This window comes from Hyperolius riggenbachi, chromosome 10 (assembly GCF_040937935.1).
Source record: "Hyperolius riggenbachi isolate aHypRig1 chromosome 10, aHypRig1.pri, whole genome shotgun sequence".
NCBI lineage: Eukaryota > Metazoa > Chordata > Amphibia > Anura > Hyperoliidae > Hyperolius > Hyperolius riggenbachi.
Genome location: NC_090655.1, coordinates 233,998,863 through 234,143,041, shown reverse-complemented (window position 1 = coordinate 234,143,041; position 144,179 = coordinate 233,998,863). Strand labels below are relative to the sequence as shown.

At 45.7% G+C, this 144,179-nt stretch overlaps 6 protein-coding genes and 2 pseudogenes across 15 annotated transcripts in view; all 8 read right to left on the bottom strand.

The window, feature by feature from the left end:
• The window catches only part of LOC137534832 (zinc finger protein 271-like), a 9,928-nt gene extending 5,102 nt beyond the window's left edge, over window positions 1–4,826 (bottom strand). For both annotated transcript variants that reach the window (XM_068256494.1, XM_068256495.1), the window contains exon 1: window positions 4,787–4,826. The gene's annotated coding sequence lies outside the window, so the exon portion shown is untranslated. The remainder of the gene's footprint in view (window positions 1–4,786) is intronic.
• Window positions 4,827–29,124: 24,298 nt separating this feature from the next.
• Window positions 29,125–41,123, bottom strand: LOC137534836 (zinc finger protein ZFP2-like). Its single transcript, XM_068256498.1, has 5 exons — window positions 41,052–41,123; window positions 35,871–36,052; window positions 35,647–35,744; window positions 35,101–35,533; window positions 29,125–31,129 (listed from the first exon to the last, which is right to left on the bottom strand). The coding sequence occupies exons 2-5, from the start codon at window positions 35,950–35,952 to the stop codon at window positions 29,757–29,759; spliced, it is 1,986 nt and encodes a 661-aa protein (XP_068112599.1). The 5' UTR covers window positions 35,953–36,052; window positions 41,052–41,123; the 3' UTR covers window positions 29,125–29,756.
• Window positions 41,124–49,511: 8,388 nt separating this feature from the next.
• Window positions 49,512–67,375, bottom strand: LOC137534837 (zinc finger protein 567-like). Of its 6 annotated transcripts, none has more exons than XM_068256501.1 (5): window positions 67,293–67,375; window positions 55,274–55,471; window positions 54,332–54,429; window positions 53,482–54,214; window positions 49,512–51,460 (listed from the first exon to the last, which is right to left on the bottom strand). In XM_068256501.1, exons 2-5 carry the CDS (start codon window positions 55,353–55,355, stop codon window positions 50,721–50,723), a joined length of 1,653 nt encoding a protein of 550 aa, XP_068112602.1. In that variant the 5' UTR covers window positions 55,356–55,471; window positions 67,293–67,375; the 3' UTR covers window positions 49,512–50,720. The 6 variants fall into 6 exon arrangements, with proteins under 6 accessions (XP_068112602.1, XP_068112600.1, XP_068112601.1 ...); XM_068256499.1 differs by having other exon boundaries at window positions 67,209–67,296; XM_068256500.1 differs by lacking the exon at window positions 67,293–67,375 and adding an exon at window positions 66,092–66,177.
• On the bottom strand, window positions 66,487–67,607 carry LOC137534840 (zinc finger protein 551-like; annotated as a pseudogene).
• LOC137534841 (uncharacterized) lies at window positions 67,549–91,183 on the bottom strand. 4 transcript variants are annotated; one of them, XM_068256507.1, is made up of 5 exons: window positions 91,104–91,183; window positions 70,597–70,786; window positions 70,379–70,476; window positions 69,771–70,278; window positions 67,549–67,631 (listed from the first exon to the last, which is right to left on the bottom strand). In XM_068256507.1, the coding sequence occupies exons 2-5, from the start codon at window positions 70,745–70,747 to the stop codon at window positions 67,612–67,614; spliced, it is 777 nt and encodes a 258-aa protein (XP_068112608.1). In that variant the 5' UTR covers window positions 70,748–70,786; window positions 91,104–91,183; the 3' UTR covers window positions 67,549–67,611. The 4 variants fall into 4 exon arrangements, with proteins under 4 accessions (XP_068112608.1, XP_068112609.1, XP_068112607.1 ...); XM_068256508.1 differs by lacking the exon at window positions 91,104–91,183 and adding an exon at window positions 89,960–90,016; XM_068256506.1 differs by lacking the exon at window positions 91,104–91,183 and adding an exon at window positions 75,716–75,771.
• LOC137534834 (zinc finger protein ZFP2-like) lies at window positions 90,087–103,160 on the bottom strand. Its single transcript, XM_068256497.1, has 5 exons — window positions 103,092–103,160; window positions 97,909–98,090; window positions 97,685–97,782; window positions 97,119–97,560; window positions 90,087–92,051 (listed from the first exon to the last, which is right to left on the bottom strand). Exons 2-5 carry the CDS (start codon window positions 97,988–97,990, stop codon window positions 90,679–90,681), a joined length of 1,995 nt encoding a protein of 664 aa, XP_068112598.1. The 5' UTR covers window positions 97,991–98,090; window positions 103,092–103,160; the 3' UTR covers window positions 90,087–90,678.
• A 9,327-nt stretch (window positions 103,161–112,487) lies between these two features.
• On the bottom strand, window positions 112,488–125,463 carry LOC137534833 (oocyte zinc finger protein XlCOF6-like). The gene is made up of 5 exons (XM_068256496.1): window positions 125,403–125,463; window positions 119,830–120,027; window positions 119,243–119,340; window positions 118,393–119,125; window positions 112,488–114,810 (listed from the first exon to the last, which is right to left on the bottom strand). The coding sequence occupies exons 2-5, from the start codon at window positions 119,909–119,911 to the stop codon at window positions 113,294–113,296; spliced, it is 2,430 nt and encodes an 809-aa protein (XP_068112597.1). The 5' UTR covers window positions 119,912–120,027; window positions 125,403–125,463; the 3' UTR covers window positions 112,488–113,293.
• A 6,542-nt stretch (window positions 125,464–132,005) lies between these two features.
• The window catches only part of LOC137536920 (zinc finger protein 665-like), a 43,263-nt pseudogene continuing 31,089 nt past the window's right edge, over window positions 132,006–144,179 (bottom strand).

Here is a 144,179-nt window from a genome sequence, read left to right as displayed (position 1 = left end):
AGCACAAGACAAGTTTGTCCATTAACATGATTATCATTTTAGATTTATTTAGTGACAAAATATTTCAAAGGTTTTTACAACTGCATGAATGAGATGGCCTATTAGTGTCTGTCATTTGCAGTGTAACACCTTACTCCATCTTCTCCCTGTTGGTGTAGCACAAGGCTCTGCTCTTAGACCTCTTCCCTTCTTCATTTAGGTTCACAGACTAGGAAGATTAAGCAGCTAATTTGTATTGAAATATATCTCTATCTTACTAGCGGGGTGTCTCTGTCGCACCTTCAATTATATTCTCCCATTTCTTCTAGCTGCATCTGTATACCTGAATATGTTATCTTTCCACTATCTCCATCAGCTCCAGATCTGTAATTGCTATACATAAAGAAAGATCCAATCACCCCAAATGCATCTCATTCGTTATAGTGAGAGGTATATAGATGCTGACATATATATTGTCTTTTAAACAGTTGCCTGGCAGTCCTGTTGATCTTCTGGCATCAGTAGTATCTAAATCACACACTTGAATCAAGCATGTGGCTGATCTAGTCAGACTTTATTCAGAGCACCTGATCAGAATTGCTTGTTTAAGGTCTATGGCTTAACCTTTTCTGGACTGCTGTAGGTAAATCCTACACCACACTTGTGGTTGTCTAAGCCTGATGCGGCGTAGGAATTACGCCTGCCATTTCTGCTCCGATTGTGCACACCTGATTCAAGTGTGTCATATGACAGCTGACATCTCCCCTCAGTGATCAGGAGCCATCACAATTGGCTCCTGATCACTTGATCACTGCCGGCAGATTGTAGTGATCACAATAGGCAGCGGTGGCGGTAGGAGGGGAAGAAGAGGATCCACTCACCTTCCTGACGTTCCCCGGCGATCGGCGCTTCTCTCCACTCTGGCTGGCATCCCCGCTCACTCTGACCTGGCTTGATGACGTCATCAAGCCGCGACACTGAATTTAGTGGCAGTATGAGCGGGGATGCTGGCCAGAGTGGAGGGGTCCACAGCTGCTCATCGGCGGAGCCTGGGAGGTGAGTAAAGGCTGCTGGCTACAGGGAGGACACCTGGCCACAAGAAGGACACCATGGCCAGCCAGCTAGACTGGAAATCCAGCTGCCTGCCACCCCCCGCATGTAAAATGGCCTGGTCCTTAAGGGGGATTCGGCAACCAGTCCCCAAAGGGTTAAAGTATTAGAGACAGAGGATTAGCAGGACACCCATGCAATATGTATTGCTTGAAGCAAACCTGTGAGGTTTGCAATGCAATATCTTTGATACTTCCCTCGGGAGGGGAAGCCTCTGGATTCTAAAGAGACTCCCCCATTCTCCTCAGCCAGAGCTACATAGTGACAAGACCCCTGAAGCGTGGTGCTCTGTGCCTGTTCAGTAACTTGGGCACTGGCGGAATAAGCCAAGCCAGAGGGGGTCCATGCTACTGCGTGGGTGGCTTCCCCTGTCCCAAGGCAAGTATCCAGTAAGGGCTCCATTTTTCCCTTAACGTACACTTTAAAAGGAATTAAATATGTCAGCCTCCATGTCCCTTTCACTTCAGGTTCCCTTTAAGGAGTTTCCATATTCCATGCTCCCACATACTCCTCACACTATAGCAATGAGCATGGATGCTATTTTCCTGGGTGTCATTACAGATGAAAGACAGCCGTGATCAGTTATTGCCCAATATACAGTGTGTAACAAGCAGTGCAGGACAGCATTCTCATATTAGGGTGAATGACAGCCAATACTGAGAAAAACACAGGTGGAGCGCACTGGAGGGAAACCTTGTCACCAGATAAAGGCAAACCCAGAGCAGGTCACCACGGCAACACCGGGAATGGAAAGTGAAACATCACAAATCACAAAAAATGTTGCTGGCTGTTGATTTCGTAAAGGCAGCATGGATGGGGGAGTGCAGCATTAATCACATATTTATTTAGGAATCACTGGGAGCTTAATCACACTGGAAAATTAGGACACACTACATAGGACACAGGGAAGCTTGGACACACTACATAGGACACTGGGAAGCTGGGACACACTACATAGGACACTGGGAAGCTGGGACACACTACATAGGACACTGGGAAGCTGGGACACACTACATAGGACACTGGGTAGCTGGGACACACTACATAGGACACTGGGAAGCTGGGACACACTACATAAGACACTGGGAAGCTGGGACACACTACATAGGACACTGGGAAGCTGGGACACACTACATAGGACACTGGGAAGCTGGGACACACTACATAGGACACTGGGAAGCTGGGACACACTACATAGGACACTGGGAAGCTGGGACACACTACATAGGACACTGGGTAGCTGGGACACACTACATAGGACACTGGGAAGCTGGGACACACTACATAAGACACTGGGAAGCTGGGACACACTACATAGGACACTGGGAAGCTGGGACACACTACATAGGACACTGGGAAGCTGGGACACACTACATAGGACACTGGGAAGCTGGGACACACTACATAGGACACTGGGAAGCTGGGACACACTACACAGGACACTGGGAAGCTGGGACACACTACACAGGACACTGGGAAGCTGGGACACACTACATAGGACACTGGGAAGCTGGGACACACTACATAGGACACTGGGAAGCTGGGACACACTACATAGGACACTGGGAAGCTGGGACACACTACATAGGATACTGGGAAGCTGGGACACACTATATAGGACACTGGGAAGCTGGGACACACTACATAGGGCACTGGGAAGCTGGGGCACACTACATAGGACACTGGGAAGCTGGCACACACTACATAGGACACTGGGAAGCTGGGGCACACTACATAGGACACTGGGAAGCTGGGACACACTATATAAGACACTGGGAAGCTGGGACACACTACATAGGACACTGGGAAGCTGGGACACACTATATAGGACACTGGGAAGCTGGGACACACTACATAGGACACTGGGAAGCTGGGACACACTACATAGGACACTGGGAAGCTGGGACACACTATATAGGACACTGGGAAGCTGGGACACACTGCATAGGACACTGGGAAGCTGGGACACACTACATAGGACACTGGGAAGCTGGGACACACTACATAGGACACTGGGAAGCTGGGACACACTACATAGGACACTGGGAAGCTGGGGCAAACTACATAGGACACTGGGAAGCTGGGACACACTATATAGGACACTGGGAAGCTGGGGCACACTATATAGGACACTGGAAAATTGGGGCACACTACATAGGACACTGGGAAGCTGGGGCACACTACATAGGACACTGGGAAGCTTGGACACACTACATAGGAGACTGGGAAGCTGGGACACGCTACACAGGACACACGATGGGGAATACTGGGGCACATTATGTAGGACACTGGGACATACTATGAAAAACACTGTGGCGGGTGAAGGTGCTGGTGCCATCAAGGTGCTAATATAAGTGTGGGCAGGCGAGGCGGGTCATTGCCTGCCTATACTGGGGGCAGCTATACCTGGCTACCTATATAGAGGGCACTTATACCAGGCCACCTATACTGGGGGCATCTGGCTATCTATACTGGGTGCACTTACACCTGACTACCTATACTGGAGACACCTCGGGCTATATATAGTGCTGCTGATGTCCACTGTCTGTGAATTACACAGCTGCTAAGTTCATTTGGCCCTGCCCATGACCATTACCATGTCCATTTTTCAGTCCATGGACACGTCCATTTTTGTTGCAGCACACGTTGCAGGTCGGCAGCTACCCCAGCACTGGATCCAGAACCCTCATTAAAAAAATCCTGGAGCCACCCCTGGCTGGGACACACTATGAAAGACGATACTGGGAACCGGGGGCACACTATGGAGGGCACACTACGGATGATACTGGGGAACACTATGGGGATACTGGGACACACTACGGATGATACTGGGAAGCTGGGGCACACTATGGGGATACTGGGACACACTACGGATGATACTGGGAAGCTGGGGCACACTATGGGGATACTGGGACACACTATGTATGATACTGGGAAGCTGGGGCACACTATGGGGATACTGGGACACACTATGTATGATACTGGGAAGCTGGGGCACACTATGGGGATACTGGGACACACTATGTATGATACTGGGAAGCTGGGGCACACTATGGGGGATACTGGGACACACTATGTATGATACTGGGAAGCTGGGACACACTATGGGGACACTGGGACACACTACGGATGATACTGGGAAGCTGGGGCACACTATGGGGAATATAGGGATGCTGGGACACACTATGTATGATACTGGGAATGGGAAGCTGGGACACACTATATATGATACTGGGAATGGGAAGCTGGGACACACTATGTATGATACTGGGAAGCTGGGGCACACTATGGGGATACTGGGAAGCTGGGGCACACTATGGGAAATATAGGGATGCTGGGGCACACTGTAGGGAATATAGGGATGCTGGGACACACTATGCACACACTACAGAGGACACAGGCAAGAGGGGATACACTATGGAGGACATTTGGAAAATTGAATTTACATAGTAGTCAATTTTTGAGCACACACACATTCAGTTCCATTGGTCTGAGTAACTAAGCAGCTGTAAGTTCAATTGGCTGCTCCTAAACCAGTTTATCTCCCTGAAAAGTTGCAGCTCAGGTCCTTCAAACTCTCCTTCCCGTAGAGGTGGAATTTGCTCACTGGACAAACAGTTTTCTCATCTGTAATAGTTACCTTATACATACACCTATTGTTTGCATGTAAATATAAAATAATTTCTTATTACTGTACCTGCTCTGTTACCCGTACAGCCTCTTCGCTGTTTCTCATTTCCTGCATGTAAACCCCGCCCCCTCCAGTCTGCCCTCTATCTACTATTGGATATGAAGGCACACAACACGCTTTTACCATGTAGATGCCTGCCGTAACTGTAGCTGCCATCTTGTGGAGAAAATACAAACTGCAACACTGTTTTTCCATAGAGACATCACTTTATATTTATCGGTTTTATATTTACTGTATAGGTATATGCAGTACATCTGACATATTTTACAGCACTTTACAGATATATATAGTTTTGTTACTGACCCCCAGAGGCGCCGCCCACAATGTCATTTCGGTACTTACATATTATACCATCTACCATATTTGACTGCCTGCCCTTAAAGGAGAACTGTAGTGAGAGGTATATGGAGGCTGCCATATTTATTTCCTTTTAAGCAATACCAGTTGCCTGGCTATTCAGCCAATCCTCTACCTCTAATACTTTCAGCCATAGGCCCTGAACAAGCATGCAGGAGATCAGGTGTTTCTGACAAATTAGACAGATATGACAAGATTAACTGCATGCTTGTTCCTGGTGTGATTTAGACACTTCTTCAGCCAAATAGACCAGCAGGGCTGCCAGGCAACTGGTATTGCTTAAAAGGAAATAAATATGGCAGCCTCCATATCCCTCTCACTACAGTTCTCCTTTAAAGAAAACCTGAACTGAAAATTAAAAGTCAAAATAAACATACAAACCTAATATTTACCTCCCTTGTAGTCTACTCCTCAATCTCTTTCTCCTCTCCAGAATCCTGTTTTTCTCCATCCTACATTTTAAAAATGTTGATGACCCCATCACCTTCTCACCTTCAACCTCCTCACGGAAGGCACCTCCAAACTACCCGCCCACCCACCTGGTCGATGGCAGCGTCAACTACGTAAGCTCAACCCTAGTGTCCTTGCTGACCCCTCCATTCTCCCAACCCTAACCTGTCCTAATCTTGCTGCAGCTCAGTATCATCAAACCCTCTTATCAGCCTGAGAGGAAGCTGCTCCCCCAATGTTCCGCCGCAACCGCCCCCCTAACCCCCTGCGCCCTGGCGCACTACTAATACTCCCAACCCCCAGAGGGTAACACGTGCCACTGAACTGAAATGGAGGAAAACTCGATTCAACCAGGATTTCCTACAGTACAAGGCTAACCTGCTGCAGTACCACACTGCCCTTGTCGATGCGAAGCAGGAATACTTCAATAAGGTCGTTGGAGCACAAGGATCCAACCCCCGGCATCTTTTTGCTACTTTAAACTCCCTGTTGTTTCCTCCCTCTCTGTAGTGTTGGGCGAACATCTAGATGTTCGGGTTCGGGCCGAACAGGCCGAACATGGCCGCGATGTTCGGGTGTTCGACCCGAACTCCGAACATAATGGAAGTCAATGGGGACCCGAACTTTTGTGCTTTGTAAAGCCTCCTTACATGCTACATACCCCAAATTTACAGGGTATGTGCACCTTGGGAGTGGGTACAAGAGGGAAAAAAAATTAGCAAAAAGAGCTTATAGTTTTTGAGAAAATCGATTTTAAAGTTTCAAAGGGAAAACTGTCTTTTAAATGCGGGAAATGTCTGTTTTCTTTGCACAGGTAACATGCTTTTTGTCGGCATGCAGTCATAAATGTAATACATATAAGAGGTTCCAGGAAAAGGGACCGGTAACGCTAACCCAGCAGCAGCACACGTGATGGAACAGGAGGAGGGTGGCGCAGGAGGAGAAGGCCACGCTTTGAGACACAACAACCCAGGCCTTGCATGAGGACAAGAAGCGTGCGGATAGCAATTTGCATTTTGTCGCCATGCAGTCATAAATGTAATACAGATGAGAGGTTCAATAAACAGGGACCGGAAACGCTAACCCATCACAGATGTTCATTGTTCATGTTACTTGGTTGGGGTCCGGGAGTGTTGCGTAGTCGTTTCCAATCCAGGATTGATTCATTTTAATTTGAGTCAGACGGTCTGCATTTTCTGTGGAGAGGCGGATACGCCGCCGATCTGTGACGATGCCTCCGGCAGCACTGAAACAGCGTTCCGACATAACGCTGGCTGCCGGGCAAGCCAGCACCTCTATTGCGTACATTGCCAGTTTGTGCCAGGTGTCTAGCTTCGATACCCAATAGTTGAAGGGTGCAGATGGATTGTTCAACACAGCTACGCCATCTGACATGTAGTCCTTGACCATCTTCTCCAGGCGATCGGTGTTGGAGGTGGATCTGCACGCTTGCTGTTCTGTGTGCTGCTACATGGGTGTCAGAAAATTTTCCCACTCAAAGGACACTGCCGATACCATTCCCTTTTGGGCACTAGCTGCGGCTTGTGTTGTTTGCTGCCCTCCTGGTCGTCCTGGGTTTGCGGAAGTCAGTCTGTCGGCGTACAACTGGCTAGAGGAGGGGGAGGATGTCAATCTCCTCTCTAAAGTCTCCACAAGGGCCTGCTGGTATTCTTCCATTTTGACCTGTCTGGCTCTTTCTTCAAGCAGTTTTGGAACATTGTGTTTGTACCGTGGATCCAGAAGGGTATAAACCCAGTAATTGGTGTTGTCCAGAATGCGCACAATGCGTGAGTCGCGTTCAATGCAGTCCTAGGCCGAAGAGGTCATAGCCTAGGGTCACAAAACCTATTTGGGCAATTTCAATGGTGGCGAGTCTGACGTACATAAATCGCAGCAATGGCCGTTAGCAACGTCTGAATCTCACGAAATGTGTCATGCAGGTAGAAGACATATTGTTAGACTTGGGCTCCAAAGATGGGTTCCCTACATCTCTGCAAACCAGAGTTACAGGGCTCCAAATTTGGTAAAATCCCCCATAGGCTTTCATTGGGCCTCCTATTTACAGTTCTAAAATCTCACATCTTTTCAAAGGGCAATTACTCAGCAGTACCAAATTTTCTAGCATTGTAGGGACCCTTAGGGGGAACATGACTGGTGAGTTTCGGGCCCCTAGGCCAAAGAGGTCATAGCCTAGGGTCACAAAAACCTGTTTATTTGGGCTATTTCAATGGTAGTGATGGTGACGTACATAAATCGCAGCTATGGCCGTTAGCAACGTCTGAATTTCACAAAATGTCTCATGCAGGTAGAAGACATATTGTTAGACTTGGATTCCAAAGATGGGGTCCCTACATCTCTGCAAACCAGAGTTACAGGGGTCCAAAATTGGTAAAATCCCCCATAGGATTTCATTGCCTCCCTATTTCACTTTCCAAAATCTCACATCTTTTCAAAGGGCAATGGCTCAGCAGTACCAAATTTTCTAGCATTGTAGGGACCCTTAGGGGGAGCATGACTGGTGAGTTTCGGGCCCCTAGGCCGAAGAGGTCATAGCCTAGGGTCACAAAAACCTGTTTATTTGGGCTATTTCAATGGTAGTGATGGTGGCGTACATAAATCGCAGCCATGGCCGTTAGCAACGTCTGAATCTCACGAAATGTCTCATGCAGGTAGAAGACATATTGTTAGACTTGGATTCCAAAGATGGGGTCCCTACATCTCTGCAAACCAGAGTTACAGGGGTCCAAAATTGGTAAAATCCCCCATAGGATTTCATTGCCTCCCTATTTCACATTCCAAAATCTCACATCTTTTCAAAGGGCAATAGCTCAGCAGTACCAAATTTTCTAGCATTGTAGGGACCCTTAGGGGGAACATGACTGGTGAGTTTCGGGCCCCTAGGCCGAAGAGGTCATAGCCTAGGGTCACAAAAACCTGTTTATTTGGGCTATTTCAATGGTAGTGATGGTGGCGTACATAAATCGCAGCCATGGCCGTTAGCAACGTCTGAATCTCACGAAATGTCTCATGCAGGTAGAAGACATATTGTTAGACTTGGATTCCAAAGATGGGGTCCCTACATCTCTGCAAACCAGAGTTACAGGGGTCCAAAATTGGTAAAATCCCCCATAGGATTTCATTGCCTCCCTATTTCACTTTCCAAAATCTCACATCTTTTCAAAGGGCAATGGCTCAGCAGTACCAAATTTTCTAGCATTGTAGGAACCCTTAGGGGGAACATGACTGGTGAGTTTCGGGCCCCTAGGCCGAAGAGGTCATAGCCTAGGGTCACAAAAACCTGTTTATTTGGGCTATTTCAATGGTAGTGATGGTGGCGTACATAAATCGCAGCCATGGCCGTTAGCAACGTCTGAATCTCACGAAATGTCTCATGCAGGTAGAAGACATATTGTTAGACTTGGATTCCAAAGATGGGGTCCCTACATCTCTGCAAACCAGAGTTACAGGGGTCCAAAATTGGTAAAATCCCCCATAGGATTTCATTGCCTCCCTATTTCACTTTCCAAAATCTCACATCTTTTCAAAAGGCAATGGCTCAGCAGTACCAAATTTTCTAGCATTGTAGGGACCCTTAGGGGGAACATGACTGGTGAGTTTCGGGCCCCTAGGCCGAAGAGGTCATAGCCTAGGGTCACAAAAACCTGTTTATTTGGGCTATTTTAATGGTAGTGATGGTGGCGTACATAAATCTCAGCCATGGCCGTTAGCAACGTCTGAATCTCACGAAATGTCTCATGCAGGTAGAAGACATATTGTTAGACTTGGATTCCAAAGATGGGGTCCCTACATCTCTGCAAACCAGAGTTACAGGGGTCCAAAATTGGTAAAATCCCCCATAGGATTTCATTGGGCCTCCTATTTACCGTTCCAAAATCTCACACCATTTCAAAGGGCAATGGCTCAGCAGTGGCAAAACTCACCAGTCATGATCCCCCTAAGGGTCCCTACAATGCTAGAAAATTTGGTACTGCTGAGCTATTGCCCTTTGAAAAGATGTGAGATTTTGGAAAGTGAAATAGGGAGGCAATGAAATCCTATGGGGGATTTTACCAATTTTGGACCCCTGTAACTCTGGTTTGCAGAGATGTAGGGACCCCATCTTTGGAATCCAAGTCTAACAATATGTCTTCTACCTGCATGAGACATTTCGTGAGATTCAGACTTTGCTAACGGCCATTGCTGAGATTTATGTACGCCACCATCACTACCATTGAAATAGCCCAAATAAACAGGTTTTTGTGACCCTAGGCTATGACCTCTTCGGCCTAGGGGCCCGAAACTCACCAGTCATGTTCCCCCTAAGGGTCCCTACAATGCTAGAAAATTTGGTACTGCTGAGCCATTGCCCTTTGAAAAGATGTGAGATTTTGGAAAGTGAAATAGGGAGGCAATGAAATCCTATGGGGGATTTTACCAATTTTGGACCCCTGTAACTCTGGTTTGCAGAGATGTAGGGACCCCATCTTTGGAATCCAAGTCTAACAATATGTCTTCTACCTGCATGAGCCATTTCGTGAGATTCAGACTTTGCTAACGGCCATTGCTGCGATTTATGTACGTCACCATCACTACCATTGAAATAGCCCAAATAAACAGGTTTTTGTGACCCTAGGCTATGACCTCTTTGGCCTAGGGGCCCGAAACTCACCAGTCATGTTCCCCCTAAGGGTCCCTACAATGCTAGAAAATTTGTTACTGCTGAGTAATTGCCCTTTGAAAAGATGTGAGATTTTGGAACTGTAAATAGGAGGCCCAATGAAAGCCTATGGGGGATTTTACCAAATTTGGAGCCCTGTAACTCTGGTTTGCAGAGATGTAGGGACCCCATCTTTGAAATCCAAGTCTAACAATATGTCTTCTACCTGCATGAGACATTTCGTGAGATTCAGACGTTGCTAACGGCCATGGCTGCGATTTATGTACGCCACCATCACTACCATTGAAATAGCCCAAATAAACAGGTTTTTGTGACCCTAGGCTATGACCTCTTCGGCCTAGGACTGCATTGAACGCGACCCACGCATTGTGCGCATTCTGGACAACACCAATTACTGGGTTTATACCCTTCTGGATCCACGGTACAAACACAATGTTCCAAAACTGCTTGAAGAAAGAGCCAGACAGGTCAAAATGGAAGAATACCAGCAGGCCCTTGTGGAGACTTTAGAGAGGAGATTGACATCCTCCCCCTCCTCTAGCCAGTTGTACGCCGACAGACTGACTTCCGCAAACCCAGGACGACCAGGAGGGCAGCAAACAACACAAGCCGCAGCTAGTGCCCAAAAGGGAATGGTATCGGCAGTGTCCTTGGAGTGGGAAAATTTTCTGACACCCATGCAGCAGCACACAGAACAGCAAGCGTGCAGATCCACCTCCAACACCGATCGCCTGGAGAAGATGGTCAAGGACTACATGTCAGATGGCGTAGCTGTGTTGAACAATCCATCTGCACCCTTCAACTATTGGGTATCGAAGCTAGACACCTGGCACAAACTGGCAATGTACGCAATAGAGGTGCTGGCTTTGCTGGCAGCCAGCGTTATGTCGGAACGCTGTTTCAGTGCTGCCGGAGGCATCGTCACAGATCGGCGGCGTATCCGCCTCTCCACAGAAAATGCAGACCGTCTGACTCAAATTAAAATGAATCAATCCTGGATTGGAAACGACTACGCAACACTCCCGGACCCTAACCAAGTAACATGAACAATGAACATCTGTGATGGGTTAGCGTTTCCGGTCCCTGTTTATTGAACCTCTCATCTGTATTACATTTATGACTGCATGGCGACAAAATGCAAATTGCTATCCGCATGCTTCTTGTCCTCATGCAAGGCCTGGGTTGTTGTGTCTCAAAGCGTGGCCTTCTCCTCCTGCGCCACCCTCCTCCTGTTCCATCACGTGTGCTGCTGCTGGGTTAGCATTACCGGTCCCTTTTCCTGGAACCTCTTATATGTATTACATTTATGACTGCATACCGACAAAAAGCATGTTACCTGTGCAAAGAAAACAGACATTTCCCGCATTTAAAAGACAGTTTTCCCTTTGAAACTTTAAAATCGATTTTCTCAAAAACTATAAGCTCTTTTTGCTAATTTCTTTTTTCCTCTTGTACCCACTCCCAAGGTGCACATACCCTGTAAATTTGGGGTATGTAGCATATAAGGAGGCTTTACAAAGCACAAAAGTTCGGGTCCCCATTGACTTCCATTATGTTCGGAGTTCGGCCATGTTCGGCCCGAACCCGAACATCTAGATGTTCGCCCAACACTACACGTGACCCGTTCGGCCAATCACAGCGCTAGCCGAACGTTCGGGTAACGTTCGGCCATGCGCTCTTAGTTCGGCCATATGGCCGAACAGTTTGGCCGAACACCATCAGGTGTTCGGCCGAACCCGAACATCACCCGAACAGGGTGATGTTCTGCAGAACCCGAACAGTGGCGAACACTGTTCGCCCAACACTACCTCTCTGCCACAGATTTAGTGACCTACTTCACCAACAAAATTGTCTCCATTTGTAAGGAAATATCCAATCTTCAATCTTCACCTCCCATCCAGCTCCTCCTCCACCCTATCCTCCCCTCACCTCCTTCACTCCTACTACCATTGAGGAAGTCAACCACCTACTGCAGTCTTCCCATACCACTACCTCCCCCCTTGACCCCATCCCTTCTGATTTACTCCATCCTCACTTCATGGATTTGGCCCCAGTCCTCACTACCGTGTTTAACCTCTCCCTATCCACAGGCACCTTCCCCTCAGACTTCAAGCAGGCCACTGTACTACCCCTGCTCAAGAAACCCTCCCTCGACCCCTCACTACCATCCAGAGCCGAGACAAGGTCCTCCAGCACCCAAGGCTGAGACACCAAAGTGTGCCCATCCATCCCTCCACCCCAGCCGTCACACACTGATTGCTATTAGACTAAGAGGCACCCCAGGGCCCCCAACACCTTAATCTCTAGTTTTCTGGCTTGTAGTCACTTCCATGTATCTACTTTTCTTATTTCTTTCTGCTTCAAACACAATTAGGAATGACAGCTGAATGAATTGTGCGCCCCCTCCTACACTGCGCCCTGAGGCTGGAGCCTCTCCAGCCTATGCTTCGGCCCGGCCCTGCTACCATCCAACTACCGCCCTATCTCCCTCATCCACTTTTCCTCAAAACTCCTTGAGTGTCTGGTTCAAAACGCCTGACCCAGTACATCAATGCCAACCCACTGCAATCTGGATTTCAGCCTGTCCATTCAACCAAAACAGCTCTCATCAAAGTGGTCAATGACCTTGCTTTAACTAAAGCTGAAGGTAAATACTCAATTCTCCTCCTCCTTGACCTTTCAGCAGCTTTTGACACAGTAGACCATCCCCTACTCCTCCATTCCCTCCAGTCCATGGGCATTCACAACCTCGCAATGGCCTGGCTGTCATTCTACCTTTCCAACCGTTCCTTCACAACCTCCTGCAATGAGTCCTCATCCACCCCAACCACCCTTTTTTTGGGAGTCCCCCAAGGCTCGGTCCTTTGCCCCCTACTGTTCTCCTTACACACATCCTCCATTGGCAAGTTTATCTCCTCCATGGGTTTTAACTATCATCTGTATGCAGATGACATCCAGATCTACCTCCACACCCCTGACCTTTCCATATGCCTCCATGGCAGCATACATATGGTTAAGCCCCACCCCTATGTATGCTGCCATGGAGGCATATGGAAAGGAAAATTACTGTTAGAGGAGTATACAATTTTCCATTTACTAGTGCTCTAAACCCGCAGCTGAACTCTAGTCCCCTACCTTTCATGTCCCTACTTTCCTCTAGATTGTAAGCCTTTGGGCAGGGTCCTCCTCCTTTTGTGCCCTACCTGATCATGCACCTCCATTACTGTGCACCCATGCTATGCATTTGAGTGAACTCAACTTGCCTAATCCCCATGCTCCCATCCAGTGACTGACTGAGCATTACCTTGTACTCATATTGTGCTGCATGATCTGGTTTTTCTTGTATTCCTGTATTGTCGTATTGCTGTATGTAAATCCTATATATTGTCTGTAACCTTAACTAATGTCCAGCGCTGCGTAATATGTTGGCGCTTTATAAATACAATAAATAAATAATAGCTTCAGGGTCAGCACTCCGGTAACCTGTAATATTGCCCACTTACTTAAGCCATAGTAAAACATGGACATTACCTTGCACATCAGTTGTCGTTTAAGTTATATCTCACAGCAACTGGTATATAACTGACAGCAACAGATCTATTTCAATTCTGACAAAATCTTGTGACAACTGGAAAGGATCATTGTTAGAATTAAATGGTGAGCTTCTGAGAGGAATTGACAGAGAGGTAAGTATGTAATATTTATTTGTAGGTACATCATGTGGTTATTTTAAATAATTTGACTCAGTTCAGGTTCCCTTTAAAATATATTTAGTCAACCTTTGGAAATGTACATATTGTTGGAAAGCTGAGTCTTGGCTTCTATTTGCAATGCCCTGTGTTGGTACGATGCACCATTCCTGAGTTAGGGGGTATTGAACAAAGTGTGTTTACTCCCTTTAAAGTGATAGTCCCTGCTTTACTAGAATCAATGGGCTTGATTCACTAAGACAAATAGCGCAAATAGCCTTCTGTTGCTTGCACTATTTAACCCTGCGTGCCTTAATGCATGCTATGCATGCTATTGTTAGCATAGCGTGCATTATTACCTGTTGTCAGAGGAGTGCTCACAATGCCCAGCAACAAAAACTGCGCACAAGAATGAACCATCACCGCTTTAAAATTAATGAGGGTAAAATGGACACACCAGTGGGCCAACACTTCTGTGAACCAGGACACAGCATGGAAGATCTAAAAGTACTTATACTTACGGGTAACTTCAAAAATGAACAAGCAAGAAAGATTTCTGAGTACAAATTTATGAAAATGTTCAAGACATTAACAGAAGGTTTAAATTGTGGAATGGGATTCATGACTCCTTATGTAACATGATTGACTTGGCTTCACTATCTTCAGAAACCTGCTAGATTTTATGTTTGCTTGCATAAGCTCACTGGCTCCAGCCTGCTGATCACCTGACATCTAACTGCTAAACAGCAACCAGTACAACTGCCATCTTCATGCAGCTTCCCTGCATCAGTGTTTTACTACAGCTAACATCTAGAAATATGCCTGAAGAAGGGGACTAGATCCCAGAAAGCTTGCATTATTTAACTTTATCAGTTAGTCATTAAAAGGTATTACTTTTACAACACTTTCTTTTTTTCTACCTACATATAATGCCCAGCATAGTAAGTGCTTGTAGCTTACGCTGGCTATTAGCCAGTAACGGCCGCTCCGAACATCCCGCCCTGGACCCCTTCGAGTCCACTAACTTTAAAGTAGGTGATCCTGGCAGTCTGATTGGCCCAATAGACTGCCTGTCAAGTGATGTCACGTGAGAAGCAGTCTATTGTGCTGGGATCACTTCCTTTAAAGTTACTGGACCTGAAGGGGTCCAGGGCAGGATGTTTGGAGCAGCCGTTAATGGCCAATAGCCGGCATAAGCTACAAGAGCTCACTATGCTGTGCAAAGCGAGCGCTCCTCTGACAAAAGCTTTTTAGGCGCTCCAAGTCTGCACCTTGGCCACCCAGACACGGCTTTATTTGATCTGAGGAAGCGGCCTGTGCTCCACGAAACGTGTTATCCTTTTTGTGTCTGATTATTATCATTTTTTTCCTATATTGACGTTGCCCCTTCTTCTTAGCGGTAAGCCATTTTATATTTATTACATCCATGGTTATTTTTTGGGGCGCCTTCTAATCCCTTTTCTCACACAGAACACTACCAAACTTCTGGTACATGCCCTGCTTTTTCACGACTCGACTATTGCAACTCTCTGCTCTGCAGCCTCTGCGCTGTTTAGCCCCACTACAGTCCATCATGAACTCTGCTGCACGACTCATCCACCTCTCCTCCCGCTTCTACAGCCCTATTCCACCGTCACTACCTTCTTGGCTGCCAATCACACCTCATCCACCTCTCCTCCTGCTTCTCCAGCTCAATCCCCCTCTGTCAGTCCCTTCACTGGCTGCCAGTTACACCTCATCTGCCTCTCCTCCTGCTTCTCCAGCCTAATCCCCCTCTGTCAGTCTCTTCCCTTCACTAGCTGCCAGTCATACCTCATCCACCTCTCCACCCCCATCCCACTCTGCCAGTCCCTTCACTGGTTGCCAGTTACACAAAGGATGCAATTCAAATTCCTGGTACTCGCCTACAAAGCTCTCTGCAACCTAGCTACTTCTTATCTACAGTAAACTTATTTACAGATACCATTCTACACACAATCTCCGCTCTACTAACAATATTTTTCTGTCTTCCTCTCTGGTCACCTCTTCTCACTTCGGCTTACAAGACTTCTCCCAATCCTCTCCCCTACTCTGGAACACTCTCCCTCAACACATCTGCCACTCACCCACACTTAACTTTTTTAGGGGCAACCTGAAAACTACCCTTTCAGGCAAGCATACTCTCCTACCTAGGAGACTTCGACCACTGACCACCATTTCTACCATCTCATGCACAGCTTCCCCTCACCTACTTTCCTAACCTTATTCCTTTAGACTGTAAGGCCTTTTGGCAAGGGCTCTCTTCTCCTTTTGTCTCACAATGCTGTGTAACGTGTGTACATACTTCCCACTCCTGTGTAAAAATCTGTAGTTGATTTGTTCACTGCATCAGGTTGTCCACCATTGTCTTGTATTGTTAACTGTTGTATTGTTTATTTTGTGTTGTTATATCTTGTTGTATGCTGTTGTACAGTGCCACTGAAGATGGTGACGCTATATAAAGTCATAATAATCCTTACCGTGGTCATAGTCTAAGGTCAATTTTGGTGTGTACCAATATACTTATCACCATCAGTTTATGATGGAAATAGAAATTTGTGAGCCGGGATGAAACCTACACAAACACAGGAAAAACATGCATACTGGAGGCAGATAGTGCCCTCACACAGCCTTGAACTGAAGAGCCTAGCATTGCAAGGTGAGAGAATTACCCAGTAGACGACTGTGTCATCAATCTTAATCAATCAGATTGTTTGTCAATTGTGAGTGAATATTGGCTTGCATAAGCCTTATTTCTGCAGGTCAGGCTTCTGCATTCTGCCTCTGTTTCACAGAGAAGGGACACTCTATTGAAGATGGTGAGGTGCAGATTTTAGACACAGAAGAAAACTGATTCACAGGTGGTGGTGGGGTTTATAATTAGCATACCATGCTGTTTTTTTTTTCACTTTGGAGGTAAAACCCACCTTCAAGTCAGGGCTGTGAAATAAAGATATAAACCGTCTGCTTCCAACTCCTCAAGGTACCGCTAAGAACGAGAGGGCAAAAGTGAAATTGAGTGTCACAAAAGTCAAAACTGAATCTGAGCATTGGTGGAAGCAGGCTTTGGCAGAGGGGACTAACTCACATTGGTCATTTCTGGCTTCAGCGCTCCACGCCCCTATACATCCTCCTGATACTTCCACCTTCCGCTTCATCTGTGAAGGAAGAAGTATCAGGAGGATTTAGAGTGGTGCGCAGAGCTAAAGCCAGAGGTGTTATACCCTCTGCCACAGCCCATGTCTACCAACGCTTAGTTTCAGTTAAGCACCTGACGTAAATTACTTTCAAATTCACCCCTCAGCCTTCCCTCTGACTTTGACTTCAACACCAGCTCCTCTGTTTCTATTCTATGAATACATTTTCCATGTTGATTAGACAAATAAAACATACAAGGTATTTCCTCACTGGCAAATCTCAACATTTTTAAATCCATATCACGTTATTAAGATGGTGTCTGCTTTTGGGAACAGACCAAACAACTGCTGGCTAGAAAACTGATGCACTACACTACTACTCAATCATCTGAGTAAGCCTGGTGGGTGGGCGATACTAGTGATGACGTGGATACTATATCGGCGTCATTACCAACGCATATACCGGAAGTCTGTCCGCATGAGCCGGAGGAGCCGGGAACAGCAGTGTTGAGCAGCAGCGCAATGTGCAGCGGTCCTGTAGTAGGACTAACAATATTACAGCCATGGATACGGAAAGATCAGGAGGTGGTGGTGAGAGCCCACTAGGGCAACCCTGCTGTACTGTTGTGTGTTAAAAATAGGCACAATGCTCCGCTGCAGCGTATGAGAGATATCGGCAAGGGAGACTTGAGCGCAGGATACAGCCGGTATATGGCTGATCCTGCTGCAGCACAAGTCCCGGCCGTGTTCCCCCTCCAGCCCGCCATGGAGCATACGAGAGGTATCGGCACAGGAGACTTGGGCGCAGGATACAGCCGGTATATGGGTGATCCTGCTGCAGCACAAGTCCCGGCCGTGTTCCCCCTCCAGCCCGCCATGGAGCATACGAGAGGTATCGGCACAGGAGACTTGGGCGCAGGATACAGCCGGTATATGGGTGATCCTGCTGCAGCACAAGTCCCGGCCGTGTTCCCCCTCCAGCCCGCCATGGAGCATACGAGAGGTATCGGCACAGGAGACTTGGGCGCAGGATACAGCCGGTATATGGGTGATCCTGCTGCAGCACAAGTTCCCGGCCGTGTTAAATACTACTAGCCGACCCACAGCGTATCATACGCCGCATAAGGGGGTAGAGGGCAGGAAGGGGGGCACAGTGGCGGGGAGGGGGGTCGGACCCCCCCCTCAACTGGGTCCCCCATGTGTGCTCCCCCTCCAGCTTAAGCTCAGCAGGAACCCCCCCTCCCTCACCTGGGTCCCCCATGTGCACTCCCCCTCCAGCTTAAGCTCAGCAGGAACCCCCCCTCCCTCACCTGGGTCCCCCATGTGCGCTCCCCCTCCTGCTTAAGCTCAGCAGGACCCCCCTCCCTCACCTGGGTCCCCCATGTGCACTCCCCCTCCAGCTTAAGCTCAGCAGGAACCCCCCCCCCTCACCTGGGTCCCCCATGTGCATTCTCCCTGCAGCTTAAGCTCAGCAGGAAACCCCCCTGCCTCACCTGTGTCCCCCATGTGCGCTCCCCTCCTGCTTAAGCACAGTAGCAGCCGCCACTATAAGTAAGAGGCAGCGGGCGGGGATACCTCACCTCTTCCGTGTTCCAGCGTGCGATCCACTGTCGTCACTTCCTGCAATGCCACACACTGTATTGGTGTAATTTGCCTTTTTAAAACAGAAGGAAATCTGCAATAATTCAGCTATAAGTGAACATTTTTAAATATGCAATTTATCCCTTTTCAACCTTAGTAATCCAAGCAAGCATCCAGAACCACTGGTGTATAGCAAGCTTATAGCTTTAAATTTTACACAGCTATATCAAACCCACATGTGACAGCCTGTTTCAGACTTTTGGTCCTCATCAGTACATAGCAGAGATTGATATGGCAGTATGAGATGGGGCTTGGACCAGTACAACAGAGTAACCAAGCAGCTCAGGGTGATCCAAACCACTCGGAATGTATAGGGAGATAAAAGGAACCAAAAAGACCTTCTACTAAAAAAAAATCAAAGCTTGGTGTAATTTGGCTTCTTAAAACAGAAGAAAATCTGCAATAATTCAGCTATAAGTGAACATTTGTGGTTACCCACAATGCACCGCTACTAAATATGCAAACTATTCCTTTTCACTCTTGGTAAGTCAAGCAAGCCTATGGGCCGGATTCACAAAGCGGTGCAAACTGTTTAGCACGGTTGTGCTAAACAGTTAGCACGTGAAGTGCCGTTCGCGGACTTTTGCGCGCACAAAGTGCTGCGATTTCCGTGATTGCGGTCTTTTGCGTGCGCAATTTGCCACAAATCGCGGTACTTTACACACGCAAAAGTCCGCAATTGCGGTCTTTTGCGCGATTCACAGCACTTTCCACGCACAAAAGTCCACAAATGGTACTTCACGTGCTAACTATTTAGCACACCCATGCTTAATAGTTTGCACCATTTTGTGAATCAGGCCCTATAGCTTTAAATTTTACACAGTCATATCAAAACCAAATGTGACAGCCTATTTCAGACTTTTAGTCCTCATCAGTTCACAGCAGAGATTGATATGGCTGTATGAGATTGGGCTTGGACCAGTACAACAGAGTAACCAAGCAGCTCAGGGTGACCCAAATTACTAAGAATGTATAGGGGGATAAAAGGGACCAAAAAGCCCTCCTACTAAAAAAAGCAAAGCTTGGTGTAATTTTCCTTCTTAAAATAGAAGCAAATCTGCAATAATTCAGCTATAAGTGAACATTTGTGGTTACCCACAATGCACTGCTACTGAATATGCAAATTATCCCTCTTTGCCCTTGGTTTGATATGACACTACTTCTTTTTCTTGCTTGGACCAGCCCCTTCTTCTTGCTTGGACCGGCCCTGGGGGCAGGGCACTACTTCTTCTTCTTGCTTGAAGGTTGAGGCACTTACTCTATTATATATATAGATTCCCCCTCCAGGCCGCCATGGATAGTGGGGGAATGATATAATTCGGCTTCCAGCGATTGCTGGAGGTCGAATTATTGTGTTTTTTAAGCAACTTCGGCTCCGTCTTCTGACGGCGCTGACATTACTCACTGAGCGCAGCTATAGACTGATTCCCATTACAGTCTATAGCGGCACTCGCTGCGCCTAAATCTAGCAGTGCTGTAAAGCACTGCTCCACGACCGCTTTGCAGTATTGGTTTTTTGACCCTGCATAGTTTGACATGCGAAAGCAAATGCATATTTGCATGAGCATTGCCTCATGAATAGTCAATTAGGCCAGATTTGCAAAGCCAGACTTGCTAGGATTAAGCCTCCTTTCCACAGACTGTTGATAGGCAGTGAAATGCCTCTCAAACTCTCTCAACTGCTCACTGCTGCCTAGTAACTGCTTGTTGCTGCCTGATAAGTGCTTGTTGCTGCCTGATAACTGCTTGTTGCTGCCTGATAACTTCTTACCTGTGCCTGGTAACTGCTTGCTGAGCACACAGCTCAACAGTCCGTGGAAAGGAGGCATCAAACTTGGTCTTTGAGCACGCATAAATTTTCTCATGCAAAGTACTTCTTCTTCTTGCTGGAAGGTTGAGGCCCTTATTCAATTATGAATAGCCAATTAGGCCAGATTTGCAAACCCAGACTTGCTAGGGTTAAGCCTCCTTTCCACAGACTGTTGATAGGCAGTGAAATGCCTCTCAAACTCTCTCAACTGCTCACTGCTGCCTAGTAACTGCTCACTGCTGCCTAGTAACTGCTTGTTGCTGCCTGATAACTGCTTGTTGCTGCCTGATAACTTCTTACCTGTGCCTGGTAACTGCTTGCTGAGCACACAGCTCAACAGTCCGTGGAAAGGAGGCCTCAAACTTGGTCTTTGAGCACGCATAAATTTTCTCATGCAAAGTACTTCTTCTTCTTGCTGGACGGTTGAGGCACTTACTGAATTATATATATAGAAGATTCCCCTTCCAGGCCGCCATGGATGGTGGGGAATGGAATAATTTGGCTTTCAGCAATTGCTGGAAGCCGAATTATTGTGTTTTAAAAGTAACTTCAGCTCCGTCTTCTGATGGCGCCGAAGTTACTCACTGTGCGCTGCTATAGCCGTAATTCCTATTACAGTCTATAGTGGCGCCGGCTGCGCCCAAGTCTCCAGCGCTGGATTCACCGTGTTCGCCGCTGCAATCTGCAATAAATTTAGCATGTGATGACCCAATTGACTGCGATATAACAGACAAACTCTGGTGGAACCCATTACTGCAGGAGGTCCATATGTCCAACAATAGAGAGGATTGATGGTTAATCTATTGACAGCCAACAATTCAAAAACTCCCGGGAATATAATGGACACACTGGAGTGAATGGGGTGTAAATGAAGTTGTGTATGTGATGCAGCCAGCTACGTATGATCAGGCCATTACTGTAGTTCATCCACTTTTAAGGGGGAAGGGTAACTTTGTATTGCATGCAAAAAATGTAGGATAGGAAAATGAGGGGAGTGGAGCCAACCGGTAGACTAGGTATTTTATAAAAATATCAAAAAGGTTTATTAATCAATAATCAAAAACACACAAACACATTAACAGTAAGGTTAAAATACTGCTAGGTGGCCACCCCACAACCAAACCGGCGCCTTCACAATCACACCAACACAGCATCTATAACTCTCTGGACCAACAGAGGATTTCAACTTTGTATTGCAGACAATAAAGTTGTTCATCTGACTGAAGGAGACACTGGTGAAATGTTATATTTATTATTGCACTACCCTACTGGCCATCCAAACTGGTCACTGCCATCATGAATGAGGAGACTTTTAAAGTCTAAAGATTCCTCTTAGATTGCAAGTCTTTGGGAGGGTCCTCCTCCTCCTAGTGTATCCTACCTGATCACACACCCTCATTGCCATGCACCCCTCCCATTGACAGGCTTATACCCTTGTACCTTTCCTATGTTAATTAACACTGTAATATGTAACTTAGTAAATATGTCAATTAACATAGTAGCGGCCTTGCTAGTGAAGTATTACCGTCGCGATAATTCACAGCAGGGGACAGTATTTAAAGGGAACCTAAACTCAGAAGGATATGGATTTTTCCTCTTAAAATAATACCAGTTGCCTGACTCTCCTGCTGATCCTGTGTCTCTAATACTTGTAGCCACAGCCCCTGAACAAGCATGCAGAGCAGGTGCTCTGAATGAAGTCAGACTGGATTAGCTGCATGCTTGTTTCAGGTGTGTGATTCAACCATCACTACAGCCAAAGAGCTCAGCAGGACTGCCAGGCAACTGGTATTGTTTAAAAGGAAACATCCATATCCCTCTCAGTTAAGGTTCCCTTTAGAGGCGTGTGCGTTGCTATGGAAGCAACACTCTATGCTAAGTATGGCACGCTATGCTGCAAGGAGCGAGTGTAGTAAGCATAGCAGCTGCTAATTGGCCATTGCACCTCAAACATACTGAAAATACCTATTTGTAATGTACTATAATCTACATTAAAGTTATGTAGAAATATTGGGTTGCATACAAACTCAGCTGGACCGCATACTTATGAAACAAATATGAACTGGGCTGAATTCTGACAGTAGGGAAGTAAAGCTGAGTACACACGTACGATAACGATCGTTCGAAAACGAACGATAACGACAATCGGAGCGATAATCGTGCGCTCCAAATTTTCCAACGATCGTTTTTTTGGACGATAACGACCATTATCGTTAAATCCGACCGATCCAACCCGGCGGATTTTTTCGAAAGATAATCGTTCAATCGTTGCAGTGTGTACAAAGATCGTCCGATAACGCATGTTCTTATTGCCTGTCATAACGTCACTTCCGTTTGCGCACGCATTTTTTAATCGTTCGTCGTTCAGTACTTTATACTTCTATCGTTCACGTGTGTACACAATCGTTCATTACGAACGATCTTTTCGGTCTAATTTGAATATCGTGTAAACGTCACGAATCGTTCGTAACGAACGATCTTTATCGGACGTGTATACGAACCTTATGGCTTACCTTTAGCTTTTTAACAACAGATCAAGGTGTCACTTTGAAGTGACATACTCTTTGGACAACTAGAAATAAATTATAATAGGATACTTTGAAAAAATAAAAAATCTTATTGCAAAAAAGAAAACACAATGGAAACTTAATCAAGATATTTAATAAAGAAAATACAACAGTTAGTGTGAAAATTCATTTTTAAACATGAGAGAACACTTTCTTTAACCACTTCCCGACCGCCCACTACACAGGGGCGGCGGGGAAGTGGAGCCCTGCAGGACGGCCTCACCCACAGAGGCGGCGGTCCATTTAAGGGCATGGGCGGAGCGATCGCGTCATCCGTGACGCGATCCTCCGCCGGCGCCTGTCACCGCTCGCTCGCCGCAACATCCCGCCGGCTATACGGAAGCGCCGGCGGGATGTTAACCCCGCGATCGCCGCATACAAAGTGTATAATACACTTTGTAATGTTTACAAAGTGTATTATACAGGCTGCCTCCTGCCCTGGTGGTCCCAGTGTCCGAGGGACCACCAGGGCAGGCTGCAGCCACCCTAGTCTGCACCCAAGCACACTGATTTCTCCCCCCCCTGCCCCAGATCGCCCACAGCACCCATCAGACCCCCCCCCTGCCCACCCCCCAGACCCCTGTTTGCACCCAATCACCCCCCTAATCACCCATCAATCACTCCCTGTCACTATCTGTCAACGCTATTTTTTTTTTATCCCCCCCCCTGCTCCCTGCCCCCTCCTGATCACCCCCCACCCCTCAGATTCTCCCCAGACCCCCCCCCCCAGACCACCCCCCCCCTGTTTACTGTATGCATCTATCCCCCTGATCACCTGTCAATCACCTGTCAATCACCCGTCAATCACCCATCAATCACCCGTCAATCACCCCCTGTCACTGCCACCCATCAATCAGCCCCTAACCTGCCCCTTGCGGGCAATCTGATCACCCCCCCACACCAATAGATCGCCCACAGATCCGACATCAGATCACCTCCCAAATCCATTGTTTACATCTATTCTCTCCTCTAAACACCCACTAATTACCCATCAATCACCCATCAATCACCCCCTATCACCACTTGTCACTTTTACCTATCAGATCAGACCCTAATCTGCCCCTTGCGGGCACCCAATCACCCGCCCACACGCTCAGATTGCCCTCTGACCCCCCCTTATCAATTCACCAGTGCATTAATTACATCTGTTCTTCCCTGTAATAACCCACTGATCACCTGTCAATCACCTGCCAATCACCTATCACCCATCAATCACCCCCTGTCACTGCCACCCATCAATCAGCCCCTAACCTGCCCCTTGCGGGCAATCTGATCACCCACCCACACCATTAGATCGCCCGCAAACCCGCCGTCAGATTACCTCCCAAATGTATCGTTTACATCTTTTATCTTCTCTAAACACCCACTAATTACCCATCAATCACCCCCTATCACCACCTGTCACTGTTACCTATCAGATCAGACCCTAATCTGCCCCTTGCGGGCACCCAATCACCCGCCCACACGCTCAGATTGCCCTCAGACCCGCCCCCCCCCCCCCCTTATCAATTCGCCAGTGCATTAATTACATCTGTCCTTCCCTGTAATAACCCACTGATCACCTGTCAATCACCTGCCAATCACCTATCACCCATCAATCACCCCCTGTCACCCCCTGTCACTGCCACCCATCAATCAGCCCCTAACCTGCCCCTTGCGGGCAATCTGATCACCCACCCACACCATTAGATCGCCCGCAAACCCGCCGTCAGATTACCTCCCAAATGTATCGTTTACATCTTTTATCTTCTCTAAACACCCACTAATTACCCATCAATCACCCCCTATCACCACCTGTCACTGTTACCTATCAGATCAGACCCTAATCTGCCCCTTGCGGGCACCCAATCACCCGCCCACACGCTCAGATTGCCCTCAGACCCCCCCCCCCCCCTTATCAATTCGCCAGTGCATTAATTACATCTGTCCTTCCCTGTAATAACCCACTGATCACCTGTCAATCACCTATCACCCATCAATCACCCCCTGTCACTGCCACCCAACAATCAGCCCCTAACCTGCCCCTTGCGGGCAATCTGATCACCCACCCACACCAATAGATCGCCCGCAGATCCGACATCAGATCACCACCCAAGCGCAGTGTTTCCATCTATTCTCTCCTCTAAACACCCACTAATTACCCATCAATCACCCATCAATCACTCCCTATCACCACCTGTCACTGTTACCTATCAGATCAGACCCTAATCTGCCCCTTGCGGGCACCCAATCGACCGCCTACACGCTCAGATTGCCCTCAGACCCCCCCTTATCAATTCGCCAGTGCAATATTTACATCTGTTCTCCCCTGTAATAACCCACTGATTACCTGTCAATCACCTATCAATCACCCATCAATCACCCCCTGTCACTGCCACCCATCAATCACCCCCTGTCACTGCCACCCATCAATCACCCGCTGTCACTGCCACCCATCAATCAGCCCCTAACCTGCCCCTTGCGGGCAAACTGATCATCCACCCACACCAATAGATCGCCCGCAGATCCGACATCAGATCACCACCCAAGCGCAGTGTTTCCATCTATTCTCTACCCTAAACACCCACTAATTACCCATCAATCACCCCCTGTCACTGCTACCTATCAGATTAGACCCCTATCTGCCCCTAGGGCACTCAATCACCCGCCCACACCCTCAGAATGCCCTCAGACCCCAGCCCTGATCACCTCGCCAGTGCATTGCTTGCATCCATTCCCCCCTCTAATCACACCTTGAGACACCCATCAATCACCTCCTGTCACCCCCTAGCACACCTACCCATCAGATCAGGCCCCAATTTGCCCCGTGTGGGCTCCTGATCACTCGGCCAAACCCTCAGACCCCCTTCCGATCACCTCCCCAGTGCATGGATTGCATCTATTTTCCCCTCTAACCACCCCCTGAGACACCCATCAATCACCTCCTGTCACCCCCTAGCACTCCTATCCATCAGATCAGGCCCAATACAACCTGTCATCTAAAAGGCCACCCTGCTTATGACCGGTTCCACAAAATTCGCCCCCTCATAGACCACCTGTCATCAAAATTTGCAGATGCTTATACCCCTGAACAGTCATTTTGAGACATTTGGTTTCCAGACTACTCACGGTTTTGGGCCTGTAAAATGCCAGGGCGGTATAGGAACCCCACAAGTGACCCCATTTTAGAAAAAAAGACACCCCAAGGTATTATGTTAGGTGTATGACGAGTTCATAGAAGATTTAATTTTTTGTCAAAAGTTAGCGGAAATTAATTTTTATTGGTTTTTTTTTCACAAAGTGTCATTTTTCACTAACTTGTGACAAAAAATAAAATCTTCTATGAACTCGCCATACACCTAACGGAATACCTTGGGGTGTCTTCTTTCTAAAATGGGGTCACTTGTGGGGTTCCTATACTGCCCTGGCATTTTAGGGGCCCTAAACCGCGAGGAGTAGTCTAGAAAACAAATGCTTCAAAATGACCTGTGAATAGGACGTTGGGCCCCTTAGCGCACCTAGGCTGCAAAAAAGTGTCACACATGTGGTACCGCCGTACTCAGGAAAAGTAGTATAATGTGTTTTGGGGTGTATTTTTACACATACCCATGCTGGGTGGGAGAAATTTCTATGTAAATGGACAATTGTGTGTAAAAAAAATCAAACAATTGTCATTTACAGAGATATTTCTCCCACTTAGCATGGGTATGTGTAAAAATACACCCCAAAACGCATTATACTACTTCTCCTGAGTACAGCGGTACCACATGTGTGGCACTTTTTTACACCCTAAGTACGCTAAGGGGCCCAAAGTCCAATGAGTACCTTTAGGATTTCACAGGTCATTTTGCGACATTTGGTTTCAAGACTACTCCTCACGGTTTAGGGCCCCTAAAATGCCAGGGCAGTATAGGAACCCCACAAATGACCCCATTCTAGAAAGAAGACACCCAAAGGTATTCCGTACGGAGTATGGTGAGTTCATAGAAGATTTTATTTTTTGTCACAAGTTAGCGGAAAATGACACTTTGTGAAAAAAAACTATTAAAATCAATTTCCGCTAACTTGTGACAAAAAAATAAAATCTTCTATGAACTCACCATACTCCTAACGGAATACCTTGGGGTGTCTTCTTTCTAAAATGGGGTCATTAGTGGGGTTCCTATACTGCCCTGGCATTTTAGGGGCCCTAAACCGTGAGGAGTAGTCTTGAAACAAAAATGACCTGTGAAATCCTAAAGGTACTCATTGGACTTTGGGCCCCTTAGTGCAGTTAGGGTGCAAAAAAGTGCCACACATGTGGTATCGCCGTACTCGGGAGAAGTAGTACAATGTGTTTTGGGGTGTATTTTTACACATACCCATGCTGGGTGGGAGAAATACCTCTGTAAATGACAATCTTTTGATTTTTTTACACACAATTGTCTATTTACAGAGGTATTTCTCCCACCCAGCATGGGTATGTGTAAAAATACACCCCAAAACACATTGTACTACTTCTCCCGAGTATGGCGATACCACATGTGTGGCACTTTTTTGCACCCTAACTGCGCTAAAGGGCCCAAAGTCCAATGAGTACCTTTAGGATTTCACAGGTCATTTTGAGAAATTTCGTTTCAAGACTACTCCTCACGGTTTAGGGCCCCTAAAATGCCAGGGCAGTATAGAAACCCCACAAATGACCCCATTTTAGAAAGAAGACACCCCAAGGTATTCCGTTAGGAGTATGGTGAGTTCATAGAAGATTTTATTTTTTGTCAAAAGTTAGCGGAAATTGATTTTAATTGTGTTTTTTCACAAAGTGTCATTTTCCGCTAACTTGTGACAAAAAATAAAATCTTCTATGAACTCGCCATACTACTAACGGAATACCTTGGGGTGTCTTCTTTCTAAAATGGGGTCATTTGTGGGGTTCCTATACTGCCCTGGCATTTTAGGGGCCCTAAACCGTGAGGAGTAGTCTTGAAACGAAATTTCTCAAAATGACCTGTGAAATCCTAAAGGTACTCATTGGACTTTGGGCCCTTTAGCGCAGTTAGGGTGCAAAAAAGTGCCACACATGTGGTATCGCCGTACTCAGGAGAAGTAGTATAATGTGTTTTGTGGTGTATTTTCACACATACCCATGCTGAGTGGGAGAAATATCTCTGTAAATGGACAATTGTGTGTAAAAAAAATTAACAAATTGTCATTTACAGAGATATTTCTCCCACCCAGCATGGGTATGTGTAAAAATACACCCCAAAACACATTATACTACTTCTCCTGAGTACGGCAATACCACATGTGTGGCACTTTTTTGCAGCCTAACTGCGCTAAGGGGTCCAAAGTCCAATGAGCACCTTTAGGCTTTACAGGGGTGCTTACAATTTAGCACCCCCCAAAATGTCAGGACAGTAAACACACCCCACAAATGATCCCATTTTGGAAAGTAGACCCTTCAAGGTATTCAGAGAGGGGCATGGTGAGTCCGTGGCAGATTTCATTTTTTTTTGTCGCAAGTTAGAAGAAATGGAAACTTTTTTTTTTTTTTTTTCTCACAAAGTGTCATTTTCCGCTTACTTGTGACAAAAAATAATATCTTCTATGAACTCACTATGCCTCTCAGTGAATACTTTGGGATGTCTTCTTTCCAAAATGGGGTCATTTGGGGGGTATTTATACTATCCTGGAATTCTAGCCCCTCATGAAACATGACAGGGGGTCAGAAAAGTCAGAGATGCTTGAAAATGGGAAAATTCACTTTTGGCACCATAGTTTGTAAACGCTATAACTTTTACCCAAACCAATAAATATACACTGAATGGGTTTTTTTTTATCAAAAACATGTTTGTCCACATTTTTCGCGCTGCATGTATACAGAAATTTTACTTTATTTGAAAACTGTCAGCACAGAAAGTTAAAAAAATCATTTTTTTGCCAAAATTCATGTCTTTTTTGATGAATATAATAAAAAGTAAAAATCGCAGGAGCAATCAAATAGCATCAAAAGAAAGCTTTATTAGTGACAAGAAAAGGAGCCAAAATTCATTTAGGTGGTAGGTTGTATGAGCGAGCAATAAACCGTGAAAGCTGCAGTGGTCTGAATGGAAAAAAAGTGGCCGGTCCTTAAGGGGTAGAAAGCCCTAGGTCCTCAAGTGGTTAAGAATTCCTCAGATTTCTAATACGATTCCCACAATGGGTTTGATTCATTAAGTTGCACTTTTCTAGCAGCATAAGTTAAAAATCAGCACGCACACACTACATGCAGCAGTGCTGCGTAGCATGCACTCCTAAATTACGTGCTCCTTCCTAGTTACGCACGCTCCTTCCTAGTTATGGGCGCTCCTTTCATCTTGTGAAGTAGTGTGATCACGATACTTCACTAGTGCAGCCGCGATACTTCACTAGTGCAGCCGCGATACTTCATTGGCAAGGGCGTTACTATGTTAATACGCGTAGTAGTGGCTGTGCTAGTGAAGTATCACGGTCGTGCTACTTCACATCTCCTGGAAGATGAAAGGAGCGCCCATAACTAGAAAGGAGCACGCATCACAATATGCAGCACATAGCGTGCATGTGCTGATTTTTAGCTCACGCTGCTAGAGCAATGCAACTTAATAAATCAAGCCCAATATTTCCACCTATTAAATCCATCCATATGCTTGTCATCAGCAACTGTGTGTTTTCTGATGTAGAAGTAAAGGCTGCTTTTTTGTAAAACATTTTCCACAGTCTGAACAGCAATAAGGACGCACTCCTGTGTGAACTCTCTGATGTACGAGAAGTATTCCCTTACGGCTGAAACATTTCCCACACTCTGAACAGGAAAAAGGCCGCTCGCCTGTGTGACTCCTCTCGTGTTTAACAAGGTTTCCTTTAAGAGTGAAACATTTCCCACACACTGAGCAGGAAAAAGGACGCTCACCTGTGTGACTTCGCTCATGTTTAACAAGGTTTCCCTTTAGGCTGAAGGATTTCCCACACTCTGAACAGGAAAAGGGGCGCTCGCCTGTGTGATTTTTCTCATGTCTAACAAGGTATCCTTTATCACTGAAATATTTCCCACACTCTAAACAGGAAAAAGGACGCTCACCCGTATGACTTCTCTGGTGCTGAAGAAGTGTTTGCTTTTGGCTAAAGGATTTTCCGCATTCTGAACAAACAAAAGGCCGCTCCCCAGTATGACTTCTCTGGTGCAGAAGAAGATGTTCTTTCCGGCTGAAACATTTCCCGCACTCTGAACAGGAATAAGGACGTTCACCTGTGTGAACTCTCTGGTGTACAACGAGGTCTCCTTTATGAGTGAACAGTTTCCCACACTCTGGGCAGGAAAATTGCTTTTCCCCAGTGTGCAGCTTGAAGTGACTATGGAGGTGTGCTTTTTGTGAAAAACTTTTATTGCATCTTGAACATGAGAATGGCTTCTCACCGGTGTGGCCTCTCTGGTGAATTACAAGCTTTGTGCTTGTTTTGAATGATTTCCCACACACATCACATGGAAAGGGCGTTTCACAGGTGTGGACTGTTTGGTGTTTAACAAGGTGTGACTTTGTTATAAATGATTTCCCACACTCGGAACAAAGATAGGGTCTTTCATTTGTATGAATTCTCTCATGTTTAACGAGCTCTGATTTCCATCTAAAACACTTCCCACATTCTGAACAAGACAATGGTGATCTCTTGTGCGAGTGCATTTTCTGGTGCGCAGCAAGGGAAGCTTCAGTTTTACAACATTTGTTGCATTCAGGACATGAAAACATTCGATGTTTGGCAAAACATGAAGGGACACCAGATGATTTCTGAAGGATTAACAGATCTGTTGCTGTACCGGCTCTGTGACATGTTGGATGAGTACGTGAAATAACAGCTTGCGATTTCTCATGACTCTTCTCACCACCAGTGGCAGCTGTTCCACCATTTGGCCTGTAATGTCTGTGGTTTCCAGCAATAGAAGAATGACGTCTGATATCATTACCTTCTGCAGCATCATTAGAATGTGACATATGATGTTCCCCTGGGATGTTCCTGACATATTGTCCGCCTGATGGAGAGAAGATATTATTGTTACACTTGGGGTACTGTTTCATGTGCTACAGTCAGCGGTATGGAGATGTACCTTTCATATGGTGTACAGTATCTCCTCCTCATTTGTAGGTACTATGATGTTACACTGAGGAATAGAGATGGGCCTTTCATATGGTGTACAATATCTCCTCCTCATTTGTTGGTACTGTGATGTTATACTGAGGGATGGGGATGGGCCTTTCATATGGTGTACAGTATCTCCTCATTTGTTGGTACTATGATGTTATACTGAGGAATGGAGATGGACCTTGCGCATCATGTACATTATCTCCTCCTCATTTGTTGGTACTATGATGTTATACTGAGGAATGGGCCTTTCATGTGGTGTACAGTATCTCCTCCTCATTTGTTGGTGCTATTATGTTATACTGAGGAATGGAGATGGGCCTTTCATATGGTGCACAGTATCTCCTCCTCATTTGTTGGTGCTATGATGTTATACTGAGGAATGGAGATGGGTCTTTCTTTAGCTATCTATATGTGGGGTGCACCTATGCCTAGCTATCTATATGTGGGAAACCTATGCCTAGCTATCTATATGTGGGGGACCTATGCCTAGCTATCTATATGGGGGGACCTATGCCTAGCTATCTATATGTGGGGGACCTATGTCTAGCTATCTATATTGGGGACCTATGCCTAGTTATCTATATGGGGGGACGTATGCCTAGCTATCTATGTGTGGGGTGCACCTATGCCTAACTATCTATATGTGGGGTGCACCTATGCCTAGCTATCTATATGTGGGGGACCGATGCCTAGCTATCTATATGGGGGGACCTATGCCTAGCTATCTATATGGGGGGCAGCTATACCTGGCTATTTTAAATGATGGTAGATCTTTCGAGCTCGGCAATTTTAAAAGTAGCTCGCGAGTCAAAAAAGTGTGGGCACCCCTGGTGTACAGTATCTCCTCCTCATTTGTTGGTACTATGATGTTATACTGAGGAATGGAGATGGACCTATCATATGGTGTACAGTATCTCCTCCTCATTTGTTGGTACTATGATGTTATACTGAGGAATGGAGATGGGCCTTTCATATGGTGTACAGGATCCCCTCCTCATTTGTTGGTACTATGATGTTATATTGAGGAATGGAGATGGGCCTTTCATATGGTGTACATTATCTCCTCCTCATTTGTTGGTACTATGATGTTATACTGAGGAATGGAGATGGGCCTTTCATATGGTGTACAGTATCTCCTCCTCATTTGTTGGTGCTATGATGTTATACTGAGGAATGGAGATGGGCCTTTCATATGGTGTACAGTATCTCCTCCTCATTTGTTGGCACTATGATGTTATACTGAGGAATGGAGATGGGCCTTTCATGTGGTGTACAGTATCTCCTCCCCATTTGTTGGCACTATGATGTTATACTGAGGAATGGAGATGGGCCTTTCATGTGGTGTACAGTATCTCTTTTGTTGGTACTATGATGTTATACTGAGGAATGGAGATGGGCCTTTCATATGGTGTACACAATCACCCCCTCATTTGTTGGTACTATTATGCTATACTGAAGTATTTTAAATGAGCTTTTCATATGGTGTACAGTATCTCCTCCTCCCTTACAGGGCACACCAGTGTGTGAAAATTACCTATCCACCTATCCCTTTGCCTAATCTTCCAGTTAGTTTGGCACTGTTATTGGCCTGAGGAAGTGGGCTCTGACCCGTGAAACGTGTTGCCTGTGCTGCTAATAAAAACCTTTGTTATTACAAAGATTTTTTCGTCATTGAGGTAAGTTAGCTCAAATGTATTTTTCGTTTTTTAAACTGTTTTTAGATGCTTTTATACTACACCAGGGTGCCTATTATACCCTTATTGTGCTAACATACCCCCTTACCTCACCCGTTTGGGGGTGGAGACAGAACACACGTGGTTTCCACCACGGTGGACTCTTGTCCCCTTTCTTTTACCAAGGAGAGTGACCGCATGCAGGTCCCCAGTGACCACCTCGAGTGGAGTTGGGTTTGTTGTCTCCACCTGCTTCCTGTGGTCAGTTGCCCCCCTGCAACCCACCTTTGTGAGTAGTGTCTTACTTTCTACTATCCCAATTTGTTTTTGACATACTACACTATTGGGCTCCCGCTTTTGTCTCCTGTATCTTGTCACTAGAGGGTGCTTGCGACACCCACATCCCACCACACTGGGTAGAAAGATCAATCTCTTTTAAAGTTAGCCAATAAATTGTATAATCCTAATTCAAAACTTTCTGCTGTAACTGATGGCTAACATGGTACAATCCTTAGTAAGACAGCAGATAGTTTTACTCTTTAAAAATGCAGTTAGCCCAAAACTTATCTTCTGTCACTTATAATCCATTTTCATGTTACAGTCCAGCTGTAGTGAGATGGATTATATTATAAGGCGGTCATATGCATTTCCTTTCAAGCATTGCCCTTTTCCTGGCAGTCCTGCTGATCTTTCTGGCTTCGGTAGTGTCTGAGTCACAGACCTGAAACAAGAATGCTGTTGGTTGTTGTGGTCAAATGTTAGTCACAGCATCTGATCTGAACACTCATTCTGAGTCAGTGGCTTAAGTATTAGAGATACAGGTCCAGAAAGACAGCCAAACAATTGATATTGTGTAAAAGGAAATCAATATGGCAGCCTCCATATACCATAACACAGAGACAATGGGAACCCAAATGGTGTAATATTTTCTGTCAATTTGAGCCTGAGAGTAATTAAAGCGGTTACTCACAAAACAAGGTGGTTGTGATGAGCAAGCAACCAAAATAGCTTGTGGGAGAATAACTGTCTCCCCTCGGGTACAGAGTCCACTACTGTACTTGCTATATAAGTGAAAAATAGGCTGGAACCTGTCATCTGGCAGGAGGCCGCCCTCCGCAGGAGGGTAATAGACACAGAAGGGGGAAGAGGTGCCCAGGAAGAATAAAATACATTCAAATCCTAAAATCAGGATTAGGAGGTTGCTTACCTCAAGAATTACAGAGATATAGTATGAACTGAAATGGGTTTGCAGTTTGCACAAGAGCAATGCGCATTATGAGCATACACCACTGACTTCATCAGGCTAAGCATCAGTGCCAACAGCCAAAATAGCCTAACATTGAGTGCCTCTCTGCTAGGCTATTTTATTCATCCTGGGTACCTCTTCCCCCTATTGTGTCTATATGCCAGTTTACAGGATCACTTTAAGGGGTGATATAAAAATGTGCTTAAGCTCTGTCACTTTTGATCTAGTGGCTTGGCCGGTCACTAAAAATCAGTAAGCATCAGACTCACATTTTCTTCCATAGTACAGTATATCCAGACCAGAGATTACACATTGCTTATCCTGCCAGGAAAAGCACAACGCCCAGTCCTTCTTTCTATGACCATCTCATCTGAGTCCTTCGGCTGCACAGGAAGTATGGTCATGATATCAGTATGCCACGCCCCCAGGTGCTAGTACTACTGTACAGGAACTGCTGCTCTGCAGGAACTGCTACTCTGCAGGAAATACCAACCCTTCTGGCTAGGATGGGCTTTGCACATTGCTGATGAGCAGAAGGGCATGTAATGAACCAGCATACATAGCAGTTTGGCGCAGAGGGCTTTTTGGCACAAGGTGAGCCAAATGACGGCTTACCCCGCTGCTGCACAAATTTGGGGTGGCGTTAAAATACTATTCTCCCACCGAGTTGTAGCATCTCAGAGGGAGAAGTAATTTGGGGTCTGGTAATCGCCCGAATTACACGTGCATGGGCACGGACTATAGCATTACTGCTATAGCCGCACCAAGCTTCAGCACCACGCGGCATGCATCAAAAAGCCCTGCTTCGAATAAATCATCCCTTTCCTGGATATACTATGAGGGTAGTCTGGCGCCTACAGATTCTCAGTGCAGGGTAGAGTATTACTTTAAGCTTGCACATGTAAAAGAAAAGATTCCACTGCACTTCATAATATTTACCTGTGTTGATATATTCAGTAATGACATCATCTTTAATGTTCTCCGTCATTTCATTGCCCTTCGTGGACTGCTGATCACTCTTCATATACATCTCTTCATCTTCTACTTTAATTATCCTAATAAGTTCACTCTCCTTCATAGATTGCTGATCATCCGCCACATACATCTCATCTTCTTCCTCTTCCCCCATCGCATCACCCTCCTGCAAACACTGCTGATCCCCCCTCTCATATGTCTCTCCTTCTTTCTCTTTAACTGTCGTCATCACATTGCTCTCCTCTGTAGGCTGTTTACTTCCCCTCATACACGTCTTATCTTCTTCTTTAAATGTACCCATCATGTCCCCCACCTGTGTAGAATGCAGATTAACCTTCACTTGTGTTTCTTCTTGTTCCACTTTTAGCTCAATTTTCATAGCAGTCAGTTCAACAACCTAAACTCAGGAGATACAAAAGTGAAATCTGCATAAATGCTGTGGCATACAGCAACGCTAATCTTGTAAAGGACAGAGAGATGTTTAAGTTCTATACCCCCAGGCCCACATACTTGATAATGGTGAGGGATGGTGGGATCTTTCTGTGGACAATCCTGGGAATAAAGAGGACCTGTACATCTCTCTGGTGGGTTTATGTTACTGGATTCATCTGTAGGAAACACACACAGTGACTGAATGCATTGCTTTTATGTGATTTTCAGATGATGGAGGGGAGTTCCTAATTATACCCTCCATACTGCTCTCTCCATTACAAGGAAATAAAGTCGCCTCTTACCCAGTAATGTGAAGGACGGCTGATTCTTCATCATAAGTGGTAGAGATTCTTTTGTGTTTCTGCTCCTCCCCAACGGAGACATAGAAGAAAGGACCTTTCTGACATACCCTCTTGGTCATGTGATTCTAATTTTCATCCCTCAATACAGATGTGGTCATGTGATCAGTACACGACATTCCTCTCTGTAGAGTAATGATAAAGTGAGAATTACCTGAACTGTGATAAATAATGCGCAGAAAGCTTCTGCTCACAGCTGGATAGTATTTTAATGACTCAGAAACAGCTTGATGCAGTACAGATACTAAACAAATGATTGCCAGTATGACAGGATATACACATGAATGATCAGAGCATGTTTCATAAAACACACGTCATAAGTCATTCCTTAAAGGGAACCTAAAGTGAGAGGTATACAAAGGCTGCCATCATCATTCTGTGTGGATGCTCTGCCTCTAATACTTTAACGCACTGATTCAGAATGGGCATGTAAATCAGGTGATGTGACTCTGGTCTGACTTCACTGGCTGCATGCTTGTTGTAGGTGTGACTTACAAATAACTAAAGCCAAAGGCTCAGCATGACAGCCAGATAGCTGGAATTGTTTATATGAAAATGTAGATGACAGTCTCCCTTTAAGAGTAATAGGATCTCCAACAGCCAAATATCTGTCCCTTCCAGTAAGCTGGGATCTAAATATGAAAGTCCTACATGATGGTATGACTGATGGTCATTGTTAGAGCTGAGCTCTCGGATTCCGAATTTCGAGTTTGCCATCGGAATTTGGCAGTTCCGAGTAAGCACTCGAAACGCTAAAATTCGGCAATTCCGAGTACCGAATTCGCGTTTACATTGAAGTCAATAGTGCTAAATTCCGTGGTTGATTGTGAAGCCCCCTTACATGCTATCATCACCAAATTTGGCATGTATATTAAGCAGATGAGTAGGAACATGGTTAAAAAAAATTGTGAAAATACCTATAGTTTTTGAATTAAACGATTTTAAAGTTTCATAGGAAAAATGGTTTTTAAACTGTATAAAATGACACTGCTGCAGTACAGGTTACTGCATTCCGAGTTCTGTATACATATTGTATACATTTCATGAAGACAGACAGCATGGGGTCCCCCTTCCCAAGCCTCCTTAACCCCTTGTCCCCCATGCAGGCTGGGATAGTCAGGATGCAGAGTCCCGGCCACATGGGGCTTCGCACCCTGAGCTATACCAGCCCGCATGGTCCATGGTATGGGGGGGGCTCTGAAGGAGAGGGGTGGCCAACCTCCCCCTCTCCCCCAGAGCCCTTGTCCAATCCATGGATAGGGGCTCTTCCCCACCTCCGGTGCCCCAGGAGGAGATGGGGGCTGCCGACGTCCTGGGGGGTTCATGGTGCCATCCGGGGGTCCCCTTTAACAAGCAGACTCCGGAAGCCGCCCCCTCCCCAGGAGAAATGAGTATAGGGGTACACGGTACCCCTGACCCATTTCAGCAGAGAGTTAAAAAAAGAAATAAAAACACCACAACGAAAAAAGTCCTTTATTGCTCTGGATTAACCAGGGATACTTACCTTGCAATAATCCCACGCCAGTATCCTCAGGAGTGGTCCCACGCCAGTATCCTCAGGAGTGGTCCCACGCACCCGCCCAAATCCCGGGGCTGAATGGCTATAGACAGCCTCTGCAATCTGTATTGCATAAGCTAGAAACACGAAAATTGTTTACTAACACAAGAATTTTCAGCAAACAGTGTCATAAACAAAATGGCTGCTGGGGAATCCCCGTTCCCCGGAGGCAACCTCAGTGTCAGACTGAGCGTTATTTCACATAAATAGGTGGGTCCAGGGGACCAGGGCACCTCCTGCTCTGGTCACCTGGACCCACCATCTATGTGAAAAATGGCTGGTTTCGCCACTCTAGTGTGGCCTCCAGCGTTCCGGGATTTCCCAGTGGCAATTTTGATCGCATCACTGTTTGCTGAAATTTCTTGTTTCAAAGGCAACATTTTCGTGTTCATAGCCTCTGCTATACAGATGCAGAGGCTGACTGTGACCATTCAGTGGCGGGAGTTCGGTGTGGGAGGGTGGTGAGATGTCCTAAGAGGATACTGGCGTGGGACCACTTCTAAGGATACTGGTGTGGGATTTTCGCAAGGTAGGTATCCCTGGTTAATTTAGAACAATAAATGACTTTTTTCGTTGTCGTGTTTTTATTTCTTTTTTTTAACTCTGCTGAAATGGGTAAGGGGTACCGTGTACCCCTTTACTCATTTCTCCTGTGGTGGGGGCTGCTTCCGGGGTCCGCTTGTTAAAGGGGAACCCCGGATGGCACCATGAACCCCCCAGGACATCGGTGGTCCCCACCTCCTCCTGGGGCACAGGAGGTGGGGAAGAGCCCCTTGTCCATGGATTGGACAAGGGCTCTGGGGGAGAGGGTGAGGTTGGCCGCCCCTCTCCTCCAGAGCCCCCCCCCCATACCATGGACCATGCGGGCTGGTATAGCTCAGGGTGCGAAGCCCCACATGGCCGGGACTCCGCATTCTGGCTATCTCAGCCTGCATGGGAGACAAGGTGTTAAGGAGGCTTGGAAGGGGGGACCCCACGCTGTCTGTTTTCATGAAATGTATACAATATGTATACAGAACTCAGAATGCAGTAACCTGTACTGCAGCAGTGTCATTTTACACAGTTTAAAAAACATTTTTCCTATGAAACTTTGAAATCTATTTGCTCAAAAACTATAAGGTCTTTTCACAAAAAAATGTTTTACCATGTTCCTACTCATCTGCTTATTATACATGCCAAATTTGGTGATAATAGCATGTACAGGGGCTTTACAATTAACTGCAGAAGTTGGCACTATTGACTTCAATAGAAATGCACTCGGAACACGAAAATTCGGAACACGAAATTCGGTTTTCGCATGCGGCACACGAAATTTCGTCAAAATCGGAATTCAGCTGTTCCGATCAGCCCTAGAAGCGACTTACACGGCTTCCGGTCCTCCGCAGGAACCGCGTGGTGACAAACATATGAAGTCGCGGGAGGGATGCAGCAAAAACGTCACTTCCGTCACATAAAGCCGCACTGCGTCAGTATAAAAAAACACTATGCAGATGTAGTCCCTTTTTTTTTTTTTTTTTTTTTTAATGGGACCCCAATGGATGGGAGACATCCCTGTTACCAGTGACGCACCTCTCCCATCACACCCACATATCTACTTTTTATGACGAGTCAATTGCTATTTATACCCCCATATTTCTGCAGTTTTCACCTTATGGCGAGATATTTAGTTTTACAACCCGCACGTAGTTTTACAGCCGCCAGGCTACACAGATTCATTAAAGAAGTCTTGATCCTGAATATGCAGCCTGAATCTAATGAAAATTAGCAACGATGGCCCTTAACAGGCAAAACTGGCCAGAGCAATGCACCTGTGACTAATTTGCATAACCCCGCCTCCTCCTGATGCTACCCTTCTGTGGATCTATATCAATACATCATGTTTGTTTTCACATTTTGCGTTCACAAAAGAGTGCTAACTGTTAGCACGGCCGTTTTCGCGCAAATTTTCACGTGTGCGCGCGATCGCGAATTTTCACGCGCAATTAAACGTTTTCGCGCACAGCAAAATCGTTATCATTTTTGCACGCAAACTCGAGTTTTCACGCGAAAACAATAGCGATTTCAGGCGAAAATTTGCATTTGCGCGTGAAAACGTTTAATTGCGCGTGAAAATTCGCGATCGCGCGCAAACACGAAAATTCGTGCGAAAACGGCCGTGCTAACAGTTAGCACTCTTTTGTGAATCAAGCCCATGGTGTATATAATCTATATATAATTGAAATTATGATGGAGAAGGTACTTTTGTATTACGCGTCCAGCAGAGCGGCTGATGGAACTGATCCTGTTACCGGGGCTCACCGCAGCCGAGCGGCAGACTGCGGAAGGACGGCGTGGGACTTAGACGTGTTTATGGGGCGGGAGAAAGCCCCGGGTAAATATCAGAGTTTTAGTATTGTTCGTCTCTGAGTCTCTTTAAAGTCCTTCGACAGGAAGTTGCAAGGTCTCCTGGGATTTGACCTCGAAAAAATGCAATCTCCTTGCCTTTTTTCTATGCGATTTTCTAATGCAGTCACTGCGATTGCAAGTTTCTAAAATCGCATCATACTACTGTGTACAATTCATCACAATTTTCATTATTTTTAAAAAGGCTTTGCAATTGAAAAAAAATGCATGATGTTATAAGAACACAGCGCAACGCAGTCTGTTTGTACAGCCCTAATGCACTAATCCTTAACCTGCACTGACAACACATGTAAGGCTGGGTTCACATAGGACATAGCGTGAAACGCTGCGTATTATGTCATGTTGTAAGTTAATGTTGTGTGCGGTGTATGTGCGTTTGTGGTGCGTTTGCAATGCGTTTTCCATGTGTTTTAATGCGTTTGCATATACAAAACGCATATGCGTTTTGTATGCGTTTTCCATGCATTTTTAGATTTCCATTCATGCAAATCACTTGGAAGACAGCAGGAAACCAAAATACAGCAAAAAAAATATATATATATTTTGGGGAAAAAACGCATAAAAAACGCATACCATTGCGTTCCTATTGACTTTCATTTTGTGCGTTTTGTGGGTACGCATTACACAAAGGGAGTCAAGAAGCCGCTACTGCCACACATCTAACCGAGCCTTTTTGAGCACGCCAGATTGATGCCAGTCTGAACGTAAATCGATCGGGCTTCCAAAGTGCAGTATTAGTCTCTGGCATATTCAGGCCGGTTTCGCTCTGAATGTTGGCGGAAGCCTGGCGGCCGCACTGCCGACAGCATTCTTCGGGATTACTGCGTTAGTACGCAGTAACTCCTATCTGGCAGCCGGCAAAGCAGGAATCAACCCATCATCATTGTAACACATATAGCTTTGTATAGCCAGCAGACAATATATTAGATACAAGGAAATGGAGGCACACTATAGAATATAGCACACTATAGAATATACTAGGAAACGGGGACACACTGTGAGAACACTAGGAAGCTGGGGCACACTATAGGGTCAGGGGGAAGTTTTAATACTTTCTCTCCCATATTACAGCATTCCCCGAAATGTGTAGCAGCAGCAGCAGCAGTAGCTGCTATTGGGGAGATTGATGTTTCACCAGCTGTAAATATAAAATCATCTCTTACCATCTCTGTTGCTAGTCGTCCTAGCAATAGCTTTTTTGTATTTTACTTCTCCACCCCTGACTTCCTGTATGCTAGCTCCTCCTCCTCACATCTTTCCTTTAGCTAATCTTCCGCTATATGTTCTCCTACCATCTTGTGGCGAAAATACAAACTGCAGCAACAACTAAGACGTTTACGATACAGACCGGATGCAAGTTGAATGTAGGTAGAAATTAAAGGGAACCTGACGCGAAAAGTATATGGAGGCTGCCATATTTATTTCCTTTTAAACAATACCAGTTGCTTGGCAGCGCTGCTGATCTATTTAGCTGCAGTGGTGTCCGAATCACACCAGAAACAAGCATGCAGATCTGACAATAATGTCAGAAACACCTGATGCATGCTTGTTCAGGGTACATGGCTAGAAGTATTAGAGGCAGAGGATCAGCAGAATACCCATTCAACTGGCATTGCTTAAAATAAATAAACAATTGTCCGCCTCCATATCTCTCTTACTTCAGGGATCCTATAAATTAGTTTTTTGGGGATGTGGGAGGTGAGTGGCATATATTAGCATAATAGTATGTGAAACTGCTGAAAAATGCTCCTCAGGCCCCATTCACACATGATAGCGCAAAACGCCGGCGCTAGTTGCATGAGTGATTTGTCAGAGGAAAAATCACTGAACACTGCAGCGATTTTTCTGCGATCCCGTTTACCGCTTCTATAGCACTCAAACGCTATCGTCGGGAAATCGCCTGAAAATGGTGTGATTTTGGGCAATTTGCGGCGATTACTGCAAATCGCCCAAATAAGAACGGGTCCATAGGGTTTAATTACACTAGCACTTTGAAAAGCGGTGACGTTTGAGCGTTTTGCCGGAATCGCCGGCAAAACGCTCAAGTGTGAATGAGGCCTCAAGCAGGTTCACATTGCCTCACTGTCATACCTGTGCCTTTTGATTTGCTCCCAGCAAAGAAGATTCTCGACTGTCACTTGTTTCCTGTTTTTATTCTTTGTAAATATAGTCAATAGCCTGTGAATAGCTTGTACAGAACAAATGAAGCACTGTTGTTGGTGTATCACAAGCACTGTCTACAGACTTGCTTCACCCTGTTCCTGTCCCAGAAGGCAATAACACCCATGACCTATCCCCATGTTATAGAGGTTATTTCCTGAGGTCAGTCTGTGAAGTGAGTAATAAGGACACCTCTGAGAAAAACGCAGCTGAGGTGTATGAGCAGAGCTGTGATAAGCCAGAGACACAGTACACTGCACCACAATAACAAACAGGCCACTTTTCAAACAACTGACCTTTATTATATATAGTTAAAGGACACACAAGGTGACATCTGGCATGATGAAATAGACATGTGTATATGTACAGTGCCAACACTATGTACATGTGTATATGGACAGTATGTACAGTGTCAAGTGTGTAACTATGCTGTTACTATTTTTCTTACTCTGCCTGAAAGAGTTAAAAATCAGGTATGCACGTTTCTGTTTCTGTCTGGGTCGGGACCGGGTTGGACTAAAGCGTTATACTCACTGATAAGGAATTACAGCCATAAAACACTTTTCTGGCAGAAAACGGCTTCTGAGAGCAGGAAAGATAAAAAATGGGTCAGTAGTTCATAGAGTTTAGTTCTGGCATACTTCATTGCAGTCATTGAGCAGAGACAATGAAACAATAAAAACTTTAAAAAGTAGATTTAAAAATAAAATCAAATTGTATCTAAAAAAAAGGTCATTTTTGAGAGAAGGAGGATAGATACAATTGTTTATCACATCAGTTTATTTTTAGAGATGGCCCGAACGGTTCGCCGGTGAACAGTTCCAGGCGAACTTTGGGTGGTTCGCTTTCGCCCCCATAGTGCACCATTAGAGTCAACTTTGAACCTCTACATCACAGTCAGCAGGCACATTGTAGCCAATCAGGCTACACTCACTCCTGGAGCCACTCCCCCTTATATAAGGCAGACAGCACCGGCCATTACACTCACACTGCTGGCAGACTCTCATAGGGAAAGATTAGTTAGGCTCTTGTAGGCTTGTTAGCTTGCTCCTGGCTGATTCTTATTGCTAAAATAGCACCCCACAACAGCTCTTTTGAGAGCTAATCTTGTTCTTGTGATCTATTTTTTTTTCTGTGTGTCCCACTGACACTTGTGTTGCATAGACAGCCTTGATAATTCATACTGTGTGTGTGCCACTGCCAGGCCCAGCACATTCAGTGACTACCTGTGTGTGTGACAGGTGCACATTGTAATACCCAGTACTGCATATACCTACCTGTTGTGTTGAGTGTACCCACCTCATCACTGCATATACCTACCTGTTGTGTTCAGTGAACCCACCTCATCACTGCATATACCTACCTGTTGTGTTCAGTGAACCCACCTCATCACTGCATATACCTACCTGCTGTTGTGTTCAGTGAACCCACCTCATCACTGCATATACCTACCTGTTGTGTTGAGTGCACCATCTGACCATGGATGCCTGGTCTGCCAAGCACGGTCAAAGCAGGTACATAACTTACACAGTCCACTGGGTCAGCCTGGCGACCGCTGACAAGCAGGGAGTACGTGGCTGTGCAGCGGACCAACTTGTGACACCTCCACGGCTTGCAGGCAGGCCTCCTGCCTCCTCCTCTCCTTCTCCTCCTGCTACATCCTCTTTGCTATAGTCCTCCTCCTCCTCGGCTGAATGGCAGTTCAACTCTACTGGTGCTGCGATCTCCTCTCCAGCTACACAGCCCCATCTCCCCAGGGCCTATGCTGCAAGCCAGGGACGACGGTGTCACGCCATCTTAGTTTTTCACCACACATAGCGTTTTGCATTTTGGCCAAGAAGTTCCATTTTGGTCTCATCTGACCAGAGCACTTTCTTCCACATGTTTGCTGTGTCCCCCACATGGCTTGTGGCAAACTGCAAATGGGACTTCTTATGCTTTTCTGTTAACAATGGCTTTCTTCTTGCCACTCTTGCATAAAGGCCAACTTTGTGCAGTGCACGACTAGGGATGCTCACCGCGGTCCGCGGAATTCATTTTTCCGTGATTCCGGACGGAATTTGGTGATTCCGTTCCGTCGCATTGGTACGGAATTGCCTTAGCGCTATAGCGGAAATTCCGCAGAACGATGTGTAATTCCGGTGGAATGCGGAATTTTGTAAGCCAATCACAAGGACGCCCCTAGAAGAAGTTTAAAGTGAAAACAACAGGATTTCTTCATGGAAATCGGAATTTCTGCACCAAACAGAGGCTTACAAAAACCACCCAAACGGATTTCTGCATGAAAATCGGAATTATTTCAGCACCAATTACAGTGTTAACAAAAACCAATCAATCCTATGTTAGCAACCAGCTCCCTAGCTATCTCACCTATCCTAACCATTTTGTTTAGGTCCCATAGCTTACGCGACACCTCCTGCAGTGCAAAAACCACCGCCATGGGACTACCGGCAGGTCCCATAGCTTACGCGACACCTCCTGCGGCGCCAAAACCACCGCCATGGAACCACCGCCAGGTCCCATAGCTTATGTGACACCTCCTGTGGTGCCAAAACGACCACCATGGGACCACCGCAAGGTCGCATAGCTTACGCAACACCTCCTGCGGCGCCAAAACCACCGCCATGGAACCACCACCAGGTCCCATAGCTTACGTGACACCTCTTGCGGCGCCAAAATGACCGCCATGGAACCACCGCAAGGTCCCATGGCGTAAGCAACACCTCCTGCGGCGCCAAAACCACCGCCTTGGGACCACTGCTAGGTCCCATGGCTTAAGTGACACCTCCTGCGGCGCCAAAATGACCACCATGGGACCACCGCTAGGTCCCATGGTGTAAGCGACTCCTCCTGAGGTGCCAAAACGACCGCCGTGGGACCACCGCTAGGTCCCATGGCTTAAGCAACACCTCCTGCGGCCCAAAAAAAAATGACCGGGGGGAACAGCTACTAGGTCACATGGGCTACCATTTAGCATAAACAAGGTTTCATTTGCGATTACTTTAATCTTTCCGCCGGAATGCGGAATTCCGTGGAAATCCGCAAAATTCTGCAGAAATGTAATGGCGACAGAATTTAGCGCTGGCGGAATTCCGCAATTCCGGCGGAACGGAATTTGCTCTTTCCGATCATCCACGACTAATAGTTGTCCTATGGACAGATTCCCCCACCTAAGCTGTAGATCTCTGCAGCTCGTTCTATACAGCAGGGCCTCAAAAAAGTCTTGTACTGTTATTCCTTGTGCTCTCACAGTCAGGACTTGTGTCACGTGCCGTGCCTGCTGCTTTCCTTGGATGAGTGGTGGTAGCCGTTCCATCTCCTTTACCCACAGCATGCCTGCTGCTTTCCTTGTGGTGGTAGCCATTTCTCAGGCTCCAACTCTGGACCGGAATCGAACCCGGATTTCCCCTGGCAGCCATTACCTGTGGTCACAATGGCAGACTTGCCCTCCATAATATGATTCTCGTTGAAGGTACTGAACAGCAAGCAGAAATTTTAATTAAAAAAAAAAAAGATGTAAGATTTAACAATGGTAGAGAAAGAACCATTAAAAGTTGATAAGGCAGTCAGACAGACATAACCTGATATCACTGAGTGAGGAAGAGCAATCTCGCCATAGAGTGCAGTAGACCAGCACGGCCGTCACTACACAATCAGCTGTTTGCGGTGCGTTACACAGTGAGTTTGGTGTGTCAGTGTGAAGCAGTACACTAATTACACTCCCTGATTGATGTATACACATGCAAGATGTTTTAACCACCCTGGCGTTCTATTAAGATCGCCAGGGCGGCTGCGGGAGGGTTTTTTTTAAATTAAAAAAAAACTATTTCATGCAGCCAACTGAATGAAAGCCCACTAGATGACGCTCCGGAGGCGTTCTTCTGATCGCCTCCGGCGGCCAAAAGTAACACGGAAGGCCGCAATGAGCGGCCTTCCGTGTTTTGCTTACTTCGTCGCCATGGCGACGAGCGGAGTGACGTCATGGACGTCCTGACGTCAGCCGCCTCCGATCCAGCCCTTAGTGCTGGCCGGAACTATTTGTTCCGGCTGCGCAGGGCTCAGGCGGCTGGGGGCCCCTCTTTCGCCGCTGCTCGCGGCGGATCGCCGCAGAGCGGCGGCGATCAGGCAGCACACGCGGCTGGCAAAGTGCCGGCTGCGTGTGCTGCTTTTTATTTCGTAAAAATCGGCCCAGCAGGGCCTGAGCGGCAGCCATCGGCGGAGATGGACGAGCTGAGCTCGTCCATACCGCTAAGATGGTTAAAGCACTTTAGGCCTGCAATTTAGCATTCAATGTGATTTCTGCCCATAAAACGCTGCTTTGCGTCAAATCCATATTTTTTCTATTCTATGGAAACAGCCCACATATGTATCTGTAATGCACTGTAATGCTTTTACTGTATCTTCTGTATATCTGCTGTATGCTTTTACTGTAGCTTCTGTATATCTACTGTACCATCACCGACCTTGTTGTGCCAAAAGCAATTCCGGGTACAACTCACGTTGTACTTGGCGAAATAAATACATTCTGATTCTGATTCTGATGAAAGAGAGACACAGCAATAGTGTGATACCGTTTACAGAGCATACACTATCCAGCACCACCAGTGCTCCCACTCCACTCACGGGTCACCCTAAAGTGCCTCCACCAGCTATGCACTCAAGCCTCTCACCAGATAATATGGCCGACCCTTCACAGACCAGCAGCTCTAGCTTGTTGTGATGACTTTCTCTTGTGTCAGCAAGACACAAGCTGACACAAGAGAAAGTCATCACAACAAGCTAGAGCTGCTGGTCTGTGAAGGGTCGGCCATATTATCTGGTGAGAGGCTTGAGTGCATAGCTGGTGGAGGCACTTTAGGGTGACCCGTGAGTGGAGTGGGAGCACTGGTGGTGCTGGATAGTGTATGCTCTGTAAACGGTATCACACTATTGCTGTGTCTCTCTTTCATCTGAGGAGTCCTATATCAGTGGAGGAGTTCGTGTGCTGGCATGGTCCAAAAACGTGATTGCTAATCGTTAGTGGTTGGCCTATTGTTCCGGTGAGAATATATCATTACTGCTATGAACTGTATATGAAGAATTATTGCTTGGACTATTAACTGGATACCTGTGGATCACACCTATTGAGGGTGTTGTGGACTTTTTAAATGTGGAATCTTGTGTATTAATATGTGGGTTGTTGAGCGCTGTTTCCATAGAATAGAAATTCTGTACGTAGTGTGACACACACAATTGAAAAATAGCGATCCGACCAGACAGAGATTTATTAAGATTTATCAATATTTAGAATATCTATTGAGGAGCGCACAGATCAAATATAGAATTTTTAAATCCATATTTTTCCCCGGGACTTTTGGCATTTATCCCACTCCGCCATGCCCCCCTCCAGGTGTTCGACCCCTTGAAACATCTTTTCCATCACTTTTCTGGCCAGCATAGGTGTTTCTAGTTTTCCAAGTTCGCCTCCACATTAAAGGATACCCGAACTGAAATGTGACATAATGAGATAGACATGTGTATGTACAGTGCCAAGCACACAAATAACTATGCTATGTTCCTTTTTTTCTTTCTCTGTCTGAAAGAGTTAAATATCAGGTATGTAAGTGGCTGACTCAGTCTTGACTCAGACAGGAAGTGACTACAGTGTGACCCTCACTGATAAGAAATTCCCCTTTTTATCTCTTTCTTGCTCTCAGAAGCCATTTTCTGCTAGGAAAGTGTTTTATAGTTGGAATTTCTTATCATTGAGGGTCACACTGTAGTCACTTCCTGTCTGAGTCAGGACTGAGTCAGCCACTTACATACCTGATATTTAACTCTTTCAGACAGAGAAAGAAAAAAAGGAACACAGCATAGTTATTTGTGTGCTAGGCACTGTACATACACATGTCTATCTCATCATGTCACATGTCACTTCGGGTATCCTTTAAGTCTATTGCGGTTCGCGAAAGTTCGCACAAACCGAACTTTCGCGGTAGGTTTGCGAACCTAAAATCGGAGGTGCGGGCCATCTCTATCTATTTTCACCTCGTGTGTCCTTAAACGCTCAGCACAAGGACAAAGCCTCTAACCAAACTGAGATCTCTGATGTTGCTCAGGACTCTGGGATCAATTGACAAAGCTTTTTTTAGTGAGATTATCATTTCCTGGTGTATGTTCTCATTTGCATTTGTGTTTTCCTCAGTGGAAGCTGTGTATGGTAAAATAAATGAAGACTTGTGGAAAGAAAAGAACACAGGGAGATCAGCAGCTCACTTGGTGTATTATCGCAGGATAATCAAAGTATCATGTAAAACGAGATAAATGAACACTCAAAAGGCTAGGTTACTAAGAGGCAACCACTCAGAGGAACATGTGAGGAAATACCGCCCCCACTCAGCTTTGTAGGTGGTGTATCACAGTGGTGGCTCCAAAGAAAAGCTCACTCTTAAATTAAGTGAAATAGCTGGAAACACCCAGAAAGAGGAGTGTACATATACTTCAAAAAGAGTTTTATACATATGAGAAGTAGAAAGCAGTATTTCAAAGCTTTATTGTGCACCTTAAAGCAGAACTGAAGATAACCGAAAGTAGATGGCTCTGCATACACCATTTCAGGCAGAGGAGTAAGGGAGGAAACAGCTTCAGGATTGGCTTCAGTCAGAGGCAGCAAAGATAGAAAATGCTTGGAACAGTTTTCTCTTTATTTACTATATTACATACACTGCAATCAAAATGTGGGCAGTCAGGGCCAGATTTAGGCCAAGGCCAACCTAGGCCATGGCCTAGGGCACCACAGGAGCAAAGGCACCAAAGCATTAGGCTAAACTGGTGCTGCATTTGCAAGCTTGCTAATGCTGCAATGCAGGGAGATCAGGCGAGCGCCTGACCGCGATACTCTGCTGCTAGCCGCCTGTGCAGCAGCGACTTTGCTTTCTGTACATGTTTGCATTGTAGCCAGCGGAAATGAAGAGGAAGCTTCTGCACTGGAGATGAGTGGAGAAATGAGTGACTCTAATGGCTGCTGCGGTGTGAAGGTGAGCTGGCTACCTATACTAAAAGGGGGGTGGAAAAAGGAGGGATTAAGGGAGTCATCTGGCTACCTATACTGAGGAGGGGGGTCATCAGGTTTCCTATACTAGAGGGAAGGGGGGAGGGGTCATCAGGCTTCCTATACTGGAGGGAAGGAGGGGGGGGTCATCTCGCTACCTATACTGAAGGGGGCCGGTTGGTGACAGTGGCCTAGGGCAGTAAAGAGTACAAATTCGGCCCTGTGGGCAGTACAATACATATGTTATGTAAGTAGAATAAGTATTTATCTACTTATATATGTGTTGTTGTTTTCCTGGGATAGTAGGGCTGACCCATGTGCTTTAAGATAAACTTATCTCTTTTCATCAAACATTATTATGAACATATTTTATTTTTGCAAGATAAAAGTAATTCAATTTATAACAATGCAGTTTTAAACAAATGTTGAAGTGACAATGAAGAAAAAAAATGAATTTTGATATAATGAATTGGTGGTGTGATACGGATAATTAATAGAACATTAGTAGCAAAGAAAATAGTGTCATGAGAGACAGTTGAGATAAGTACTTCAAACGACAGTGCTGTCCACGACTTTATAAAGTCGCAGAGCTCAAAGAAGCTCTTTTGCATAGATGACAACTGACGTTTCTTAACTCTTCTTGTACTGGAAACAATATGAGGCTCATATCTGTGCTAATCATGTTTTATTTCTTAGCAGTACTACACATAGGAATCATTATATCATAAGTTTATCTTCACTTTAGATTTCCTTTAATTATATCACAGCTGGATTCCATTTCACATGTACTGCAATAAAAAAGCAATACCACCTGCATTCTTAAAGGACAACTGAAGTGAGAAATATATGGAGGCTGCCATATTTATTTTCTTTTATACAATACCAGTTGCCTGGCAGCCCTGCTGATCTATTAGGATGCAGTAGTACCTGAATAATGCCAGAAATAAGCATGAAGGTAATCTTTCAGATCTGACAATAATAACAGAAACACCTGATCTGCTGCATGCTTGTTCAGGGTCTGTGGCTAAAAGCAATTAGAGGCAGAGGATCAGCAGGATATCCAAGCAACTGTTCTTGCTTAAAAGGAAATAAATATGACAGTTTCCATATCCCCCTTGCTTCATTTGCCCTTTAAACTAATCCTGAAGTCAGAAAAAGAAAAAAAAGATGGATACTTAAGTTACATCGTTAGTGGCAAGCCTCTGGATAGTCCAGAGGGTTTCTTTATCTTCCTAAACTGTGTTGTTCCAGTTCTGGGCTCCTCGGTGTCTTCAGAGTGTGGGCGTAGCCATGGATGAGAGGGGCCGTATTGCCCATGTGCAAGTACGGCCGCACAGACTCAGAAGAATGAAGGCACTTGTGCATGGAGGAAAAAAAAGCCATGAACGAGCACCTTCGTTCTACTGGGCCTGCGAAAACCTTACACATTCATAGCTGCACTTGCACGCTGAAGAAACATTTCTGAGCTGCTGGGGTTTTGAGAGATGTATCATGGTAACAGTATGGTGTACAAGGATATAGGCTGCCTATGGACTATCCAGAAGCTTCTCACTAACCAGGTAAGTACATATTTTTGTATCAATTAAGGATTAATTTATTAACAAATGAAATACCACATGTATTCTTAATGGTATGAATGATTTCACACTGTAACAACAAGGATGGGGGCCTCATCGGTATGAACTCTCTGGTGTCTAACAAGGTGTGACTTTGTGCTAAACAATTTCCCACATACAGAACAATTATAAGGCTTCTCGCCACTGTGAATTTTTTGATGTACGGTAAGTTGTTTTGCTGATTTGAATGATTTCCCACAATCAGAACAAGGGAAAGGCCTCTCACTGGTGTGGGTTTTTTGGTGTACATTGAGCTGTGGTCCTGTTTTGAATGATTTCCCACACTCGGAACAAGGAAAGGGTCTTTCACCGGTGTGAACTCTCTGGTGTCTAATAAGGTGCGCAGTACAGGTAAAACGTTTCCCACAATCTGAACATGAGAATGGTGGCTCCTGTGAGTGCCTCCTCAAGTGCACAGCGAGAGAGGCTTCCGATTTACAACATCTGCTGCACTGAGGACACGGGAAGCCCTGATTTTCCCTCTGCGTAGCATGATATGATGCATCACAAGAACAATCCTTCACATGAGACGGATCTGATGCTGTATCGGATCTGTGACATCTTAATTGGATATCTGAAAGGACATGTAGTGATTTATCTGAAGATCCCTGACCAATACAGGGAGTCATTCCTCTGTCTGCAATGTGCCCTCGGTAATGGGCATTTCCAGTAATGGGAAAACATTGTGTGGCACTATTCTCTTCTGCAGTCACCGCTGGGTGTGATATAAGATGTCCCTGCAAGGTGTTTGTACCATTCCGTCTTCCTGTTGGAAAGAAAATGTGACTGTTATATAGTATATGTTACTGTTTCACATTGTGCAGTCAGAAGTCATGTACTGTACACATACAATATACAGAGAAATGTAAACCCTCCTTTCATGTGGTATACAGTATATACTCCTCATTTGTTGGCACTATGATGTTATACTGAGGAATGGAGATGGACCTTTCATATGGTGTACAGTATCTCCCCCTCATTTGTTGGTACTATGATGTTATACTGAGGAATGGAGATGGGCCTTTCATATGGTGTACAGTATCTCCTCCTCATTTGTTGGTACTATGATGTTATACTGAGGAATGGAGATGGGCCTCTCATATGGTGTACAGTATCTCCTCCTCATTTGTTGGTACTATGATGTTATACTGAGGAATGGAGATGAGCCTTTCATATGGTGTACATTATCTCCTCCTCATTTGTTGGTACTATGATGTTATACTGAGGAATGGAGATGGGCCTTTCATATGGTGTACAGTATCTCCTCCCCATTGGTTGGTGCTATGATGTTATAGTGAGGAATGGAGATGGACCTTTCATATGGTGTACAGTATCTCCTTCTCATTTGTTGGTACTATGATGTTATACTGAGGAATGGAGATGGACCTCTCATATGGTGTACAATATCTCCTCCTCATTTGTTGGCACTATGATGTTATACTGAGGAATGGAGATGAGCCTTTCATATGGTGTACATTATCTCCTCCTCATTTGTTGGTGCTATGATGTTATAGTGAGGAATGGAGATGGACCTTTCATATGGTGTACAGTATCTCCTTCTCATTTGTTGGTACTATGATGTTATACTGAGGAATGGAGATGGACCTCTCATATGGTGTACAGTATCTCCTCCTCATTTGTTGGTGCTATGATGTTATAATGAGGAATGGAGATGGGCCTTTGATTTGGTGTACATTATCTCCTCCTCATTTGTTGGTATGATGATGTTATACTGAGGTATGAAGATGGGCCTCTCATATGGTGTACAGCATCTCCTCCTCATTTGTTGGTACTACGATGTTATACTGAGGAATGGAGATGAGCCTTTCATATGGTGTACAGTACCTCCTCCTCATTTGTTGGCACTATGATGTTATACTGAGGAATGGAGATAGGCCTTTCATATGGTGTACAGTATCTCCTCCTCATTTGTTAGTACTATGATGTTATACTAAGGAATGGAGATGGATCTCTCATATGGTGTACAGTATCTCCTCCTCATTTGTTGGTACTATGGTGTTATACTGAGGAATTAAGATGGACCTTTCATACTCTGTACAGTACCTCCTCCTCATTTGTTGGTGCTATGGTGTTATACTGAGGAATGGAGATAGGCCTTCCATATGGTGTATCTTATCCAGTTTTGCATGCAATGTTATCTACATCTGTTGGAGCAAACATCAAATTAATGTAAACTGACGAGACAAACAAATGTATCTTCAGTGCTAGTCCTAAATAGAACCTTTCTGGAATCCCAAAGGTCTAATTTAGGTTTTAAAAGTTAAAGAACTGGGTTTAAAATGTTGAGTGCTGAAGGGATATGAGCACAAACAAACCTTGACATTCTGATTTTCTTTCTATCTATCTGTTACCTGCACACAGAAGTTTTAAGACCTCTTATTAGTTATCACTGAAAGTGAGCATGCCGTATGACATCTCCCACCGAAGAGAAGATTATTTACACCCCTGTCTTCTTAACCCTTACAGTACAAAACAAAACAAAACAAAACAAGAAGAACACAGGCTTGTACTGAGACTGTACATCTCTATGTTTATCTTAACACACAACATGTCATGTTATAGCCGCTTTATGCGTATTTGGTGATGCCGTTAATGTTTTCAAGGATGGCAATGAAGAATTTATGTTCTCCAAACTCTGGGGTATTTTACATTGAAAACATAAAAGACTTCTCTGTCATAGGATATTGACCAAGGTCATACAATATAAAAGTCACAGAGCTGCTCTTTACAAGTGACAAGCTTGCTGTGTTTTCAATGAATATTTACCTGTGATGACATATTCATAAAGTTCATCCACTTTAACACTTGTTATCATGTCATTGTCCTGTAAGGATTTCCAACATCTGCTTACATTCATGTCTTCTTCTTCCTCATCTTTAATTACCTTCAACAAAACACCCTCCTCTGTAGACTGCTGATCACCCCGCATATTAGTCTCTTCTTCATCCTCTTTAATTGTCCTCATCATGTCATCCTCCTCTATAATCTGATGAACATTCCACACATACGGCTCTTCTTCTTGTTTAATTGTCTTCAGCACTTCATCCCTCTCCACAGGCTGCTGATCACTCCTCACATATGTCTCTTCTTCCTCTGCTTTAATAGTCCTCAACATTTTACCCTTCTCTGTATACTGTTTTTCACCTAACACACACCTCTCTTCTTTTTCCTCTTTAAATGTTGTCATCATGTCACTATTCTCCATAGACTGCTGACTACCCCTCAAATACGTCTCTTCTTCTTCTTCCTTTTTAATTTCCCTCATCATGTCACCCTCCTCCATAGACTGCTGACCACTCCTCACATATATCTCTTCTTCATTCTTAATTGCTCTCATCATGTCTCCCTTCTCCATTGGTTGCTGATCTGCCTTCAATTGCATCTCTTCTTCTTCCTCTTTGATTGTCCTTGTTATTTCCTCCTCTGTAGACAGGTGACAAGCCCTCACAAATGTCTCTTCTTCTTTAACCTCTATTTTCATAGTGGTCATTCCATTAATCTAAACCCATAAATTGAAAAGAAATGTAGGATTACATACAGTTAGTATTGAATAACGTAACATAGACCAATATTATTCTCATACAGAATACTTTTCAACATCCTCAGTTCCACCTACCTGAGCATGATCAGGGATGGTGGGATCTTCCTGTGGACAATCCTGGGAATAAAAAAGACCTGTGCATTTCTCTGGTGGGTTTCTGTTACTGGATCCATCTGTAAGAAACACACACACTGACTGAATACATTGTTTCTATAGGCTTCATTAAACCTACTGTGCACAAAAAGCACGGGTTAATATTAGCATGTGCTCGCTACACACGATCGTGTCAGTGCAGTGTGCACTCTTAATACATGCATGATGCTCCTAACTGCCGTGCGATGTGCTTGTAGCGTGACCGCGGTACTCCACTAGCGCGGCTGCCACTTCAGTGGAGGAGTCGGGGCAATTTTGGGCACCCGGAGTCGGAGTCGTTGATTTCATAAACTGAGGTGTCGGAGTCGGATGATTTTTGTACAAAATCCACAGCCCTGTTAAGTATTAGACAAAGGAGTCGGAGTCGAGGAGTCGGAGTCTGGGCCATTTTGGGTACCCGGAGTCGGAGTTGTGGTTTCATAAACTGAGGAGTCGGAGTTGGAAGATTTTTGTACAAAATCCACAGCCCTGTTAAGTATTAGACAAAGGAGTCGGAGTCGAGGAGTCGGAGTCTGGGCCATTTTGGGTACCCGGAGTCAGAGTCGTGGTTTCATAAACTGAGGAGTTGGAGTTGGAAGATTTTTGTACTGCCTCCACAACCCTGGTAGTAGCAACCACGCTAGTGGAGTACCGCAGTCGTGCTGTAAGCACATCACACGGCAGTTAGGAGCACCGCACGGAAATTAAGAGTGCACACTGCACTGACAGTACCGAGCGCAGCACGCACATGCTAATATTAACTTGCACTGCTTATGTGCAGAAGGTTTAGTGAATCAAGCCAAATGTGATTATGAGATGATGGGGGAACTAGGTGGACCCTCTGTACTTCTCTCACCATTACAAGAAATGAAAGTCTCCTCTTACCCAGTGATGTGAGGGCCGGTGGATTCTTTATCATGATGTCCTTGTAGAGATCCTTTTGTCCTAAATACTGCCACTCCTCCATGGAGAAATAGAAGGTGGCACCCTCTCCCTTCTTCTGCGTTATGTGACTCTATGATAGTTTTCTTCCATCCTCACTTATGTGGTCTGCACAGCTCTACAACTTGCATCATCTCTTCTCTGCAGAATGACAATAAAGTAAAAATTACCTGAACTGTTATTGAAGTCACAGGCTAAGCATGTGACCGGGGAGGGGGTGTGTGCTTTGCACATCTTACTGACCCTCGGGGGGCATTTACCTTTTTTTATTTACAATGTAAAATTGCTGCAGTTTTACACATAGCTCCACAGGATAGGATGGCTGAGCAACTCATTTATATTTAACCACCTTAGCGGTATGGATGAGCTCAGCTCGTCCATTACCGCCAGAGGGTGCCGCTCAGGCCCTGCTGGGCCGATTTTGATGAAATAAAGAGCAGCACACGCAGCCGGCACTTTGCCAGCCGCGTGTGCTGCCTGATCGCCGCCGCTCTGCGGCGATCCGCCACGAGCAGCGGCGAAAGAGGGTCCCCCCAGCCGCCTGAGCCCTGCGCAGCCGGAACAAATAGTTCGGGCCAGCGCTAAGGGCTGGATCGGAGGCGGCTGACGTCAGGACGTCGGCTGACGTCCATGACGTCACTCCGCTCGTCGCCATAGCGACGAAGTAAGCAAAACACGGAAGGCCGCTCATTGCGGCCTTCCGTGTTACTTTTGGCCGCCGGAGGCGATCAGAAGAACGCCTCTGGAGCGCCCTCTAGTGGGCTTTCATGCAGCCAACTTTAAGTTGGCTGCATGAAATAGTTTTTTTTTTATTTAAAAAAACCCTCCCGCAGCCGCCCTGGCGATCTTAATAGAACGCCAGGGTGGTTAATATCTCTAAGGACTATATTAATTCATACCTCTGACTGTGTATTGGTTTTTCTCCATCCACCACAAAATGCCCATAAATCTGATTCTCTGCTTGTGATGCTGAGCCACTGACCTCACAAGTGTATGACTCAAATCTTGGCAAATATGCAACATCCTTTTTTCTAACCCCCAACCTGCCTGACAACCACCCTTCTCTTACTTCCCATTCTACCCAATCTCTCTGACATTTCTACTCCTGTCCTGTTCTTCATCTGCCTGAAAACCTCATCCTCTTACCCCCCAAACCTCACATATGCCTGACAACCACCATAAGCAGTGAACACACTTAAAACCATTAGCAGCTTCAATAGAGTTATCGCTTTGAGATAAGAGAACTGCTTTTGTCCTCAGTCAGCAGAGCTCATTGTGCTGGAAATTCTTTGGAATGCTTTTATCTCTCCCTGCTAACAGAAAATACAGGAACTGAAAGCAGAAGTCCTCTATTATTGGCTCACACTGCCCCCCTAGTGACAAGTGGCCATACATCCACATTACAGCAGAACTATTTAGTAGCAAGTAAATGTAACAAGAAATAAAAAAATGTGCTGAAATATATTGGCCTGGAGCACCTCGAAGCCTCTAAATAAAATGGCTGCTATAGGATTAAAGGACAACTGAAGTGAAAAGAATATTGATGCTGCTATATTCATTGCTTTTTAAACAATACCAGTTGCCTGGCAGCCCTGCTGGTCTATTTGGCTGCAGGATTGTCCGATTCACACCAGAAACAAGCATGCGGCTAATCTTGTCAGATCTGACAATAATGTAAGAAACACCTGATATGTATATGCTTGTTCAGGGTTTATGGATAAAAATATTAAAAGCAGAGGCTCAACAGGATAGTCAGGCAACTGGTATTGCTTAAAATGAATAAATATGGCCGCCTCCATATCCCTCTCACTTCAGTTGTCCTTTAAATAACTGTCACTCAAAATATTGTTACACAAGCACTCTGCAAGCAACATGAGGGAGGGAAACATGCATGTATGTGCACAGTTTCCCTTTCCAGTTCATTAGAGCCATTCACAGCAGCAGAAGCAGCTGGACATAGCCCCAGAAGTGTGACACACTTTTGATAGTCTTGCTGCTGCTCTCCGAGTACTTCGGTGCTTGCTAAGTGGAGGGATTGCAGTAAATTATCCTGTCAAAGTTAATGGCAGTCTGGGAAAAAGTATGGAGCACATTGGGAAACTGAAATACACTGTGGGGATACTGGGAAGCCGGGACACACACTGGGAGATAAAGTGAAGCTGGGATACACTATAATGGACACTAGGAAACTGAGACATGCTATAGAGCTTGGGGACCTGGAATACTCTGTGAGGACACTGGAAATTTGTGATATGCTATGGGAACACAGGGAATCTGGGGCACACTGTGGGAGACATTATAGGATACAGTAAGAAACAGGGTCGTTATGGAGGACACTAGAAAGTTGGGATATGCAATGGGATACTGGGAATCTGGGACACACTGTGTGATACACTAAGAAACTGGCACACGTTATGAAGGACAATAAAAAAGCTGGAAAACACTTTAGAGACACTGGAAACCTGGGTCACACTATGGAAATACAGGGAAGCTGAAGCACACTAAGAAACTGGGATATGCTATGGGGAACACTGGGAAGCTGGGGCACACTATGAGGACACTGGGAAGCTGGGGCACACTATGGGAAACACTGGGAAGCTGGGACACACTATGGGGAACACTGGGAAGCTAGGACGCACTATGGGGAACACTGGGAAGCTGGGACACACTATGGGGAACACTGGGAAGCTGGGACACACTATGGGGAACACTGGGAAGCTGGGACACACTATGGGGACACTGGGACGCACTATGGGGAACACTGGGAAGCTGGGACGTACTGTGGGAAACACTGCAAAGCTGGGACACACTATGGAGACACTGGGAAGCTGGAACAAACTATGGGGACACTGGGAAGCAGGGACACACTATGGAGACACTGGGAAGCTGGAACACACTATGGGGACACTAGGAAGCTGGGGCCCACCATGAGGACACTGGGAAGCTGGGGCACACTATGGGGTACACTGGGAAGCTGGGACACACTATGGGGACACTGGGAAGCTGGGACATACTATGGGGACACTGGGAAGCTGGAACACACTATGGGGACACTAGGAAGCTGGGGCACACTATGAGGACACTGGGAAGCTGGGGCACACTATGGGGAACACTGGGAAGCTGGGACACACTATGGGGACACTGGGAAGCTGGGGCACACTATGGGGAACACTGGGAAGCTGGGACACACTATGGGGAACACTGGGACGCACCATGGGGAACACTGGGAAGCTGGGACATACTATGGGGAACACTGCAAAGCTGGGACACACTATGGAGACACTGGGAAGCTGGAACAAACTATGGGGACACTGGGAAGCTGGGACACACTATGGAGACATTGGGAAGCTGGAACACACTATGGGGACACTGGGAAGCTGGGGCACACTATGGGGTACACTGGGAAGCTGGGACACACTATGGGGACACTGGGAAGCTGGGACACACTATGGGGACACTGGGAAGCTGGGACACACTATGGGGTACACTGGGAAGCTGGGACACACCATAGAGACACTGGGAAGGTGGGACACACTATGGGGACACTGGGAAGCTGGGACACACTATGGGGTACACTGGGAAGCTGGGACACACCATAGAGACACTGGGAAGCTGGGGCACACTATGGGGACACTGGGAAGCTGGGACACACTATGGGGACACTGGGAAGCTGGGACACACTATGGGGACACTGGGAAGCTGGGACACACTATGGGGTACACTGGGAAGCTGGGACACACCATAGAGACACTGGGAAGCTGGGATAAACTATGGGGACACTGGGAAGCTGGGACACACTATGGGGTACACTGGGAAGCTGGGACACACCATAGAGACACTGGGAAGCTGGGGCACACCATGGGGACACTGGGAAGCTGGGACACACTATGGGGACACTGGGAAGCTGGGACACACTATGGGGACACTGGGAAGCTGGTACACAGTATGAGGACACTGGGAAGCTGGGGCACACTATGGAGACACTGGGAAGCTGGGACACACTATGGGGACACTGGGAAGCTGGGACACACTATGGGGACACTGGGAAGCTGGTACACAGTATGAGGACACTGGGAAGCTGGGCTGTTCACCTGTGACTGTCTGCCAGCGCCGCTCCCCCGCCTCCTCTGTATCGGCGCTACCCGCCTGCGTCCCTTCCCTCCCGCTGATTGGAGGAAAGGGACGCGGGCGGGTAGCGCCGATACAGAGGAGGCGGGGGAGCGGCGCTGACAGACAGTCACATGTAAACAGCCTCGCTAGCATGGCGCTGGGGAGAGCAGAGCGTAGGGAGGTCCTGGGGGCACACCACAGGGCAACAGAGGCTGGTGATAGTGTGCACAACCAGCCTCTGTGCCCTACTAACATCATTACATCCTCAGGTTCTCTTCAAGGTATCTATGCAAAAGAGCTTGCCGAGTAGCTTGTTGAATTCAGTCCGGTTTCCTGAAAAGTAAATAGAAGCTGAAAGCCTGATATCTGCCATGGAGAAGACAATACCGCAGGAATGTTTAAAGGACATTATTTCTGTTTCTTTTTCATCTTAAAAGGTAGAGTGTAGATTCTAATAAGTGGCTGTGACAGTCTGATGCAATCTTAAAAATAAAAATATAAAAAAACTGAAAATACAAAAGTAGGAGACTCTTTTCTATATTACTAATGTTGTATTTACTATCTGTACTAGACACAATTAATTATCTCATACGCTTATTTTCACTTCTGGTTCACTTTAAAGTACACCTGAACTGAGAGGGGCATGGTGGCTGTTATATTTATTTCCTTTTTAACAATACCAGTTGCCAGGCTGCTGCTGATCTCTTTGGCTACAGTAATGTCCGAATCACACAACACACCTGAAAAAGCATGTCAGACTTCAGTCAGAAACACATGATATTTGACACACTATGGAGACACTGGGAAGCTGGAACACACTATGGGGACACTAGGAAGCTGGGGCACACCATGAGGACACTGGGAAGCTGGGGCACACTATGGGGAACACTGGGAAGCTGGGACACACTATGGGGAACACTGGGAAGCTGGGACATACTATGGGGACACTGGGAAGCTGGGACACACTATGGGGACACTGGGAAGCTGGGACACACTATGGGGACACTGGGAAGCTGGGACATACTATGGGGACACTGGGAAGCTGGGACACACTATGGGGACACTGGGAAGCTTGTACACATTATGAGGACACTGGGAAGCTGGAACACACTATGGGGACACTAGGAAGCTGGGGCACACTATGAGGACACTGGGAAGCTGGGGCACACTATGGGGAACACTGGGAAGCTGGGGCACACTATGGGGAACACTGGGAAGCTGGGACACACTATGGGGACACTGGGACGCACCATGGGGAACACTGGGAAGCTGGGACATACTATGGGGAACACTGCAAAGCTGGGACACACTATGGAGACACTGGGAAGCTGGAACAAACTATGGTGACACTGGGAAGCTGGGACACACTATGGAGACACTGGGAAGCTGGAACACACTATGGGGACACTGGGAAGCTGGGACACACTATGAGGACACTGGGAAGCTGGGGCACACTATGGGGAACACTGGGAAGCTGGGACACACTATGGGGACACTGGGACACACTATGGGGGACACTGGAAAGCTGGGACACACTATGGAGACACTGGGAAGCTGGAACACACTATGGGGACACTAGGAAGCTGGGGCACACTATGAGGACACTGGGAAGCTGGGACACACTATGGGGAACACTGGGAAGCTGGGACACACTATGGGGACACTGGGAAGCTGGGGCACACTATGGGGTACACTGGGAAGCTGGGACACACTATGGGGACACTGGGAAGCTGGGACACACTATGGGGACACTGGGAAGCTGGGACACACTATGGGGTACACTGGGAAGCTGGGACACACCATAGAGACACTGGGAAGCTGGGACACACTATGGGGACACTGGGAAGCTGGGACACACTATGGGGTACACTGGGAAGCTGGGACACACCATAGAGACACTGGGAAGCTGGGGCACACTATGGGGACACTGGGAAGCTGGGACACACTATGGGGACACTAGGAAGCTGGGACACACTATGGGGACACTGGGAAGCTGGGACACACTATGGGGACACTGGGAAGCTGGGACACAGTATGAGGACACTGGGAAGCTGGGGCACACTATGGAGACACTGGGAAGCTGGGACACACTATGGGGACACTGGGAAGCTGGGACACACTATGGGGACACTGGGAAGCTGGGACACACTATGGGGACACTGGGAAGCTGGTACACAGTATTGGACACTGGGAAGCTGGGCTGTTTACCTGTGACTGTCTGCCAGCGCCACTCCCCCGCCTCCTCTGTATCGGCGCTACCCGCCCGCGTCCCTTCCCTCCCACTGATTGGAGGAAAGGGACGCGGGCGGGTAGCGCCGATACAGAGGAGGCGGGGGAGCGGCGCTGACAGACAGTCACATGTAAACAGCCTCGCTAGCATGGCGCTGGGGATAGCAGAGCGTAGGGAGGTCCTGGGGGCACACCACAGGGCAACAGAGGCTGGTGATAGTGTGCACAACCAGCCTCTGTGCCCTACTAACATCATTACATCCCACCTCAGGTTCTCTTCAAGGTATCTATGCAAAAGAGCTTGCCGAGTAGCTTGTTGAATTCAGTCCGGTTTCCTGAAAAGTAAATAGAAGCTGAAAGCCTGATATCTGCCATGGAGAAGACAATACCGCAGGAATGTTTAAAGGACATTATTTCTGTTTCTTTTTCATCTTAAAAGGTAGAGTGTAGATTCTAATAAGTGGCTGTGACAGTCTGATGCAATCTTAAAAATAAAAATATAAAAAAACTGAAAATACAAAAGTAGGAGACTCTTTTCTATATTACTAATGTTGTATTTACTATCTGTACTAGACACAATTAATTATCTCATACGCTTATTTTCACTTCTGGTTCACTTTAAAGTACACCTGAACTGAGAGGGGCATGGTGGCTGTTATATTTATTTCCTTTTTAACAATACCAGTTGCCAGGCTGCTGCTGATCTCTTTGGCTACAGTAATGTCCGAATCACACAACACACCTGAAAAAGCATGTCAGACTTCAGTCAGAAACACATGATATTTGACACACTATGGAGACACTGGGAAGCTGGAACACACTATGGGGACACTAGGAAGCTGGGGCACACCATGAGGACACTGGGAAGCTGGGGCACACTATGGGGAACACTGGGAAGCTGGGACACACTATGGGGACACTGGGAAGCTGGGACATACTATGGGGACACTGGGAAGCTGGGACACACTATGGGGACACTGGGAAGCTGGGACATACTATGGGGACACTGGGAAGCTGGGACACACTATGGGGACACTGGGAAGCTTGTACACATTATGAGGACACTGGGAAGCTGGAACACACTATGGGGACACTGGGAAGCTGGGGCACACTATGAGGACACTGGGAAGCTGGGACACACTATGAGGACACTGGGAAGCTGGGGCACACTATGGGGAACACTGGGAAGCTGGGGCACACTATGGGGAACACTGGGAAGCTGGGGCACACTATGGGGAACACTGGGAAGCTGGGACACACTATGGGGACACTGGGACGCACCATGGGGAACACTGGGAAGCTGGGACATACTATGGGGAACACTGCAAAGCTGGGACACACTATGGAGACACTGGGAAGCTGGAACAAACTATGGTGACACTGGGAAGCTGGGACACACTATGGAGACACTGGGAAGCTGGAACACACTATGGGGACACTGGGAAGCTGGGACACACTATGAGGACACTGGGAAGCTGGGGCACACTATGGGGAACACTTGGAAGCTGGGACACACTATGGGGACACTGGGACACACTATGGGGGACACTGGAAAGCTGGGACACACTATGGAGACACTGGGAAGCTGGAACACACTATGGGGACACTAGGAAGCTGGGGCACACTATGAGGACACTGGGAAGCTGGGGCACACTATGGGGAACACTGGGAAGCTGGGACACACTATGGGGACACTGGGACACACTATGGGGAACACTGGGAAGCTGGGACACACTATGGGGACACTGGGAAGCTGGGGCACACTATGGGGTACACTGGGAAGCTGGGACACACTATGGGGACACTGGGAAGCTGGGACACACTATGGGGACACTGGGAAGCTGGGACACACTATGGGGTACACTGGGAAGCTGGGACACACCATAGAGACACTGGGAAGGTGGGACACACTATGGGGACACTGGGAAGCTGGGACACACTATGGGGTACACTGGGAAGCTGGGACACACCATAGAGACACTGGGAAGCTGGGGCACACTATGGGGACACTGGGAAGCTGGGACACACTATGGGGACACTGGGAAGCTGGTACACAGTATGAGGACACTGGGAAGCTGGGGCACACTATGGAGACACTGGGAAGCTGGGACACACTATGGGGACACTGGGAAGCTGGGACACACTATGGGGACACTGGGAAGCTGGTACACAGTATTGGACACTGGGAAGCTGGGCTGTTTACCTGTGACTGTCTGCCAGCGCCACTCCCCCGCCTCCTCTGTATCGGCGCTACCCGCCCGCGTCCCTTCCCTCCCGCTGATTGGAGGAAAGGGACGCGGGCGGGTAGCGCCGATACAGAGGAGGCGGGGGAGCGGCGCTGACAGACAGTCACATGTAAACAGCCTCGCTAGCATGGCGCTGGGGATAGCAGAGCGTAGGGAGGTCCTGGGGGCACACCACAGGGCAACAGAGGCTGGTGATAGTGTGCACAACCAGCCTCTGTGCCCTAGTAACATCATTACATCCCACCTCAGGTTCTCTTCAAGGTATCTATGCAAAAGAGTTTGCCGAGTAGCTTGTTGAATTCAGTCCGGTTTCCTGAAAAGTAAATAGAAGCTGAAAGCCTGATATCTGCCAGGGAGAAGACAATACCGCAGGAATGTTTAAAGGCCATTATTTCTGTTTCTTTTTCATCTTAAAAGGTAGAGTGTAGATTCTAATAAGTGGCTGTGACAGTCTGATGCAATCTTAAAAATAAAAAAAAACTGAAAATACAAAAGTAGGAGACTCTTTTCTATATTACTAATGTTGTATTTACTATCTGTACTAGACACAATTAATTATCTCATACGCTTATTTTCACTTCTGGTTCACTTTAAAGTACACCTGAACTGAGAGGGGCATGGTGGCTGTTATATTTATTTCCTTTTTAACAATACCAGTTGCCTGGCTGCTGCTGATCTCTTTGGCTACAGTAATGTCCGAATCACACAACACACCTGAAAAAGCATGTCAGACTTCAGTCAGAAACACATGATATTTATTTATGTATTTATATAGTGCCAACATATTATGCAGAGCTGTACAGAGTATATGGTCTGGTCACTAACTGTCCCTCGGCGGGGCCCACAATCTAATCCCTATCATAGTCATATATCTATTTATATATTGTGTAGTTCATGTATCATAATTTAGGGGGAAGCCAATTAACTTATCTGTATGTTTTTGGGATGTGGAAGGAGTGCCCGGAAGAAACCCACACAGACACGGGGAGAAGTAACATACAAACTCCTTGCAGAGGTTGACCTGGCTGGGATTTGAACCAGGGAGCCAGCGATAGGCATGGATGTTCAGAGTTTATGGTAAAGATTATTAGGTACAGAGGCTCAGCAGGACAGACAAGCAAGCTGAATTGTTTAAAAGGAAATACATATGACGGCCTTCATATCCCTATCAGTTCAGGTGTGCTTTCAAGGCAAATGTTGATTAGTGAAAATCAAGCTTTCATCCACGCATTGAGGACTCACGATGTAGGGATGCTGGATGTAGTCTGAAAACAACTTTTGTTTACACCTTGGGTTTATTTTAATTCTGAGCATAGTTTGGAGTTAGAATTTGTACTGAAGTCTTGTGTCTTCATATGTTACTTCCTGTCAAGAGTCTAAAAATCTCTCTGAGGTTCCTAACCAATTTCCACAATATTCAAACCTCAGGTAAGTCCCCTCATCCTGGGTAATAACAACCCCCTTTTCACACTGTCCGAAGCATTGGGGGATGTCAACCAGTCCAAAAAGGGAATATGGTTGGTTCATAAATTATTTCCCACACTCAGAACAGGAAAAAGGGTTTTCACCTACGTGAGTTTCCAGTTTCTTTTGAAGGATGTCTTATGCTCAGAATATGAAATATAACTTTTTTCCTTTGTGAAAAACAGAATAAAAAGAGAACATCTGGGGTTTAACAATTTAATAAAAATAGGGTTTTATGTGGTGTGAACTTTCTGGTGTTTTATGAGATATGACTTGACTTTGAAAGATTTCCCACAATCAGAACAAGCATAGAGACTTTCACTGATGTGGACTTTCTGGTGCATAAGAAGATCTGACTTTGTTTTGAATGATTTCCCACACTCAGAACAAGGAAAGGGCCTCTCCCCAGTGTGAACTCGCTGGTGTTTTAGAACATCCGATCTTGTTTTGAATGATTTCCCACACTCGGTACAAGGATAGGGTCTCTCAACCGTGTGAATTCTTTCGTGCCTATTATGTTCTGACTTTGACCTGAATGACTTCCCACAAGCAAGGCAAAGATAGGGCCACTCACCTGTGTGACCTCTCTGGTGTCTAACCAGTCCTGGATGTGATCTGAATGACTTCCCACACTCAGAACAGTGATAGGGCCGCACACCAGTGTGGACTCTCTGATGAATAGCAAGCATTGTCTTTAATCTGAATGACTTACCACACTCAGAGCAATGATGGGGCCTCTCACCAATATGAATTGTCTGGTGGGTGCTCAAATCTGCTGATGTTTTGAATGATTTCCCACACTCAGAACAACCATAGGGCCGTTCACTAGAGTGAACACTCTGGTGTTTGATGAGATCTGCCTTTACTTTGAACGACTTCCTACACTCAGAACAAGGATATGGTCTCTCGGTGGTGTGAACTCTCTGGTGATTAACAAGTTCAGAATTTGTTTTGAATGACTTCTCACATTTGGAACAGGAAAATGGCTTTTCACTGGTGTGAAATCTCTGATGTTTAAGGAAATGTGAGGCCTTTTTAAATATTTTCCCACACTCAGGACAAGGATAGTGTCTCTCACCAGTGTGAACTCTTTGATGTCTAAGATGTTCAGTTTGACTTAAATGACTTATCACACAAAGAACAGACATAGGGCCACTCACTAGTGTGAACTCTCTGGTGACTGACAAGTTCTGTGTTAGATCTATAGGATTTCCCACACTCAGGACAGTTAAAGGGCTTTTCAGCAATGTGAACTTTTTGATGGGCACCAAGGTCCGCCACTGATTTAAAGAATTTCGTACACTCAGGACAAGCATAGGGCCTCTCACTGCTGTGAACTTTCTTGTGTTTAGGAAGATCGGACTTTCTTTTGAATGACTTCCCACACTCAGAACAAGCATAGGGCCTCTCTGTGGTGTGAACTCTCTGGTGAACGAGTTCTGAATTTTTTTTGAATGATTTCCCACACTCAGAGCAAACAAAGGGCCTCTCTCCAGTGTGCACTCTCTGGTGATTAAGTAGATCTGACTTTGATTTATATGACTTTTCACACTCAGAACAAGAATAAGGCCTCTCACTGGTGTGAACTCTCTGGCGTTTGAGAAGATCCGACTTGGATTTGAATGGCTTCTCACACTCAGAACAAGCAAAGGGCCTCTCGCTGACATGAACTCGCTGATGTTTAAGAAGATCGGAGTTTGTTTTGAATGATTTTCTACATACAGTGCAATTATAAGGCCTCTCACCAAGGTGAACTCTATGGTGACTGACTAGTTCAAACTTTAACCTAAATGATTTCTAACACTCGGAACAATGAAAAGGCCTCTCACCGGTGTGGATTCTTTGGTGTACAGCAAGCTGTCCTGCTGCTTTAAATGATTTCCCACACTCAGCACAAGTATAGGGTCTCTCACCGGTGTGAACTCTAAGGTGATCAACAAGGTGTGACTTTGATCTGAATGATTTCCCACACTCAGGACATGTTGGGTTTCCACCTCGTACAGGTTGAATGTTTCGATGTTTGTGGAGTTGTAGTTCTGATTTAAAGCACATCCCACAGTCTGAGCATGAAAAGGGTTTGTCATAAGAGTCTCCAGCAATCGAGGGAGCTGTTCTGTTAACTGTCCTTTCATTTGTGTTCCCAGTAACCATGTCTGCTCCTGAAGAAAACTGTGCAACGTTGCTGTCTTCTGCAGGTTCACAATGTGACCCAAGATTTCCCTCTGAGGTACTCTAGAAACTGCATCTCCCTGCTGGAGGAAAATGTCTGTTACACTCACTTTACTATTTCATATCCTGCAGTCAAGAATCTTGTTCATTTGACTAGAAGTCACTGAACTCTGTCATATCAAAATTCACTAAAAGGATACATAGATGACGTTGCTCTACTAAATAATGGAGATGGGCCTTTTATATGGTGTACAATATCTCTTCATTTGTTGATACTACAATGTTATACTGAGGAATGGAGATGGATCTTTCATATGGTGTACAGTATCTCCTCCTTATTTGTTGGCACTATGATGTTATACTAAAGAATGGAGATGGGCCTTTCATATGGTGTACAGTATCTCCTCCTAATTTGTTGGTACTATGGTGTTATACTGAGGAATGGAGATAGGCCTTTCATATGATGTACAGTATCTCCTCCTCATTTGTTGGTGCTATGATGTTATACTGAGGAATGGAGATGGGCCTCTCATATGGTGTACAGTATCCCCTCCTCATTTGTTGGCACTATGATGTTATACTGAGGAATGGAGATGGACCTTGCGTATGGTGTACATTATCTCCTCCTCATTTGTTGGCACTATGATGTTATACTGAGGAATGGAGATAGGCCTTTCATATGATGTACAGTATCTCCTCCTCATTTGTTGGTGCTATGATGTTATACTGAGGAATGGAGATGGGCCTCTCATATGGTGTACAGTATCCCCTCCTCATTTGTTGGCACTATGATGTTATACTGAGGAATGGAGATGGACCTTGCGTATGGTGTACATTATCTCCTCCTCATTTGTTGGCACTATGATGTTATACTGAGGAATGGAGATGGGCCTTTCATATGGTGTACGGTATCGCCTCCTCATTTGTTGGTGCTATGATGTTATACTGAGGAATGGAGATGGGCCTTTCATATGGTGTACAGTATCGCCTCCTCATTTGTTGGTACTGTAATGTTATACTGAGGAATGGAGATGGGCTTTTCATATGGTGTACAGTATCCCTTCCTCATTTGTTGGTACTGTGATGTTCTACTGAGGAATGGAGATGGGCCTTTCATATGGTATACAGTATCTCCTCCTCATTTGTTGGTGCCATGATGTTATACTGAGGAATGGAGATGGACCTTTCATATGGTATACAGTATCTCCTCCTCATTTGTTGGTGTTATGATGTTATACTGAGGAATGGAGATGGACCTTTCATATGGTGTACAGTATCCCCTCCTCATTTGTTGGCACTATAATGTTATACTGAGGAATGGAGATGGGCCTTTCATATGGTGTACAGTATCCCCTCATTTGTTGGCACTATAATGTTATACTGAGGAATGGAGATGGGCCTTTCATATGGTGTACAGTATCTCCTCCTCATTTGTTGGTGCTATGATGTTATACTGAGGAATGGAGATGGGCCTTTCATATGGTGTACAGTATCCCCTCCTCATTTGTTGGCACTATAATGTTATACTGAGGAATGGAGATGGGCCTTTCATATGGTGTACAGCATCCCCTCATTTGTTGGCACTATAATGTTATACTGAGGAATGGAGATGGGCCTTTCATATGGTGTACAGTATCTCCTCCTCATTTGTTGGTACTATGATGTTATACTGAGGAATGGAGATAGGCCTTTCATATGGTGTACAGTATCTCCTCCTCATTTGTTGGTGCTATGATGTTATACTGAGGAATGGAGATGGACCTTTCATATGGTGTACAGTATCTCCTCCTCATTTGATGGTACTATGATGTTATACTGAGGAATGGAGACGGGCCTTTCATATAGTGTACAGTATCTCCTCCTCATTTGTTGGTACTGTGATGTTATACTGAGGAATGGAGATGGGCCTTTCATATGGTGTACAGTATCTCTTCCTCATTTGTTGGTGCTATGATGTTATAGTGAGGAATGGAGATGTACCTTTCATATGGTGTACAGTATCCCCCTCCTCATTTGTTGGTACTTTGATGTTATACTGAGGAATGGAGGTGGGCCTTTCATATGGTGTACAGTATCTCCTCCTCATTTGTTGGCACTATGATGTTATACTGAGGAATGGAGATGGGCCTTTCATATGGTGTACAGTATCTCCCCCTCATTTGTTGGAAACATGATATTATACATAGGAATAGATACTGCAAAATTTGATGAATAACATTTACCTGTGCAGATATCTACTGAAAATTCTTCCTCTTTAATAGTTTTCACACTTTCACAATACTTGATGGACTGCCAGCCACTGTACCCATATTCCTCGTCATCTTCCACTTTAATTATTCTCATAATTTCATCCTCCTCTGTAGACAGCTGATCATCTCTTTCATACATTTCTTTTTCTTCCTTTTTAATGGTCCCCATTATGTCACCCTCCTCCATAGGCAGCTGATCGCTCCTCTCATACGCTTCTTCTTCTTCTTCTTTAATTGTCCTCACCATTTTACTCTCCTCTGTAGACTGCTGATCACCCCGCACACATGGCTTTTCCTCCTCATCTTTAATTGTCGCCACTATGATACTGTTTTCCGTGAGCTGCTGAGCACTCATCCCATATGTCTCTTCTTCCTCTTTACCTACTTCCATGAATTTATCCTTGTCCAGAGAATGCTGGTCAACACTCACATTCATCTCTTCTTTTTTAAACTCAACTTTAACTGTAGTCGTTCCTTCAAACTAAACTCACAAGATTAAAAAATTGTTTTACACAAAATCCTCATGAGCAAAGTAAATAGTGCAGAAAAATATTGATTTTATACTGGTAGGTTCCAAATACCTGATAATGGTTGAGCATGATGTGATCTTCAGGAGGACAATCCTTGGAAGAAAGAGGACCTGTACATGTCTCTGGTGGGTTTCTGTTACTGGATCCGTCTGTAGGAAACACGCACACTGACTGAATACATTGTTGCTATAAGTTCATCACGTAATGGGGGTCTAGATGAACCCTTTGAATTGCTCTTTCCTTTCCAAGAAATTAACATCTCCTCTTACCCGGGAATTTGAGGGGTGGCTGAATCTTCATCATGGTGTCTTTGCAGAGGTCCTGTTGTCCTTCTGAATACTGCCCCTCCTCCATGGAGAAACAGACAGGGGCATCCTGACATATCCTCTCAGACATGCGACTCTGGTTCTCTTCCATCATCACTTATGTGGTCATGTGATCGGTACAGGAAGGTTCCTTCTGTAGATTGATAATAAAGTGACAAATATCTGAACTGTGATAAGTAATGACACATATTCAAGAATGTATTCCCTGCACTCTCATCTTCATAGAGAAGTTTATTTATACTGAAACACAAGACAAGTTTTTCCATTAACATGATTATCATTTTAAATTTATTTAGTGCCAAAATCTTTCAAAGGTTTTTACAACTGCATGAATGAGATGGCCTATTAGTGTCTGTCATTTGCAGTGTAACGCCTCACTCCATCTTCTCCCTGTTGGTGTAGCACAAGGCTCTGCTCTTAGACCTCTTCCCTTCTTCATTTAGGTTCACAGACTAGGAAGATTAAGCAGCTCATTTGTATTGTAATATATCTCTATCTTACTAGCGGGGTGTCTCTGTCGCACCTTCAATTATATTCTCCCATTTCTTCTAGCTGCATCTGTATACCTGAATATGTTATCTTTCCACTATCTCCATCAGCTCCAGAACTGTAATTGCTATACATAAATAAAAATCCAATCACCCCACATGCATCTCATTCCTTATAGTGACAGGTATACGGAGGCAGACATATGTATTTTCTTTTAAACAGTTGCCTGGCAGTCCTGTTGATCTTCTGGCATCAGTAGTATCCGAATCACACACTTGAATCAAGCATGTGGCTGATCTAGTCAGACTTTATTCAGAGCACCTGATCAGAATTGCTTGTTTAAGGTCTATGGCTTAACCTTTTCTGGACTGCTGTAGGTAAATCCTACACCACACTTGTGGCTGTCTAAGCCTGATGCGGCGTAGGTATTACGCCTGCCATTTCTGCTCCGATTGTGCACACCTGATTCAAGTGTGTCATATGACAGCTGACATCTCCCCTCAGTGATCAGGAGCCATCACGATTGGCTCCTGATCACTTGATCACTACGATTGCCGGCAGATTGTAGTGATCACAATAGGCAGCGGTGGCGGTAGGAGGGGAAGAAGAGGATCCACTCACCTTCCTGACATTCCCCGGCGATCGGCGCTTCCCTCCACTCTGGCTGGCATCCCCGCTCACTCTGACCTGGCTTGATGACGTCATCAAGCCGCGACACTGAATTTAGTGGCAGTATGAGCGGGGATGCTGGCCAGAGTGGAGGGGTCCACAGCTGCTCATCGGCGGAGCCTGGGAGGTGAGTAAAGGCTGCTGGCTACAGGGAGGACACCTGGCTACAAGAAGGACACCATGGCCAGCCAGCTAGACTGGAAATCCAGCTGCCTGCCACCCCCCGCATGTAAAATAGCCTGGTCCTTAAGGGGGATTCGGCAACCAGTCCCCAAAGGGTTAAAGTATTAGAGACAGAGGATTAGCAGGACACCCATGCAATATGCATTGCTTGAAGCAAACCTGTGAGGTTTGCAATGCAATATTTTTAACACTTCCCTCGGGAGGGGAAGCCTCTGGATTCTAAAGAGACTCCCCCATTCTCCTCAGCCAGAGCTACATAGTGACAAGACCCCTGAAGCGTGGTGCTCTGTGCCTGTTCAGTAACTTGGGCACTGGCGGAATAAGCCAAGCCAGAGGGGGTCCATGCTACTGCGTGGGTGGCTTCCCCTGTCCCAAGGCAAGTATCCAGTAAGGGCTCCATTTTTCCCTTAACGTACACTTTAAAAAGGAATTAAATATGTCAGCCTCCATGTCCCTCTCACTTCAGGTTCCCTTTAAGGTTTTCCATATTCCATGCTCCCACATACTCCTCACACTATAGCAATGAGCATGGATGCTATTTTCCTGGGTGTCATTACAGATGAAAGACAGCCGTGATCAGTTATTGCCCAATATACAGTGTGTAACAAGCAGTGCAGGACAGCATTCTCATATTAGCGTGAATGACAGCCAATACTGAGAAAAACACAGGTGGAGCGCACTGGAGGGAAACCTTGTCACCAGATAAAGGCAAACCCAGAGCAGGTCACCACGGCAACACCGGGAATGGAAAGTGAAACATCACAAATCACAAAAAATGTTGCTGGCATTTCTGATTTCGTAAAGGCAGCAGGGATGGGGGAGTGCAGCATTAATCACATATTTATTTAGGAATCACTGGGAGCTTAATCACCCTGGAAAATTGGGGCACACTACATAGGACACTGGGAAGCTGGGACACACTACATAGGACACTGGGAAGCTGGGACACACTACACAGGACACTGGGAAGCTGGGACACACTACATAGGACACTGGGAAGCTGGGACACACTACATAGGACACTGGGAAGCTGGGGCACACTACATAGGACACTGGGAAGCTGGGACACACTACATAGGACACTGGGAAGCTGGGACACACTACATAGGACACTGGGAAGCTGGGACACACTACATAGGACACTGGGAAGCTGGGGCACACTACATAGGACACTGGGAAGCTGGGACACACTACATAGGACACTGGGAAGCTGGGACACACTACATAGGACACTGGGAAGCTGGGACACACTACATAGGACACTGGGAAGCTGGGACACACTACATAGGACACTGGAAAGCTGGGGCACACTACATAGGACACTGGGAAGCTGGGACACACTATATAAGACACGGGGAAGCTGGGACACACTACATAGGACACTGGGAAGCTGGGACACACTACATAGGACACTGGGAAGCTGGGACACACTACATAGGACACTGGGAAGCTGGGACACACTACATAGGACACTGGAAAGCTGGGGCACACTACATAGGACACTGGGAAGCTGGGACACACTACATAGGACACTGGGAAGCTGGGACACACTACATAGGACACTGGGAAGCTGGGACACACTACATAGGACACTGGGAAGCTGGGACACACTATATAGGACACTGGAAAATTGGGGCACACAACATAGGACACACGATGGGGAATACTGGGGCACATTATGTAGGACACTGGGACATACTATGAAAAACACTGTGGTGGGTGAAGGTGCTGGTGCCATCAAGGTGCTAATATCGGTGTGGGCAGGCGAGGCGGGTCATTGCCTGCCTATACTGGGGGAAGCTATACCTGGCTACCTATATAGAGGGCGCCTATACCAGGCCACCTATACTGGGGGCACATATACCAGGCTACCTATACTGGGGGTATCTGGCTATCTATACTGGGTGCACTTACACCTGACTACCTATACTGGAGACACCTCGGGCTATATATAGTGCTGTTGATGTCCACTGTCTGTGAATTACACAGCTGCTAAGTTCATTTGGCCCTGCCCATGACCATTACCATGTCCATTTTTCAGTCCATGGACACGTCCATTTTTGTTGCAGCATGCGTTGCAGGTCGGCAGCTACTCCAGCACTGGATCCAGAACCCTCATTAAAAAAAATTCTGGAGCCACCTCTGGCTGGGACACACTATGAAAGACACTGGGAAGATGGGACACGCTATGGAGGGCACTTAGAAACCGGAATACACTATGGGGGATACTGGGACACACTACAGAGGACACTGGGATACACTACAGAGGACACTGGGAGGTTGGAAAACAATCTGAGGACAATGGTAAGCTGGGATACATTATGGGGACATTGCGATAAAAGGGTTTACCCTACAGAGGACAATGGCAAATTAGGAAACACTATGGGGATACTGGGACACACTACAGATGTTACTGAGAAGCTGGGGCACACTATGGGGATACCGGGACACACTACGGATGATACTGGGAAGCTGGGGCACACTATGGGGATACTGGGACAAACTACGGATGTTACTGAGAAGCTGGGGCACACTATGGGGATACTGGGACACACTACGGATGATACTGGGAAGCTGGGGCACACTATGGGGATACTGGGACACACTACAGATGTTACTGGTAAGCTGGGACACACTACGGATGATACTGGGAAGCTGGGGCACACTATGGGGATACTGGGACAAACTACGGATGTTACTGAGAAGCTGGGGCACACTATGGGGATACTGGGACACACTACGGATGTTACTGAGAAGCTGGGGCACACTATGGGGATACTGGGACACACTACGGATGATACTGGGAAGCTGGGGCACACTATGGGGATACTGGGACACACTACGGATGTTACTGAGAAGCTGGGACACACTATGGGGATACTGGGACACACTACGGATGATACTGGGAAGCTGGGGCACACTATGGGGATACTGGGACACACTACGGATGTTACTGGGAAGCTGGGACACACTATGGGGACACTGGGACACACTACGGATGTTACTGGGAAGCTGGGACACACTATGGGGAATATAGGGATGCTGGGACACACTATGAGGGATACTGGGACACACTACGGATGTTACTGGGAAGCTGGGACACACTACGGATGATACTGGGAAGCTGGGGCACACTATGAGGGATACTGGGACACACTTTATATGATACTGGGAATGGAAAGCTGGGACACACTATGTATGATACTGGGAAGCTGGGGCACACTATGGGGATACTGGGACACACTATATATGATACTGGGAATGGGAAGCTGGGACACACTATGTATGATACTGGGAAGCTGGGGCACACTATGGGGATACTGGGAAGCTGGGGCACACTATGGGAAATATAGGGATGCTGGGGCACACTATGGGGAATATAGGGATGCTGGGACACACTATGCACACACTACAGAGGACACAGGGTAGAGAAGATACACTATGGAGGACATTTGGAAGCTGGAATTTACATAGTAGTCAATTTTTTAGCACACACACATTCAGTTCCATTGGTCTGAGTAACTAAGCAGCTGTCAGTTCAATTGGCTGCTCCTAAACCAGTTTATCTCCCTGAAAAGTTGCAGCTCAGGTCCTTCAAACTCTCCTTCCCGTAGAGGTGGAATTTGCTCACTGGACAAACAGTTTTCTCATCTGTAATAGTTACCTTATACATACACCTATTGTTTGCATGTAAATATAAAATAATTTCTTATTACTGTACCTGCTCTGTTACCCGTACAGCCTCCTCGCTGTTCATTTCCTGCATGTAAACCCCGCCCCCTCCAGTCTGCCCTCTATCTACTATTGGATATGAAGGCACACAACATGCTTTTACCATGTAGATGCCTGCCGTAACTGTAGCTGCCATCTTGTGGAGAAAATACAAACTGCAACACTGTTTTTCCATAGAGACATCACTTTATATTTATCGGTTTTATATTTACTTACTGTATAGGTATATACAGTACAGCTGACATATTTTACAGCACTTTACAGATATATATATATATATATATATATATACCTTCTCACCTTCAACCTCCTCACGGAAGGCACCTCCAAACTACCCGCCCACCCACCTGGTCGATGGCAGCGTCACCTACGTAAGCTCAACCCTAGTGTCCTTGCTGACCCCTCCATGCCCTCTACTCCATTCTCCCAACCCTAACCTGTCCTAATCTTGCTGCAGCTCAGTATCATCAAACCCTCTTATCAGCCTGAGAGGAAGCTGCTCCCCCAATATTCCGCCGCAACCGCCCCCCTAAACCCCTGCGCCCTGGCGCACTACTAATACTCCCAACCCTCAGAGGGTAACACGTGCCACTGAACTGAAATGGAGGAAAACTCGATTCAACCAGGATTTCCTACAGTACAAGGCTAACCTGCTGCAGTACCACACTGCCCTTGTCGATGCGAAGCAGGAATACTTCAATAAGGTCGTTAGAGCACAAGGATCCAACCCCCGGCATCTTTTTGCTACTTTAAACTCCCTGTTGTTTCCTCCCGCTCTGCCACAGATTTAGTCACCTACTTCACCAACAAAATTGTCTCCATTTGTAAGGAAATATCCAATCTTCAATCTTCACCTCCCATCCAGCTCCTCCTCCACCCTATCCTCCCCTCACCTCCTTCACTCCTACTACCATTGAGGAAGTCAACCACCTGCTGCAGTCTTCCCATACCACTACCTCCCCCCTTGACCCCATCCCTTCTGATTTACTCCATCCTCACTTCATGGATTTGGCCCCAGTCTTCACTACCGTGTTTAACCTCTCCCTATCCACAGGCACCTTCCCCTCAGACTTAAAGCAGGCCACTGTACTACCCCTGCTCAAGAAACCCTCCCTCGACCCCTCACTACCATCCAGAGCCGGGACAAGGTCCTCCAGCACCCAAGGCTGAGACACCAAAGTGTGCCCATCCATCCCTCCACCCCAGCCGTCACACACTGATTGCTATTAGACTAAGAGGCACCCCAGGGCCCCCAACACCTTAATCTCTAGTTTTCTGGCTTGTAGTCACTTCCATGTATCTACTTTTCTTATTTCTTTCTGCTTCAAACACAATTAGGAATGACAGCTGAATGAATTGTGCGCCCCCTCCTACACTGCGCCCTGAGGCTGGAGCCTCTCCAGCCTATGCTTCGGCCCGGCCCTGCTACCATCCAACTACCGCCCTATCTCCCTCATCCACTTTGCCTCAAAACTCCTTGAGTGTCTGGTTCAAAACGCCTGACCCAGTACATCAATGCCAACCCACTGCAATCTGGATTTCGGCCTGTCCATTCAACCAAAACAGCTCTCATCAAAGTGGTCAATGACCTTGCCTTAACTAAAGCTGAAGGTAAATACTCAATTCTCCTCCTCCTTGACCTTTCAGCAGGTTTTGACACAGTAGACCATCCCCTACTCCTCCATTCCCTCCAGTCCATGGGCATTCACAACCTCGCAATGGCCTGGCTGTCATTCTACCTCTCCAACCGTTCCTTCACAACCTCCTGCAATGAGTCCTCATCCACCCTAACCACCCTTTTTTTGGGAGTCCCCCAAGGCTCGGTCCTTTGCCCCCTACTGTTCTCCTTACACACATCCTCCATTGGCAAGTTTATCTCCTCCATGGGTTTTAACGATCATCTGTATGCAGATGACATCCAGATCTACCTCCACACCCCTGACCTTTCCATATGCCTCCATGGCAGCAAACATATGGTTAAGCCCCACCCCTATGTATGCTGCCATGGAGGCACATGGGAAGGAAAATTACCGTGAGGAGTATACAATTTTCCATTTACTAGTGCTCTAAACCCACAGCTGAACTCTAGTCCCCTACCTTTCGTGTCCCTACCTTCCTTTAGATTGTAAGCCTTTGGGCAGGGTCCTCCTCCTTTTGTGCCCTACCTGATCATGCACCTCCATTACTGTGCACCCATGCTATGCATTTGAGTGAACTCAACTTGCCTAATCCCCATGCTCCCATTCAGTGACTGACTGAGCATTACCTTGTACTCATATTGTGCTGCATAATCTAGTTTTTCTTGTATTCCTGTATTGTCGTATTGCTGTATGTAACCGCTATATATTGTCTGTAACCTTAACTAATGTCCAGCGCTGCGTAATTAGAGTTGGGCCGAACCTCCGATTTTCGGTTCGCGAACCGGGTTCGCGAACTTTCGCGAAAGGTTCGGTTCGCGTTAAAGTTCGCGAACCGCAATAGACTTCAATGGGGATGCGAACTTTGAAAAAAAAAATAATTATGCTGGCCACAAAAGTGATGGAAAAGATGTTTCAAGGGGTCTAACACCTGGAGGGGGGGATGGCGGAGTGGGATACATGCCAAAAGTCCCCGGGAAAAATCTGGATTTGACGCAAAGCAGCGTTTTAAGGGCAGAAATCACATTGAATGCTAAATGACAGGCCTAAAGTGCTTTCAAACATCTTGCATGTGTATACATCAATCAGGTAGTGTAATTAAGGTACTGCTTCACACTGACACACCAAACTCATCGTGTAACGCACCGCAAAAAGCTGTTTGTGTAGTGACGGCCGTGCTTTACTGGTGCGCACCATGGCGAGAGTGCAGGTTTTGGTGGCTTTACAGCCCATATGGTCACCTGGCTGATGTAGCTGAATGACAGAACAGTGACTGTCCAGCTGATCAAATTTGGTCTGACCACAATGAGGCAACGACCTTATTATCGTGGGTGTGCCCCCCGAGACACTCATCTAGGCGCCGGTCATTGCTCCATTGTGATACGCAAGCCCCTTCACCACGGCAAGGTAATGATCACGAAGGGGAATGGTCGCATGTACATGCCTTTTCTTTTGTTGTTGCAGCTGCCCGCAGTGCAGCCAGAAAAATTAGGCAGTCATGTACATGCACCCGAAAAATTATTACAGCGGCCGCTGCTAGCAGCGGCCTAAAAAATTCAGCAATCCGCCTGGAGTCCCGGACCCTGTTGGTGGTGGCGGAGAAGGTAGTCAAGCGGCCTGCAGGCAGACATGCTGTGTGGAGGGACTGGGAGCGACTTAGTCTTCTTGGGGCAGGCCAGGCAGCCAGTCACACGGCGTGCAGGCAGAGATGCTGTATGTGCGGGGACTGACTTAGTCTTGGGGCGGGCAGCAGCCCTCCGGGATCCATGCCTCATTCATTTTGATAAAGGTGAGGTACTTAACACTTTTGTGACTTAGGCGACTTCTCTTCTCTGTGACAATGCCTCCAGCTGCGCTGAAGGTCCTTTCTGAGAGGACGCTTGCGGCAGGGCAGGAGAGAAGTTGGATGGCAAATTGGGACAGCTCTGGCCACAGGTCAAGCCTGCGCACCCAGTAGTTCAAGGGTTCCTCATCGCTGTTCACAGCAGTGTCTACATCCACACTTAAGGCCAGGTAGTCGGCTACCTGTCGTTCCAGGCGTTGGTGGAGGGTGGATCCGGAAGGGCTACGGCGAGGCGTTGGACTAAAGAACGTCCGCATGTCCGACATCACCATGAGATCGCTGGAGCGTCCTGTCTTTGACTGCGTGGACACGGGAGGAGGATTAGTGGCAGTGGTACCTTGCTGGCGTTGTGCTGTCACATCACCCTTAAAGGCATTGTAAAGCATAGTTGACAGCTGGTTCTGCATGTGCTGCATCCTTTCCACCTTCCGGTGAGTTGGTAACAGGTCCGCCACTTTGTGCCTGTACCGAGGGTCTAGTAGTGTGGCCACCCAGTACAGCTCATTCCCCTTGAGGTTTTTTATACGGGGGTCCCTCAACAGGCAGGACAGCATAAAAGACGACATCTGCACAAAGTCGGATCCAGTACCCTCCATCTCCTCTTGCTCTTCCTCAGTGACGTCAGGTAAGTCAACCTCCTCCCCCCAGCCGCGAACAATACCACGGGAAGGTTGAGCAGCACAAGCCCCTTGCGATGCCTGCTGAGGTTGTTCTCCTGCCACTGTCCCCTCCTCCTCCTCCTCCTCCCCCAAAGAAACACCTTGCTCATCATCCTCTGAGTCTGATTCGTCTTCTGCACACGACTTCTCTTCTTCCTCCTCCTCCCCCCTCTGTGCTGCCGCAGGTGTTGAGGAAACAGCTGGGTCTGATGAAAATTGGTCCCATGCCTGTTCCTGCCGTAACGGTTCCTGGTCACGCTCATTCACAGCTTCATCCGCCACTCTACGCACAGCACGCTCCAAGAAGTAAGCGTAGGGAATTAAGTCGCTGATGGTGCCCTCACTGCGGCTCACCAGGTTGGTCACCTCCTCAAACGGCCGCATGAGCCTGCATGCATTCTCCATCAGTGTCCAGTTGTCGGGCCAGAACATCCCCATCTTCCCAGACTGTTTCATTCTACTGTAGTTGTAGAGGTAGTGGGTCACGGCTTTCTTCTGTTCTAGCAGGCGGGAGAACATGAGCAGGGTCGAGTTCCAGCGAGTCGGGCTATCGCAAATGAGGCGTCTCACCGGCATGTTGTTTTTGCGCTGAATTTCCGCAAAGCGTGCCATGGCTGTGTAAGACCGCCTCAAATGCCCACAGAACTTCCTGGCCTGCTTCAGGACATTCGCTAAGCCAGGGTACTTTGCCACAAATCTTTGAACCACTAGATTCATGACATGTGCCATGCAGGGTATGTGTGTCAGCTTCCCCATATGCAAAGCGGCAAGCAGATTGCTGCCGTTGTCGCACACCACGTTGCCTATCTCCAGGTGGTGCGGGGTCAGCCACTCATCCACCTGTTTCTTAAGAGCAGCCAGGAGAGCTGCTCCAGTGTGACTCTCCGCTTTGAGACAAGCCATGTCTAAGATGGCGTGACACCGTCGTACCTGGCATGCAGCATAGGCCCTGCGGAGCTGGGGCTGTGTAGCTGGAGAGGAGAACTGCCACTCAGCCAAGGAGGAGGAGGACAGCGAAGAGCATGTAGCAGGAGGAGAGGAGGTGGCAGGAGGCCTGCCTGCAAGCCGTGGAGGTGTCACAATTTGGTCCGCTGCGCCCTGCTTGCCATCGTTCACCACCAGGTTCACCCAATGGGCTGTGTAGGTAATGTAGCGGCCCTGCCCGTGCTTGGCAGACCAGGCATCCGTGGTTAGGTGTACCCTTGACCCAACGCTCTTCGCAAGAGATGACACCACTTGCCTCTCAACTTTCACGGTGCAGTTGGGGTATGGCCTTTCTCGAAAAATAAGTGCGGCCTGGCATCTTCCACTGCGGTGTTCCGATGGCCACAAATTTACGGAAGGCCTCAGAGTCCACCAGCCGGTATGGTAACAGCTGCCGAGCTAACAGTTCCGCCACACCAGCTGTCAGACGCCGGGCAAGGGGGTGACTGGCCGAAATTGGCTTCTTCCGCTCAAACATTTCCTTCACGGACACCTGACTGCTGCTGTGGGCAGAGGAGCAGGAACCGCTCAAGGGCAGAGGCGGAGTGGAGGAGGGTGCCTGTGAAGGTGGAAGGGAGAAAGCGGCAGAAGCAGATAATGCACCTGATGGAGGAGGAAGAGGAGAAGGAGGGTGGCTTTGCTTTTGTGTGCTGCTGCTGCTTTTGCTCAGGTGGCCATCCCATTGCTGTTTGTGCCTTTTCTCCAGGTGCCTTCGTAAGGCACTTGTCCCTACGTGAGTGTTGGCCTTTCCACGGCTCAATTTTTGTTGGCAGAGCGAACAGATGGCTTTGGTCCGATCTGAGGCACACACATTAAAAAATTTCCACACCGCTGAGCCACCCTGGGATGTGGGCACTATGGGGACCTCAGCAGCTGATGCTGAAGGGCAAGTTGGCTGGCTGTACATAGGTGGCAATACATGGTGCCGGACACTGCCACCAGCTGTTTCTGACGAAGAGCTGCCCCAGCTTCTTTCAGCAACTTCTCTTCTCCTCCTACTCTCTGACTCCCCCTCTGAACTGTCCCCCTCTTCATCTCCTCTATTGGGTACATACAGAGGATCCCTATCATCGTCATCATCGTAATCATCCTGCCCAGCTTCGCTTGCCTCAGACAAATCCAAACATGCACCAACATCAGTAGGTCCTTCATCCTCCTTACACGTTACATCCATAATGTTGCCGCGTAACTCAGACATATGAGCTGGTGAAAATTCATCTGGCTGTAACAACAATGGCTGTGCATCAGTGATTTCACCACTAAATAATTCTTGCGAAGTGTCAAATGCAGCGGAAGTGGTGCTAGTAGTAGCACTGGTGGCTGAGCAAGATGAGGTGTTCTGTGTCGCTAAATACTCAACCACGTCCTGACAATCTTGGGAGGTGATGGGACGTGCCTTCTTCCGAGCACTGTACTGTGGGCCAGGTCCACACGAAATTACATTTACACGACCTCGCGCAGACCTGCCGGGTGGCCTTCCTCTGGCTCTGCCACTACCTCTTCCTCTACCTGTTTTGTCCATATCGGGTATGCACGGAGTGGTATATCACACTGCGTGCACTCACGTAGGTAGATGGGTTCACTTAACTGCACAGGTATGCGCACTAATGCGGTGGGTTCACTGAACAGAACAGGTATACAGTGGCGGGTTCACAGAACAGGTATGCAGTGGCGGGTCCACTGAACAGAACAGGTATGCAGTGGCGGGTTCACTAAACAGAACAGGTATACAGTGGCGGTTCACTAAACAGAACAGGTATACAGTGGCGGTTCACTGAACAGAACAGGTATGCAGTGGCGGGTTCACTTAACTGCACAGGTATGCGCACTGATGCGGTGGGTCCACTGAACAGAACAGGTATGCAGTGGCGGGTTCACTAAACAGAACAGGTATACAGTGGCGGTTCACTAAACAGAACAGGTATGCAGTGGCGGGTTCACTTAACTGCACCGGTATGCGCACTGATGCGGTGGGTTCACTGAACAGAACAGGTATGCAGTGGCGGGTTCACTAAACAGAACAGGTATACAGTGGCGGTTCACTAAACAGAACAGGTATGCAGTGGCGGGTCCACTGAACAGAACAGGTATGCAGTGGCGGGTTCACTTAACTGCACCGGTATGCGCACTGATGCGGTGGGTTCACTGAACAGAACAGGTATGCAGTGGCAGGTTCACTAAACAGAACAGGTATGCAGTGGCGGGTCCACTGAACAGAACAGGTATGCAGTGGCGGGTTCACTTAACTGCACAGGTATGCGCACTGATGCGGTGGGTCCACTGAACAGAACAGGTATGCAGTGGCGGGTTCACTAAACAGAACAGGTATACAGTGGCGGTTCACTAAACAGAACAGGTATGCAGTGGCGGGTCCACTGAACAGAACAGGTATACAGTGGCGGGTTCACTTAACTGCACAGGTATGCGCACTGATGCGGTGGGTTCACTGAACAGAACAGGTATGCAGTGGCGGGTTCACTAAACAGAACAGGTATGCAGTGGCGGGTCCACTGAACAGAACAGGTATGCAGTGGCGGGTTCACTTAACTGCACAGGTATGCGCACTGATGCGGTGGGTCCACTGAACAGAACAGGTATGCAGTGGCGGGTCCACTGAACAGAACAGGTATGCAGTGGTGGGTTCACAGCACAGGTATGCAGTGGTGGGTTCACAGCACAGGTATGCAGTGGTGGGTTCAATGAACAGGTATACAGTGGCGGGTCCACTGAACAGAACAGGTATGCAGTGGTGGGTTCACAGCACAGGTATGCAGTGGTAGGTTCACAGCACAGGTATGCAGTGGTGAGTTCACAGAACAGGTATGCAGCCAGACAGGAACAAGCTAAGCCTAACTAATCTTTCCCTGAGAGACAGTCTGCAGCAGCTCGCCCTACTCTGACTAATGCAGGCACACGAGTGGCCGTAATGGCCGCCGCTGCCTGCCTTATATAAGGGGGGGGTGGGGCTCCAGGGGCTAGTGTAGCCTAATTGGCTACACTGGGCCTGCTGACTGTGATGTAGAGGGTCAAAGTTGACCCTCCATGTGCATTATGGGGCGAACCGAACTTCCGCAAAGGTTCGCCTGCGGGACGCGAACGCGAACCACGGAAGTTCGCATGGAACCGTTCGCAGGCGAACCGTTCGGCCCAACTCTATGCGTAATATGTTGGCGCTTTATAAATACAATAAATAAATAATAGCTTCTGGGTCAGCACTCCGGTAACCTGTAATATTGCCCACTTACTTAAGCCATAGTAAAACATGGACATTACCTTGCACATCAGTTGTCGTTTAAGTTATATCTCACAGCAACTGATATATAATTGACAGCAATAGATATATTTAAATTCTGACAAAATCTTGTGACAACTGGAAAGGATCATTGTTAGAATTAAATGGTGAGCTTCTGAGAGGAATGGACAGAGAGGTAAGTATGTAATATTTATTTGTAGGTACATCATGTGGTTATTTTAAATAATTTGACTCAGTTCAGGTTCCCTTTAAATTATATTTAGTCAACCTTTGGAAATGTACATATTGTTGGAAAGCTGAGTCTTGGCTTCTATTTGCAATGCCCTGTGTTGGTACGATGCACCATTCCTGAGTTAGGGGGTATTGAACAAAGTGTGTTTACTCCCTTTAAAGTGATAGTCCCTGCTTTACTAGAATCAATGGGCTTGATTCACTAAGACAAATAGCGCAAATAGCCTTCTGTTGCTTACACTATTTAACCCTGCGTGCCTTAATGCATGCTATGCATGCTATTGTTAGCATAGCGTGCATTATTACCTGTTGTCAGAGGAGTGCTCACAATGCCCAGCAACAAAAACTGCACACAAGAATGAACCATCACCGCTTTAAAATTAATGAGGGTAAAATGGACACACCAGTGGGCCAACACTTCTGTGAACCAGGACACAGCATGGAAGATCTAAAAGTACTTATACTTACGGGTAACTTCAAAAATGAACAAGCAAGAAAGATTTCTGAGTACAAATTTATGAAAATGTTCAAGACATTAACAGAAGGTTTAAATTGTGGAATGGGATTCATGACTCCTTATGTAACATGATTGACTTGGCTTCACTATCTTCAGAAACCTGCTAGATTTCATGTTTGCTTGCATAAGCTCACTGGCTCCAGCCTGCTGATCACCTGACATCTAACTGCTAAACAGCAACCAGTACAACTGCCATCTTCATGCAGCTTCCCTGCATCAGTGTTTTACTACAGCTAACATCTAGAAATATGCCTGAAGAAGGGGACTAGATCCCAGAAAGCTTGCATTATTTAACTTTATCAGTTAGCCATTAAAAGGTATTACTTTTACAACACTTTGTTTTTTTCTACCTACATATAATGCCCAGCATAGTAAGTGCTTGTAGCTTACGCTGGCTATTAGCCAGTAACGGCCGCTCCGAACATTCAGCCCTGGACCCCTTCGAGTCCACTAACTTTAAGTAAGTGATCCTGGCAGTCTGATTGGCCCAATAGACTGCCTGTCAAGTGATGTCACGTGAGAAGCAGTCTATTGTGCTGGGATCACTTCCTTTAAAGTTACTGGACCTGAAGGGGTCCAGGGCAGGATGTTTGGAGCAGCCGTTAATGGCTAATAGCCGGCATAAGCTACAAGAGCTCACTATGCTGTGCAAAGCGAGCGCTCCTCTGACAAAAGCTTTTTAGGCGCTCCAAGTCTGCACCTTGGCCACCCAGACACGGCTTTATTTGATCTGAGGAAGCGGCCTGTGCTCCACGAAACGTGTTATCATTTTTGTGTCTGATTATTATCATTTTTTTCCTATATTGACGTTGCCCCTTCTTCTTAGAGGTAAGCCATTTTATATTTATTACATCCATGGTTATTTTTTGGGGCGCCTTCTAATCCCTTTTCTCACACAGGACACTACCAAACTTCTGGTACATGCCCTGCTTTTTCACGACTCGACTATTGCAACTCTCTGCTCTGCGGCCTCTGCGCTGTTTAGCCCCACTACAGTCCATCATGGACTCTGCTGCACGACTCATCCACCTCTCCTCCCGCTTCTACAGCCCTATTCCACCGTCACTACCTTCTTGGCTGCCAATCACACCTCATCCACCTCTCCTCCTGCTTCTCCAGCTCAATCCCCCTCTGTCAGTCCCTTCACTGGCTGCCAGTTACACCTCATCTGCCTCTCCTCCTGCTTCTCCAGCCTAATCCCCCTCTGTCAGTCTCTTCCCTTCACTAGCTGCCAGTCATACCTCATCCACCTCTCCACCCCCATCCCACTCTGCCAGTCCCTTCACTGGTTGCCAGTTACACAAAGGATGCAATTCAAATTCCTGGTACTCGCCTACAAGACTCTCTGCAACCTAGCTACTTCTTATCTACAGTAAACTTATTTACAAATACCATTCTACACACAATCTCCGCTCTACTAACAATATTTTTCTGTCTTCCTCTCTGGTCACCTCTTCTCACTTCGGCTTACAAGACTTCTCCCAATCCTCTCCCCTACTCTGGAACACTCTCCCTCAACACATCTGCCACTCACCCACACTTAACTTTTTTAGGGGCAACCTAAAAACTACCCTTTCAGGCAAGCATACTCTCCTACCTAGGAGACTTCGACCACTGACCACCATTTCTACCATCTCATGCACAGCTTCCCCTCACCTACTTTCCTAACCTTATTCCTTTAGACTGTAAGGCCTTTTGGCAAGGGCTCTCTTCTCCTTTTGTCTCACAATTGTGTGTAACGTGTGTACATACTTCCCACTCCTGTGTAAAAATCTGTAGTTGATTTGTTCACTGCATCAGGTTGTCCACCATTGTCTTGTATTGTTAACTGTTGTATTGTTTATTTTGTGTTGTTATATCTTGTTGTATGCTGTTGTACAGTGCCACTGAAGATGGTGACGCTATATAAAGTCATAATAATCCTTACCGTGGTCATAGTCTAAGGTCAATTTTGGTGTGTACCAATATACTTATCACCATCAGTTTATGATGGAAATAGAAATTTGTGAGCCGGGATGAAACCTACACAAACACAGGAAAAACATGCATACTAGAGGCAGATAGTGCCCTCACACAGCCTTGAACTGAAGAGCCTAGCATTGCAAGGTGAGAGAATTACCCAGTAGACGACTGTGTCATCAATCTTAATCAATCAGATTGTTTGTCAATTGTGAGTGAATATTGGCTTGCATAAGCCTTATTTCTGCAGGTCAGGCTTCTGCATTCTGCCTCTGTTTCACAGAGAAGGGACACTCTATTGAAGATGGTGAGGTGCAGATTTTAGACACAGAAGAAAACTGATTCACAGGTGGTGGTGGGGTTTATAATTAGCATACCATGCTGTTTTTTTTTTTTCACTTTGGAGGTAAAACCCACCTTCAAGTCAGGGCTGTGAAATAAAGATATAAACCGTCTGATTCCAACTCCTCAAGGTACCGCTAAGAACGAGAGGGCAAAAGTGAAATTGAGTGTCACAAAAGTCAAAACTGAATCTGAGCATTGGTGGAAGCAGGCTTTGGCAGAGGGGACTAACTTACATTGGTCATTTCTGGCTTCAGCGCTCCACGCCCCTATACATCCTCCCGATACTTCCACCTTCTGCTTCATCTGTGAAGGAAGAAGTATCAGGAGGATTTAGAGTGGTGCGCAGAGCTAAAGCCAGAGGTGTTATACCCTCTGCCACAGCCCATGTCTACCAACGCTTAGTTTCAGTTAAGCACCTGACGTAAATTACTTTCAAATTCACCCCTCAGCCTTCCCTCTGACTTTGACTTCAACACCAGCTCCTCTGTTTCTATTCTATGAATACATTTTCCACGTTGATTAGACAAATAAAACATACAAGGTATTTCCTCACTGGCAAATCTCAACATTTTTAAATCCATATCACGTTATTAAGATGGTGTCTGCTTTTGGGAACAGACCAAACAACTGCTGGCTAGAAAACTGATGCACTACACTACTACTCAATCATCTGAGTAAGCTTGGTGGGTGGGCGATACTAGTGATGACGTGGATACTATATCGGCGTCATTACCAACGCATATACCGGAAGTCTGTCCGCATGAGCCGGAGGAGCCGGGAACAGCAGTGTTGAGCAGCAGCGCAATGTGCAGCGGTCCTGTAGTAGGACTAACAATATTACAGCCATGGATACGGAAAGATCAGGAGGTGGTGGTGAGAGCCCACTAGGGCAACCCTGCTGTACTGTTGTGTGTTAAAAATAGGCGCAATGCTCCGCTGCAGCGTATGAGAGATATTGGCAAGGGAGACTTGAGCGCAGGATACAGCCGGTATATGGGTGATCCTGCTGCAGCACAAGTCCCGGCCGTGTTCCCCCTCCAGCCCGCCATGGAGCATACGAGAGGTATCGGCACAGGAGACTTGGGCGCAGGATACAGCCGGTATATGGGTGATCCTGCTGCAGCACAAGTTCCCGGCCGTGTTAAATACTATTCCCCCTCCAGGCCGCCATGGATGGTGGGGAATGGAATAATTTGGCTTTCAGCAATTGCTGGAAGCCGAATTATTGTGTTTTAAAAGTAACTTCAGCTCCGTCTTCTGATGGCGCCGAAGTTACTCACTGTGCGCTGCTATAGCCGTAATTCCTATTACAGTCTATAGTGGCGTCGGCTGCGCCCAAGTCTCCAGCGCTGGATTCACCGTGTTCGCCGCTGCAATCTGCAATAAATTTAGCATGTGATGACCCAATTGACTGCGATATAACAGACAAACTCTGGTGGAACCCATTACTGCAGGAGGTCCATATGTCCAACAATAGAGAGGATTGATGGTTAATCTATTGACAGCCAACAATTCAAAAACTCCCGGGAGTATAATGGACACTGGAGTGAATGGGGTGTAAATGAAGTTGTGTATGTGACGCAGCCAGCTACGTATGATCAGGCCATTACTGTAGTTCATCCACTTTTAAGGGGGAAGGGTAACTTTGTATTGCATGCAAAAAATGTAGGATAGGAAAATGAGGGGAGTGGAGCCAACTGGTAGACTAGGTATTTTAGAAAAATATCAAAAAGGTTTATTAATCAATAATCAAAAACACACAAACACATTAACAGTAAGGTTAAAATACTGCTAGGTGGCCACCCCACAACCAAACCGGCGCCTTCACAATCACACCAACACAGCATCTATAACTCTCTGGACCAACAGAGGATTTCAACTTTGTATTGCAGACAATAAAGTTGTTCATCTGACTGAAGGAGACACTGGTGAAATGTTATATTTATTATTGCACTACCCTACTGGCCATCCAAACTGGTCACTGCCATCATGAATGAGGAGACGGTTAAAGTCTAAAGATTCCTCTTAGATTGCAAGTCTTTGGGAGGGTCCTCCTCCTCCTAGTGTATCCTACCTGATCACACACCCTCATTGCCATGCACCCCTCCCATTGACAGGCTTATACCCTTGTACCTTTCCTATGTTAATTAACACTGTAATATGTAACATAGTAAATATGTCAATTAACATAGTAGCGGCCTTGCTAGTGAAGTATTACCGTCGCGATAATTCACAGCAGGGGACAGTATTTAAAGGGAACCTAAACTCAGAAGGATATGGATTTTTCCTCTTAAAATAATACCAGTTGCCTGACTCTCCTGCTGATCCTGTGTCTCTAATACTTGTAGCCACAGCCCCTGAACAAGCATGCAGAGCAGGTGCTCTGAATGAAGTCAGACTGGATTAGCTGCATGCTTGTTTCAGGTGTGTGATTCAACCATCACTACAGCCAAAGAGCTCAGCAGGACTGCCAGGCAACTGGTATTGTTTAAAAGGAAACATCCATATCCCTCTCAGTTAAGGTTCCCTTTAGAGGCGTGCGCGTTGCTATGGAAGCAATGCTCTATGCTAAGTATGGCACGCTATGCTGCAAGGAGCGAGTGTAGTAAGCATAGCAGCTGCTAATTGTTTTTTAATCTAGGCCATTGCACCTCAAACATACTGAAAATACCTATTTGTAATGTACTATAATCTACATTAAAGTTATGTAGAAATATTGGGTTGCATACAAACTCGGCTGGACCGCATACTTATGAAACAAATATGAACTGGGATGAATTCTGACAGTAGGGAAGTATGGCTTACCTTTAGCTTTTTCAACAACAGATCAAGGTGTCACTTTGAAGTGACATACTCTTTGGACAACTAGAAATAAATTATAATAGGATACTTTGAAAAAATAAAAAATCTTATTGCAAAAAAGAAAACACAATGGAAACTTAATCAAGATATTTAATAAAGAAAATACAACAGTTAGTGTGAAAATTCATTTTTAAACATGAGAGAACACTTTCTTTAAGAATTCCTCAGATTTCTAATACGATTCCCACAATGGGTTTGATTCATTAAGTTGCACTTTTCTAGCAGCATAAGTTAAAAATCAGCACGCACACACTACATGCAGGAGTGCTGCGTAGCATGCGCTCCTAAATTACGTGCTCCTTCCTAGTTACGCACGCTCCTTCCTAGTTATGGACGCTCCTTTCATCTTGTGAAGTAGTGTGATCACGATACTTCACTAGTGCAGCCGCGATACTTCACTACTGCAGCCGCGATACTTCATTGGCAAGGGCGTTACTATGTTAATACGCGTAGTAGTGGCTGTGCTAGTGAAGTATCACGGTCGTGCTACTTCACATCTCCTGGAAGATGAAAGGAGCGCCCATAACTAGAAAGGAGCACGCATCACAATATGCAGCACATAGCGTGCATGTGCTGATTTTTAGCTCACGCTGCTAGAGCAATGCAACTTAATAAATCAAGCCCAATATTTCCACCTATTAAATCCATCCATATGCTTGTCATCAGCAACTGTGTGTTTTCTGATGTAGAAGTAAAGGCTGCTTTTTTGTAAAACATTTTCCACAGTCTGAACAGCAATAAGGACGCACTCCTGTGTGAACTCTCTGATGTACGAGAAGTATTCCCTTACGGCTGAAACATTTCCCACACTCTGAACAGGAAAAAGGCCGCTCGCCTGTGTGACTCCTCTCGTGTTTAACAAGGTTTCCTTTAAGAGTGAAACATTTCCCACACACTGAGCAGGAAAAAGGACGCTCACCTGTGTGACTTCTCTCATGTTTAACAAGGTTTCCCTTTAGGCTGAAGGATTTCCCACACTCTGAACAGGAAAAGGGGCGCTCGCCTGTGTGATTTTTCTCATGTCTAACAAGGTATCCTTTATCACTGAAATATTTCCCACACTCTAAACAGGAAAAAGGACGCTCACCCGTATGACTTCTCTGGTGCTGAAGAAGTGTTTGCTTTTGGCTAAAGGATTTTCCGCATTCTGAACAAACAAAAGGCCGCTCCCCAGTATGACTTCTCTGGTGCAGAAGAAAATGTTCTTTCCGGCTGAAACATTTCCCGCACTCTGAACAGGAATAAGGACGTTCACCTGTGTGAACTCTCTGGTGTACAACGAGGTCTCCTTTATGAGTGAACAGTTTCCCACACTCTGGGCAGGAAAATTGCTTTTCCCCAGTGTGCAGCTTGAAGTGACTATGGAGGTGTGCTTTTTGTGAAAAACTTTTATTGCATCTTGAACATGAGAATGGCTTCTCACCGGTGTGGCCTCTCTGGTGAATTACAAGCTTTGTGCTTGTTTTGAATGATTTCCCACACACATCACATGGAAAGGGCGTTTCACAGGTGTGGACTGTTTGGTGTTTAACAAGGTGTGACTTTGTTATAAATGATTTCCCACACTCGGAACAAAGATAGGGTCTTTCATTTGTATGAATTCTCTCATGTTTAACGAGCTCTGATTTCCATCTAAAACACTTCCCACATTCTGAACAAGACAATGGTGATCTCTTGTGCGAGTGCATTTTCTGGTGCGCAGCAAGGGAAGCTTCAGTTTTACAACATTTGTTGCATTCAGGACATGAAAACATTCGATGTTTGGCAAAACATGAAGGGACACCAGATGATTTCTGAAGGATTAACAGATCTGTTGCTGTACCGGCTCTGTGACATGTTGGATGAGTACGTGAAATAACAGCTTGCGATTTCTCATGACTCTTCTCACCACCAGTGGCAGCTGTTCCACCATTTGGCCTGTAATGTCTGTGGTTTCCAGCAATAGAAGAATGACGTCTGATATCATTACCTTCTGCAGCATCATTAGAATGTGACATATGATGTTCCCCTGGGATGTTCCTGACATATTGTCCGCCTGATGGAGAGAAGAGATTATTGTTACACTTGGGGTACTGTTTCATGTGCTACAGTCAGCGGTATGGAGATGTACCTTTCATATGGTGTACAGTATCTCCTCCTCATTTGTTGGTACTATGATGTTACACTGAGGAATAGAGATGGGCCTTTCATATGGTGTACAATATCTCCTCCTCATTTGTTGGTACTGTGATGTTATACTGAGGGATGGGGATGGGCCTTTCATATGGTGTACAGTATCTCCTCCTCATTTGTTGGTACTATGATGTTATACTGAGGAATGGAGATGGACCTTGCGCATCATGTACATTATCTCCTCCTCATTTGTTGGTACTATGATGTTATACTGAGGAATGGGCCTTTCATGTGGTGTACAGTATCTCCTCCTCATTTGTTGGTGCTATTATGTTATACTGAGGAATGGAGATGGGCCTTTCATATGGTGCACAGTATCTCCTCCTCATTTGTTGGTGCTATGATGTTATACTGAGGAATGGAGATGGATCTTTCTTTAGCTATCTATATGTGGGGTGCACCTATGCCTAGCTATCTATATGTGGGAAACCTATGCCTAGCTAGCTATATGTGGGGAGACCTATGCCTAGCTATCTATATGTGGGGGACCTATGCCTAGCTATCTATATATGGGGGACCTATGCCTAGCTATCTATATATGGGGGACCTATGCCTAGCTATCTATATGTGGGAAATCTATGCCTAGCTATCTATATGGGGGGACCTATGTCTAGCTATCTATATTGGGGACCTATGCCTAGTTATCTATATGGGGGGACGTATGCCTAGCTATCTATGTGTGGGGTGCACCTATGCCTAACTATCTATATGTGGGGTGCACCTATGCCTAGCTATCTATATGTGGGGGACCTATGCCTAGCTATCTATATGGGGGGACCTATGCCTAGCTATCTATATGGGGGGCAGCTATACCTGGCTATTTTAAATGTTGGTAGATCTTTCGAGCTCGGCAATTTTAAAAGTAGCTCGCGAGTCAAAAAAGTGTGGGCACCCCTGGTGTACAGTATCTCCTCCTCATTTGTTGGTACTATGATGTTATACTGAGGAATGGAGATGGGCCTTTCATATGGTGTACAGGATCCCCTCCTCATTTGTTGGTACTATGATGTTATATTGAGGAATGGAGATGGGCCTTTCATATGGTGTACATTATCTCCTCCTCATTTGTTGGTACTATGATGTTATACTGAGGAATGGAGATGGGCCTTTCATATGGTGTACAGTATCTCCTCCTCATTTGTTGGTGCTATGATGTTATACTGAGGAATGGAGATGGGCCTTTCATATGGTGTACAGTATCTCCTCCTCATTTGTTGGTACTATGATGTTATACTGAGGAATGGAGATGGGCCTTTCATATGGTGTACAGGATCCCCTCCTCATTTGTTGGTACTATGATGTTATATTGAGGAATGGAGATGGGCCTTTCATATGGTGTACATTATCTCCTCCTCATTTGTTGGTACTATGATGTTATACTGAGGAATGGAGATGGGCCTTTCATATGGTGTACAGTATCTCCTCCTCATTTGTTGGTGCTATGATGTTATACTGAGGAATGGAGATGGGCCTTTCATATGGTGTACAGTATCTCCTCCTCATTTGTTGGCACTATGATGTTATACTGAGGAATGGAGATGGGCCTTTCATATGGTGTACACAATCACCCCCTAATTTGTTGGTACTATTATGCTATACTGAAGTATTTTAAATGAGCTTTTCATATGGTGTACAGTATCTCCTCCTCCCTTACAGGGCACACCAGTGTGTGAAAATTACCTATCCACCTATCCCTTTGCCTAATCTTCCAGTTAGTTTGGCACTGTTATTGGCCTGAGGAAGTGGGCTCTGACCCGTGAAACGTGTTGCCTGTGCTGCTAATAAAAACCTTTGTTATTACAAAGATTTTTTCGTCATTGAGGTAAGTTAGCTCAAATGTATTTTTCGTTTTTTAAACTGTTTTTAGATGCTTTTATACTACACCAGGGTGCCTATTATACCCTTATTGTGCTAACATACCCCCTTACCTCACCCGTTTGGGGGTGGAGACAGAACACACGTGGTTTCCACCACGGTGGACTCTTGTCTCCTTTCTTTTACCAAGGAGAGTGACCGCATGCAGGTCCCCAGTGACCACCTCGAGTGGAGTTGGGTTTGTTGTCTCCACCTGCTTCCTGTGGTCAGTTGCCCCCCTGCAACCCACCTTTGTGAGTAGTGTCTTACTTTCTACTATCCCAATTTGTTTTTGACATACTACACTATTGGGCTCCCGCTTTTGTCTCCTGTATCTTGTCACTAGAGGGTGCTTGCGACACCCACATCCCACCACACTGGGTAGAAAGATCAATTTCTTTTAAAGTTAGCCAATAAATTGTATAATCCTAATTCAAAACTTTCTGCTGTAACTGATGGCTAACATGGTACAATCCTTAGTAAGACAGCAGATAGTTTTACTCTTTAAAAATGCAGTTAGCCCAAAACTTATCTTCTATCACTTATAATGCATTTTCATGTTACAGTCCAGCTGTAGTGAGATGGATTATATTATAAGGCTGTCATATGCATTTCCTTTCAAGCATTGCCCTTTTCCTGGCAGTCCTGCTGATCTTTCTGGCTTCGGTAGTGTCTGAGTCACAGACCTGAAACAAGAATGCTGTTGGTTGTTGTGGTCAAATGTTAGTCACAGCATCTGATCTGAACACTCATTCTGAGTCAGTGGCTTAAGTACTAGAGATACAGGTCCAGAAAGACAGCCAAACAAATGATATTGTGTAAAAGGAAATCAATATGGCAGCCTCCATATACCATAACACAGAGACAATGGGAGCCCAAATGGTGTAATATTTTCTGTCAATTTGAGACTGAGAGTAATTAAAGAGGTTACTTACAAAACAAGGTGGTTGTGATGAGCAAGCAACCAAAATAGCTTGTGGGAGAATAACTGTCTCCCCTCGGGTACAGAGTCCACTACTGTACTTGCTATATAAGTGAAAAATAGGCTGGAACCTGTCATCTGGCAGGAGGCCGCCCTCCGCAGGAGGGTAATAGACACAGAAGGGGGAAGAGGTGCCCAGGAAGAATAAAATACATTCAAATCCTAAAATCAGGATTAGGAGGTCGCTTACCTCAAGGATTACACAGATATAGCATGAACTGAAATGGGTTTGCAGTTTGCACAAGAGCAATGCGCATTATAAGCATACACCACTGACTTCATCAGGCTAAGCATCAGTGCCAACAGCCAAAATAGCCTAACATTGAGTGCCTCTCTGCTAGGCTATTTTATTCATCCTGGGTACCTCTTCCCCCTATTGTGTCTATATGCCAGTTTACAGGATCACTTTAAGGGGTGATATAAAAATGTGCTTAAGCTCTGTCACTTTTGATCTAGTGGATTGGCCGGTCACTAAAAATCAGTAAGCATCAGACTCACATTTTCTTCCATAGTACAGTATATCCAGACCAGAGATTACACATTGCTTATCCTGCCAGCAATGCACAACGCTCAGTCCTTCTTTCTATGACCATCTCATCTGAGTCCTTCGGCTGCACAGGAAGTATGGTCATGATATCAGTATGCCACGCCCCCAGGTGCTAGTACTACTGAACACATACACTAACCGAAGATAGGTACCAGGGAAAAGCATACAAAACACACTTGTCAATTAGACATGCCCTATGGGTACTGAATCAGGTATGATGCACCTGATGTATACTAGGAATAAATATTGATTAAAAGGCACCCCTGCGTATTGGTGCTTTATGCAGTGACACTACCTATATAGATGTAGTAGTACTGTATTGTGGGGGTCCTGGCTGATCCCCCTCCACTGAAACAATATGTCAGTGGGGTGTAGCTATCCCACACCAATACTACAGTGTGTACTGCTAAAGGGTGGTATGGACCAAAGTGTGGTCGCAGGTGTGATATTATGAATCACCTCAGCAATCACCTCAAGGTGTAGGTCCTGTACACACCCCTTAGGGGAGGCTAAATTACAAAAGTGCTATGAAATGTGCATCGTGCTGTACATACAGAACCCTAATGAGATCACATTACACCTAAAAACGGCTTCTTCAGAAGGTGCTATACATATATTACATGAGTGCTATACAAAGTACACATCACCACAAAATTAAAATAGCAAAATGCCCCCCATATCTGATAGCCCCTGTCAGAGCTAAGGGGTGTGTACAGGACCTACACCTTGAGGTGATTGCTGAGGTGATTCATAATATCACACCTGCGACCACACTTTGGTCCATACCACCCTTTAGCAGTACACACTGTAGTATTGGTGTGGGATAGCTACACCCCACTGACATATTGTTTCAGTGGAGGGGGATCAGCCAGGACCCCCACAATACAGTACTACTACATCTATATAGGTAGTGTCACTGCATAAAGCACCAATACGCAGGGGTGCCTTTTAATCAATATTTATTCCTAGTATACATCAGGTGCATCATACCTGATTCAGTACCCATAGGGCATGTCTAATTGACAAGTGTGTTTTGTATGCTAGTACTACTGTACAGGAACTGCTGCTCTGCAGGAACTGCTACTCTGCAGGAAATACCAACCCTTCTGGCTAGGATGGGCTATGCACATTGCTGATGAGCAGAAGGGCATGTAATGAACCAGCATACATAGAAGTTTTACGCAGAGGGCTTTTTGGCACAAGGTGAGCCAAATGACGGCTTACCCCGCTGCTGCACAAATTCGGGGTGGCGTTAAATACTATTCCCCCACCGAGTTGTAGCATCTCAGAGGGAGAAGTAATTTGGGGTCTGGTAATCGCCCGAATTACACGTGCATGGGCACGGACTATAGCATTACTGCTATAGCCGCACCAAGCTTCAGCACTACGCGGCATGCATCAAAAAGCCCTGCTTCGAATAAATCATCCCTTTCCTGGATATACTATGAGGGTAGTCTGGTGCCTACAGATTCTCAGTGCAGGGTAGAGTATTACTTTAAGCTTGCACATGTAAAAGAAAAGATTCCACTGCACTTCATAATATTTACCTGTGTTGATATATTCAGTAATGACATCATCTTTAATGTTCTCCGTCATTTCATTGCCCTTCGTGGACTGCTGATCACTCTTCATATACATCTCTTCATCTTCTACTTTAATTATCCTAATAAGTTCACTCTCCTTCATAGATTGCTGATCATCCGCCACATACATCTCATCTTCTTCCTCTTCCCCCATCGCATCACCCTCCTGCAAACACTGCTGATCCCCCCTCTCATATGTCTCTCCTTCTTTCTCTTTAACTGTCGTCATCACATTACTCTCCTCCGTAGGCTGTTTACTTCCCCTCATACACGTCTTATCTTCTTCTTCTTCTTCTTTAAATGTACCCATCATGTCCCCCACCTGTGTAGAATGCAGATTAACCTTCACTTGTGTTTCTTCTTGTTCCACTTTTAGCTCAATTTTCATAGCAGTCAGTTCAACAACCTAAACTCAGGAGATACAAAAGTGAAATTTGCATACAGTCTGCATAAATGCTGTGGCATACAGCAACACTAATCTTGTAAAGGACAGAGAGATGTTTAAGTTCTATACCCCCAGGCCCACATACTTGATAATGGTGAGGGATGGTGGGATCTTTCTGTGGACAATCCTGGGAATAAAGAGGACCTGTACATCTCTCTGGTGGGTTTCTGTTACTGGATTCATCTGTAGGAAACACACACAGTGACTGAATGCATTGCTTTTATGTGATTTTCAGATGATGGAGGGGAGTTCCTAATTATACCCTCCATACTGCTCTCTCCATTACAAGGAAATAAAGTCGCCTCTTACCCAGTAATGTGAAGGACGGCTGATTCTTCATCATAAGTGGTAGAGATTCTTTTGTGTTTCTGCTCCTCCCCAACGGAGACATAGAAGAAAGGACCTTTCTGACATACCCTCTTGGTCATGTGATTCTAATTTTCATCCCTCAATACAGATGTGGTCATGTGATCAGTACACGACACTCCTCTCTGTAGAGTAATGATAAAGTGAGAATTACCTGAACTGTGATAAATAATGCGCAGAAAGCTTCCGCTCACAGCTGGATAGTATTTTAATGACTCAGAAACAGCTTGATGCAGTACAGATACTAAACAAATGATTGCCAGTATGACAGGATATACACATGAATGATCAGAGCATGTTTCATAAAACACACACGTCATAAGTCATTCCTTAAAGGGAACCTAAAGTGAGAGGTATACAAAGGCTGCCATCATCATTCTGTGTGGATGCTCTGCCTCTAATACTTTAACGCACTGATTCAGAATGGGCATGTAAATCAGGTGATGTGACTCTGGTCTGACTTCACTGGCTGCATGCTTGTTGTAGGTGTGACTTACAAATAACTAAAGCCAAAGGCTCAGCAGGACAGCCAGATAGCTGGCATTGTTTATATGGGAATGTAGATGACAGTCTCCCTTTAAGAGTAATAGGATCTCCAACAGCCAAATATCTGTCCCTTCCAGTAAGCTGGGATCTAAATATGAAATTCCTACATGATGGTATGACTGATGGTCATTGTTAGAGCTGAGCTCTCGGATTCCGAATTTCGAGTTTGCCATCGGAATTTGGCAGTTCTGAGTAAGCACTCGAAACGCTAAAATTCGGCAATTCCGAGTACCGAATTCGCGTTTACATTGAAGTCAATAGTGCTAAATTCCGTGGTTGATTGTGAAGCCCCCTTACATGCTATCATCGCCAAATTTGGCATGTATATTAAGCAGATGAGTAGGAACATGGTTAAAAAAAAATTGTGAAAAAACCTATAGTTTTTGAATTAAACGATTTTAAAGTTTCATAGGAAAAATGGTTTTTAAACTGTATAAAATGACACTGCTGCAGTACAGGTTACTGCATTCCGAGTTCTGTATACATATTGTATACATTTCATGAAGAGAGACAGCATGGGGTCCCCCCTCCCAAGCCTCCTTAACCCCTTGTCCCCCATGCAGGCTGGGATAGTCAGGATGCAGAGTCCCGGCCACATGGGGCTTCGCACCCTGAGCTATACCAGCCTGCATGGTCCATGGTATGGGGGGGGGGCTCTGAAGGAGAGGGGTGGCCAACCTCCCCCTCTCCCCCAGAGCCCTTGTCCAATCCATGGATAGGGGCTCTTCCCCACCTCCGGTGCCCCAGGAGGAGATGGGGGCTGCTGACGTCCTGGGGGGTTCATGGTGCCATCCGGGGGTCCCCTTTAACAAGCAGACTCCGGAAGCCGCCCCCTCCCCAGGAGAAATGAGTATAGGGATACACGGTACCCCTGACCCATTTCAGCAGAGAGTTAAAAAAAGAAATAAAAACACCACAACGAAAAAAGTCCTTTATTGCTCTGGATTAACCAGGGATACTTACCTTGCAATAATCCCACGCCAGTATCCTCAGGAGTGGTCCCACGCCAGTATCCTCAGGAGTGGTCCCACGCACCCGCCCAACTCCCGGGGCTGAATGGCTATAGACAGCCTCTGCAATCTGTATTGCATAAGCTAGAAACACGAAAATTGTTTACTAACACAAGAATTTTCAGCAAACAGTGTCATAAACAAAATGGCTGCTGGGGAATCCCCGTTCCCCGGAGGCAACCTCAGTGTCAGACTGAGCGTTATTTCACATAAATAGGTGGGTCCAGGGGACCAGGGCACCTCCTGCTCTGGTCACCTGGACCCACCATCTATGTGAAAAATGGCTGGTTTCGCCACTCTAGTGTGGCCTCCAGCGTTCCGGGATTTCCCAGTGGCCATTTTGATCACATCACTGTTTGCCGAAATTTCTTGTTTCAAAGGCAACATTTTCGTGTTCATAGCCTCTGCTATACAGATGCAGAGGCTGACTGTGACCATTCAGTGGCGGGAGTTCGGTGTGGGAGGGTGGTGAGATGTCCTAGGAGGATACTGGCGTGGGACCACTTCTAAGGATACTGGTGTGGGATTTTCGCAAGGTAAGTATCCCTGGTTAATTTAGAACAATAAATGACTTTTTTCGTTGTCGTGTTTTTTTTTTTTTTTTTTAACTCTGCTGAAATGGGTAAGGGGTACCGTGTACCCCTTTACTCATTTCTCCTGTGGTGGGGGCTGCTTCCGGGGTCCGCTTGTTAAAGGGGAACCTTGGATGGCACCATGAACCCCCCAGGACATCGGCGGTCCCCACCTCCTCCTGGGGCACAGGAGGTGGGGAAGAGCCCCTTGTCCATGGATTGGACAAGGGCTCTGGGGGAGAGGGGGAGGTTGGCCGCCCCTCTCCTCCAGAGCCCCCCCCCCCCCCCATACCATGGACCATGCGGGCTGGTATAGCTCAGGGTGCGAAGCCCCACATGGCCGGGACTCCGCATTCTGGCTATCTCAGCCTGCATGGGAGACAAGGTGTTAAGGAGGCTTGGAAGGGGGGACCCCACGCTGTCTGTTTTCATGAAATGTATACAATATGTATACAGAACTCAGAATGCAATAACCTGTACTGCAGCAGTGTCATTTTACACAGTTTAAAAAACATTTTTCCTATGAAACTTTGAAATCTATTTGCTCAAAAACTATAAGGTCTTTTCACAAAAAAATGTTTTACCATGTTCCTACTCATCTGCTTATTATACATGCCAAATTTGGTGATGATAGCATGTACAGGGGCTTTACAATTAACTGCAGAAGTTGGCACTATTGACTTCAATAGAAATGCACTCGGAACACGAAAATTCGGAACACGAAATTCGGTTTTCGCATGCGGCACACGAAATTGTCAAAATCAGAATTCAGCTGTTCCGATCAGCCCTAGAAGCGACTTACACGGCTTCCGGTCCTCCGCAGGAACCGCGTGGTGACAAACATATGAAGTCGCGGGAGGGATGCAGCAAAAATGTCACTTCCGTCACATAAAGCCGCACTGCGTCAGTATAAAAAAACACTATGCGGATGTAGTCCCTTTTTTTTTTTTTTTTTTTTTTTAATGGGACCCCAATGGATGGGAGACATCCCTGTTACCAGTGACGCACCTCTCCCATCACACCCACATATCTACTTTTTATGACGAGTCAATTGCTATTTATACCCCCATATTTCTGCAGTTTTCACCTTATGGCGAGATATTTAGTTTTACAACCCGCACGTAGTTTTACAGCCGCCAGGCTACACAGATTCATTAAAGAAGTCTTGATCCTGAATATGCAGCCTGAATCTAATGAAAATTAGCAACGATGGCCCTTAACAGGCAAAACTGGCCAGAGCAATGCACCTGTGACTAATTTGCATAACCCCGCCTCCTCCTGATGCTACCCTTCTGTGGATCTATATCAATACATCATGTTTGTTTTCACATTTTGCGTTAACAAAAGAGTGCTAACTGTTAGCACGGCCGTTTTCGCGCAAATTTTCACGTGTGCGCGCGATCGCGAATTTTCACGCGCAATTAAACGTTTTCGCGCACAGCAAAATCGTTATCATTTTTGCACGCAAACTCGAGTTTTCGCGCGAAAACAATAGCGATTTCAGGCGAAAATTTGCGTTTGCGCGTGAAAACGTTTAATTGCGCGTGAAAATTCGCGATCGCGCGCAAACACGAAAATTCGTGCGAAAACGGCCGTGCTAACAGTTAGCACTCTTTTGTGAATCAAGCCCATGGTGTATATAATCTATATATAATTGAAATTATGATGGAGAAGGTACTTTTGTATTACGCGTCCAGCAGAGCGGCTGATGGAACTGATCCTGTTACCGGGGCTCACCGCAGCTGAGTGGCAGACTGCGGAAGGACGGCATGAGACTTAGACGTGTTTATGGGGCGGGAGAAAGCCCCGGGTAAATATCAGAGTTTTAGTATTGTTCGTCTCTGAGTCTCTTTAAAGTCCTTCGACAGGAAGTTGCAAGGTCTCCTGGGATTTGACCTCGAAAAAATGCAATCTCCTTGCCTTTTTTCTATGCGATTTTCTAATGCAGTCACTGCGATTGCAAGTTTCTAAAATCGCATCATACTACTGTGTACAATTCATCACAATTTTCATTATTTTTAAAAAGGCTTTGCAATTGAAAAAAAATGCATGATGTTATAAGAACACAGCGCAACGCAGTCTGTTTGTACAGCCCTAATGCACTAATCCTTAATCTGCACTGACAGCACATGTAATGCTGGGTTCACATAGGACATAACGTGAAACGCTGCGTTTTATGTCATGTTGTAAGTTAATGTTGTGTTCGGTGTATGTGCGTTTGTGGTGCGTTTGCAATGCGTTTTCCATGTGTTTTAATGCGTTTGCATATACAAAACGCATATGCGTTTTGTATACGTTTTCCATGCATTTTTAGATTTCCATTCATGCAAATCACTTGGAAGACAGCAGGAAACCAAAATACAGCAAAAAAAAAAAAATATTTTGGGGAAAAAACGCATAAAAAACGCATACCATTGCGTTCCTATTGACTTTCATTTTGTGCGTTTTGTGGGTACGCATTACACAAAGGGAGTCAAGAAGCCGCTACTGCCACACATCTAACCGAGCCTTTTTGAGCACACCAGATTGATGCCAGTCTGAACGTAAATCGATCGGGCTTCCAAAGTGCAGTATTAGTCTCTGGCATATTCAGGCCGGTTTCGCTCTGAATGTTGGCGGAAGCCTGGCAGCCGCACTGCCGACAGCATTCTTCGGGGATTACTGCGTTAGTACGCGGTAACTCCTATCTGGCAGCCGGCAAAGCAGGAATCAACCCATCATCATTGTAACACATATAGCTTTGTATAGCCAGCAGACAATATATTAGATACAAGGAAATGGGGGCACACTATAGAATATAGCACACTATAGAATATACTAGGAAACGGGGACACACTGTGAGAACACTAGGAAGCTGGGGCACACTATAGGGTCAGGGGGAAGTTTTAATACTCTCTCTCCCATTACAGCATTCCCCGAAATGTGTAGCAGCAGCAGCAGTAGCTGCTATTGGGGAGATTAATGTTTCACCAGCTGTAAATATAAAATCATCTCTTACCATCTCTGTTGCTAGTCGTCCTAGCAAATAGCAATAGCTTTTTTGTATTTTACTTCTCCACCCCTGACTTCCTGTATGCTAGCTCCTCCTCCTCACATCTTTCCTTTAGCTACCATTTAGGCACGGTACGTCAATCTGCTGCTATATGTTCTCCTACCATCTTGTGGCGAAAATACAAAGTGCAGCAACAACTAAGACGTTTACGATACAGACCGGATGCAAGTTGAATGTAGGTAGAAATTAAAGGGAACCTGACGCGAAAAGTATATGGAGGCTGCCATATTTATTTCCTTTTAAACAATACCAGTTGCTTGGCAGCGTTGCTGATCTATTTAGCTGCAGTGGTGTCCGAATCACACCAGAAACAAGCATGCAGATCTGACAATAATGTCAGAAACACCTGATGCATGCTTGTTCAGGGTACATGGCTAGAAGTATTAGAGGCAGAGGATCAGCAGAATACCCATTCAACTGGCATTGCTTAAAATAAATAAACAATTGTCCGCCTCCATATCTCTCTTACTTCAGGGATCCTATAAATTAGTTTTTTGGGGATGTGGGAGGTGAGTGGCATATATTAGCATAATAGTATGTGAAACTGCTGAAAAATGCTCCTCAGGCCCCATTCACACATGATAGCGCAAAACGCCGGCGCTAGTTGCATGAGTGATTTGTCAGAGGAAAAATCACTGAACACTGCAGCGATTTTTCTGCGATCCCGTTTACCGCTTCTATAGCACTCAAACGCTATCGTCGGGAAATCGCCTGAAAATGGTGTGATTTTGGGCAATTTGCGGCGATTACTGCAAATCGCCCAAATAAGAACGGGTCCATAGGGTTTAATTACACTAGTGCTTTGAAAAGCGGTGACGTTTGAGCGTTTTGCCGGAATCGCCGGCAAAACGCTCAAGTGTGAATGAGGCCTCAAGCAGGTTCACATTGCCTCACTGTCATACCTGTGCCTTTTGATTTGCTCCCAGCAAAGAAGATTCTCGACTGTCACTTGTTTCCTGTTTTTATTCTTTGTAAATATAGTCAATAGCCTGTGAATAGCTTGTACAGAACAAATGAAGCACTGTTGTTGGTGTATCACAAGCACTGTCTACAGACTTGCTTCACCCTGTTCCTGTCCCAGAAGGCAATAACACCCATGACCTATCCCCATGTTATAGAGGTTATTTCCTGAGGTCAGTCTGTGAAGTGAGTAATAAGGACACCTCTGAGGAAAACGTAGCTGAGGTGTATGAGCAGAGCTGTGATAAGCCAGAGACACAGTACACTGCACCACAATAACAAACAGGCCACTTTTCAAACAACTGACCTTTATTATATATAGTTAAAGGACACACAAGGTGACATCTGGCATGATGAAATAGACATGTGTATATGTACAGTGCCAACACTATGTACATGTGTATATGGACAGTATGTACAGTGTCAAGTGTGTAACTATGCTGTTACTATTTTTCTTTCTCTGCCTGAAAGAGTTAAAAATCAGGTATGCACGTTTCTGTTTCTGTCTGGGTCGGGACCGGGTTGGACTAAAGCGTTATACTCACTGATAAGGAATTACAGCCATAAAACACTTTTCTGGCAGAAAACGGCTTCTGAGAGCAGGAAAGATGAAAAATGGGTCAGTAGTTCATAGAGTTTAGTTCTGGCATACTTCATTGCAGTCATTGAGCAGAGACAATGAAACAATAAAAACTTTAAAAAGTAGATTTAAAAATAAAATCAAATTGTATCTAAAAAAAAGGTCATTTTTGAGAGAAGGAGGATAGATACAATTGTTTATCACATCAGTTTATTTTTAGAGATGGCCCGAACGGTTCGCCGGTGAACAGTTCCAGGCGAACTTTGGGTGGTTCGCTTTCGCCCCTATAGTGCACCATTAGAGTCAACTTTGAACCTCTACATCACAGTCAGCAGGCACATTGTAGCCAATCAGGCTACACTCACTCCTGGAGCCACTCCCCCTTATATAAGGCAGACAGCACCGGCCATTACACTCACTCGTGTGCCTGCAATTGTGAGAGAAGGGACAACTGCTGGCAGACTCTCATAGGGAAAGATTAGTTAGGCTCTTGTAGGCTTGTTAGCTTGCTCCTGGCTGATTCTTATTGCTAAAATAGCACCCCACAACAGCTCTTTTGAGAGCTAATCTTGTTCTTGTGATCTATTTTTTTTCTGTGTGTCCCACTGACACTTGTGTTGCATAGACAGCCTTGATAATTCATACTGTGTGTGTGCCACTGCCAGGCCCAGCACATTCAGTGACTACCTGTGTGTGTGACAGGTGCACATTGTAATACCCAGTACTGCATATACCTACCTGTTGTGTTGAGTGTACCCACCTCATCACTGCATATACCTACCTGTTGTGTTCAGTGAACCCACCTCATCACTGCATATACCTACCTGTTGTGTTCAGTGAACTCACCTCATCACTGCATATACCTACCTGTTGTGTTCAGTGAACCCACCTCATCACTGCATATACCTACCTGCTGTTGTGTTCAGTGAACCCACCTCATCACTGCATATACCTACCTGTTGTGTTGAGTGCACCATCTGACCATAGATGCCTGGTCTGCCAAGCACGGTCAAAGCAGGTACATAACTTACACAGTCCACTGGGTCAGCCTGGTGACCGTTGACAAGCAGGGAGTACGTGGCTGTGCAGCGGACCAACTTGTGACACCTCCACGGCTTGCAGGCAGGCCTCCTGCCTCCTCCTCTCCTTCTCCTCCTGCTACATCCTCTTTGCTATAGTCCTCCTCCTCCTCGGCTGAATGGCAGTTCAACTCTACTGGTGCTGCGATCTCCTCTCCAGCTACACAGCCCCATCTCCCCAGGGCCTATGCTGCAAGCCAGGGACGACGGTGTCACGCCATCTTAGTTTTTCACCACACATAGCGTTTTGCATTTTGGCCAAGAAGTTCCATTTTGGTCTCATCTGACCAGAGCACTTTCTTCCACATGTTTGCTGTGTCCCCCACATGGCTTGTGGCAAACTGCAAATGGGACTTCTTATGCTTTTCTGTTAACAATGGCTTTCTTCTTGCCACTCTTCCATAAAGGCCAACTTTGTGCAGTGCACGACTAGGGATGCTCACCGCGGTCCGCGGAATTCATTTTTCCGTGATTCCGGACGGAATTTGGTGATTCCGTTCCGTCGCATTGGTACGGAATTGCCTTAGCGCTATAGCGGAAATTCCGCAGAACGATGTGTAATTCCGGTGGAATGCGGAATTTTGTAAGCCAATCACAAGAAAGCCCCTAGAAGAAGTTTAAAGTGAAAACAACAGGATTTCTTCATGGAAATCGGAATTTCTGCACCAAACAGAGGCTTACAAAAACCACCCAAACGGATTTCTGCATGAAAATCGGAATTATTTCAGCACCAATTACAGTGTTAACAAAAACCAATCAATCCTATGTTAGCAACCAGCTCCCTAGCTATCTCACCTATCCTAACCATTTTGTTTAGGTCCCATAGCTTACGCGACACCTCCTGCAGTGCAAAAACCACCGCCATGGGACTACGGGCAGGTCCCATAGCTTACGCGACACCTCCTGCGGCGCCAAAACCACCGCCATGGAACCACCGCCATGTCCCATAGCTTATGTGACACCTCCTGTGGTGCCAAAACGACCACCATGGGACCACCGCAAGGTCCCATAGCTTACGCAACACCTCCTGCGGCGCCAAAACCACCGCCATGGAACCACCGCCAGGTCCCATAGCTTACGTGACACCTCTTGCGGCGCCAAAATGACCGCCATGGAACCACCGCAAGGTCCCATGGCGTAAGCGACACCTCCTGCGGCGCCAAAACCACCGCCTTGGGACCACTGCTAGGTCCCATGGCTTAAGTGACACCTCCTGCGGCGCCAAAATGACCGCCATGGGACCACCGCTAGGTCCCATGGTGTAAGCGACTCCTCCTGCGGTGCCAAAACGACCGCCGTGGGACCACCGCTAGGTCCCATGGCTTAAGCAACACCTCCTGCGGCCCAAAAAAAATGACCGGGGGGAACAGCTACTAGGTCACATGGGCTACCATTTAGCATAAACAAGGTTTCATTTGCGATTACTTTAATCTTTCCGCCGGAATGCGGAATTCCGTGGAAATCCGCAAAATTCCGCAGAAATGTAATGGCGACAGAATTTAGCGCTGGCGGAATTCCGCAATTCCAGCGGAACGGAATTTGCTCTTTCCGATCATCCACGACTAATAGTTGTCCTATGGACAGATTCCCCCACCTAAGCTGTAGATCTCTGCAGCTCGTCCTATACAGCAGGGCCTCAAAAAAGTCTTGTACTGTTATTCCTTGTGCTCTCACAGTCAGGACTTGTGTCACGTGCCGTGCCTGCTGCTTTCCTTGGATGAGTGGTGGTAGCCTTTCCTGCTCCTTTACCCACAGCATGCCTGCTGCTTTCCTTGTGGTGGTAGCCATTTCTCAGGCTCCAACTCTGGACCGGAATCGAACCCGGATTTCCCCTGGCAGCCATTACCCGTGGTCACAATGGCAGACTTGCCCTCCATAATATGATTCTCGTTGAAGGTACTGAACAGCAAGCAGAAATTTTAATAAAAAAAAAAAAAGATGTAAGATTCAACAATGGTAGAGAAAGAACCATTGAAAGTTGATAAGGCAGTCAGACAGACATAACCTGATATCACTGAGTGAGGAAGAGCAATCTCGCCATAGAGTGCAGTAGACCAGCACGGCCGTCACTACACAATCAGCTGTTTGCGGTGCGTTACACAGTGAGTTTGGTGTGTCAGTGTGAAGCAGTACACTAATTACACTCCCTGATTGATGTATACACATGCAAGATGTTTTAAAGCACTTTAGGCCTGCAATTTAGCATTCAATGTGATTTCTGCCCATAAAACGCTGCTTTGCGTCAAATCCATATTTTTTCTATTCTATGGAAACAGCGCTCAACAACCCACATATTAATACACAAGATTCCACATTTAAAAAGTCCACAACACCCTCAATAGGTGTGATCCACAGGTATCCAGTTAATAGTCCAAGCAATAATTCTTCATATACAGTTCATAGCAGTAATGATATATTCTCACCGGAACAATAGGCCAACCACTAACGATTAGCAATCACGTTTTTGGACCATGCCAGCACACGAACTCCTCCACTGATATAGGACTCCTCAGATGTGTGTATACATGTCATATGAAAGAGAGACACAGCAATAGTGTGATACCGTTTACAGAGCATACACTATCCAGCACCACCAGTGCTCCCACTCCACTCACGGGTCACCCTAAAGTGCCTCCACCAGCTATGCACTCAAGCCTCTCACCAGATAATATGACCGACCCTTCACAGACCAGCAGCTCTAGCTTGTTGTGATGACTTTCTCTTGTGTCAGCTTGTGTCTTGCTGACACAAGAGAAAGTCATCACAACAAGCTAGAGCTGCTGGTCTGTGAAGGGTCGGCCATATTATCTGGTGAGAGGCTTGAGTGCATAGCTGGTGGAGGCACTTTAGGGTGACCCGTGAGTGGAGTGGGAGCACTGGTGGTGCTGGATAGTGTATGCTCTGTAAACGGTATCACACTATTGCTGTGTCTCTCTTTCATATGACATGTATACACACATCTGAGGAGTCCTATAACAGTGGAGGAGTTCGTGTGCTGGCAAGGTCCAAAAACGTGATTGCTAATCGTTAGTGGTTGGCCTATTGTTCCGGTGAGAATATATCATTACTGCTATGAACTGTATATGAAGAATTATTGCTTGGACTATTAACTGGATACCTGTGGATCACACCTATTGAGGGTGTTGTGGACTTTTTAAATGTGGAATCTTGTGTATTAATATGTGGGCTGTTGAGCGCTGTTTCCATAGAATAGAAATTTTGTACGTAGTGTGACACACACAATTGAAAAATAGCGATCCGACCAGACAGAGATTTATTAAGATTTATCAATATTTAGAATATCTATTGAGGAGCGCACAGATCAAATATAGAATTTTTAAATCCATATTTTTCCCCGGGACTTTTGGCATTTATCCCACTCCGCCATGCCCCCCTCCAGGTGCTAGACCCCTTGAAACATCTTTTCCATCACTTTTCTGGCCAGCATAGGTGTTTCTAGTTTTCCAAGTTCGCCTCCACATTAAAGGATACCCGAACTGAAATGTGACATAATGAGATAGACATGTGTATGTACAGTGCCAAGCACACAAATACCTATGCTATGTTCCTTTTTTTCTTTCTCTGTCTGAAAGAGTTAAATATCAGGTATGTAAGTGGCTGACTCAGTCTTGACTCAGACAGGAAGTGACTACAGTGTGACCCTCACTGATAAGAAATTCCCCTTTTTATCTCTTTCTTGCTCTCAGAAGCCATTTTCTGCTAGGAAAGTGTTTTATAGTTGGAATTTCTTATCATTGAGGGTCACACTGTAGTCACTTCCTGTCTGAGTCAGGACTGAGTCAGCCACTTACATACCTGATATTTAACTCTTTCAGACAGAGAAAGAAAAAAAGGAACACAGCATAGTTATTTGTGTGCTAGGCACTGTACATACACATGTCTATCTCATCATGTCACATGTCACTTCGGGTATCCTTTAAGTCTATTGCGGTTCGCGAAAGTTCGCACAAACCGAACTTTCGCGGTAGGTTTGCGAACCTAAAATCGGAGGTGCGGGCCATCTCTATCTATTTTCACCTCGTGTGTCCTTAAACGCTCAGCACAAGGACAGAGCCTCTAACCAAACTGAGATCTCTGATGTTGCTCAGGACTCTGGGATCAATTGACAAAGCTTTTTTTAGTGAGATTATCATTTCCTGGTGTATGTTCTCATTTGCATTTGTGTTTTCCTCAGTGAAAGCTGTGTATGGTAAAATAAATGAAGACTTGTGGAAAGAAAAGAACACAGGGAGATCAGCAGCCCACTTGGTGTATTATCGCAGGATGATCAAAGTATCATGTAAAACGAGATAAATGAACACTCACAAGGCTAGGTTACTAAGAGGCAACCACTCAGAGGAACATGTGAGGAAATACCGCCCCCATTCAGCTTTGTAGGTGGTGTATCACAGTGGTGGCTCCAAAGAAAAGCTCACTCTTAAATTAAGTGAAATAGCTGGAAATACCCAGAAAGAGGAGTGTACATATACTTCAAAAAGAGTTTTATACATATGAGAAGTAGAAAGCAGTATTTCAAAGCTTTATTGTGCACCTTAAAGCAGAACTGAAGATAACCGAAAGTAGATGGCTCTGCATACACCATTTCAGGCAGAGGAGTAAGGGAGGAAACAGCTTCAGGATTGGCTTCAGTCAGAGGCAGCAAAGATAGAAAATGCTTGGAACAGTTTTCTCTTTATTTACTATATTACATACACTGCAATCAAAATGTGGGCAGTTAGGGCCAGATTTAGGCCAAGGCCAACCTAGGCCATGGCCTAGGGCACCACAGGAGCAAAGGCACCAAAGCATTAGGCTAAACTGGTGCTGCATTTGCAAGCTTGCAAATGCTGCAATGCAGGGAGATCAGGCGAGCGCCTGACCGCGATACTCTGCTGCTAGCCGCCTGTGCAGCAGCGACTATGGACTTGGGCAGCATTGGAGACGGAAATGAAGAGGAAGCTTCTGCACTGGAGACGAGTGGAGAAATGAGTGACACTAATGGCTGCTGCGGTGTGAAGGTGAGCTGGCTACCTATACTAAAAGGGGGGTGGAAAAAGGAGGGATTAAGGGAGTCATCTGGCTACCTATACTGAGGAGGGGGGGCTCATCAGGCTTCCTATACTAGAGGGAAGGGGGAGGGGTCATCTGGTTACCTATACTAGAGGGAAGGGGGAGGAGTCATCTGGATACCTATACTAGAGGGAAGGGGGAGGGGTCATCTGGTTACCTATACTAGAGGGAAGGGGTCATCTGGTTACCAATACAAGAGGGAAGGGGGAGGAGTCATCTGGATACCTATACTGAGGAGGGGGGTCATCAGGTTTCCTATACTAGAGGGAAGGGGGGAGGGGTCATCAGGCTTCCTATACTAGAGGGAAGGGGGGGGGGGGGTCATCTCGCTACCTATACTGAAGGGGGCCGGTTGGTGACAGTGGCCTAGGGCAGTAAAGAGTACAAATTCGGCCCTGTGGGCAGTACAATACATATGTTATGTAAGTAGAATAAGTATTTATCTACTTATATATGTGTTGTTGTTTTCCTGGGATAGTATGGCTGACCCATGTGCTTTAACATAAACTTATCTCTTTTCATCAAACATTATTATGAACATATTTTATTTTTGCAAGATAAAAGTAATGCAGTTTATAACAATGCAGTTTTAAACAAATGTTGAAGTGACAATGAAGAAAAAAAAATGAATTTTGATATAATGAATTGGTGGTGTGATACGGATAATTAATAGAACATTAGTAGAAAAGAAAAAAGAGTCATGAGAGACAGTTGAGATAAGTACTTCAAACGACAGTGCTGTCCACGACTTTATAAAGTCGCAGAGCTCAAAGAAGCTCTTTTGCATAGATGACAACTGAAGTTTCTTAACTCTTCTTGTACTGGAAACAATATGAGGCTCATATCTGTGCTAATCATGTTTTATTTCTTAGCAGTACTACACATAGGAATCATTATATAATAAGTTTATCTTCACTTTAGATTTCCTTTAATTAGATCACAGCTGGATTCCATTTCACATGTACTGCAATAAAAAAGCAATACCACCTGCATTCTTAAAGGACAACTGAAGTGAGAAATATATGGAGGCTGCCATATTTATTTTCTTTTATACAATACCAGTTGCCTGGCAGCCCTGCTGATCTATTAGGATGCAGTAGTACCTGAATAATGCCAGAAATAAGCATGAAGGTAATCTTTCAGATCTGACAATAATGTCAGAAACACCTGATCTGCTGCATGCTTGTTCAGGGTCTGTGGCTAAAAGCAATTAGAGGCAGAGGATCAGCAGGATATCCAAGCAACTGTTCTTGCTTAAAAGTAAATAAATATGACAGTTTCCATATCCCCCTTGCTTCATTTGCCCTTTAAACTAATCCTGAAGTCAGAAAAAGAAAAAAAAGATGGATACTTAACCACTTGCCGACCGCATGCTTATACCGTGCGTCGGCAAAGTGGCAGCTGCAGGACCAGCGACGCAGTACTGCGTCGCCAGCTGCAAGCTGATTAATCAGGAAGCAGCCGCTCACGCGAGCGGCTGCTTCCTGTCAAATCACGGCGGGGGGCTCCGTGAATAGCCTGCGGGCTGCCGATGGCGGCTCGCAGGCTAAATGTAAACACAAGCGGAAATAATCCGCTTTGTTTACATTGTACGGCGCTGCTACGCAGCAGCGCCGTAAGGCAGATCGGCGATCCCCGGCCAATCAGCGGCCGGGGATCGCCTCCATGTGACAGGGGACGTCCTGTCACTGGCTGCACAGGACGGATAGTGTCCTGTGCAGCCCGGATCACCGGGAGGGAGAGGTAGGAGAGGGAGGGGGTGAATGTTGCCGCGGAGGGGGGCTTTGAGGTGCCCCCCCCCCGCAACTAGCCTGCACGCAGGAGCGATCAGACCCCCCCTGCACATCATCCCCATAGGGGGGGAAAAAGGGGGGCGATCTGATCGCTCTGCGTGCACCCTGATCTGTGCTGGGGGCTGCAGAGCCCACCCAGCACAGATCACAACAAACAGCGCTGGCCCTTAAGGGGGGGTAAAGGGTGGGTCCTCAAGTGGTTAAGTTACATCGTTAGTGGCAAGCCTCTGGATAGTCCAGAGGGTTTCTTTATCTTCCTAAACTGTGTTGTTCCAGTTCTGGGCTCCTTGGTGTCTTCAGAGTGCGGGCGTAGCCATGGATGAGAGGGGCCGTATTGCCCATGTGCAAGTACGGCCGCACAGGCTCAGAAGAATGAAGGCACTTGTGCATGGAGGAAAAAAAGCCATGAACGAGCACCTTCGTTCTACTGGGCCTGCGAAAACCTTACACATTCATAGCTGCACTTGCACGCTGAAGAAACATTTCTGAGCTGCTGGGGTTTTGAGAGATGTATCATGGTAACAGTATGGTGTACAAGGATATAGGCTGCCTATGGACTATCCAGAAGCTTCTCACTAACCAGGTAAGTACATATTTTTGTATCAATTAAGGATTAATTTATTAACAAATGAAATGCCACATGTATTCTTAATGGTATGAATGATTTCACACTGTAACAACAAGGATGGGGGCCTCATCGGTATGAACTCTCTGGTGTCTAACAAGGTGTGACTTTGTGCTAAACAATTTCCCACATACAGAACAATTATAAGGCTTCTCGCCACTGTGAATTTTTTGATGTACGGTAAGTTGTTTTGCTGATTTGAATGATTTCCCACAATCAGAACAAGGGAAAGGCCTCTCACTGGTGTGGGTTTTTTGGTGTACATTGAGCTGTGGTCCTGTTTTGAATGATTTCCCACACTCGGAACAAGGAAAGGGTCTTTCACCGGTGTGAACTCTCTGGTGTCTAATAAGGTGCGCAGTACAGGTAAACCGCTTCCCACACTCTGAACATGAGAATGGAGGCTCCTGTGAGTGCCTCTTCTTGTGCTCAGCGAGAGAGGCTTCCGATTTACAACATCTGCTGCATTCAGGACATGGGAATCCCTTATTATCCCTGTGTGAGGCACGATATGAAGTATCAAAAGAAGATTCCACCAGATTAAATGGATTTGGTGCTACATTGGATCTTAAAGATTCCTCAAACTCAGAAGGCTTCTCATCAATGTGAATTTTTTGGTGTCCACCAATCCGAATTACTGTTTTGAATGCTTCATCATATTCAGAACAAGGAAATGGCTTATTGGTGTGAGTTTTTAGATGAACACTAAGCTGAGGTTGTGTTTTGAATGATTTCCCACACTCTGCACAAGGATATGGCAACTCAGCAATGTGAATTTTTTGGTGTTCACTGAGATGTATTGCTGTTTGAAACACTTTTCCACATTCAGAACAAGTGACATGCCTCTCAGTGATGTGCGTTTTTAGGTGTCCATTAAGCTGTGATGCTGTTTTGAATGATTTCCCACACTCAGAACAAGGATGGGGCCTCTCTCCAGCGTGGATTTTTTTGTGTACACCGAGCTGTATTGCAGTTTTGAATGCTTTGCCACATTCAGAACACGGAAAGGGCCTCTCATTGGTGTGAGTTTTTATGTGTCCATTAAGCTGTGGTCCTGTTTTAAAAGACTTCCCACACTCAGGACAAGGATAAGGCCTCTCACCAGTGTGAACTCTCTGGTGTCTAATAAGGTGCGCAGTACAGGTAAAACGTTTCCCACAATCTGAACATGAGAATGGTGGCTCCTGTGAGTGCCTCCTCAAGTGCACAGCGAGAGAGGCTTCCGATTTACAACATCTGCTGCACTGAGGACACGGGAAGCCCTGATTTTCCCTCTGCGTAGCATGATATGATGCATCACAAGAACAATCCTTCACATGAGACGGATCTGATGCTGTATCGGATCTGTGACATCTTGAATGGCTATCTGAAAGGACATGTAGTGATTTATCTGAAGATCCCTGACCAATACAGGGAGTCATTCCTCTGTCTGCAATGTGCCCTCGGTAATGGGCATTTCCAGTAATGGGAAAATATTGTGTGGCACTATTCTCTTCTGCAGTCACCGCTGGATGTGATATAAGATGTCCCTGCAAGGTGTTTGTACCATTCCGTCTTCCTATTGGAAAGAAAATGTGACTGTTATATAGTATATGTTACTGTTTCACATTGTGCAGTCAGAAGTCATGTACACATACATTATACAGAGAAATGTAAACCCTCCTTTCATGTGGTATACAGTATATACTCCTCATTTGTTGGCACTATGATGTTATACTGAGGAATGGAGATGGGCCTCTCATATGGTGTACAGTATCTCCTCCTCATTTGTTGGTACTATGATGTTATACTGAGGAATAGAGATGGGTCTTTCATATGGTGTACAGCATATACTCTTTTTTAGTTGGTACTATGATGTTATACTGAGGAATGGAGATGGGCCTTTCATATGGTGTTCAGTATCTCCTCCTCATTTGTTGGTACTATGATGTTACACTGAGGAATGGAGATGGGCCTGTCATATGGTGTACAGTATCTCCTCCTCATTTGTTGGTACTATGATGTTATACTGAGGAATGGAGATAGGCCTTTCATATGGTGTACAGTATCTCCTCCTCATTTGTTGGTACTATGATGTTATACTGAGGAATAGAGATGGGTCTTTCATATGGTGTACAGCATATACTCTTTTTTAGTTGGTACTATGATGTTATACTGAGGAATGGAGATGGGCCTTTCATATGGTGTTCAGTATCTTTGTTGGTACTATGATGTTACACTGAGGAATGGAGATGGGCCTGTCATATGGTGTACAGTATCTCCTCCTCATTTGTTGGTACTATGATGTTATACTGAGGAATGGAGATGGACCTTTCATATGGTGTACAGTATCTCCTCCTCATTTGTTGGTATGATGATGTTATACTGAGGAATGGAGATGGGCCTCTCATATGGTGTACAGCATCTCCTCCTCATTTGTTGACACTATGATGTTATACTGAGGAATGGAGATAGGCCTTTCATATGGTGTACAGTATCTCCCAGGGATGTGGAGTCGGTCCAAAAATCCACTGACTCCGACTCCTCAGTTTAGGATTCCACCGACTCCGACTCCTCTAATTTGCATATTACAATTTTGTTTATTAAAAGTATGTAATATGAAATTCGTCTCTTAACTGCCAACGCTTAGGAATTTTACAAGACAACTGAAGTGAGAAGGATATGTAGACTACTATATTTATTCCCTTTAGACTAAAACTAGTCCTTGGTAAGAGTACTTGTAAAAGGTACAAACCGGAACAAAGAACATCTATCAGGCCCTAGGCAATGTAAGTGTGGGTACATGTAAGAATGATGTGCAGGTACTCTGCAGGGGAATGAGGAGATTGTAAACAGACAACACCTCTGTGTTCAATGTGCACAGCATTCTAAGTGGATTCCCTGCAGCTCTGTGGGGAGTGCATATGTAGAGTATAGTACTACTGTGTAACAAAGTAAACCTGAAACAGATGAAATTAAAGTTTTATACATACCTGGGGCTTCCTCCAGCCGCCTTCAGGATAATCAGTCCCTCGTTGTCCTACTCCACCACCTGGATCTTCTGCTATGAGTTCAGGTACTTGAGCCAGTCGGGCGTGTAGTGCGCATGCACACACTCCGCCGCCAGGAGCATACTACACCTGTGCAGCACTATTGCGCAGGTGCAGAATGTTCCTGGCTGTGGGAGCGGCATGCGGCCGGACAGCGCTGACTGGCTGAATTACCAGGACTCATAGCAGAAGATCCGGGTGGTGGAGGACAGCGAGGGACTGATTAGCCTGAAGGGGGCTGGAGGAAGCCCCAGGTATGTATAAAACTTTACTTTTCATCCGTCTCAGTTACCCTTCAATTTGTAGTCACCAAACCAAATTTTAACATATCAAATTATTTGATTTCATCAGCAAAGGGAGTGCATACATTTGCATAAATCAGCATCAATGCAGAATTATTTCCATCTCGTTGACCATCTCTATTAGTGACACAGCTACACATCAGGCTTTATTCTTACAGCATAGATGTTATTTAGTATATATAAGAGATTCTTGTGTACACATCATATATACAGTCACAATCAGATGTGTATATCTGACCTTAAAAATACGGGGACTGCTTTATTGAAGCAGCACAAGTAACTAATTTTGATTGGTTTATTTCATTTTTGTGGACTAAGCACAGCTATTACTGTATATATACTGTATATATACATTATTTTTAATGACTATTATCTGAGAAATAGAACATTTTATCATATTTTCTATTTTAATTACAGTTACAAATTCATTAGGAGTCGGTGCATTTTTTTCCCGACTCCGACTCCAGGCACCCAAAATTGCCCGACTCCACGACTCCGACTCCACAGCCCTGGTATCTCCTCCTCATTTGTTGTTGCTATGATGTTATACTGAGGAATGGAGATGGGCCTTTCATATGGTGTACAGTATCTCCTCCTCATTTGTTGGTGCTGTGATGTTATACTGAGGAATGGAGATGGACTTTTCATATGGTGTACAGTATCTCCTCCTTATTTGTTGGCACTATGATGTTATACTGAGGAATGGAGATGGGCCTTTCATATGGTGTACAGTATCTCCTCCTCATTTGTTGCTACTATGATGTTATACTGAGGAATGGAGATGGGCCTTTCATATGGTGTACAGTATCTCCTCCTCATTTGTTGCTACTATGATGTTATACTGAGGAATGGAGATGGGCCTTTCATATGGTGTACAGTATCACCTCCTCATTTGTTGGTGCTAGGGTGTTATACTGAGGAATGGAGATGGATCTCTCATATGGTGTACAGTATCTCCTCCTCATTTGTTGGTGCTAGGGTGTTATACTGAGGAATGGAGATAGGCCTTCCATATGGTGTACAGTATCTCCTCCTCATTTGTTGGTGCTAGGGTGTTATACTGAGGAATGGAGATGGATCTCTCATATGGTGTACAGTATCTCCTCCTTTGTTGGTGCTAGGGTGTTATACTGAGGAATGGAGATGGGCCTTCCATATGGTGTATCTTATCCAGTTTTGCATGCAATGTTATCTACATCTGTTGGAGCAAACGTCAAATTAATATAAACTGACGAGACAAACAAATGTATCTTCAGTGCTAGTCCTAAATAGGACCTTTCTGGAATCCCAAAGGTCTAATTTAGGTTTTAAAGGTTAAAGAACTGGGTTTAAAATGTTGAGTGCTGAAGGGATATGAGCACAAACAAACCTTGACATTCTGATTTTCTTTCTGTTACCTGCACACAGAACTTTTAAGACCTCTTATTAGCTATCACTGAAAGTGAGCATGCCGTATTTGACATCTCCCACCGAAGAGAAGATTATTTACACCCCTGTATTCTTAACCCTTACAGTACAAAACAAAACAAAACAAGAAGAACACAGGCTTGTACTGAGACTGTACATCTCTATGTTTATCTTAACACACAACATGTCATGTTATAGCCGCTTTATGCGTATTTGGTGATGCCGTTAATGTTTTCAAGGATGGCAATGAAGAATTTATGTTCTCCAAACTCTGGGGTATTTTACATTGAAAACATAAAAGACTTCTCTGTCATAGGATATTGACCAAGGTCATACAATATAAAAGTCACAGAGCTGCTCTTTACAAGTGACAAGCTTGCTGTGTTTTTAATTAATATTTACCTGTGATGACATATTCATAAAGTTCATCCACTTTAACACTTGCTATCATGTCATTGTCCTGTAAGGATTTCCAACATCTGCTTACATTCATGTCTTCTTCCTCATCTTTAATTACCTTCAACAAAACACCCTCCTCTGTAGACTGCTGATCACCCCGCATATTAGTGTCTTCTTCATCCTCTTTAATTGTCCTCATCATGTCACCCTTCTCTATAATCTGATGAACATTCCACACATACGGCTCTTCTTCTTGTTTAATTGTCTTCAGCACTTCATCCCTCTCCACAGGCTGCTGATCACTCCTCACATATGTCTCTTCTTCCTCTGCTTTAATAGTCCTCAACATTTTACCCTTCTCTATATACTGTTTTTCACCTAACACACACCTCTCTTCTTTTTCCTCTTTAAATGTTGTCACCATATCACCCTTCTCCATAGACTGCTGATTACCCCTCACATACGTCTCTTCTTCTTCTTCCTTTTTAATTTCCCTCATCATGTCACCCTCCTCCATAGACTGCTGACCACTCCTCACATACATCTCCTCTTCTTCATTCTTAATTGCTCTCATCATGTCTCCCTCCTCCATTGGTTGCTGAGCTGCCTTCAATTGCATCTCTTCTTCTTCCTCTTTGACCGTCCTTGTTATTTCCTCCTCTGTAGACAGGTGACAAGCTCTCACAAATGTCTTTTCTTCTTTAACCTCTATTTTCATAGTGGTCATTCCATTAATCTAAACCCATAAATTGAAAAGAAATGTAGGATTACATACCGTTAGTATTGAATAACGTAACATAGACCAATATTATTCTCATACAGAATACTTTTCAACATCCTCAGTTCCACCTACCTGAGCATGATCAGGGATGGTGGGATCTTCCTGTGGACAATCCTGGGAATAAAAAAGACATGTGCGTTTCTCTGGTGGGTTTCTGTTCATGGATCCATCTGTAAGAAACACACACACTGACTGAATACATTGTCTCTATAGGCTTCATTAAACCTACCGTGCACAAAAAGCACGGGTTATTATTAGCATGTGCTCGCTACACTCGATCGTGTCAGCGCAGTGTGCACTCTTAATACATGCATGATGCTCCTAACTGCCGTGCGATGTGCTTGTAGCCTGAGCGCGGTACTTCACTACCGCGGCCGCCACTTCATTAATTACCGTAGTAGAGGCCACGCTAGTGGAGTACCGCAGTCGCGCTGTAAGCACATCACATGGCAGTTAGAAGCATCGCACGGAAGTTACGAGTGCACACTGCACTGACGGTACTGAGCGCAGCATGCACATGCTAATATTAACTTGCACTGCTTATGTGCAGAAGGTTTAGTGAATCAAGCCAAATGTGATTATGAGATGATGGGGAATCTAGGTACAGTAGTCCCTCTGTACTTCTCTCTCCATTACAAGAAATGAAAGTCTCCTCTTACCCAGTGATGTGAGGGCCGGTGGATTCTTTATCATGATGTCCTTGTAGAGATCCTTTTGTCCTAAATACTGCCACTCCTCCATGGAGAAATAGAAGGTGGCACCCTCTCCCTTCTTCTGCGTTATGTGACTCTATGATAGTTTTCTTCCATCCTCACTTATGTGGTCTGCAAAGCTCTACAACTTGCATCATCTCTTCTCTGCAGAATGACAATAAAGTAAAAATTACCTGAACTGTTATTGAAGTCACAGGCTAAGCATGTGACCGGGGAGGGGGTGTGTGCTTTGCACATCTTACTGACCCTCAGGGGGCATTTACCTTTTTTTGTTTACAATGCAAAATTGCTGCAGTTTTACACATAGCTCCACAGGATAGGATGGCTGAGCAACTCATTTATATTTAATATCTCTAAGTACTATATTAATTCATACCTCTGACTGTGTATTGGTTTTTTTCCATCCACCACAAAATGCCCATAAATCTGATTCTCTGCTTGTGATGCTGAGCCACTGACCTCACAAGTGTATGACTCAAATCTTGGCAAATATGCAACATCCTTTTTTCTAACCCCCAACCTGCCTGACACCCACCCTTCTCTTACTTCCCATTCTACCCAATCTCTCTGACATTTCTACTCCTGTCCTGTTCTTCATCTGCCTGAAAACCTCATCCTCTTACCCTTTAAACCTCACATATGCCTGACAACCACCATAAGCAGTGAACACACTTAAAACCATTAGCAGCTTCAATAGAGTTATCTCTTTGAGATAAGATAACTGCTTTTGTCCTCAGTCAGCAGAGCTCATTGTGCTGAAAATTCTTTGGAATGCTTTTATCTCTCCCTGCTAACAGAAAATACAGGAACTGAAAGCAGAAGTCCTCTATTATTGGCTCATACTGCCCCCCAGTGACAAGTGGCCATACATTCACATTACAGCAGTACTATTAAGTAGCAAGTAAATGTAAAAAGAAATAAAAAAATGTGCTGAAATATATTGGCCTGGAGCACCTCGAAGCCTCTAAATAAAATGGGTGCTATAGGATTAAAGGACAACTGAAGTGAAAAGAATATGGATGCTCCTATATTCATTGCTTTTTAAACAATACCAGTTGCCTGGCAGCCCTGCTGGTCTATTTGGCTGCAGGATTGTCCGATTCACACCAGAAACAAGCATGCGGCTAATCTTGTCAGATCTGACAATAATGTAAGAAACACCTGATATGTATATGCTTGTTCAGGGTTTATGGATAAAAATATTAAAAGCAGAGGATCAACAGGATAGTCAGGCAACTGGCATTGCTTAAAATGAATAAATATGGCCGCCTCCATATTCCTCTCACGTCAGTTGTCCTTTAAATAACTGTCACTCAGAAATATTGTTACACAAGCACTCTGCAGGCAACATAAGGGAGGGAAACATGCATGTATGTGCACAGTTTCCCTTTCCAGTTCATTAGAGCCATTCACAGCAGCAGAAGCAGCTGGACATAGCCCCAGAAGTGTGACACACTTTTGATAGTCTTGCTGCTGCTCTCTGAGTACTTCGGTGCTTGCTAAGTGGAGGGATTGCAGTAAATTATCCTGTCAAAGTTAATGGCAGTCTGGGAAAAAGTATGGAGCACATTGGGAAACTGAAATACACTGTGGGGATACTGGGAAGCCGGGACACACACTGGGAGATAAAGTGAAGCTGGGATACACTATAAAAGACACTAGGAAACTGAGACATGCTATAGAGCTTGGGGACCTGGAATACTCTGTGAGGACACTGGAAATTTGTGATATGCTATGGGAACACAGGGAATCTGGGGCACACTGTGGGAGACATTATAGGATACAGTAAGAAACAGGGTCGTTATGGAGGACACTAGAAAGTTGGGATATGCAATGGGATACTGGGAATCTGGGACACACTGTGCGATAAACTAAGAAACTGGGACACGTTATGAAGGACAATAAAAAAAGCTGGAAAACACTATAGAGACACTGGAAACCTGGGTCACACTATGGAAATACAGGGAAGCTGAAGCACACTAAGAAACTGGGATATGCTATGGGGAACACTGGGAAGCTGGGGCACACTATGAGGACACTGGGAAGCTGGGGCACACTATGGGGAACACTGGGAAACTGGGACACACTATGGGGAACACTGGGAAGCTGGGGAACACTGGGAAGTTGGGACACACTATGGGGAACACTGGGAAGCTGGGACACACTATGGAGACACTGGGAAGCTGGGACGCACTATGGGGAACACTGGGAAGCTGGGAAGTACTATGGGGAACACTGCAAAGATGGGACACACTATGGAGACACTGGGAAGCTGGAACTATGGGGACACTGGGAAGCTGGGACACACTATGGAGACACTGGGAAGCTGGAACACACTATGGGGACACTAGGAAGCTGGGGCACACTATGAGGACACTGGGAAGCTGGGGCACACTATGGGGAACACTGGGAAGCTGGGACACACTATGGGGACACTGGGACACACTATGGGGAGCACTGGGAAGCTGGGTCACACTATGGGGACACTGGGAAGCTGGGGCACACTATGGGGAACACTGGGAAGCTGGGACACACTATGGGGACACTGGGAAGCTGGGACACACTATGGGGACACTGGGAAGCTGGGACACACTATGGGGACACTGGGAAGCTGGGACACACTATGGGGACACTGGGAAGCTGGGACACACTATGGGGTACACTGGGAAGCTGGGACACACCATAGAGACACTGGGAAGCTGGGGCACAGTATGGGGAACACTGGGAAGCTGGGACACACTATAGGGACACTGGGAAGCTGGGACACACTATGGGGACACTGGGAAGCTGGGACACACTATGGGGACACTGGGACACACTATGGGGACACTGGGAAGCTGGGACACACTATGGGGACACTGGGAAGCTGGTACACATTATGAGGATACTGGGAAGCTGGGGCACACTATGGAGACACTGGGAAGCTGGGACACACTATGGGGACACTGGGAAGCTGGGGCACACTATGGGGAACACTGGGAAGCACTATGGGGACACTGGGAAGCTGGGACACACTATGGGGAACACTGGGAAGCTGGGGCACACTGTGGGGAACACCGGGAAGCTGGGACACACCATAGAGACACTGGAAAGCTGGGACACACTATGAGGACACTGGGAAGCTGGGACATGCTATGAGGACACTGGGAAGCTGGGACACACCATAGAGACACTGGGAAGCTGGGACACATTATGAGGACACTGGGAAGCTGGGACATGCTATGAGGACACTGGGAAGCTGGGACACACTATGGGGACACTGGGAAGCTGGGACACACTATGAGGACACTGGGAAGCTGGGACGCACTATGGGGAACACTGGGAAGCACTATGGGGACACTGGGAAGCTGGGACACACTATGGGGAACACTGGGAAGCTGGGGCACACTATGGGGAACACTGAGAAGCTGGGACACACCATAGAGACACTGGGAAGCTGGGACACACTATGAGGACACTGGGAAGCTGGGACATGCTATGAGGACACTGGGAAGCTAGGACACACTATGGGGACACTGGGAAGCTGGGACGCACTATGGGAAACACTGGGAAGCACTATGGGGACACTGGGAACCTGGGACACACTATAGGGGCATTGGGAAGCTGGGACACACTATGGGGACACTGGGAAGCTGGGACACACTATGGGGAACACTGGGAAACACCATGGAGACACTGGAAAGCTGGGACACACTATGAGGACACTGGGAAGCTGGGACACACTATGGGGACACTGGGAAGCTGGGACACACTGTGGGGAACACTGGGAAGCTGGGACACACTATGGAGACACTGGGACGCACTATGGGGAACGCTGGGAAACTGGGACACACTATGGAGACACTGGGAAGCTGGGATACACTATGGGGACACTGGAAAGCTGGGATACACTATGAGGACACTGGGAAGCTGGGACACACTATGGGGACATTGGGAAGCTGGGACACACTATGGGGACACTGGGAAGCTGGGACACACTATGGGGACACTGGGAAGCTGGGACACACTATGGGGAACACTGGGAAGCTGGGACGCACTATGGGGAACACTGGGAAGCTGGGACACACCATGGAGACACTGGAAAGCTGGGACACACTATGAGGACACTGGGAAGCTGGGACACACTATGGGGACACTGGGAAGCTAGGACACACTGTGGGGAACACTGGGAAGCTGGGACACACTATGGCGACACTGGGGCGCACTATGGGGAACGCTGGGAAACTAGGACACACTATGGAGACACTGGGAAGCTGGGATACACTATGGGGACACTGGAAAGCTGGGATACACTATGAGGACACTGGGAAGCTGGGACACATTATGAGGACACTGGGAAGCTGGGACACATTATGAGGACACTGGGAAGCTGGGACACATTATGAGGACACTGGGAAGCTGGGACACACTATGGGGACACTGGGAAGCTGGGGCACACTATGGGGGACACTGGGGCACACTATGGGGGAACTGAGACATGCTATGGGGCACACTGGGAAGCTGGGGCACACTATGGAGACACTGGGAAGCTGGGACACACTATGGGGACACTGGGAAGCTGGGACACACTATGGGGAACACTGGGAAGCTGGGACACGCTAAGAGGACACTGGGAAGCTGGGACACGCTATGAGGACACTGGGAAGCTGGGACACGCTATGAGGACACTGGGAAGCTGGGATACACTATGGGGACACTGGGAAGCTGGGATACACTATGGCAGGGGTAGGGAACCTTGGCTTTCCAGCTGTGATAAAACTACAAATCCCAGCATGCATTTGCCTTTATTAATCATGACTGTAGCTGTCAGGTTTCTGCAATGCATTGTGGGACTTGTAGTTCCATAACAGCTGGAGAGCCAAGGTTCCCTACCCCTGCACTATGGGGACACTGGGAAGCTGGGGCACACTATGCGGACACTGGGAAGCTGGGACACGCTATGAGGACACTGGGAAGCTGGGACACACTATGGGGACACTGGGAAGCTGGGGCACACTATGGGGACACTGGGAATCTCGGATACACTATGGGGGACACTGGGGCACACTATGGGGGAACTGGGACATGCTATAGGGCACACTGGGAAGCTGGGGCACACTATGGAGACACTGGGAAGCTGGGACCCACTATGGGGACACTGGGAAGCTGGGACACACTATGAGGACACTGGGAAGCTGGGACACGCTATGGGGACACACTGGGAAGCTGGGTCATGCTGTGGGGCACACTATGAGGGACATTGGGAAGCTGAGGCACACTATGAGGGAAACTGGGAAGCTGGTGCACAGTATGGGGGAGACTGGGGGACTGGGACATGCTATGGGGAACACTGGGAAGCTGGAATACACGATGGGTGATACTGGAATGGGGGTAGGGCACATTGCGATAGGGAGAGCCTAAGAAGTGTGGACACTGGGAAAGAGGAATAAGCCCGTCATCTTATTACAAGGCTTCTAGTCTGTGTGTAGCAGCAGCTAATAGGGACACATGGGAAAAATACAATATTAATGCTATATTACCTCCCCTGCTGCCAGTTCCAGTAACGCCTTTCATTGCTTATCACTTCCTGTCTGGATTCTCCACCCCCTAGTGTCAGCTCCACCTTCATGTTTCTACACCTCCCATTTGCCATAATAGATAAGTAGGTACTAGAAGAAGCCTTCTGCTGTGTTCGTCTGTCGGGGCGGTGACTGCCATCTTGTGGAGGAAATACAAACTGCAGCTCACAGTGTTTTCCAGGAGAGACTGTAATCCTCTTACTGCACACAGAAACATCTCCCCAGATCTAGCACAGCAATTATTTAGCTAAATGCACTAAGTGTAGTTTTTAAACTATACAAATTTGGTATTTTTCAGTTTTCAGGACGGACAAGATTTTTTGTCTGGCATTGACCCTCAGCACTTTACCCTCAGCTCCCCGCACTAAGAACTTTACCATCAGCTCCTCACTTTACTCTTAGCTCCCACCCACTTTACCCACAGCACTTTACCCTTAGCTCCCACCACTCAGCACTTTACTCTCAACTCCCTGCATTCAGCACTTTACCCTCAGCTCCCCAAACTCAGCACTTTACCCTAAGCTACGCACACTGAGCTCCAAAACTAAAAACTTCACACTCAGCTTCCTGCAATCAGCATTTTATCCACAGCACTTTACAATAGGCTCCCTGCCCTCAGCACTTCACTCTCAGCACCCCACCCTTTACCCTCAGCACTTTACCTTCAGCCCTTGCACTCAGCACTTTACCTTCATCTCTTGCACTCAGCTCATCACACCTAGTGTTGAGCCGAAATTTTCGAAATTTCCCGTTACTATAATTACGCATGCGAAATTTGCTATTACGATGCGAAATTATGGTAGCGTAATTGCCATTAAAATCGTAACTGAAAATACCGTAAGCGTAATTTTCAACGTGTAATTTCGCGTTTCGTTCATAACGTAATTTCGCGTTAAACCATAACGTAATTTTGCATTAAACCATAACGTAATTTCGCATTTCTTCGTAATTTCGCGAATTTCGTAATTACTTGTTAGCTATAAAAAGAAGGAAGCCTTTTCTCTGCCCACAGCAAAAACAGAGCCGCTTGAGGTATGCTAAAGCACATTTGGACAAGCTAGCTTAATTTTGGAATAAGGTGCTGTGGACTGATGAAACTAAAATTGAGTTATTTGGGCATAACAAGGGGCATTATTCGTGGAGGAAAAACAACTCAGCATTCCGTAACGCGAAAACTACGCGAAAATTAACGCTTACAGTAATATGAACTATCGCGAAATTACGTTATGTAACTACGCTTACAAACGGTTGCATGCAAGGCAAACGTAATTTCGCGATACCCACTGTAATGTGAAAATTACGTGAAAATTACGCTTACGCGGAATTTCGCGAAATCCTTCTTCATTACGATTATGTACTTACGGCCATAATCATAATTACACTAATTACGCAAAATTTCGCGAAATCGTAATTAAGTCATTACGCTCATCTCTACTCACACCCAAGTCATAGCACCTCCCATTCAGCATTTCACACTCACCTCACCACACTCAGCTCCAGAAGCACTTCACACTCCTCTTCAGCACTTCCCACACTCAACACTTCACATTCAGAGCTCTGTGTTATTTTCCGGCGCCAAATTCATTGCTCTAGAAACTCCTGATCCATATGAAATCTGATAACTGCCCCCCCTCCCCCCCCATATATATTTTCCAACTACAATAGAAAAATAAGAATTAGATGAAGATCGGACCTCTTCACTCTCATGTACCCCCAATCCCTCCCTTCTTCCTCCTGACATCAGACAGCCATAGATGGAAAATTGTAAGATTAACCCTCCTGGCGGTTTGCTAAAAAATCGCCAGGGGGCAGCAAATCTTTTTTTTTTAATTTTTTTTTTTTTCATGTAGCGAGACAAAACTCAGCGGCATCCCCCCAGCCCCTCCGATCGCCACCGGCGATCAGCGATCAGGAGATCCCGTTCAAAGAACGGGATCTCCTGGAGGGCTTCCCCCGTCGCCATGGGGACGTCATAGGGGATTCCGATCCACCCCATAGAGCTGCCTGGCACTGATTGGCCAGGCAGCGCACGGGGTCTGGGGGGGGGGGGGCGGCTGCGGCGCGACGGATAGCGGCGGATCGGCGGGTAGCGGCGGCGATCGGGCACTGCACACAGCTAGCAAAGTGCTAGCTGCGTGCAGGAAAAAAAAAATTATGCAAATCGGCCCAGCGGGGCCTGAGCGGTGCCTTCCGGCGGCATAGCCCAAGCTCAGCTCGGGCTTACCGCCAGGAAGGTTAAAGGACAAAGAAATAAAAATAGCAATCAGATTGATAACAAAATACACAATGAATATATATATATATATATATAAAATAGAGTAAGTGCCTCAACCTTCAAACAAGAAGAAGAAGTAGCGTCCTGCCCCCAGGGCCGGTCCAAGCAAGAAGAAGGGGCTGGTCCAAGCAAGAAGAAGAAGTAGTGCCATATCAAACCAAGGGCAAAGAGAGATAATATTCATATTCAGTAGCAGTGCATTGTGGGTAACCACAAATGTTCACTTATAGCTGAATTATTGCAGATTTGCTTCTGTTTTAAGAAGGCAAATTACACCAAGCTTTGCTTTTTTTAGTAGGAGGGCTTTTTGGTCTCTTTTATCCTCCAATACATTCTTAGTAGTTTGGGTCACCCTGAGCTGCTTGGTTACTCTGTTGTACTGGTCCAAGCCCTATCTCATACAGCCTTATTGATCCCTGCTATGTACTGATGAGGACCAAAAGTCTAAAACAGGATGTCACATGTGGGTTTGATATGGCTGTGTAAAATTTAAAGCTATATGCTTGCTATACACCAGTGGTGCTGGATGCTTGCTTGGCTTACTAAGGGTGAAAAGAATTATTTGCATATTTAGTAGCAGTGCATTGTGGGTAACCACAAATGTTAACTTATAGCTGAATTATTGCAGATTTCCTTCTGTTTTAGGAAGGCAAATTACACCAAGCTTTGCTTTTTTTAGTAGGAGGTCTTTTTGGTCCCTTTTATCTCCCTATACATTCCGAATGGTTTGGGTCACCCTGAGCTACTTGGTTACTCTGTTGTACTGGTCCAAGCCCTATCTCATACAGCCTTATTGATCCCTGCTATGTACTGATGAGGACCAAAAGTCTGAAACAGGCTGTCTACATGTAGGTTTGCTATGACTGTGTAAAATTTAAAGCTATATGCTTGCTATACACCAGCAGCTTTGGATGCTTGCTTGGCTTACCAAGGGGGAAAAGGGGTAATTTGCATATTTAGTAGCAGTGCATTGTGGGTAACCACAAATGTTAACTTATAGCTGAATTATTGCAAATTTCCTTCTGTTTTAAAAAGGCAAATTACACCAATACAGTGTGTGGCATTGCAGGAAGTGACGACAGTGGAACGCATGATGGAATACGGAAGAGGTGAGTCATCCCCGCCCGCTGCCTCTTACTAATAGTGGTGGCTGCTACTGTGCGTAAGCAGGAGGGGGGGGCGCACATGGGGACCCAGGAGAGGGGGGGGGGGTTCCTGCTGAGCTTAAGCTGGAGGGGGAGTGCACATGGGGGACCCAGGTGAGAGGGGGGGGTTCCTGCTGAGCTTAAGCTGGTGGCAGAGCACACATGGGGGACCTAGTTGAGGGGGGGTCCAACCCCCCTCCCCGCCGCTGTGCCCAATACCCCCTCCCTGCCCTCTACCCTCTTATGCGGCGTATGCTACGCCGCGGGTCGGCTAGTATATATATATATATATAGAGAGAGAGAGAGAGAGAGAGAGAGAGAGAGAGAGAGAGAGAGAGAGAGAGAGAGAGAGAGAGAGTATATATCAGTACTGAGCAGTGTGAAGATGTCATTATGCCGCCCATTACTCATATGCACAGCATCATGGGAGGGGCTCCTGTGCTGCCATAAGGCCCGGTTCACACTTGCGTTGGAGTGGCAAACGGATCCGTGAAAACAGATCTGATCACTGGTCGATCCGTTTTTACTCCGTTGCCACTCTGTTTCAAGTCATCCTCTGAGTCTTACTCCACATGCAGAGTAGCTCAGCAGTGCTGCCTGTGCTGGAGTCTTACCTCCTCCAGGGCTGTGTCCTCCATCCGTCCTCCTCTGCTGCCCACTCTCTGCCTCCATCCTGGTCTTCTGCTTGTCATGTTTTCTTGCTGCCTGTGCTGGAGTCTTACCTCCTCCAGGGCTGTGTCCTCCATCCGTCCTCCTCTGCTGCCCACTCTCTGCCTCCATCCTGGTCTTCTGCTTGTCATGTTTTCTTGCTGCCTGTGCTGGAGTCTTACCTCCTCCAGGGCTGTGTCCTCCATCCGTCCTCCTCTGCTGCCCACTCTCTGCTTCCATCCTGGTCTTCTGCTTGTCATGTTTTCTTGCTGCCTATGCTGGAGTCTTACCTCCTCCAGGGCTGTGTCCTCCATCCGTCCTCCTCTGCTGCCCACTCTCTGCCTCCATCCTTGTCTTCTGCTTGTCATGTTTTCTCACTTCCTGTGCTGGAGTCTTATCTCCTCCAGGGCTGCGTCTTCCATCCGTCCTCCTCTGCTGCCCACTCTCTGCCTCCATCCTGGTCTTCTGCTTGTTGTGCTTTCTCACAGGTTCCCTGCACCTCATCAATAACCATTTTCAGACCCAGCAAGCAAAACAGTACTCAGAATAAGCTGTTCCAAATTGCGGCTGGTCTCCTTAAGATGCATAAGTCCCCTGATCCCTTACATTTTTTTTAATTCTGAATCATACCATATTGATTTAATTGTTGCTAAATTAGTGTGTTGAATAACTCTTCTTCAGGACCAGCATATTATATATTGCATAAAAGAACATAAAAATGTATTACATACATATAAATGTAAAAGTATAAATGTACTTTTTTCCCTATGTTGATGTAACTTACAGTAGTTTTGTATGTAAAAAAAGAATCAGGAAAGAAGGAAAACAGAGGCAAATGCACCCTGTGTGTATTTAGAGCGTTTAGCTTGTCTAATTCCCCCTCATCTGTGACAAATCACAACTGTAATTTGCTCTCTCAGCTGTGTCAGCTGGCTGCCTCAGCAGAGCAGCTAATTTGTAAACACAGGATGTTAACCCTATGTCTGCTTCCATGAAAGCAGACACACTGCAGATTTATTGCAGGATTTGTATCAGCTGTACCAAAGAAATGTTTTGTTTTTTTTTATTTAAAGGTTGCTTTTAGAGCAAAGAGGAAATTCTGAATTCAGGTCCGCTTTAAACCATTTCCCATATTCAGTAATGTGATGTCTTTAGTGAGTAATAAGCCCAAGCAATATATAGCAAGCACCTGTGGTGGACCGAGGAAAAGTGACGTGCTCTCCACTCCAGTCACCCTTGCACTATGGGTGTCCTTCCAAAAAGTGAATCCAATGAGTAAGCACCGTCTTCCATAAATATAGCTCTTTTATTAAGGTTTCAGATCATCATAAAAGCAGGAGGATCAAGCAACCAGCGACAGCTCCGCTGTTTCGGGCAGACTGCCCTTTTTCAAGCTGTTAAAGCATGTCATCCACAATACAAACCAATACAGACTCCATTTTATACCAAACACATAGATCAGGTGATCAGGATACAGCCAATCAGAAGCATGGGGCCACAGACGGACCTGGTGGAGAACTACCAGCCCAATATTTAAATTCAGCACTATCCCCACCCCTCAAAGAGTGTGTACAACTAAAGTCAACCCCCTCCGCATCAATGCGGAAAACTTACGCTGTCATCCGACACGCAATAGGATGGATGCGGCGACACCCTCCGTCTTCCTCTCTAAACAAACCCACGTGATCCATCACGTGTAGTATGACGCGACGCCGCTTCCGCATCAACTCAGCGGCAATCGCGTCCATGCGTATCCTGGCAACCAGACGCTCTGGTCGTGCAGGGAATTCCACCCCGCCCACCTACAGAGCTCCGGCAGCCAGCTCGGTGTGTACCGAGATGGCCGGGATCACATACCACAGAAGAAATCACAGAACTGTCTATTAAACCTCTGGGCTTGCGCAATAAGAGTAGTTTCAATCCTCCAAGTCATCCTGCCATTGATCTCTTCACTTCTAGAGTAAAGGAGGATATAACACAGCTGGAGGATAGGTGTTCAAGGGACTCTCCTCGGATTACTTCTAATTTATCTCAGGGAGAGAGGGAGGCGCTCAAAGCATTGCAGAAAAATGATCAGATTACAATTCGCCCGGCGGACAAAGGGGGAGCAGTAGTTGTATTAAATAGTGATTATTACCATTTAGAAATTTTGAAACAACTGTCTGATGGTGAAGTATATACTAAATTAGATAGAGATCCCCTCCTGCTTTTATGATGATCTGAAACCTTAATAAAAGAGCTATATTTATGGAAGACGGTGCTTACTCATTGGATTCACTTTAGTGAGTAATAAGACAACTTTTTGATCTGAAGGACTTCCCACACTCAATACAGGAAAAGGGCTTTTGTCCAAAGTGAATTGTCTGATGTTCAGTGAGATTAGAATCGAGTATAAGGGATTTTCCATGTCCACCACACATCAGAGGATTTTGACTGCTGTGACCATTTTGGTGTAAATAGAGAATATTTTTTACATTAAATGATTTTCCACCTGGAGCCAGAAATGGGTTTTTTATTGGTGTGTTTTCTGGTGTTTTACAAGATGCGAGTTTGTTTTGAAAGATTTCTCACACTCAGAACAAGGATAGGGCCTCTCCCCGGTGTGGACTCTCTGGTGATTAAGAAGATGCGAGTTTGTTTTGAACGCTTTCTCACACTCAGAGCAAGGAAAGGGCCTCTCGTCTGTGTGAACTCTCCGGTGTTTAAGAAGATTCGACTTTCTAATGAACCACTTCCCACACTCGGCACATGAATAGGGCCTCTCACCAGTGTGAAGTCTCTGGTGACTGACAAGTTCTTGATTTTTTGTGAATGTTTTCCCACACTCAGTACAAGCATAGGGCCTCTCCCCTGTGTGAACTCTTTGATGAATAACAAGTTGTGACCTTAATTTGAACGATTTACTGCATTCAGAACACTGATATGGCCTCTCACCAGTATGGATTTTTTGGTGTGTACGAAGATCTGCTGCTGTTTTAAAACACTTCCCACACTCAGAACAAGGATAGGGTCTCTCTCCAGTATGAACCCTCTGGTGTCTGACTTGTTCTGACTTTGATCTGCATAATTTCCCACACTCTGAACAAAGATAGGGCCTCTCGCCAGTGTGAACTCTTTGGTGACTAATAAGTTCTTGATTTGTTCTGAATGATTTCCCACACTCTGAACAATGAAAGCGCCTTTCACTGATGTGAATTTTTTGGTGTACGGTAAACTGCATCACAGTTTTAAACGATTTACCACACTTATGACAAGGATAGAGACTGTCATCAAGGTGGACTGTCAGATGTTTAGCAAGGTACGACTTAGTGCTAAATGATTTCCCACATTCAGCACATGAAGTAGATCCTGATTCTACAGGGGGAATGTTCTGATGTCTCTGACATTGTGAGTTCAATTTAAAGCCCATCTTGGGGTCTGGATATGACTTCTCATAAACTTCCCCAGCACTACAAGGAGCAGATTCTGCATCTCCCCTGTAACCTCTATGATGGTAGTTTTCAGCAACAACGCAACACTGCATGATGTCATCTTTTTCTGCATCATTTGAATGTGACCTACGATGTCCCTTCAAGGTGCTCCCGACACTGTCCTCCCCTGCTGGAAGAAAAGGGTTACTGAAATATGCATCCGTTTCAAGTTCTTCAGGCAGGAGTCATGCATGATGGCCTAGCAGTCACCAGACACCGAACTGTCATACAACAGTTACAACCAAACCAGCTATGCCATGTTGCAGAACATTGTACATTGATTACATTCTTATGCCAGGGAATGGAGATGCTCCTATCTCTTTTTCATCTCCAGAGACCATGATATTATACTCAGTAATGGAGCTGAGCCTTTCATATGGTGTACCATATCTCCTCCTCGTTTTTTGGTTCTATGTTATACTGAGGAATGAAGATTCTCCTTTAATAATGATGTACAGTATTTCCTCTTAATTTGTTTGTGCTATGATGTTACATAGAGGAATAGAGATGAACCTTTCATATAATGTACAGTATCTCCTCCTCATTTGTTGGAATTATGATGTTATACTGAGGAATGGAGATGGGCCTTTCATATGGTGTACAGTATCTCCTCCTCATTTGTTGATACTATGATGTTATACTGAGTAATGGAGATGGGCCTTTCATATGATGTACAGTATCTCCTCCTCATTTGTTGGCACTATGATGTTATATTGAAGAATGGAGATGGGCCTTTCATGTGGAGTACAGTATCTCCTCCTCATTTGTTGGTGCTATGATGTTATACTGAGGAATGGAGATGGGCCTTTCATATGGTGTACAGTATCTCCTCCTCATTTGTTGGCACTATGATGTTATATTGAAGAATGGAGATGGGCCTTTCATATGGTGTACAGTATCTCCTCCTCATTTGTTGTTACTATGATGTTACACTGAGGATTGGAGATGGGCCTTTCATATGGTGTACAGTATCTCCTCCTCATTTGTTGGCACTATGATGTTATATTGAAGAATGGAGATGGGCCTTTCATATGGTGTACAGTATCTCCTCCTCATTTGTAGGTGCTATGATGTTATACTGAGGAATGGAGATGTGCCTTTCATATGGTGTACAGTATCTCCTCCTCATTTGTTGTTACTATGATGTTACACTGAGGATTGGAGATGGGCCTCTCATATGGTGTACAGTATCTCCTCCTCATTTGTTGGTACTATGATGTTATACTGAGGAAAACAAAACAAAATTTCTTAAAGTGAACCAGAGACGAAGCATCTTCATGTATTTTACCATATATCATGGGACCATTAGAGATAAAACCTACCCTGCTCTCTCTTTTTATTCCTTCACTGCTTAGCCTGCTTGTTATCAGCCCTGATAAAACCCCCGACTGAGCATTCAGTCTGGCTTTGCTCAGGAATCATTATAGCTGAGTCCGTCTTCTCTGATGTCTTTTTAAGCCCAATCCTGCCCCCTTCTGGCTCTACTTTCCGCTTTCTGTATACTTGCAGTATCACAGAGAGTTGTGATGAGATGGGATGAGCTGCTAATGTAAGGGTATTTGAAAAACGTTTTTTTTTATCTATATTTGTTAAGGTGGCCACACACCATACATTTTTTTTAAATATCTGTTCAATTTAAGAATTGCAATCAATTTTTCTGACTGATTGTAACATTTCAAAAATATGACCAATGTACCACTCACATGTTTAATTTTTCCCCAATTATGATAAAAATGATTGTAAACTCTGACAAAATTGGTAGGGTTTGTATATTAATAAATTGACAATCTAACACACACCATACAATCTTTAGAGTGATTGAAGAAAAATATCGGGCATTCCGGATCGATAAAAATCGAAGAAAATGGTAAATCCGGATTTTTCAGTTGAATGAAAAAAAAGCTTTCGACTTCTTCAGGAGATCCAATCGTTTTTATCGAATTGCCGTAAAATTGGATCATTTTGTTGTATCATGTGTGGCCACCTTTAGTCATAAGAGGTTTTTAGAAATGGTTATTTCATTTTGCACACAGCCCACTAAATAATATGCTTTTCTGATGTTTTGCATGGAGTTTTAGTAAAAAAAGAAAAAAAAAAAAAACAACACAAAAAAACGGCACACCAGAGAGGAGAAAATAACAGGCATAGTATATTTTTATTGTTTATTGTGGGGATATGTTTATTTTGTGCCAAAGCGTTCATCTCTGGTTTCCTTTAACTACAGTAGCTTACAGTAGACAGAATTACTCTTTACAAATGCAGGCAGCATCTTACTTTTTCTAATCTACTACCATTACCAAACTCATCTGAAGGAATGATATGGAGATGTGCCAAAATTCTCTCACTTATAAAGTCCTAAAAAGACTGAAAATGCGTTTGCACCATCAGTCTGCTTCTCTTAAAGGGAACCTAAACTGAGAAGGATATGGATTTTTCCTTTTAAAATCATACCAGTTGCCCGACTCTCCTGCTGATCCTGTGTCCCTAATACTTTTAGCCACAGCCCCTCAACAAGCATGCAGATCAGGCGCTCTGATTGAAGTCAGACTGGATTAGCTGCATGCTTGTTTCAGGTGTGTCATTCAGCCACTACTACAGCCAAAGAGATCAGGATAGCCAGGCAACTGGTATTGTTTAAAAGAAAACATCCATATCCCTCTCAGTTAAGGTTCCCTTTAAGAGGAGCCTGAAGTGTGAGACATATGGAGGCTGATATTTATTTCTCTTTAAAGAGACTCTGAAGCGAATAAATTTGCCATTTTACCTTGTATTTCGCTTCAAAAGTCTCAACAGAGGTAAACCGATGTGTCCCCGCCGCAAAACGAGGGCTTTAGACCCCCCAAATCTCCAGGGGGCAATCCTGGCAGCGCTTCCTGAAAGAGGCAGAGCTTTCTGCGGTAGCTCAGCCTCTACTGATGTCAATCGCCGCCTCTCCCTGCCCCTCGCACTCTTCCTTCACTGAGAGGGGCGGGGAGAGGCGGAGATCCGCACAGCGATTGACATGGGGAGAGGCAGAGCTACAGCAGAAAGCTCTGCCTCTCAGGGCAGCACAATCCATGACCAAGATGGTCGTGGATGTTTGCCCGGGATTTGGGGGGTCTATACCCCTTGTTTTGGTTTACCTCTGCTGAAACTTCTGAAGTGAACTACAAGGTACAAATGGCAAATTGTATTCACTTCAGAGTCTCTTTAACAATACCAGTTGCCTGGCAGTCCTGCTGATCTATTTGAGTGCAGTAGTGTCTAAATCACACACCTGAAACAAGCATGCAGCTAATACAGTCAGAAACATCTGATCTGCATGCTCGTTCAGGGTCTAAGGTAAAATGTATTAGAGGCAGAGGATCAGCAGGATGCCAGGCAACTGGTATTGTTTAAAAGGAAATAATTATGTCAGCCTCCGTATATCTCTCACCTTGTGGCTCTTTTAACCTTGTAGGTTTAAAAATAAATGTGAATTTGTTTTTTTGCATTTGGTATGTATTACTTACCTGTGATGATATATCTAATAGATTCCTCTTGTTTAACAATGACCGTCATTTCACTGTCCTTCATGGATGGTTGATAACCCTTTATATATGTCTCTTCTTTTTCCTCTTTAAATGTCCTCACCAAGTTACCCTCCTCCATAGATTGCAGATCACTCTTCACATACGTCTCTTCATTTTTGATTGTCCCCATCATGTTGCCCTCCTCCGTAGTCTGTTGATCATGCCTCACATATGTATCATCTTCTTCCTTTTTTATTGTCTTCATCATTTCACACTCATTTGTGTACTGATAACCACTAACATACATCTCCTCTTCTTCCTTTTTAACCTCAATTTTCATAGACATCAGACCTTCAACCTAAATTCACAATGTTATAATTACTATTTTACACATGCTCATCATGAATAATTAGGACAGAACAATCACAGTATTAGTTCCATGTACCGGATAATGGTGGGAGATGGTTGAATCTTCCTGTGGACAATCCTGGGAATAAAGGGGACCTGTATATCTCTCTGGTAGGTTTCCATTAGTGGATCCATCTGTAGGAAAGACACACACTGACTAAATACATTGCCCCTATGTGATTATCAGATAATGGAAGATCTAGTTGGACCCTCTGTACTGATCTCTCTTTTAAAAGAAATGGAACTCTTCTCTTACCTGGTGATGTGAGGCATGTCTGATTCTCCATTATGGTGTCCTTGTATTCTTTTAAATACTGCACCTCCTGCATTGAAAAACAGACAGGGGCATCCTGACATAACCTCTTAGTCACATGATTCTGATTTTCTTCCATCCTCACTGATGAGGTCATGTGATCTGTACAAGACACTCCTCCCTGTAGAGTAATAACAAAGTAAGTACTGTGAGAAACAATGTGCACACAGCTTCCACCCATAGGTGCCACCTGTCAGATAGGGGGCGCTGTGTTGTGACATTATGAGTCTGGATAGTATCCAGATGAGTATTTTTTCAGTTGTCACACATTGCTTGATGTAGGATCAAAGGGACACAGCAAAGCTAGTCCCTACAGTGTCCTCTGAGCGGGCAGATACCACAGAGATGAGCATAGGCTATGGTTACTTACTTGGGAACGCTTGATAATCTTATGAGTAGTGCTGGAAACCGAGAAAAAACTATGGACACACTGTGGGGACACTATGAAACTGGGACACACTATGGCGACCCTGGGAAGCTGGGACACACCTTGGAGACCCTGGGAAGTTAGGATACACTATGGCAACCCTGGGAAGCTGGGACACACCATGGAGACACTGGGAAGCTGGGGCACACTATGGGGAATACTGGGAAGCTGGCAGACACTATGGGGACATTGGGAAGCTGGGAAACACTATAGGGACACTGGGAAGCTGGGACACACTACATAGGACACTGGGAAGCTGGGACACACCATGGGGACACTGGGAAGCTGGGACACACCATGGGGACACTGGGAAGCTGGGACACACTATGGAGACACTGGGAAGCTGGGACACACTATGGGGACACTGGGAAGCTGAGACGCACTATGGGGGACACTGGGAAGCTGGGACACACTATGGGGACACTGGGAAGCTGAGACGCCCTATGGGGGACACAGTTTAGGCACTGATTATGTCTAAGTAGCCTCAAAACCAGTATACCTTAGACTTGTCAGTATTTATAGGGGTGATTTGGCAACTCTGAGGAATAATCCCAAAGAATATCATGTGGTGGATGGAGGCAGAGGTGGAGACTATCCTGTCACTCTAACTTTCCTATTTCCCAGGCACATTTCTTCTAGGGTGGTGTTTGGACTGTTGAAAAACTGAATACTGCAAGTACAAGCAAAGAGAGAGGTTCTCCAGGATGGGCAATGCCACTTGATTCCTATATATATGCATATTCCTATACATTCTATTTATTACTTGATTCCAACGATTGCATGCAACTAGAAAGGAGTTGTAAATTCAACTTTAGGTGTTTTTCTTGTTCCAGAGGAACATTCTGCCCCCTACTATGAATCTGCATATTTAACAAGTTATTTGCTCAAATCTGAGAGCTGCTAAGCAGCATCACCCTGAGCCCAAACTCAGTGGGTGTGAATGTCAAATAATCTCATTACCTCCTGTGCTGCCAGTGCCAGCAATGTCTTCTCTTTACTTCCTCCAGCTAACTTTTTACTTCCTGTCTTAATGCTCCACCTTTTCCTGCCTGTGGCCCTCGTCAACCATTGGGTAGCACTGTACAACGCTCTTTTACAGAAAAGTTGATTAATGGGATAAAATAATTTTTACAGCTCCTACATTTGTTTAGCCAAATTAATTCCAAGCTGTTTATCTACACCTCATCCACCAATTGTATTGTTCAGTCTACTTGCCGTAGCTGTGACTGCCATCTTGTGGGAAAAATACAAACTGCAGCGCTCCTTGTTCTCCAATTGAGATGTAGGCATATACATATAAGTGCCATGCTGCAGTGTTGGTGTTCAAATCCATGTTTCCTCATTCGGAAAACCCGGAGTATGCCGTACACCGCAGTTCAGTACCAAAGCTGGTGGAGAAGGTCACCGGGTTGAAGTCCACAGTTTTGCAGTCCACCATACGCTGTACATGATCCTGATGCTTTCTCCTTCCAGGCCAGATTTCCTACTGGATTCAGGTTTAGGGTTTGTACACACATCCGATTTTTATTGGCCAATCATTGGCTAATTTTACAACTTCCATGTAGTATAAGAGCTTAAATACACAATCTGTTCATAGCATTCAAAATCTGTTGGCTCTTATATTACATGGGAGTGGAAAACTGGATGTGTGTATTCAACCTAAAGGCCCATACACACATCAGACCATAGTCTTTGGAAAATGAAAGATCACAGACCAATGTTACCCCCTTCCATGTAGTATGAGAGCCATACCTACACAGTCTATTCTATAAAGCTAAACTCCCCATCAGATAAAAATCTTTGCAAGATGCTGCACACACAGATGCTGTACACATGCAACAGATCAGTATCTGCAAAAGATCTGTTCCTGCAAAAGATCCATTCCTGCAAAATGCATTCATAGTCTATGATATCTGCAGATCATCATACACACTTTGTTTAACCGACATTCATCTGCAGATCAGATCCACCAGGATGGATTTTCAGATCTGTAGATGATTATCTGATCTGCAGATGAATGTCAGTTAGACAAGGTGTGTATGATGATCTGCAGATCTCATAGACTATGAATGCAATTTGCAGGAACGGATCTTTGGCAGGAACAGATCTTTTGCAGATACTGATCTTTTGTGTCTGTGCAGCATCTTGCAAAGATTTTTTTCTGATGGGGAGTTCAGCTCCATAGAATAGACTGTGTAGGTATGGCTCTCATACTACATGAAGGGTGGTAAGATTGGTCTGTGATCTTTCATTTTCCAAAGACTATAGTCTGATGTGTGTATGAGCCTTTAGAGTTCAGCACAGGAGCTAAACACATATCATGGGGCACCTCAGCAAGATTTCAATGGGGATCCTCCATGTTCACTCCCCATGGTGTCCCTCACTGCCAGGGATCATCATAAGTGTGGCCATGGTGACATCCTTCCTTTTCCCACGGCAGTGACCATGTCACCTCAGCATACTTATATACTCACATACAGCCATGTCCCTCCCTTTGTATGTGTAGCCCCTCTTCACCTGCCTGCCTTGCTATCCTTGTGGTCTCCATGTCCTCCAGCTGGGGCCCCCTGTGGCAATAGGGGCTTCTCCCCCAGTAGTTCCCCTTCTACTTCTGTCCCCCTTTGGCACAGTGTTTTTAAAAACTGCTTACCAGCTGTCCCACAATCTATAGCTTTTGACTGCCTTAGGTACCTTTTTAGCTCCTATACAGACAAATCCTAAACCACTGAACCTGTTATCTGTTTCTTGGTGTATTTGTCTCAGCCACAGAGAGTTTTACAACCTCTAGGTAATTATCAACGCAGAGATGCTGTCATTTAGAGCTTGGATACTTAACCCTTACTACAAAAAAAAGAGACACTGCCTAGATCTAAAAAAGGATTAGGACTGCACATATACATATTTATCTCATCATGTCCCTTTCATTACTCTTTAATCAAACTATTTTCTAATAAAAGTACACACCTCTGCTTACTGAAGTCCAATTTTAGTAAAAATGTTGTTCATTGTTATTGTTTTATTTATATAGTCCCAGCATCTTCAGTGGTGCTGTATATAGAGTGCAATGCAGACAATAGTGAGAACCGTAAATACATTATAAGTTCACGCATAGTACGAGCGAAACATCCAACCTCACTAGCTTAGGCAAACTCCAGATCCCAACTCAAATAACATGAAGCAACAGTCCAAGCTAAAATTATTTTACTTTTCAAAAAGTGTCTGATCACACAGTGGACATCAAAGAGAAAGGTTCTGCTAGTGCACTTTCTTGTGCCTAAGAAGGTGTTGCTTTTGTATGAAACATTTACCACACTCCGAACAACGAAAGGGCCTTTCACCATTGTGAAGTCTCTGATGAATAATAATGTATCTTTTGTTTCTAAATTATTTCCCACATTCGGAACAGAAAAAAAGTTTTTTCACCAGTGTGACATATCTGGTGTGAAATAAGATCTGCTTTGTAATGGAATGACTTCCCACACTCAGAGCAGGAAAAAGGCTTTTCACCAATATGAACTTTGTGGTGCGAGTGAAGATACTCTTTGGTTTTAAATGATTTTCCGCACTCATAGCAAGGGAAGGGCTTATCCCTGCTGTGAACGGTTTGGTGTATGAAAAATGTACGGTTAGTCCTGAAGGATTTCCCACACTGAGAATAAGGATGGGCTTCTCACTGGTGTGGATTATTTGGTGCGCTACAAGCTGTGGTGCTGTTTTGAAAGATTTCCCACACTCAGAACAAGAATATGGCCTTTCACCAGTGTGAACGCTAAGGTGAGTAATGAGGTCCGACTTTCTACTGAATGATTTCTCACACTCAGAACAGGGAAATGGCCTTTCACCACCAGTGTGAACTCTCTCATGTAGAACAAGTCATGATTTAAATCTAAAACATTTCCAACACTCTGAACATGATAATGGCTGCTTGTACATCTTCTGGTGCGCAGCAAGAGTTGTTGCAGATTTAAAACTTTTGCTGCAATCAGCACATGGTAATGGTTTATTTTCTGTATGTGTGGCATGATGTGATTTCTGATGAGACTTCTTCAGGTCTGAAAAATTAGTTGCTGTACCGGCCCTGTGACATGGTAGATGGATATCAAAAGTGACAACTGGTGGCTTCACATAAGACTCTTCACCAGTAGGGGGAGATGTTCCTCCATGTGCTGGAGATGGGAAGTTCGGATCTTTTCAATGATTCGGATGATTCGAATCGGATCATTGAAAAGATCCGGATCTTTGATCCAAATCTCGGATCAATTTACTAGGGAAGCATTCGGGGGGGTGAAATTACTAGCAGGACAGGACTTTCCTTGCGGTGGACAGAGAAGGGGAGGGGGTGGACACACAGAGAAGGGGAGACGGTGGACAGAGACGGGCAGGGAGTGGACAGAGAAGGGAGGAGGGACGAGCAGAGAGCAGAAATGTTTGTTTGCAAACAATACCCACATGCTGTAATCATACGCTTTACATACAGTGGGTTACAAAAGTATTCGGCCCCCTTGAAGTTTTCCACCTTTTGTCACATTACTGCCACAAACATGCATCAATTTTATTGGAATTCCACATGAAAGACCAACACAAAGTGTACACGTGAGAAGTGGAACGAAAATCATACATCATTCCAAACATTTTTTACAAATAAATAACTGCAAAGTGGGGTGTGCGTAATTATTCGGCCCCCTGAGTCAATACTTTGTAGAACCACCTTTTGCTGCAATTACAGCTGCCAGTCTTTTAGGGTATGTCTCTACCAGCTTTGCACATCTAGAGACTGAAAACCTTGCCCATTCTTCTTTGCAAAACAGCTCCAACTCAGTCAGATTAGATGGACAGTGTTTGTGAACAGCAGTTTTCAGATCTTGCCACAGATTCTCGATTGGATTTAGATCTGGACTTTGACTGGGCCATTCTAACACATAGGTATGTTTTGTTTTAAACCATTCCACTCTCTAAAGAGATTCGGATCAAAGATCCAAATCGTTCATGATCCGGACAACACTACCATGTGCACTGTGATCTCTGTGATGGACACCAGGCTCTGCAATGCCGTTATCTTTCAAAATGTCATTTGGATATGACAGCAGATGGCCTTCCATGGTGCTCCCAACAACCTGTCCCTCTGCTGGAGACAAATGGTTACTGTTATGTGTTACTGTTTCATATCCTATAGTCTGTATAGTATAGTAGTCCCCAGTGTCAAAGAGCATAGGACAACACAAACACACCGATGAGTTACCTTCAAAATACTGCTATGCTGAGGAATGGAGATAGGTCTCTCAGATGGTGTACAGTATCTCATCCTCATTTGTTGGTACTATGATGTTATACTGAGGAATGGAGATGGGCCTTTCATATGGTGTACAGGATCTCCTCCTCATTTGTTGGTACTATGATGTTATACTGAGGAATGGAGATGGGCCTCTCATATGGTTTACAGTATCTCATCCTCATTTGTTGGTACTATGATGTTATACTGAGGAATGGAGATGGGCCTTTCATATGGTGTACAGGATCTCCTCCTCATTTGTTGGTACTATGATGTTATACTGAGGAATGGAGATGGGCCTTTCACATGGTGTACAGTATCTCTTCCTCATTTGTTGGTACTATGATGTTATACTGAGGAATGGAGATGGGTCTTTCATATGGTGTACAGTATCTCCTCTTCTTCATGTGTTGGTGCTATGATGTTATACTGAGGAATGGAGATGGGCCTTTCATATGGTGTACAGTATCTCCTCCTCATGTGTTGGTACTATGATGTTATACTGAGGAATGGAGATGGGCCTTTCATATGGTGTACAGTATCTCCCTCTCATTTGTTGGCACTATGATGTTATACTGAGGAATGGAGATGGACCTTTCATATGGTGTACAGTATCTCCTCCTCATTTGTTGGTACTATGATGTTATACTGAGGAATGGAGATAGGCCTTTCGCTGTCCAACTTCACAGGCATGGAGGGCCATTTTTTTTCAGACCCCATGGTGGAGGGCCAAAGGCTCTTGCTAGAGCCGCAAACCCAGCCCCCCCCCCCCCCGGGAAGAAAATGCAAGTAGAGGACAATTATATTGGCAGCACTTTTCACAGAATGCAATGCAATTGGCAGCAGATTCCCACAAAATGCAATTCAAGATTTCGGTGAAGCTGTGCGGCGCACGCCAAAAAACATGAGGGTTCCGTTATGCGCCGCGCCGAAAAATGGGTGTGGCCATGGACCAGAATGTGGGTGTGGCCATGGGTGGAGACAAATTTACATGAACTTAGCAATGTGGGACATTAGATTAGGACAGTGGTGGCGAACCTTTTGGAGGCTGAGTGCCCAAACTGCAACCCAGAAGTCACTTTATCGCAGAGTGGCAAAAGCAATTTAAACTACATACAAACGTTTTAACTCATACATGAACATTATGGAAAATCCAAGTTGAAAATAAACTGTGAAGATAAACAATTTCATCCATCCTACTTTTGAAAAATGTATTCTTTTTTTAGAACCTCCCAGTTTTATTTTTCGTTTATATAGCTAAAAAAGTAGGTTTAATGCTATTGTCTCATATG

Bases quoted from the DNA above. Each gene is read 5' to 3' on its own strand.
- LOC137534836 (XM_068256498.1), bottom strand. From the start codon at position 35,952: ATGTCTCCGTTGGGGAGGAGCAGAAACACAAAAGAATCTCTACCACTT. The intron at 35,745-35,870 runs GTAAGAGGCGAC...TGTTTCCTACAG, and splicing joins GCCGTCCTTCACATTACTGG to ATGAATCCAGTAACATAAAC. The intron at 31,130-35,100 runs GTAAATATTATG...TCTCTCCATCAG, and splicing joins TACTGAATATATCAACACAG to GCGGACAATATGTCAGGAAC.
- LOC137534837 (XM_068256501.1), bottom strand. From the start codon at position 55,355: ATGGAGGAGTGGCAGTATTTAGGACAAAAGGATCTCTACAAGGACATC. The intron at 54,215-54,331 runs GTAGGTGGAACT...TTATGGGTTTAG, and splicing joins CCATCCCTGATCATGCTCAG to ATTAATGGAATGACCACTAT. The intron at 51,461-53,481 runs GTAAATATTCAT...TCTTTCCAACAG, and splicing joins TTATGAATATGTCATCACAG to GAAGACGGAATGGTACAAAC.
- LOC137534841 (XM_068256507.1), bottom strand. From the start codon at position 70,747: ATGATGGAAGAGAACCAGAGTCGCATGTCTGAGAGGATATGTCAGGAT. The intron at 70,279-70,378 runs GTATTTGGAACC...TTGTGAGTTTAG, and splicing joins TCATGCTCAACCATTATCAG to TTTGAAGGAACGACTACAGT. The intron at 67,632-69,770 runs GTAAATGTTATT...ATTTTCCTCCAG, and splicing joins TTCAGTAGATATCTGCACAG to CAGGGAGATGCAGTTTCTAG.
- LOC137534834 (XM_068256497.1), bottom strand. From the start codon at position 97,990: ATGTCTCCGTTGGGGAGGAGCAGAAACACAAAAGAATCTCTACCACTT. The intron at 97,783-97,908 runs GTAAGAGGCGAC...TGTTTCCTACAG, and splicing joins GCCGTCCTTCACATTACTGG to ATGAATCCAGTAACAGAAAC. The intron at 92,052-97,118 runs GTAAATATTATG...TCTCTCCATCAG, and splicing joins TACTGAATATATCAACACAG to GCGGACAATATGTCAGGAAC.
- LOC137534833 (XM_068256496.1), bottom strand. From the start codon at position 119,911: ATGGAGGAGTGGCAGTATTTAGGACAAAAGGATCTCTACAAGGACATC. The intron at 119,341-119,829 runs GTAAGAGGAGAC...TGTTTCTTACAG, and splicing joins ACCGGCCCTCACATCACTGG to ATGGATCCATGAACAGAAAC. The intron at 114,811-118,392 runs GTAAATATTAAT...TCTTTCCAATAG, and splicing joins TTATGAATATGTCATCACAG to GAAGACGGAATGGTACAAAC.